A 144179-nucleotide genomic window follows, 5' to 3' on the forward strand; every position below is an offset into this window, starting at 1 on the left:
ATGTCTGTGTGGATTATTTTGATTCGTATGGATTGACACCTTCGGAAGACGACATCATTGACTTTATGAGAAGAAATGCCCAGACGACACGATTCAATAATGTGAAATTACAAGGCACATATTCCATGGTGTGTGGATAATATTGTGAGTATTGTTTTCATCAACGCAGTTTTGGATATCCCTTAGAACATTTATTGACTTATTTTGATCGTCACTCTTCTAGAAACGATAACAAAGTAGATCGATGGTTTTGTGATCATTATTGATATTTCTTGTCTTTAGCTAGGAAACGTAGTGTACATCAATGGCCAAATGACTTTCATCAGCGAAAGTCTAACTTGACCTTATAACGTTGTCAACCATGTCAAAAATGTATTATTTGATACTGTATGAAATGTTGGCTAATTGTTGGTTGAATAAAGATGTTATGAAAAATGAGTGTTGGTGGTTTGTTTTAAAAATGTTGTTATCACTATACATGCTCTTTGACTTCTCTCTATCCATCACCATGAGATAAGCTATAGCGTTACTATCCAAAAACCGTAGGGATGTTTTATGTCGCGTGCGCGCTTGAGACAAATAAAGCGAGGCGGTCTCCAGTTTGACCATCTATTGTTCACTCGTCAACCTATCAAGATGACTTCTAATTTAGCTAAACTGAATGAAACTCGCATGAATTTACATCGTGTCAGGAAAAACCTGATACCCAAGCCTGAATAGATGGAGAACGTCAGGATGTTAAATATGGCCCAAGACCTGGTAGAAGAGGTCTTCAGAGATGAAATCAAGAAGGATCAAGAAGAATGCACCGCAAATTATAGACTTCAGAAGCAGAGAGAGAACAACAGCAGCAGCAGGAGCCAGACAGAGTCTTTGTGGACTGTCGAGTGGACACGAAAGAGTTCTTCTCCTTGCTTCGTAGCAGATCCTATCCTGTGGGAAAACCTTCAACCAGACGGGGACGCAATCTTTGCCGATAAGGGATTGCCACAACCCCAAACAAAACAACCCTTTTCAGTGCTACCCCAACAATCTATAAAAGACATACTGCTATATTGCCAAAATGTTTATATGTATTGGTGTTCGTAGGTATAAAAATAGAAGCGTGACTATAAACACTTCTTTTCCTTGTCTTGTAAGATAGTGGGTGTGTTTTCTTGTATGTATGAGTGGTAATAAAATGTTCGTAGGTTAAAAAGTGAACGTGTTTCGTTTAGGTCCGTACAATCTTTGTCATTGATGGTAATGTGGGTATTGTTAGTTTTGTGTAAGGGGGTGTTTTCCTTCACGGACGCGCTTCAGGGATATAAAGTCTGGTTACACCTTGTTCCTGCACAGTTTTCCTTCCCACTATGGATTAATAGAAAGTATAGTGGTTTTGTTAGTATTAGTGGGTTGTGTTGTATAAAAATTAATTTAAGGTTAGCGCTCTTATCATTGATAGGTGATATGGTAGTTGGTGTGAGGGGATGTTTTACTTCACGTCCGTGCTTGAGACATATAAAGTAGAGCGTTCGTCAAGTGCTCTGATAAAATTCATAGCTAGAGACATTCAATGGAATTTAATGTGAATTCAAACATGAAATTATATTACTGTGATTCAACAAAAGACTGTTGACATATCAACACTCTACAAACTGCTACAGACACATCATCGCCTTCAATTTTTGGATTTATTCTGGACTTCTCTTGAATTTTATTCAGGACTTAATTTATTAGGACTGTCTGTAATTCTTGGAATATTTTGAAATTGAATTCGCAATACCGTAAGTTCCTTTTACTCATTTTCACTTTTGCATTCTAGTGAAAAGATTATTTGTTAAATTTTACAAAGCTTTTGTTGCCTTTCCCTCTTTTCAGTTAGAGCATAGACTCGTAATACTATTGATGATACCCAAGATATACCACTTTTATAAGACTTTTTAAATAGCTTGATTAACCAGTGAAGAAAACAGGAGAAATCCATTCTCTTAAAAAAAATTAACTCTAAACAAAACACGAAACTGTTGATTACAACCTGAAAACAAATATGTAAATTTGTACAATGATTATTCTTCTTCATATCTTCGTGTATGATATTATGCATGGTAATAAGCAAAATACTTTATTTGCTTGAGTTTACAACATATCCTTTGTGGCAGTATTGTTTGTGCAATGACCTTTAGAGGAAACTTAAAGTCTTAGAGCACAGGAGTGAAGACAACTTAAAGCTAAAATTAATTATTGCATTAAGTGAAGATACATATAGGTAAAATGTTTTCTTTTTTTTAGAGTTAGAAGAATAAGCAATCAGTTTTCACTTTGGCCTTTGACCTATATTAACCTCGTCTGTTCCATACTTTATCAAACTGTACAATTATTTTATTAACAGCTCAGGAATAACTGTGACAAGTTTCAAGTTCTATCTTTCAACATAAGATTTTTTGCTATGCTGAGAAAATGCAATGTGCATTTTTAAAATAGCTCATTTTTATCGGGTGTGAGAACTAGCTTGTTATGGACTTTACTACTAAAGAATACTGTTTCTTGGGATGTTACAGCTCTATTGCCATAAACTAAGCAAACACTTTGTAATTCCAATGAATAAAAAAAAACGTATTCTCAAATTATCTAAACTTAACATGAAACACATCTGCAAACCGTTTTTAACATATGACAAAAGAATCCGAACTATAGGAATGAATCCAAAACAGGAATAAAATTTGAATGTACAGTTCTCACTTTATAAACACTATCATGTGTCTATTACGACTATGCCGCAATATACTCCACGTGACAGATCTTACAACTCAATCTAATATTTTACAATAAATAGTCATGTGACATAACCTATAAAATGGGAATAATTGAATTATTATTTGAAACCACGTGACCCAAAACAGTCAATGGGAAATACATTAATTCCTCTTAGAACACCCGTGACTCCAGCAACCAATGAAATATTATTCCAAACTTGTCAACAGGTTCAATATATAGATTGAATTTAATTCGCCAACGCCTATTTAGAACTTAATAGCTATCAAAATAGAATTTATACCCATGCACACAAATTAACTACATATTATTTTATTTAAAGAAGACCACTACAATTTACAGTCATGAACAAAAATTACACAAAACAATGGCGCAGTCATGAACTAAATGATACAAATATATATATACTAAATGTTACAATATATATATATATATATATATATATATATATATATATATATATATATATATATATATATATATATATATATATATATATATATATATATATATATATAGTTCATGACTGCGCCATTGTTTTGTGTAATTTTTGTTCATGACTGTAAATTGCAGTGGTCTTCTTTAAATAAAATAATATGTAGTTAATTTCTTTTTCCTCATCAAACACACATATGATAATAACTGTAAAATTACACCTGTACACAAAAATATATACAACTTAAAGCAATACAGAACGCCTATACACGTGAAAGTGCATCTGCGATCAGGTTGTCTCTTTCCTTGATGTGCCTGTTATCGATTATGTATTTTTGTACAAAATCTCCATCTCATTAATTTCTGATTTCTGTTTTTCATTTTGTTGATGAAAGTAAGGATCACTGAATACAATAACTAGAGGAGCTAAATTATTATACACCTCAAAGTGTTGTAAAGCCAAAATTAAAGCCAAACACAACTTCTCGATAGTGGAATACTTTCTCTGGCACAATTGATGATCCACGATCATTTTTGTTTCTTGAGTTAACACACCACCAGCCCCTACATCGCATCCATCATCAGACGTCTTAAATGGTTGGTTGAAAATTGGAAATGTAAGAACTGGTGAACCTTTATGGACTTTAATGTAGCTAATGCATCTGACGTTTTTCAGACCAATAAAATTTCAGCAATTATGATAAAATTGGGGTTAAATTCCCGAGAATATCCAGCCATAAGAAAAATCGCATCAGTTGCTTTTAATGTTAGTCACAGAGAATTCAGAGATAGCTTTAACCTTAACTTGTACAGGCTTAACTTGATATTTCGAATGAATTTCAGTGTACGTATCAGAGTCATCTATACCAAATGTTACAATTTTCATTAAACGCTGGAATACTGAGGGATAATTTTTCATATCAAATGGCATGACTTTATATTGGTAGAGTCCATCCAAATTCTTTTGCTTTGTCCACAAGTAGACTCTGCCAGAATCCTTTTTACAGGTTTAACTTGGTGACATATTTTGCATTTCCAATATTGGCAATACAGCCATCAATGCTTTGTATTGGAAATTAATCTTTTTTTTGTGACACCGTTCATCTTTCTGCAGTCAGTGTACATATATAACGTATTATCTGGTTTCGGCACTAGAATACATTGTTACTTTTGTTTTGTTCAATAAGATCTTTCTCCAAAAATATTAAGTTTGCTTTTCAAATATTCCTGCTTTAGAGGATTCATCCTCTAATGATGCTGTTTTACTGGTGTAGAGTCTACAGTTCCAATATCATGGTAGATTCTGTTTGTTCGGTTTGGTACAACTGGAAATAAATGCTTTATTCACATATTGACTGCCTTAATTCATTCTTTGTTGTGTTTGTAGATGTTAAAGTTTCTGGTCCAGATTTTCTATTATATTTCAGAATTTAGAAGATTGGTTAAACAAAAGTCACTCCTATCTGGTTGCACGCCATCATTTAAATATTATCTATGTTGGGCAGGTACAACTATATCGACTGAATGGTTTATAGGGCTATCTCTATAAAATATTCCTTTATCATATTTATATGGCAGTGCTGATTCTATTTTGGTCTGACAGGAGTGTTGATAAAATAATTTAATTCACTCATATTCTTTTAAGCTGTATAGGGACCATAATGTCTAGCCTGAAGGAGACTTATAGGTATGGACAAGATAGCCACAACTTTACCACTAGCCTGAAACATTCTTTGGTAGCTTTGTCATACCTTAATTTCATTTTTGATTGTGTAGAGTGAAGATTGTTTCTGATTATTTCACAAGTCGTTGACAGCATAGTTTTAAAATCAGAAATATAATCAAAAAGTTTAATTACTGGATCCTCTGTGTAAAGAAGTTTCTCTTTTAACAACTTCAATGGTCCATTAACAGTATGTCCAAAAACAAGTTCAAAATGTAAAATCCTAACCCTAAAGACTCTTGAACCGATCCCCTAATAAAAACTATTGTAAATAAACACACTCATCCAGATATTTTCTGGTATCAAAGCAATATGACCAAATCATATTCTTTAAAGTCTGATGAATTCTTTCCGACACCCTTTTCCTTTACAATGATATGTACATGATTTAAATTGTCGTATACCTAATTCATACATAATTTGTTGCAAACTGCCTCTACATCAAATTTGATCAGATTGAACAGTTTTGGAAAGTCCAAAAAGTGTAATGAACTTTATTAAGGCTCTTGCTATTGTTTTAATGTTAATATTCCGTACAAGAATTGCTCTGAAAATCTTGTTTACGCGCACATTAAAAATTGGTCTTAGGTAAGTGACCGAAACAGTCATTATTCTGCTAAATGGTTCGTCCTATGAAGGAATAGTCTATAGAGTAGCCTCAGGTATCTTATGGTTGGGTTTTCCTACCGTTTGACAAGTGTGACATGCCCTACAGTATTTGGAAACGTCTTTTTTATTTTCGGATTAAAAAATGAGTAAGATCTTATGATAATTCTGACTCCCAAATGACCAGCCAAGGAAATTCCACTGGATGAACTAAGAATTTCCCGTCTATATTACTAAGGAACAATAGTTTGATAGCTCGCTGACCACTCATCACAAGTGGGTACCTCCGGCGAACTCCATGTTCTCATAAGGACAGAAAATAGCAAGTTGGTGCCTCTGTTGCCTCAGTTGCTATAATAGCCCTCTGAAACAAACATCATTTCTCAGGATCTTGTTCCTATTTGCTAAGAAATGATTGTCATTTGTCACCCTGATTAGAAATGAGAGAACGAGTAGTCAAAAGAGGATCACATTGATCAATACATTTTGCTTGATCAATACCAGAAGCAAAAGTTACCTTATCAAAAGACTGATCAGTAAGGATCAATAAGTCCGTCCGCTAAAGGAATAATTTCCTGATCAACTTAATTTTCAAGGGCTCATTTTGCAATAGCTTTTGTAACTACAAAAGCAGAGTATAAATCAGGAATTTCATGTTCAATAGAATCAACATTTTGATCCAAGCAGGGCTTGTAAGTTACAAATGGATTCACCACAACCTTATCTCCAGCTAAGCCATTGCCTAGCAATAAATGAACAACCTCAACGGGCGAATTCTTAGCTCCAATAATCACTGTCCTGAAACTAATTCTGATGACAAATTAACATTATGGAGTAGAACATGAATAAAACTGTACTCTATTCCCTGAACAAGAACACTGTCATCAGAAGAAGAATTCTCAGACAAATTCAAAGCACCTAATAATTAACAACTCTGAAAAGTTCCTGTGTCTCTTAATATTTTAATAGGGATAAGATTGGCAAAATTACCTATAAGTGACATACAACCTTTTGACAATGATGGTTCATAATTCTCCATATTAACTGGGGGTTTGTTTGACACAACAAATGTATTGTTTCCAATGCATGACCATGGCCTCTGAGAAACAAGATCATTTGGAATAGCTCTGTCTTTATTCTGCTGCTTATTTTTTAACTTAAAGCAATCAGAAATAATGTGCCTGTTCTTCTTGCAATAAGTGCATGTAGGAAGATATAAGGATTTCTGATCAGTCTCATCAGAAGTTTGATTCTTATAAGCTGTACCAGATTGAAATTTGTAACTGACAAATATAAAACTGAATCAGTTTCCTACTGAGAACCTGCTGAGGAAACATTATTGACAAATCAAACTTTGTGAGTCAAGGAATAGTCATTGACTGTACAACCAGCATTTTCCAAAGTTTCTACATGGTGTTCATCAAGATAATTCCTGATGTCACTATGGACACAGTTCTTGAACTCTTTGACTAACATGAATTGTGTAAGTTTGTCATAATCTTTATCAATCCTTGTAGATGCACACTACCTGTCAAATAACTTCTTTTTCATCAGCAAACTCGGCATGGGTTTGGCTATTTTCTTTTCTTGCAGTTCCAAAACCTATGTGGATAAGCCTAAGGTACCAACTCATACCCCTTCAAGATAAATTCCTTGACAAATCATAATCAGCACTCGCTTCCATTGACAGTGAAGAATAAACTTCATATGCTTTGCCAATAAGTACACTCTGTAATATCAAACTCTATTGCTCTTTTGGCCGTTTCAAAGTTTCAGCTATTTTTTCAAAATGTAAAAATATATATATATATATATATATATATATATATATATATATATATATATATATATATATATATATATATATATATCTTTTTTCCTTAAAAGTGGGTACTAGCCTAATAGTTTTGGTAACATCTCATGTGTAGAGTAGTGTCTGCTTGCGAGTTCTAAATTTGTTTAAATTTCAAATGCATTTTGATCTCTCTTTCTTCTTTTGTATTTGTAATTTCGTTTGCATCTCTTTCTTCTTTTTGCATTTGCTACTTTTTCTTCTCTCTTTCTTCTTTCTTAATTGTAAATTTTCTTTCTTCTTTCTGAATTTGCATTTGAATTTCTCTTTCTCTATTTTCTGAATTAGCATTTCTCTTTACTCTTTTTGAATTTGTCTCTCTCCTTTGTCTTTTTTGAATTTGTCTCTCTTTCCTTTTTCTGATTTTGGATTCCATCATTTCTTTTCGAAGGTGAATTTTTCTTAATTCTATTTCTGACAGGCTTTTTAATTTTAATTCCTTTAATTTCATTTCAGAGCTATACTGAGATTTACAAATTATTCACAAAGCACTTGCAGCAAAAATGTTTTATTCCACCAAATACATGACCAAAATATTTATAATTTCTTGTTGTAACTAAGACGGTTTTACAACTGATAGAGAATAGCATCTGGCAAGCTTCAGCATGTCATCTTTCTTTAAACACAAAACCCCATCCTGGGTTGGACTGGACACAAAGCTCACCACCCAAGATGAGACTGTGAAAGCTTGTTGGTTTTACTTTTTAAAATCAAAAGACCAGGAACAATGAAATTTCCAAAATAAAATGAATTTAAATTTTCAAAATTATTTAAACTTTTCTGAAATATTTCTGAAATTCATATTAGATTGCTCAATTCTTTCCTTATAATAATAATAATAATAATAATAATAATAATAATAATAACAATAATCATGACTATTTAAGAGAGTAACACAATTAGCTGAAGAATTAATTTACCTTGAGGCCCTCATACAAAGGAATTTATTTTTTTATCTGAAGCAACTAGATATCTTAAGTTTGGAAGAAGGAAATAGAGAGGGCTTTTCTAATATCAACTGGAATACTATTCCAGAACAAAGTTCCAGAGTACTGGAAACATTTCTTAAATAATTCCCTATTTGTTTTGAGAATTTTATACTGTTTGGTAGACATGGATTACCAGGTAGCCTATAATGAAATAGTGATTGTAAATATTCAGGAGCACTATTACTGAATATTCTGTACATTAAATTGGCTTTTCTCAACTGGATTCAATCTTTAATAAGTAATAATTTTAAATTACCAGCTAAATTTTCCTTGCTTTCTTTCTGGATTGATATTAGTCCAAATGCTTTTTCTTAAAAATATGTGCTAGCTTTGCAATGTTTTTATCATTTGAATTACCCCATACTGCATTACAGTAGTCTAAATAGGGTTTTATGTAACTGTTATAAAATAGTTTTCTATGCCTTTCAGGGAGAAAATGTCTTATCCTACTGAGAAGCCATAAACTTGAATTAATGTTTCTACTGATATGTTTTATATGTTCAGTCCATTGTAGGATATAGCCATCATCAAGAGTCTATTTTGACTATAGGTCCCAATGTGACAGATCTTACTACTCAATCTAATATTTTACAATAACTATTCATGTGACCTAAACCATCTAATGGAAAATGACTTAATTCTTCTAAGAACCCACCTCACGTAACCCAGCCAATGAGAAATAACTCAGTTCTTCTAAGAACCCATCTGACCCCACCAGCTAATGAGAAATTACCCCAAACTTGTCATCAGGTTCAATATATAGGTGAATTTAACTTAAATTCAGTGCCTATTTATAGCTTAATATCTAAAAAAATAGAATCTACACCCATGGACAACAAATCAACTACATCTTATTTTGTTTATAGATGACCACTACAATTTATAGTCATGAGCAAAATAACAAAACAAATGTAGTCCCAGTCCTTTTTTAGAGTATTTCTTCCTTTCTCATTTTAGTGACAATACACATGTTAGACTTATGCAAACCTGGTATTGATTTAAAGGAAACTATTCTTTAGAATATGAGCATTATGGTTTGGTTGTCTGTGTGCACAGGCAGTAGTGAGGAATTGTTGCTGGTCCAGAAATAAAATCTGTGACCCACTGGTTAACTTAGGACAAGAACTTTACCTGAATTCATCCTTAAGATATTTAGGATTTGGACACACTGGCAAATTCAGTTCTGACAAATAAATGTTGGGACTATATTATAAGGAAAAATATCATAATTCAAGTCCACATTGTCTAGCTCTTCAATTATAGAGATAAGTAAATTCTGCATTTGTCCACAATCCCATAAAAAAAAGTAATTGCTTTAAAAAACCATGAGAATTTACTAAGATTAGTCATTTTGTGCCATAGCTGCTAAGTAGCAATGTGCTGATGTTATTTGGCAATCCCCTATGCAGTCATATATTGTTATTTGGCAATTCACTATGCAGTCATGTAAAGCATCCTATACCAACCATTCTGCAGTTTCATATGTTAGTTAGAATGTCAAGAACATATTTACACACATTTCACCCCTTTGCTTTTATGATGCATAAAACTGCCCATTCTCACTGAAACACAACCCTTGTCCAACTCTTCAGTTTTGGCCGGTAAGCAGTTCTCATGCTAATTGCCAAACTCTCCAATTTCCGAGTCAAGTTCTTAAAGCAAGTATACCACAATCCCATTAATGCTAAATGGAAGTGAAAAACACAATTTTTTTTAAGTTAAACAGACTGCTGTAAAAATATTTGTTTTATTGCAATGAAATTGCTGTTTTCTCATTTAAATGAACTTTGAATATATTCATTTAATTCATTTCCTTTAAAAGATAATTTAACCTAACCACTATTGCTATTTTGTTTTCTATTGCTAGACTTGAATCTACCTATTTAAAGCTAGATGAATGACAGATTATGACATGAAAATGTTTTAACATGCATCAAGTCAGATCAAAAATGGTTGTGCAGATACATAAGTGATGTACATGTACATGGTCTGCTCAGTTGTCAGTATACAAATTTGGCTCCTGTAATGTTTCTTAGGTGTTTTCTGATTATTGGCAGAATGGTTCAAGTGTGTTCCAATTGACCATCACAGCTGATGAAAAAAATACAGATTCTGCAAACACGGAATACTCTATAAATTTTGTAAGTGTTTTTATATGGAATATCTATTGAACATTCTATCTTTGACAATTTCCAATGCCTATGAATATCACAGAAAGTTAGGACTTTGAAAACAATCTGTTCTGTGTGAATGAACTAGAGTGCAGTAAATTGTCAGTTTCTCTCTAATGAGAGTGTATCAACAGGTTTGTCCTTTGATTAACCATACTATCAAAGATGTTATCAGCTGTAACAACAACAGGAGTCCCTTGACAGGACTGATACTCTACTGGCTGAAAAGAACTTTTGGCAATTCAAGATAAGACCATTTCTTCTTTTTAACTGCAGAGTGTTGAAACCATCTGGTGCCCATATTAGTTTCAAAATCTGCAACATTTTCATTTAGGACCAACTAGACATCATAAGAAGTCATTTAGTGAAAACCCCATGTCAGTATGACTATCTATTTAGGTGTAGTAGCAAAAACACAATTTTTTCAAACTGCCTGGCATGGCAGCCATATGAAATATCCAAGGAGCACCATTTTCATTTAGGACCAACTAGACATTAAGTTGAATGTGTCTTTAAAGTTTGGTGGCAATCATCCTGGTATTTTAGGAGAAGCAGTGATAGCAAACAAGCAAACTTTTGCTAATGGATGACAAACTATCACATAAGCTCTTATGGTGTGTGACCAGTAGAGCTAAAAACTTGACCCTTTATCTAAAATCCTTTTATGATCTATGTATATATCTGCAGGTACATCTTCGAGGATGAATATTATTAAATGTTTATTCCGACACCAAAAATTCCATTCATTCATAGGCTGAAATAGCATGTTTAGTTACAAGGATATCATCTCATTAAACAGGCACCTTGATGTAGCAAATATCATCCTTAAATTGACCTTTGTGAATATATTTCTTACAAGCTGATTAAAATCAGATCTCCACTTTCTTTTGTGAAGATCTGACAGCAACCACTTAGGGGTCATGCTCTTGTAACCTTTGAATCAACCAATGGAAATGCAGCTTTCAGAAATCTAAAAGTGGATGAAATTGTTTGGCACACATTGCTGTCACCAGATAGGTCACCAGGAATATGACCCCTAAGCACTTGCTGTCAGACCTTCACAAAGGACAGTAGAGATCTGATTTTAATCCTATTGATATTTCTTACTGTTTAAAGGTTTTCAACAATGAACCTCATACTTTAACATTCAGCTGGCATCAGGGGCTCAAATACAGTGATACTATCTTGAATCTTTGAAAAGCATCTCTTTTACCTCAAAGGATTACTTTTTAGAGTTTCTAATATTTGAGGATTTCCCAATTCTTACTTTTGAGAGTCGAATTTTCCCCAATTTGCAATTTTAAATCTAGAAAGTTTTTTGTCACCTAAAGTCTCTATATTTATCAAATGTATTATAAACATGAAATGTTTAGAAATGTAGTGAAACTGGGGTGCATTAGACTATGCCAATATATCAACTTGAGGAAGTGCTAAGAATTAGTGTTGACATTGGATACATGGTACACACAAATTTAAGATGAACATATGTAAAGAAAGTTAAGAAAACCTAACAAACTTCAAATCATGAAGACTGGAAGTTCTCAATGCTGGTTAAAAGGTTTGTACAAACTGCATCATATATACAGATATATCCATGGTGCGACAAAGTAGCACTATTTTAAAATACATAAAATATTTTGGACATTTTATACACAATGTTGAATGAAAATCGATGAATTCACTAATGGTTGTCCATTGAAGATATGATAGTTCCTTTATTTATAAAAAAATACCCAAAGAATGTGATTGAAGATTTAAAAACTATTAGTTTTATCTGTGTGTTGCAATTTTCGTTTCTGTAAAGACCACCCTATGCTAAAACAAGTGCCATGCTGTGAGAAGCTTTTATCTGTATGCTGCAGAACTATCTTTTTTGTAAAGTCCACCCTATAATAAAAATGACGTGCTGTCAGAAGCACTTGAATAAATTTACTTTAAGGTTTCTTTTTTTAAACAAAGTCATCTTTTCAGCTTTTTGCAATCTGGGATGGATTTTTTTAAACTACTTGATATTAGAGATGTCAAGCAAGCATTGGTTACCCTGATCTCTATTCAGTCTGCCACTTGTAAATTCTAAGATTCTGAGCAGTAACTTGCAAAAATATAAATTTTATATAATTGCCTTAAAATTTATTGCTAAATGTGGTACCGGTAACTTCTGTAAGTTCACCCCTCCAACTGACTTGACTGATAGGATATAGTGCACTGAATTTTTTAATTTGATTTATAATGAACTGTGTTCATATAGATTTAAAAAAAAAAATATTTCCATAAAATAAATATGAAACCAACATATGATTATATTACATCCAGAAAATGTGTCATAGCTTAAAACATAATTTGTTAGGATGATTTAGTTTATTTCATCAAAGAGGTAAATGTCAGCATCACATAAGGTTTTTAATAAATGTGTTCTCACTGTCTGTGAGGGTTGAGTTCACATAGGATTTTACCAGTTATGATCCAGTTTCAATTTGGTTTATGCTTTATTCATACTAAATTTTAAATTTGGAAATTATGTTGCAATATGATAGTAAAAATAATGACATCATGGTTAGAACTGCTAGAAGTGAATATACAAAATGCCAAGGAATATGTACATGTATATTGTAGCATTAAGTTCCATGTCTTCACTGATAAGTTTACCAGTCCCTATTAATTTTGCTAATACTGAACTGGTTGTTTCAGAATTACAACCAAGCCATGAAACAAGAGGTTTCTTTATTTGTTTGATTTTTAATGGCACATTGAATACATGAAAAGTTTTATCATGCCGAGGTATTTGGAATGACGTGTCTTGCCCAGGAATATATCATGGAAACCAACCCAACATGTTCTGGGTAGGATTTGAACTAATACCCTTCTGGTCGCAAGTTTGTTATGCACTGAAATAAAAGGGAAACAATCCCCTATGCTAAAGTCATGAAGAACAAAAGAGTATGGTTTCCTTTCAGAAAAATTCTAAAAGGATGTCCTCATCAAACTTGCAGCAATAAAATATGTTTAAAGAAAGAAACAAATAAATAAACAGTGAATAAAAAGTCTTGCTATGTCAGACATATAACTAATTCAGTACAAAGTAAATACACACAATAATTGCAAATATGTCCACATCAAATTGGAGCCAGTTGTTGAACAATGCCTAGGATCAACATATTTTACTTGATAAATATATGGTCTCAGGTAGATCATAGGACTAGTCAGGTGCTGCATTAAAATCACTCTTCTGGAAGAACTACACAATCACTTAAGTATTGTCAGAACTATGAAAAGATCAATATTAAACATAAAAATTACAAATTATTTGTGTACAAGAGATGACACAAATACAAGCACATTCTGGAACTAACAGTACTGTATAGTCAATTGAATGGCTTAAAGTTAAAAAAAAAATTAAACAACTTTAACAATGCTTTGATGCTGTTATACAAAAGATTGTTTGTGGGGAAAGTGAAGGGGTCAAAGTGTAAATAGAATGTCATATCTTTGACAAAATACTATAATTTAGATGTAGAATGACTCAGCAGCTTGCAAAGAAACACATCCACATTATGTATTCACACTTTGGTGTCAATCTGAACTTCAAATTGTATTCCATTGAGATGTAAATAAGCCACAAAGAGCCAAATTTAATAGTCATGTGTAAAAATGAAAGTATGGTGGTATTCTTACCATAGAAAACACCATCTGATATTACTTCCTGGCTAGTAACCCTTCTTACATTAGAAAACACCATCTGATATTACTTCCTGCCTAGTAACCCTTCTTACATTAGAAAACACCATCTGATATTACTTCCTGCCTAATAGCCCTAAATGAAATAATTCTATGATAGAATTCCTTTAAGCTACAGAAAACACCATCTTGTATTACTTCCTGGCAGGTAATCCTCATGAAAGGATTATATGATAAATATTCCTTACTCTACTGTGTGATTGTGTGACTATCAAACTCTAAATGATGTGAGATATTGAATTAAATCTACAGAATGAAATAACTGATAACCAGAGACCATTTATAATAATTAATTACAGTGATGCATATCATAACAACAATTTTAAGTGCATAAAGATTCACAAACATGAAGGTTAAATACACTTAAAAAAAAATATGGCAGCCAGTTTGTTTGCATTCAGTTTGTTTGCATTGCTCATAATAAAGTTAACCTTGAATGTCTGCATAATGTTAACCTTGAATGTCTGCATAATGTTAACCCTGAATGTCTGCATAATGTTAACCTTGAATGTCTGCATAATGAGCAACTCTTGACATTGCAGTATATCCCCCAGGATGCAAGATTTTAAAAAAAACTTGGTGTGAGAATTAGGGCCACATTGAGTAAAAGAGCAAACTGTGTTGTCAATACTGGGGATCAAATGAAATATTTGGGGCTCTCAGATGCACAAATGAGGGCAAAGGGAATCACTGTATTGCAATAGTGCAAGTACACCACTCCCTTGATAAATCGTGACCTGATAACTTGCAAACCAGCTTATAATGCAGGGTCAGTTGTGGATCCCATTTTTTAAAACTAGAAAGTATCAATAATTTGACCCATGAAGAAAATCATGATCAAAATTGGTAAATGAAACCTTGATGTATCACTCGTTTTATTGTCAAAAATGGTTGATATGACCTGCAAATTTGAATCAACATTATGAAATTATTGACTTTTAATATGAAGTCATGTATTTGGTTAAAATTTCTTTCCAAACTATATTCTTGGTACACCGTAAAAAACAGAATGCAACAAAATTTTGATCAATGAAAATGGTTTTAACGCCTACTTGAGGAAACAATGTAATAAATAAATACCAATAAGATTTTTTTTTATCGAGTGAAATGCATGTGATATTAGTCATATCTTTTAGTTTGGTTTAAGAATAATGATCATAAATACAATGTGCAGTGTTGTATTCAAATGTGAAATATGTCAATCTACCATAACAGCTGTGACTGTGAATGTTTCTAAGAACCTAAGTGCTGCCAATGTTTTGATACCTGACACCTAATTTGCATAAATATTTGTTACAATCAGATTGGTATTTGTTGTATTGATTGTTGCACTGAATTAAAAGCTGACCTTGTATTACCATGTTAATTAGTCTTTTTATCAAATAAAGGGGGTTGAATGAATGAAAACTTAAAATTCATGCAAATTCAACCTGCATAAGAGCTAGCAGTTCCGGTCAAATGACAGGTCATTGAACATTGTTACAATTTGTGTGTGTGTGTGTGAACGTAATATACTTAAACTACCTTAAATTAGCATACTCATTCACAACTGTAATCAAAAATAGCAAGGCAACCAAGCGTAATGGATACTTGATGACATAAAATTCTGTTTCACAGATATGTCTTATTAATGAGAAGCTAGTTTCAGAGTTTTTAGCTAATTTGTAATTATTGAATTGGCACTCAGAGATTTCCTCATGGATGAGAAGTTTCACTATTACTTGCAATGAAATCATGGCATCAATAGTTTCCTAATAGAACAAAATTAAAAATTCACTTTCAACGATGATGGCTGTTTTACAAAACAACTGTTCTGGGGTTTTATTGTGTGTTGTTTTCTTTAAATAAAAGGACTCTTGTTTGATTGTGAATTTGAATCAATGAGTAGTCTGGTTCCCTGATTAGTATACTCCTTGCATTGCATTCCACTATCTTAGAGAGCAAAGCAGGGAGAATTCGGATCAGGGAACCAGATGACTCAACAACAACATAAAGCAGTGATGTAATACACAATGTTTTCGTGTACACGTTAAAGTTGTTGAAACTTGTTGGAATACTGTTAACAATCTCTCAGTGATTGGGCATCATGGAAATAAAGGTCATTTTTACATAAAAACAAATAACTTGGTCAGAAAAAATGCTTTATTGACAATTATTCCTAACACGACTTTAAAACTAGTATTCAACCATTAAACAGACCAGTTCACTTCCTTCCCTTTGCAGCAAGATGGCATAATTTCATATTGTTATGGAGGTCCCTCAATAACTGGTGCCCTCGCTTATAGTGCAGTCAATGTTTCTGGACCCCTTGTGTGCGAGTTATAGAGGGAGAGGTGTATATACTAGTCTTGAATACAAAACAAATAACTCAGAACACTGGACTAGTTTAAGTATACTAGTGAAAAATACAATGCACCTGATTACACTCTGCCTTGTTTATTATTAATGAATTCTTCTGACTGTTAATCTAGTACCGAGATAATCTACTGAACTGTATTTGAAATTGCAAGATAAGTAAGACAAAATCTTTTTGAATATAAATAAAATTAGGATTGTGTGGATATATGGATAGTAATATACAATAAAATATAATGTTAAAATGTAGCATGAATTATACATAATTATGCTGTCTAATTAAGTGACTTTTATCATCATATTCCACAAATGATACAGGCATAATTATGGACTCACTAGCCAAGTCTCACGGTCGTTCTCAGTTTTGTTGTACTTTGTGATCAGTCATGATTTTCAGAAATATTTACAAGAGAAATGTATCATTCTATTAAACAAACTAAGTGTGCACTTATTTATGTACTGTGTTACTAATGGTATTTGTAAAAACCAAAGCTTCAAAAAATTGTTAAACATAACTTACATTATTCATCAAAATGAATTCACTGAATTAAAACAATTGAAAATGTATTAAAGGTCACTGTCACCTATATTGTACAAACATATGAAATTATTAAAGTCATTAAAAAACAACACATTTGTTATGCATGCACACCATAAAAATGTTTAATTAGACTTAAAAATATGCTTTTTTAAATGAAAAAATTATTTGACAATCTCTGTAAACAATCTGTAGTTTCTGCATTCCAAAAACAGATGTGACATACATTTATCCCTTTTATTCAACCTAGCCATTCAAGTGTTTAATTTTCCCAAGTAAATGTTTTTGTGATAAATCTTACAACGGTGCTTTTGTACAGCAAATATGGTGCACTCTGTTGCATATGGATGTAACTAAAAGAGTGATGATGGGACACAAAGGTTCTTTCTTTTTCTGAAAGACTCTGTTTACCACAAAATGTGGATTGAAGCTGTGGGATTGAACAGGGTGAGGAATGGGAAAGTCCTAAATCCTCCTAAATCACTTAGAAAGCATTATGGTGCATATGAGAAGAGGGATAGAAGAGTGTAAGTAAAATATATCAAATAAAGGATTATAGTACAGTAATATTACTGCAGATGTAAAATATTAATGTTTAAAATAATCATAATACTTTTTAAACATGCAGAGTGTAGACTTTGATCAAACTCTTTATTTAGAATTATCATAACCAATATGAATTCAAAAGGATCTAAAAAAAGAAACATGAGGATGTTTCTCATTTACAGGTGTAGAAGTCTGTTGAATCAGTCATATATATATATATATATATATATATATATATATATATATATATATATATATATATATATATATATATATATATATATATATATATGTAGATATAGATACATACATACATACATACCTTATTTAGCATATATATTGAGACAAGATAAAATAATTATATTTTCCTGTCCCAGCACTTATGGTGAAACTTTTTTCATCAAGGTATATGTCCCAAGACTTAAGAAATTAAATATTTTTGTGTTAAATTTGCCCCTCCCCCCAATGCATGGTACAACAAAATAGATATACAAAACACTTATTTGAAAATAAAATGAAAGAAACTAACCTTGCATTGTTATCATTTATTCCTTCTTTTCTCATCACATGAAATTTATTAATGAAAACAAATATATCCACGAACTCCATATCTGTAGCAGATGCCAGTTGGTGTATGCATCCTTAATGTAATGTGTATCGGTTATGTCAGATAACAAAATCGCAAATGAGACAGAAATATCACCTGATTCTTTGAAGGCACCTGCCATTCACACATGTTATGTCATAAGGTACAAAATGACCAAGACTGTATTGTATCAATTTTAACTATATGATAGTATCCCGCAAATAAAAATAATTATCTGAAAATACATTTACTGTGAGTGCAAATGATAATCCTTTCACTAGTAAGGGTAACAAAAGTATTATTAAAGCAAGTTATTGCTGTGTACGCAATTTACCCTACAAACATCAATTATGATTACATATGGCAAGCAAATAGAAGCCTGGGTGATGAATAAACACCAGTGGCAGTGAGCAACTTAAACTTACCGACAGGATATGAAATACAAAGGTTATTTTTATTACAAAGCAAGCCAACCCTGGAAACTGACTTTGGATTCTTTTAAGAGTGCCGATTTTTTTAATATGAAGTCTGCCTACATAAGGAAGCCAACTTTGGTTCCTTTGGATATTTTTTTAAGTGTGCCAATTTCTTTTTACAAAGTCAGCCGACATAGGGAAGCCAGCATCAATTCCTTTTTACCTGTATTAACAGGAATTTTGAAAATAAATTGAAACAATGGTACAGTTTTGAAAGCGACACAATCTAGTGCATCCTGCAAGCATATCGATACAAAGTTGTTGTTGTTGTTGTATGGTTTAATGCCATTTTCAGCACATGATAGGCTATACATGGCGGCCAGTATTAATGGTGGAGGAAGAACCCAGGAAATCCCCGGAAAGAACCACCGACCCACAAGAAGCTACTGGCAAGCTTTCTCACATACCCACATTGGCAGAATCCAAGACTCGAACCCATGCAGACAGAGGTGAGATGGCAGTGATCCTTAACGGAGAGCACTTTAGACCACTCGGCCACTCGGGGCCCCCGATATAAAGTTGAACAGTAAATTAGTTTTCAATAATTTTATCTAAATGTTTATAGTGTTTTATCTTTCGACAACAAGAAGCATGTACTTTGTCATGTGGGGATAAATGTACGTCATTTCTGGTTGGTATCCTCAATAGGTGGGAAATTGTAGCTAAGGGGAAGTAACAGCATTGTGTACTTCTATTTTGAGTACTTAAATTATTATTTCTTCTTTATACTTGATAATGTTTTAATTCTTTTTGCGATAGTATAACTACTTTTAATCATGTAATGCAAATCTGATGTAAAAAGATAAATATTCGAGTATGGCCAGTGACCTTTAACATTATATTATGTACATTCAAAATATATTTGCAATTATATAAGCATGACATATAAGCATCGTCTTTATGTATTATTTAAGAATTCTGTTACAACTACTTCTGCAACAACAAGTCCAACTGCTGCTGGAATACCTATGCCACACACAAAAATTTCTGGTAACATTAAAGTTCCTGCAGCTTTCAAAAGGCCAAAATATCCATAGTAGTCCTGTTTAAAGAAAGAAAACAAGAATAAACAACACAAATGAATGTGTCAACATGTTTGCTTTATGCAGTTTGTGGCAAATACACAATAATTACAAAAACAGGAGTGATAAATTTTTTAAAAAATTCTCTTAATTTATATTCTGGAAAATTTCATTCTTTTCTATTAAAAATAGTTATTTTTTGTTGATGAAAATGAATTGCTGTCAAAGATTGGGATCTTAGGTTGATGGACAATAGCCATGTTCCCAAAGGCAAGTCTCAACTATTGACAGAAATGAATAAACAATTCAGATAAATGCAATAATATTAATGAGATATGAAAACTTCAATGAATTGTAATGTAGATGTTTAACAGCAGCCAAATCCTGATATGTATCCCACATAAGAAGGCAGGCAGTGATTAAAACAATGTACAATTTGACTTTATTAAAAGAAGGTGGATAAAAATACTAAAAGAAAGTCCAAATTGCATGACAAAAGAATGAACTAACTTTGTTGGGAAAAATCTAGTGAAAAAAAGGAACCCCTCTTCCAACCATAAAATAGATTTTTTAAAGAAAATCCTGCAAATGTAACTTATATAATTATCTAATATGAATACAAATATGGAGGTAAAATTTCAGTGAAATATCCTAGTTAACCCTGGAATAAATTACCATAAAGATTTAATCAATGAGTACCTCCAAAATAAGTCTAAGTAAAGATAACTGAGAAACATGGAAGTATTGGAATGTGGACTGGTCAAGGAAAGACAATGTATTGGAATGTGGACTGGTCGAAGGAAAGACAGTGTATATGAATGTGGACTGGCCAAAGAAAGACAATGTATTGGAATGTGGACTGGTCAAAGGCAAGACAGTGTATATGAATGTGGACTGGTTAAAGGAAAGACAATGTATTGGAATGTGGACTGGTCAAAGGAAAGACAATTTATTGGAATGTGGACTGGCCAAAGGAAAGACAATGTTTGCAAAATATTTTATTCACATATAAAACTCAGTGTATGAGAATAGTGTAGATCAATATAAGCCAGCTCAACATGCACCAGAAAAATCAGGATTTATGATTTGTCACATAAAAAAGAAGTAGATTGCAAAGACACAATCTGATAACATATTAAAGAGACAACAGATGTGGGTGGGTGGGTGGTATAAATAAAGCAATAAAAAAGGATGGATCACAGAATGAATTCTGTTGTCTGCAAAGCACAATAATTAATTCACCACCACCAGTATGTCAGTCAGATTATTGAACTTAATTAATTATTGACATAAGAGGAATATATGGCAAAAATTCATAAAGATTTAAATCACATTGGTGGTAATTATGGTGGTAGTAGTTATAACAGTAGTAGTGATAGTAATCACATCTGTGGTAATTATGGTGGTAGTAGTAATAGTTGTAATAGTGATAGTAATCACATCAGTGGTAATTATGGTGGTAATAGTAATATTCATAGTAGTGACAGTAACCACATTGTTAGTAATTATGGTGGTAGTAGTGATAGTAATCACATTAGTGGTAATTATGGTGGTAATAGTAATAGTAGCAGTAGTGATAGTAATCACATCAGTAGTAACTATGGTGGTAGCAGTGATAGTAATCACATTAGTGGTAATTATGGTGGTAACAGTAATATTAGCAGTAGTGATATTAATCACATCATTGGTAATTATGGAGGTAGTAGTGATAGTGATAATTATGGTGGTAATAGTAATATTAGTAGTAATGATAGTAATCATATCATTGGTAATTAAGGTGGTAGTAGTGATAGTAATCACATCAGTGGTAATTAAGGTGGTAGTAGTGATAGTAATCACATCAGTGGTAATTATGGTGATAGCAGTTATAGTAGTAGTAGTGATATTAATCACATAATTGGTAATTATGATGGTAGTGGTGATAGTAATCACATCAGTGATAATTATGGTGGTAATAGTAATATTAGTAGCAGTGATAGTAATCACATCATTGGTAATTATGGAGGTAGTAGTGATAGTAATCACATCAGTAGTAATTATGGTGGTAATAGTAATATTAGTAGTAGTGATAGTAATCATATCAGTGGTAATTATAGTGATAGTAGTGATAGTAATAGTAGTGATAGTAATCACATCATTGGTAATTATGGTGGTAATAGTAATAGTAATAGTAGTAGCAGTGATAGAAATTACATCAGTGGTAATTATGGTGGTAATAGTATGAGTAATAGTAGTAGTAGTGATAGTAATCACATTATCGTAAATATGGTGGTAGTAGTAATATTAGTAGAAGTAGGAGCAATAGTGATGGTTGTAATAATAATAACAATAATCATAAAAATTATTACTTATTATTCTTATTGATGACAAAGATAATGGTGATGGTGATGATAGTGATGATAACCTTGACACAAGATAAAAACCTTTAATCTACAGGAGAATCCTTCAAACCATTTTGTGTGGTTTTTGATGGCTTTCCTCTTATTTTCGTTGTCAGCCTGTATGCAAGTGCCTCACTGATAGGTTGTATCAAATTTTGTCCCATTTTCCCAATGCCATGAATGATGGAACTGCCAATGCTCTTTAGTACTTCTAAGAATCCAGTCCCATCCTTGCCTTCCTGTATTATTGATGAAGTAGATAAATTTACAAATCTAAATTAATAAAAAAGAAGAAAATAAAATGGACAAACAAACAAAATCATTGTTATACAGAATTAAATTATAAGTTTATGAATATGAACTTTGGCATTTTTAAAATAATGAAAAACAGATAAGATCTTGGCAGTTACTTTGCTGTAATCTTTGGAAACCTTTGAAAGAAAAGAGGGAATAAAATTAACACACATTTACTTCATCAGATGGATATTGACCAGATTGGAGCAAAGAGAGCCTTCATAAATGTATGAACAGCCACCTAATAAAAATTAAATTTACTGTTGATGTTTGCACACACCATTTGAACTTTACATTTTCTATTGCTATTTCTTTACAAATATCCTTTTCACTATGTTCATTCATTTATTGAAGATGTAAACCGGAAGGCATCAGCAGATCACGGTCCAATGTGTTTATACTATTCATAATTTGTAAGTTAAAACCATAAACCTAATCATTTCATACACTGTGTGACAATAATTGAGGATTAACACTATTAAAAATTGGGAGAGCATTTTACGTAGGAAAGTATGGCGTGTGTTTATTTGGGAAAAGGCTCTGAGAACTTATTTGAAGAAAGGAAGCTTCAGTTAGATTATGGGGTTATGATTTTTAAAATTTATTTGAACAGCAAATAGAGTTCAATTTATATTGTACACAACACTATGAGTACTTCTGAAAATAGAAGACTATGAAAAGTGGACTTAGTACTGTAAGAAGAAACGAACCCAGCAAAGTGTTAAGGTGCTATGTGGTACACGCAGAGTGAAACATACTTAAATTGATGATACTAGGAAATGAAGATTAGAAAGGGAGCTCAATGTGTAAATGCAGTCAAAACTCATTTATCGTACACAACATAAATAACAGAATGAATCTAAACGCACTTGTAGCATTTTCATTTTTATTGATGCAAATTAAGCAGGGCTAATAAAAATTGGCTTTTGATGTACAACAAAAAATGACTATATTCTTGCCATTAACAAAAAATATTATCAATACAGAGATGAAGAAAGAATGAGCGACAGAAGTATTCATACTTAAGTAAGTAATCTTACCTACAGTTGTATTCTAACTTAAAGTTGTATTCTTACTTAAAAAAGTATTCTTACCTCCAGTTTTATTCTAACTTAAAGTTGTATTCTTACTTAAAGTTGTATTCTTACTTGAAAATGTATTCTTTCTTAAAGGTGTATTCTTATTTAAAGTTGTATTCTTATCTATAGATATATTCTTACTGTATATACTCACGTATAAGTCAAATAATTTAGGAAACATTAAAGGCCTGGAAGAAGGAGGGTCAGTTTATCTGCAAGCCAATGTCTAAATTTGAGGTTTTAAGTCTTTTTGGTAACTACTGTAATGGCTGTAAATCTTGGAACATGAAACAGTAATTTTTCCGTGTCCTAAGATGTAAGCATGTAAATATAAATAACTTTCAGTAACCCAACATTTATTAAACTGTTATAAAGTACTATGACTGATTTTGTTATTATTTTGCAAGTACATATTTTCTGATTTCTCCAACATGAAATTAAATAAAGGTAAATACAGACTTCATAGTTTGCAGGTCAGTTGAGTTTACACAGGAGACCAGGCTGAACTATAATGTACAGTACTTACACAGTGTAAAGCATGCATAGCATCACTTAAATCATTATTTATTCCTAATTATCTTAGATGCAGATTTTGCTTTATTCCTTGTTTTGACCAAATTGCATTCTTCCAGATAACAATTCAGCTAGTCCTTAATAGCTGTTTCATTTACATTGAATCATACACTCATGAGTTACTTATTTTCAATGATATAAGCGATCCTACAAATTGAGGTAATATTTTAAAAAAGGTATACGCATTTAATTGTACAAGGCACATAACCAGCATAATTAACATGTTCAAGAAGAGTGGTAATAATAAAGGCTAAAATTCTCATACAGATCAACTAAGATCAGTCAAATTTAGTTTTGTGTTTTTGCTGAACAGACATCATAACCTTCCACACAATGGAAAGCTTGATATTTCGGTGTCTCCTATGTAAGATAGTCGGCGAATTTGTCTTTCATTTGCGACAGCAGTACAGGCCAGTTAATCTTTAAAACCATGAAACTGGCTTGTGTTAAGAGGGAATTCTGACTGGCAACTATACCAATACATTGATGTGTAATTGCCTTTTATTCCATAATACTAGCACAATTACCGTAATTTTGTAAAACGGGATATAAAGTATACCTATGAACTTTTCAAAAGCCAAGTAGGGAGACAGAATTAAAAAAAAGAGATTGGGACCTAAAATCTGGAGATTTTTTGTGTCATTTTTAAAGCCTTGTTTTTACTAAATACTGATCGATCTTCCTGGTCCAATATGTGTGAAATTCGCAAAAAGACTTGCTGTTTCTCCCTCTGTTTCATTGATGCACCATATTTTCCCCCAGGTCATGCCCTAATTTCATATTCTGGTCAGCTGTGGTCAAACTGCACAATAGCTAGAGATTAGTCTTAAATAAACAAGCAAGAAAGCTAGCGTGACTAATTAATCCTTATCGATGGAAATATGTTGTGAAAACAACTGGCCCTCAGTCGTAATTCAAAGAAACCATGTCCTACACTAATGTGTGTTACACAAGCACCAGCAATTGATTGGCAAATGATGGATTCCCAATTTTGTTCAACAAAAGGTACCAAAATAGCCAGCCTCATGGTACCTAACATGTGGCAACTATTTTCCCCTCTTTGTATATCCGACCTTATTCCCTTATTATCAACTCGTAAAGCATTTAGTATTCTTTATTATAAAACATTTATTCTGAATTAGTTTTTTGATGACACATTTGCTGCGTGGTATGTATTTTCATTCCTTCTTTTAATTTAACCATGGTAATTAACATTGGTATATATGGTATAAAAATGCCAGGTGTTCACTCGTGTAAGTTTCTTTCATGGGAATGGCACTATAGCATATGAAGTTACAGTATTTGTAGTGATCACTATTGGGATTGAAATTAATTGTGGATGACTTTTTTTTGTTCTGGTTTATTTTTTATTTTTGTATTGTTGTAGAATCTTAAAAAATCATTAATTTACGTGAATACTGTTTAAACTTAACATTCTATTTAATGAAGAAACGAATTCTTTATAGTAATTTAAAAGTAATTATTTGTCACAACAATAATTCATGGGTGATACAACAGAACATGATGGACCTTTCCTGTTTAGAAGAAATGAAAATCAAAGATAATGTAATAATTGGGAGTTCTCTGCAAAAATTGGGAGGTATGCGTGGATTGACCCCAAAATTTGGGAGTTTTTTTTCTTCCTCCTGGCATGAAAGTTGACAGGTACAGTGTAAGGTTGCTTACATCAAAGCAAACTACAACTCAGCTTTTGCGGTATTAGCATACTTTTCGAAGCATTATTTCTGAAACTTCATCATTGTATTTTGGAAATACTGTATCATTAAAGTTTAGTGCAATGGTGCCCATGATTCAAGTCCATGGGATGTGCTTAATTCAGCATGCAATCAAACCTACAATGTACATGCGGTGGTACCATTATATAAATACATAAAGTAGCCTAATTGTGAGTGTTGAATCAAAGTGTATTGTCATTTCATTGTGTTGTCATACTGGGATTACATTTTAATGCGTTAGGTATTTACAATTTCAAAGCAAAGTAAAAACATTACTGGTGCACTGATATAAAATGTCCAATGCAATAATGTATAAACCAAAAATAATCGTGTCAAAAGGAAGTAGTGTTACAGCAACTCACAACTGCTAAATTCTTGTCATCATTTGATCAGATTATGTACAAATGTAAATTACGCAGAAACAATAAGAAAACAGAAAATTAAATAAATTACTTAAGTATAAATGTAATTTTTGTTTAATATAAGTTTGCCTAAATAAATGCATTTAGAGCGTACCTCATGCATCTTGAGATGTCTTGGAGTTGTGGCTTATACACAGGACATACACTTTTTAGTGTTTATACCTGTACAGTTTGGGGGGTGTCGGCTTATACGTGAACGGGCTTATATGCAAGTATATATGGTACTTAAAGTTGTATTCTTATTTAAAGTTGTATTCTTACTTGAAGAAGTGTGCCAGGTTAAAGATAAATTCTTACTTAAGAAAGTATTCTTTTTTGACCCAATAAGGGATAATACTCGTCCTATTAAAGATGTACGTTTTCTGTAAAAAAATGTCTTCATTAAGTCATTTTTTTATCTTAATGAACAAGAATTCCATATCATTTACTGTACCATAATTGGTTTTCATATATTACCTGCTGAATTTGGTTTCTTTCATTCCTGTCTCTCTCTATCTGTTCTCTCAGATCCCTTATTTCTTGTTCTCGTGACTGTACCACTTTCTCCAGTTCATCCTTAACGGCACGCTCCTGCTCTAGTAATTTTTGCTCCAGAAGTCTCTCATTCTCAGCGATGAGATTTTTTTTCTCATCCAGCATCTTCTGCTGCAATAGCTCTAGGTTCCTCTGGTAACTTTCCAGCTGGTCTTGTTGCAATTGCTCCTGTCGCATTCGCTCTTCTTCTGCTGCACGTGCCTTTTGCTCACTGATCTCTGCTGAACGTTCCTCCTCTGAAACAAACATAAGTAGTTTTGACTAGGGACCTTGTCTTAGTCAAACATTGCATTGAGACTGAAAATAAATTAATCTTGCTATATACAGAACATATTTCCATATACTATAGCTTTTATAGAGGGTTTCATGGTTGCAACAGAGTTACTGATCATAGCACTTAAAATTATCTCCCTTAGCTCCAATGTGAATGCCCACAAACAATTTCCAGTTCAGGATAGTTCAGAATTTTGCACTATTTTATGCTTGGTTAGTGAAACATAAAGTCAAGAAAGAAAGGAATCAGAGCTGTACAACATACAGATCATTATGGTTAAACCAATGAATAAATTATATATGTCTAACATCTTTTGTTCATACTAGGATAATAATCATAGACATTAAATCAGATAATTAGATTCGGTGTCCATACATGTACTTACATTATATCGGATAATTAAATAATATTTACTTTCCATACTTAAATGATATCAAATAATTAAATTAAATACACTGTCCATATTTATATTATATCAGATAATAAAGATTCAGTATCCATAATTTCAGATACATTTGTAGGAATATTTCACTTTGCTCTCCTATTTTAAACATTTATTGCACATTTTTAGCTGCATAATTTTTATGAAACCAATCCTAACAATTTGCATTTTTCATACGTTGATATAACCTTCTTTCTCAGTTATTTTCTCAAGGCTAACAGTTCATTTATAACATGAGTTAAGAAAGTTATACAAAAAGAAAAAAGAAAATTATAACATGAGTTCAATACATCAGCTGATCTGTAATGCTGACTATTTTAAACCAGAAAATTTTTTTAGAAATGAAACACAGTATATTAATGTATTCAGAGGAACTTAACAAAGCAAAATAATTATATTAGCTATCATAAAAATAAAGGAGTGTAATTAATGCAGATGGCATATTTATTTATATTTGGGTGTAAATATCATACAATATTCTGATTAATTAACATGCCCAATGATGTATTTTTGTTGTTGCAGTTTCTTTTTGGTGAGAGGAGATTGGTTCTCCCATCTTTAAACAATCAAAAACATATTTTCTCATATACATATTTTTTTTGCTATGTCCAGTCAAGTATAGCCATGCATTCATTCAGTCTAATATTTAATTACTTACATTCCTCGCTGGTTTTCTCAAAACTTGAAGCATCAAGTTATAACACGAGTATCGGATGGTGCATGCAATAACTTTCAGCATGATTTTTCTTTGCTTATGCTGACACATTGTAACAACTCTAAAATTTGCTGGTGTCTTTGGACAACATTTCTGATTGCCATCAGCAAATTCATCTGGAACAGCCTTCCTAAAATTAGTTTAATTATGTTTAACTTTCCTTGCATCAAATATGTAAGTTTATATTCCAATTATTTCACAGATTCCGTCCTCTTACTTTGGTTTACCTTTTAAATCAATATTGATTCACGTGACTGATTGTAAAATTGTAGACAGTATGATTTAAACTGTTTTTAAGAACATGCATATCAATCAATAATAAACGGATACTCACAAATATTCATAGTTGTTGTCTTTATCTATCAGTCACTCTTTCTATCTTCACACCATTATATAATCATTTTTTGCCAGAAGTATGTTTTTGTTATATACGTATGTAAACACAACATTCATTCAAGCATATACATACCAGATGAAATCAGACAGACAGACATACAGACAGACAGGCAGATAGGTGACAGTCACAAATGTCATATACATGCATAGTGTGTCTAACATCAACATTTCTCCAAATTGAATACTCTAAAAATTCCAACCGTTCAAGGAAATAAAATCAAAATAATCATCAGGGAGACTCGTACGTGTGCCTGTCTGTTCAAGTGTGGATGACATTTGTGCACTTTGAAAGAAAATATATCCTTGCTAGATATAACTCAAGTTATTTCATGAAAAATATAATGAACATTAATAGAAATGCAACAGTCTAAGTCCAATAATAAAAGAACATTAAAAAATTATAATTTTTTTCTCCTTGATGTTCAACCTCCAGTAACTGCAATGATTAAAGCTGTAAAAAAAATCAACATATTTTCATTGTTATTCAAGCAAGATAAACTGCAATAACAAATTTTTTATGCAGCACTACACTTTTGCACAATCAAATTATACAAACTAGAGCATGAGGTAGTAATGGAAATATAATGAAGTTTTGAAATGGGCAGAAAACATTTATTTGAAAGCTGGGAACAGTGCAAGCTAGTGAAAAAAATAAAAGACGTAAAAACATTGATCAAATATTGATAGAATTTCTTTTTAAAATAGTGAGATATCGAACTTACTTGTTGAATGTGAGTGGTCTCTCACATTATTTTTATCTACATCTGCCATCTTTATTGACTGAACTATCCAGAAGTGAGTTGCACCGAGACACCTTATGGTGTTTTCAAGGGGAGATAATAGCCATGAAATGGTCTATACAACTGAAACTGTTCATTATATTGATGGATTACTCTACATATTAGCATTACTTTGGTTAAAACCAAGGATTACCAGCTCTTTTTCGTTCTGCTTCTGTTAAAGCCTGATCACTTGCTAGGATGGCCTCTGCCTCCGAATCCCTTTCCCTCAGGAATTCCCCCAGTGCATCTTCAGCCTATCTCAAAAATCGTAAAGAAATCTTAACAATGTATGAAGGGACTCAATTACACCAAGGCAACAAATTTTGTAAGCTTTATGATCATATTTTTATCCCAAATTCTGGCTCATGCTCAGGGCAAATATGTATGTGTAAGAAGTTGCCCACTTTTTCAAATTTATTTCCTCTGTTCTCTGGTGTTCTTCACCACAAAGGCCACTTACCATGAACATTTATATTTTGAAAGTACACCTGATATAATATACATAGAGTTAAATTTAGTTTACAAAAGGCATGGTTCCTTTGTTCCTAATACACCAGTCCCTCGATAACTCACGCACATCGGGGTCCAGAAACATCGACCGCACTATAAGTGAGGCGCGAGTTATCGAGGGACCTATAAAATAAGCCCAAAACCAATAAAGTGATTGACGACATAACAGAGAAATAAGGGGGGGGGTAGGCAGATTATACTGTTGAATACTCACTTTATAATCGTTCTGAGATTAAATGTTAATAAATATCTCTTCATAATGGTGTACTTTATTATTTCCTCATAGGACAACATTAATTTCAGGATAAATTACAGTATATTGAGGCGATCATCGAAAACATTATTCCACGTGGTTTCCGTTTGCTTAACATGTGTACCACTTCACACATTGTGTACTACATCACTAATTTTTATGTTGAATTGGATACATTCTAGTTTTATTGTTTGATCCAAATTAGACGTTTTTTTATATACAAAAGATCGACTCTTTTCGAGAAACAGTGTCGATCGAACGATAGATAGATAAATATTTTTGAATGTGATGGAAGTAAAATGGAAAACAAAAAATACAAGGGTTAATCAGTACAGATGTATTTAATTGGTCTACAAATTTAAAACAACGTAAATTAGAACAAGTTAATACTTGCCGTTTGTGCCACGCTTGACAAATATCAATTCACTTTTTGAAAAAATCAGTTATTTTTTTTTGTGTGTGTTACTCCTTGGTTTCTCTGCCGCCGAGCAAAATCCCTCAGATTTCTCAACTGCATGAGCTTTACGTAGTCAACATTTTGGGTCTCCAGCCACCTTACGGCAATATCAAAATATTTGATTGCTTCCTGTGCAGAGGGGTGGGGGGTGCAACATCTGCGTCTGCATCACTTTCAACACTTGTGTTACTCCAGTTAGAATCGTCTTCTGCTGCAAATTTGTTCGCTATAGAAATAATTATAGTTTCATCTGACATGTATTCGGCTGTGGGGCAATCATTGTCAGCACAAATCCACTCCTCCATATCATCAAGAGAAATGCCCATCTCAGGACCATGAGTCTGTACAAATTTCTCCCAAACAGCCTCGGCATTAATGACATCAGTTTCACTGAAACATTCGAAGTCACTATCATCGTCGTTGTCTCTGTTACTGTTTTGCTTTACGTCAAAGGCAGCTCCAAGACCCTTAATCCAGCACCTGAGGTCTCTTGTAATCGATTTTTTTTTTTTAATGCAACAAACACTTCCCCAAGTTGTTGATCAAAACAAAGCTGGCATGTACATGTAATTAGGTTCTCACAGAAGTACTCATGGGTTTCGATGTGACGGTCAATTGACTCTTTTCATGTTTTCAATGAACAGACTATGTTGTGATTATAATGTTTACACTGAAACGGAATTAAAGGATCAGAACGTGACTTTCACACAGGAAGACGTTTAATTGGTGTTTATTTCATTCTCTGTTGCCACCAGTTAGCATTTACCAGAAGTTTTCATTGATCGCTATTTCACCAGACTGTTTATTTACAGTATACTGACAACTATTTATCATAAAAACTTACATAATATATGATATCTTTAAACAGAGGTCTCGCTAGGATTTTAAAACTGGGTCTTTCTGCCTCTGAAGTCAATCACTAAATATCAGTACATTTTCTCACTCGGCCGCTAGTCAAAGCCTTTGAACTAGCCACCTAGCTGTTGCATCATGTTCTTTTTTTTTTTTTTTTTAATGTACTCTTATAAAATGGCAACAGTACATCAAAGAGTCTTTCAGTCACTGAATTCTGTCATTGTAAATATCATCACAGTTAACTGATCAACACATTTACCCACAAAGCAGGTGGCTGAAACAGGACCGGCAAATCTTTGAATTTTCCCGTGCACCTATTACATGCGTACGGAGGACTCCCGCCTCAGTGATTTTCCGCGTCCCAGATCAAAAATTGGCATCCAAATACGTGTAATTAAGCGTTTTCGAGATCTCTGAAATTAATTCTTCTTTAGAACTTGCAAATTTCAAAATATTGATTATATTTTTACGGGCATTAATCACCATTTTCAATGATAAAACGAGCAATGTATCAAGGTTTAATTTATCAAATCTTATCGTAATTTTTTCATGTTCAGCATATTTTAAAGATATTTTAAATACATTTTCTCTGGAAAAAATCGGGAGCCAAGACAGACACCGCGTTATAAGTGTGATCGCGAGTTATCCGGGTGCGAGTTATCGAGGGAGCGGTGTACTCGTATAAATGAACATGGTGTCACTTAAAACTAAAATATTATCTTGCATACAAAATATATTTTCACTTTTAAGACTAATGTATTGATTTTGCTAAAATATGTTAAAGCATCAAGAAATGTCATATTAATTGTAAGTTTTAATATATAATGTTATTTAATTTAAAAAGTAGGTTGCAGTACACTTTCTATAGGTTTAGATAATGAAGATTTCTCATAAAAGCCCAGGTCAATAATATAGAACAAACTTATTTCTCATAATTCACTCCAGTGAATTATCACTTTTATTTTACTTGGAAAATCCAGTAATTCATGGCCTAGCACAAACACTATGCATCATTTCCTAGATGCAAGATTAGATTTATAAATAGTAGTATGTATAATTTACTTATATAGGATATGGCTCTCATTGTTTTAGCAAGTGAATTTTGTTACCAGCATTGTGTACTGGGACATCCCATCTCACAAAGAATTAACCCCATAGGAAAAACAGAATCACAGTAGTGTGTGTGGTTATTCAGTGTACATTTTACATTGTTAGTCAAAAATGTACAATACAATTACCTTGTATCATGTATAATTTAGCCAGGACATTGTCAATTTATTCCATAATTCCAATGTTTTTCCATGCAGTCACTGCCAATACATTCTAATCTACCACTAGCGCTCTGTTGGTTAGCGAGCGCTATGCAGTCTGATTGGCTGTTTGTCATGTGACCTTTTCCTATAAACAGCACCATGTAAACGTAATGAAGAGCTTCATTGTTATCTGGTCAGTGTTTGTAGCTGGCAGAAGTCCAGCATTGGGTGGCATTGTACTCATTTATAATGTCTCAAGTTACTGTATTTTAAGTATTTTTGCAAACCATTTTAATTTTTCGTACACAATCCAGTTATCAAAATAAATCATACTTTTTCACACATATCACTTTGTATTTTTTTAAAAATCCATTAAATTACTGGACATAAAATTTCTATTAAGAAGATTTACATTTGCAAAAAAGATAAAAAATACCATATCGCTGATTTGTTTTTAAAAAAATTAATAATTGTTGGTGAGAAAATACAATGACTGATGCATAAGCTCTCTTACTGTCATTATAATATCTACTGGTGTTTATTAACAAATGGACAAACTTACATCACAAAACATACCTTTAAATATTATCGTTAATTAGTTCTCGTTATTAAGTCTGTCACCATAACAAAACACCATGTGCATTTTGAAATGAGTTCAGAAGCCCTTTGATGTTTTCTTATCCAACAAAAATTACATCTCAGTACATACTAAAATGAAGGCTGCAGACCATTGGTCAACTGGTCTTAGTGCTTCATTACAGTCATACAAACATAAAATATATAAAACCTAATAATTTTCTATTGTAAATTTTAAAGTCACAGACTCAGTTAAATCGATTTGTATATATACATATACTATATTTCATTACTAAGTAAAATTTTATTCTTACATCATACTGCTAGAGTAGTGAAAAAAATAAACAGCGCTCATCAAGATGCATCATATTCACCAAGTTTCATGGTTCTAAGTAGTTGTTTGTTGTTTTGGGTTTAATGCCATTTCTCAGTTCAAGATAGGCATTTCTCAATGCAGCCAGACTATAACCAGTGGAGGAAGAACCTGGGAAAACCCTGGTAAGTATAAATGATTATAGGTAGAACAATATGCATATAACCTGGGTCTGTGTAGCATGAATTATGGGTCACAATGACCTGTTAAGAAAAGGAGTAGTGCTCATTGAGATGGATCCTGTCAAGAAGTTTCATGATTACAAACAGGGTTGTGGGCATACTGCATTCAGAAAGTAAATTTTTAAGTAAAGTGTGTTTCTCAGAGAATATTTACCCAGTCACATGAATGTTAGGGATACAAGCCTAAGCTACCTCATGAATCCAGCCATACAAAAAAGATGAAAATCATCTTTTCCTGTCTATCTCAAATAGCCAAAGGACAATAACTCTTGCCCATTACCTCCCTTTGAAACCACCAAGTGTTGCTGGTTTTTAAGCTGAGCAACGTACTAACAAGAATGCTTGCATGGTGGGTTGGTTGGGAGAGTTTTTAATTAATGTGATTGGGTAAGTTTTCTCAGAAAAACCCAAATTACTGAAAAATTCACTTTCTCCTTCAAATACATTCCCCAGTAACATTAACGTTAGAAGAATAGGAGGATGGAATGCTGCACATTTGACCTCTACCTTGGGTATCCTTCTAGGGAATGATGGCTGTATTTCCCATGCCAACGATAACCCATTCTGCTAATTACATAAGCAACACAGTTGAGTCACTTGATCTGTGACCCATATATGTGGTTAAGAAGATAATTTTTGAAAATCTTCTTACTAGAAAAATCAAACCTGTGCAAAGTATGAAACTGTAGGGTGGAACCTTAAACTTCAATAACTCCAAAAGTATTGACTGAATTTAGTAAAGATTTCTCATTACAAAGTAAGGTGAATTGGGCCTGGGGGAAATATAAGGGAACTATTAACAGTTGCACATGAAAGGTTACCATGATTCCCTTCCCAGGAACTTGTCGGTATTGCAGTAAAGCTCGTTCTCTGTCTCTGATGTACTCCTGATATCCCCCAGGTTTGTTGTACATGCCTTCTGCCATGTTCTGTGACAATGGTGTCGTTAGTTCAGTTAAAATGTGACGACATTTTTCTTTGGAGGCACGTCTGTTCAAATCACAAAACCTCTCATATTCTTCCTCGATATAATCCTACAAAATTGGTATGAGTTTAAGACCAGCTGTAAACAGCATGCTGTACAAAATGTGATTGTGAGTTACAAGTCATGGAATGACGGAGAGTATATATGTGTTAAACCTCACCTCAATGAATAGCTAAGTATATGTGTTGCCTCCTATAATTAAAAAATGCAGTCATAATTGCAACTCCAGGAGTGTCATTAGTATATAACAAAAGGCCTAAGTGGGCCTAGTATTGCTCACCTGTCTTACAGAACTTAACAGCTAACCAGTTCTCTAAGAAGGCTATTGTAGTATTTTAAAAACATAAACCTATGCAAATATCTCTTATCGATAAAATCGATAAAATCCACATAATTGAAAGTGTGAGAAATATTTGCATAGGTTTATGTTTTTAAAATACTACAAAAGCCTTCTTAGAGAACTGGTTAGCTGTTAAGTTCTGTAAGACAGGTGAGCAATACTAGGCCCACTTAGGCCTTTTGTTATATACTAATGACAGCTATGTCAATCAAACATAAGAACATGTCATTAATATATGTGGATCTCACTCTCAATCATACTCAAACAATATCTTAATGACACAAACCTTTTTATGATGTTTTATTAAAATTCTATAAAAATACATTTTAGGATCTCAAAAGTGGTAACAATTTCAGGCAATCAACTGCGTGGTCTAAATCATAACAAAGTCATCCAATTTCTAAATGATATAAGCCTATCAACAAAGTTTCATTAAAACTGAGTCATAAATACCAGCTCTCCACTGCTAAGAACCTCAGCCGATTAAACGGAAGATCAACTCATTATAATACATAATAACATGCATTACTGTAATCAAAAGAGATCTTGTGATTTAAATCTACTAAAGTTTAATTCAAGTTGGATCAGAAGTAGACTCTAGCATGGAAAAAAGCTCATCCAGTCAGATGCAATATTACCTCACTAATATGCATGGATCTCGCTCATTATTAACTCCATACAACATTCTGATCATATAAGCCTTCATTCCAAGTTTGATCAAATTTGGTCACAATATGGCTTATGGAGTGGAAAAAAACACAGCCAATCAGATGCAAAATTATGTCACTGATATGTGTGGATCTCACTCACTATTGACATCATAAGAAATTTTTATGATATTGAAAGCCCTCATTCCAAGTCTGATCAAAATCAGATCAGAATATAGGTTATGGAATGATAACAACCTCAGCCACTCAGTGAAACAGATGCAAAGATCATGTCATTTGCATGCACACATCCTGCACATTATCAAATTCATTTGAGACCATGATGATGTAAACCCAAATTCCAAGTCTGCTCAAATTCTGATCAGAAACATGGTCTCCGGAGTGGTAACTAGCTCAGATATTCAGATCTAAGATCGCCATTTTTAATACGCATGGATTTCACTCATTATTAAACTTGCCTGAGATTTTCATGATGTAAACGCATAATCCAAGTTTAATAAAAATCGGATCAGAAATATGGCCTCCTATATGGTAACAATCTATTGTTGATGAACATAGCACATTAAGGATGATGTAATATTGTCGCAGGTCCATACAAGAAGCTTACTTAGCCCTATTGCCCATTGACATAAACACCCAACATCAGCATAATTATTGCCTCTGCAATGAATTGCTTATTGGACAATCACTTAAACACTGTGGTAATATTAAGCATTTTATATAAAAAAAAGGAACAAGCAATTTGTATTCTTTTCCATCATCATTTACTTAAACGAAACTGGCACATGGAGGAATAAAACCATTTGCATTAAAAAAGAAAAGTTGTAACAAAAATACATATGCTCCAGATTTATCCATGAAATTTGCATCTAATAAATTGTTACAAGTTTGAAAACAGAAAACTAATGTTATAAATTCAAACTGGGAATTTAATAGATGCATATATTCTCAATCATCCAAAAACACTCATTCTTGGAGCATCTATCTAGATAGCTAAATAGCTCGCCATGTGTGTGTGTGTGTCTCTAAAAAATAAAATGCATGTTGATAATGTTACAATAGAATGTAGGTATTATTTTGAAAGTGAAGTATGTATGTATGTATGTATGTATGTATTTATGTGTGTGTGTGTGTGTGTATGTATGTATGTATGTATGTATGTATGTAGCTATAACTAAAATGCATATATTGACAATGTTACAGTATACAAAAGGTATCATCAATGATTATAACCTGGAGTTTCTTTTGAGATTCTTGCTTCTCATCTAGTATGGACATGGACATGAAGATCTCAATGGCTTCTCGGTCACATGTCAGATGAACACGTGACAGTTCGTCTGCAAAGTTTGTTGGCAACTGCACAGATGCCTGCATCCTTGTCTTGTAGTGGTCCAGTGCAGCCTGAACAGAAACATGAATTTCAAATGTGGTCATATACTTATAGATGCAAAAAATCAACTAGACCACTGGAATGTACCTCTTACACAATGCCTTTGAATATCAACAGCTTGGAAGCTCTAAAAGCAAAGTTTGGACAGTATGGAGTAGATCATCATCTGGAATTTATAACCCAATCAACCTGCCTTCAGGAATCCATGGGCAACCAGAAACCAGGGAAGGGTAAAGAAGGTTTATTTGTTCCTTGTGATTTACCTTTAGTTATTTCTTCTGTCACAATTTAGGTGATGCTAGTAAATTTTACACAGTCTTCAGGGAAATGTCTTAAGGAAAATAACTACAGAAAGTTAAAGTTGCTTTTCAGGTTATTGCATAAAGAACATTATTTTTTTATTATTGTAATTGTTTGCATGAAATCAGACACTACAATTTAAAAATACGATCTCATTCTCTCTCTGGCCAATGTACATTTGAATAATTAGTGCACAAAGGGTTAACATCTTACTGTTCATGTGATCATCTTCTTGCAAGAGGAATGCGTCAGAAACTATTTTCGGGGTTCCACTTTTGCAGGGTCTCATAGTAAAAAACATGAATACTTGAGATGTATGATAGAAGATAACAATCCTTTATATAGTGATTTATTGCCTGTAATTTAACATACTTGTATATGATTTATTGTCTGTAATTTAACATACATGTATATGATTTATTGCCTGCAATTTAACATACATGTATATGCTGGGGAAAGACTGTGTTTCAAAATTATCGTGTACAATTTTTAGTGCAGACAATGTTGGTAATAAAAATAAAGTTTGAAATGTGAAACCAATGAAGCATTAACATGAAAATCGACTTTAATCCTTCATTCTGCCTGAGAATATTTACCACAAAAATCTAATTGTGACAGCAATTACTATCACTACCCCCTTCACACATAAACGTCCTTTGTCACTGTCTTCCCAAAAATTGCTGGTAGCTCAGGCGGGACTCTAACATTATCACTGGTTTTAAACTCATGACATAATAAAATTAAATATTTTAATTTGGACTGCATTACTGTGTCATTTAAGTTATTTTTCTAAAGGTATTGGGAAAGCATTGAGATTTTTTTAAGAGATCAGAAAAAAATGATGTGGTCAGATTATTGTATCTTGTCTTTTAAAGATATAAATATAACATCATGAATAAAATCTGAGTCTCAAACACCCTGGAATATGACATTTTCCTGTAATGTAAACAAAAGAGAATGATGCATCTCATCATTTTAAACTTTGACTGGGGATTCAAGAATAATGACTCAACATAATCTCTTGGATAGTATGATCATGTAAGTGAAAACTTCAGAATGATTGAGAAATGGTTCTCTCTACAATCAGCTTGCATTTTATTTCTGGTCATCATAGCATTTAGTTGTTCCACATGAACAGTCTGACAATTAGAACACTCTAAAGCCTTTCCACCAATGAGTGAAAAGCATTTGTAGAAAGTTATGAGGTCTTCTGATATGGTGTGAGACAGTGATTCCTATGTTACTAATTACTTGTAATTGGCATAACCTTGCAGCATAAATGTCATATATCATGCTGTTATTTAAAAAAAAAATTTAAAAAAATCTCTCATATCAATGCTATTGTTTGTTACTGTCAGTAACATTATGGAAAATTCAGTGAGTGGAATCTTCAATGCAGTAAATGATAAAGAGTATAAAGATATATGTGCAGCTTCCTACAATAAAGCAGCACTACACCAGGTTTCCTTTCACCTGCATTTTTTTTTCTGAAAAAAAAATGACAAAAAATTTAATGGGTTGTTATTAATAATAAGCAGATGTATACTTCAAAAGTAATAAATCAGGCAGACCATTTACAAAAAATATTTTCATTGTTAAATATTGTTCACATAATATTTAGAGATGGGGACTGGATTGCCATAAAAGTTGGATAACATTTTGTTCATCACCTAAATGTGTGCCTTTCAACAAATCACTTTTCTTTTGAAACTTTTGTTTCATTATTGACCTTTGTCTTATATCAGTGCATGATATAATCTACCAAGTGCAACTAATCCAGAAATTTTTGATGGACTGCCAAGAACTTGTTAAATATTATGGTCATCTCGTAAAGATGTGCATATGGACATATATTGCATATTTTGTTGGAGTTATTAAATTTGTCATGTAGCTTAATGCAGTGTATGACACATTCTTATTAATTCAACAAGTTGCACAGTTTTTGATAGGTTGCCATGAAAACTTGTTAAATGTTATAAGGATGTGCATGTGGACATATATTGCAATTTTTGTTAGAGTTATTAAAGTTGCAGTTTTTGATGGGTTGCCATGAAACTTGTTAAATATTAAGGTCATCATGTGAAGTTGCACATACATGTACATGTACTGACAAATCCTTGTTAGAGTTATTGCCCTTTTTGGTCTTTCTGCTTAGTGTATGACAAAATTCCACCAAAGCAACTAGCCCCATGGTTTTAGATGGATTTGCATTAAACTTCATAAATGTTAAATCTCAAGATGTGCACATCAACAAATGAATTTGCTCTTGCAATTTTAAGAGCTGTTGCCTATTTTGTTTTTGAGCTTAATGAAGGGGAGCTTAATGAAGTGTACGATACAATCTTGTTAGTGAAGCTAATCCTGTAGTTTTCAATGGATTGCCATAAAATTTAGCAAATATTAAGATCATCACCTTTAGATGCACAAACTGACAAACTGTTTTGCTAAGCAATTTTTGTATATGTCATTGGCTCCCTGCCTTATATAAGTGTATGATCCAACCTTGTTAGAGCAACTAGTCCTGACATTTTTGATGGACTACCATAAAAGTTAGCAAATATTATTGTCATCATCTAAAGATGCACATATCGACCTATCAATTTCACTACCACAATATTGCCTTTTGGTCTTGTAGCTTAATGCAGCATATAACAGTCTCTTTAATGCTAATTTCAATGGTCAGGGTGCGATATTTGTGAGCAAATTGTTCATCTTTCCACTAGTCCATTATTCAGGTCTTGCCAATGCTCAATTTCAGTTGTAAACAAAACAACTAAATATGTGATGTAATATATTGGAAGTATACTGATAATTTTCTCTTTAAAGTGAGCGAAGGAGAAAAGAAAGGTATAATACAATTAAAGAATATGAATCTCAAACCTGCACTGCTTTGGTGTTTTCAATTTTCGCCATTGCATCAATGGCCCTTTCCATACAAGGAATGTCTCCACTCTGTATGGTGTCTACATAGGTTTCCACCAGTCGACAAAACACTAGAGCATTAACAAAAGAATTTGTAATGAAATACAATATATGAATCTTAAGTTTCTTTTGATATATATTTTAAAATAAATGGGAAAACTATTTTGCTACTATTTACTATCAGTTCCCTTTTTTTGCTAAAGTTTCCTTGCTTTACCCATCAACTTCTCATGTATCAGTATTTATATCTATTTATACAATATCTTCATTTTCTATTTATATAAAGATCGAAATGATTCTTTATGTCATTAAATACAATTTCTGGAAATTATAATCTGTCTGATTCCTGTGATAACCTAGTTGTTCACTTTTGCTCAAACTCTAATCAATTGAACAAAGTTAGAACACCAAAAAAAAGTTGGTCTAATGCACATATGTAATTACACAAGAAATTTCAATGCACATATTACACAAAAAATTTCAAGCACTAAATTATGCTCTGCTTATAACTAATTTGGCAAAAAGATTATCCCTGTGGCAAAATGCAACCAGTCACACACTACCGGTACATGTGTAGTACATGCAGTACACAGGTTGTCAAAGGCAAAAATAAAAATAAAAGAAAATTTTATTTTGCCAAAATACCCTCTTCCCCTTCATGCCAATATATTATATATTTAAGTGTGAAATATTGACAAAATAATTTTCATTTTTTTTTTCATTCCTTTATTTTCAAATGTGAAAAATAAGATTTCCATTCATGCCATGTACCACTTCATTGTGTGTGCCTATAAAATTTGTACCTGCAGCAAAAAAAAATGAGTACTTTGTGACCTAGAACAAATAAGTACAAACTGCCTTATATTTCAGACATTGAAATTAACCTTTGATATGAAATCTGACTGGATGTTATTCATGTGTTTCTGAAGCTATTTCCCCTTACTTCCTTGACAACAACAACAAACCCGCTATGCTGCATTGCTGAATCAGACTTGCCTTGTTTTCAGATAGAGTCAAATAGTTTAAAAAATGACAAAAATGTAATTTACTTTGAAATACTAGGTCTACCCTATCCTACTGCTTCTTGAAGTCAGGTATATTATATATGATCTGGCTATGAAAGAGAGGTGAATCTATAAAAAGGGGGTTGGGGTTAGTGTGTTGTGCCATAGAGTGAGATTAATCTTATAAACTTCAATTCTAGAGCAAGTTTGGTATATATATATATATATATATATATATATATATATATATATATATATATATATATATATATATATATATATTTATTAACATTTTCTTTTCCTGTGTTAATACCAGAAATGTAAATGAACATGATAAAAAGAACATTTTCTTTTCCTATGTTAACGTCAGTTATATTTCATCTTCTGGTGCCAATAACTTTGCTACTCAGTAAGATGTACATTTCACTATATGAACATTAATTTTAAACTAATTTGTATTGTTGGATGAACAACTGTTCTTTTCTATTTTGAAATCACCCTTCAAACAAATACATGAATGCTAACAGAACATGTGCTCATGAGATACCCTAAAACCACAGACCTAAGCCATGTGCTTTGAGATCAGAACTTCATGAGAGAAATGGATGTAACCAAAGCAGAAAGAGGTTACAAATTGCTAAGAAAAATATACATAACAAAGAAAGAAGCTTTTATAATAAATAATATAAGATCCAAATTTGCGGTTAGCTACGTATGCCAACAGCAATTAATATCAGATATTTTTTACGATTTGTTAAAATGGATTTAGATAAAACTTGAAGGGAAAAATGTATTAATGATAGGAATGAAATGGATTACACTTATATTTTTCATAGGCAAGCAATCCTTGTGAAACATTCAAACATAATTTAGATCCGTTGGGGATCCGTTAGTTTTAAATTTATGGTTAAAACATACTGCTGCCATTCAGCTGACGTCCCATGACAGACTTCGGATTTGAGCTTGTGCAGATGTAGTCATAGAAGTGTTGAGCCTGCTGGACAAAATCCACCTCTAGCTGGGAGTCTGGCACCGTCTCAAGGCGACTGAACAGTTCCCTCTTCTCTACAGGTCGGCTGAACACGAAGCAACGCTTTTCTTTGAAGAAATTGCTAATACACTCACGCGGAAGATTGTAGTCATTCACCCGCTTCCCAGTGCCTATACAGAATGAATTGATATGATGAATAAAAAAATTCTGGATTGGTATCATTAACAAAGTTAAACTTACTTAACAGCACATTATTTTGCTCTCTCAGAATTGTAACACATCAACATATCATTGATTATGCACAACCATCACAATGTTAATCATTAGATGGTGCCTTATTCTAATTGTCTCCTAAACAGTGCCATTTATTCCACGAGTTTGATAATATGCACATCTTATGCAAAAGCAGGCAAGTATTGTCAGACACATAAATTAACAATTTTAAAACTTTTATCATGGTGATTAATTTATTTAATCTTTACATGTGCTCTTTTGGGAGCGCTTTTAATTTTTCTTGCAAATGCAGAAAATGTAAACAATGAAAAATAAAAACCCGGCAATGCATGTCATAAAAATTACCAGGAGCTATTCCAATTAATCATGCAGCAATATACAAAGTTTTGACAATTCAAACTTTAAATGACTAATTAACCAGATAGTTGTCAACCTTTGACATCAATCTGTAAAATGGCATTTAGAAAAAAAGTCAGTTTCAGATGCCAATATCAACTGACAGGGAAAACTGATAAAGAGCTGTCATGGTCCAGTACCTGATATACATATAAATATATTTTCCTCACACATTTTTACATACCTCGTTTCAGTTTCAAAGCATCCATCAAATATTCATCTGATGTGATTTCTTTGCCGTCTTTTTCAAGTTCAAGTGTAAAATCCCTTAGAACCCAAACAAAGCTGGGAAAGAACTTGACAAATTCTGTACCATCTTCAAATTCTGGTCCAGTCCGGACTTTGATCAGATCTGTCAACTCTGTCACATAACTACAAGCTAAGGAACACTAGAAACCTATGATTCATGGTCATTCATAACATCCAGTACAACTTTATTTTACAAATGACATGAATACTTGTTTTAATAGTAGATTACAAGAGATTTATATACTTGAGAAATTGAGGCGTGCACTGCTACACAGTATTTCCTGGAATATAAATCTAGTATTCTCGAATATGCGAAGAATGACAAAGATAAGTGAACAATACGCATTTGAGAATGATATCTATAATACAAAAAAATCAGTATGCATGGTCTTTCAACCAACTTCTTTCAAATTACCACCTCCTCCCCCTGTACATCTTAATGGCAATGCTCTTACATATGTCAACAGTTATACCTATTTGGGTCATATTTTGAAATCCAATCGGTCAGATAATGAGGATATGATGAGACATTACCGAGTTTTGTGTACTCGAACAAACATGCTTCTACGTAAATTTAAGAATTGTTCATTGAATATCAAAATTAGATTATTCAAATCTTATTGCTGCACTATGTATTGAGCTCCTATGTGGACAAACTTTAGTGAATGTATGAAAAGAAAACTAGTTATTGGTTATAATAACAGTCTTCGTTTTCTATTAGGTCTTCCTAGGTGGAATAGTGCCTCCAACATGTTTGTAAATTAAAATGTATTCAATTTTGATGAAGTAATGAGAAAGTATGTTTTCTCAATGATGACAAGAATATCTAATAGTAAAAACTGTATATTGAATTCTCTTTGGAACTATTACATTCATTTAAATTCTCATATTATTAGTAGATGGAACAAATTACTCTTTAAATGTGCCATTTAATGTCATTCTTAACAATGCATGGCACAATTAATTGTTGTAGATGGATATGTATACTTGTATGTATGATATATATGTTCTTTTATGTTTACAGTGTTTTTACTTTATAATTATATTTTAATTTAGAGGTATGGACTTTGTAGTCTGAAATAAAGAATTCTTATCTTATCTTATACACAGTCACACACACACACTTGAATTGTATGTTTTAATTTGGATACTTGATATATTTTGCTATCTTTGATCTTGTTAATTTCTTTTTTTATTTCACGCTCTATTTCCTTTATTTTCTCATCCATGAATTGTAATTGTCCCCTTAAAATAATAAGAAATAACGCAACTAAATTGCATGTTGCATGTTCCTATTGTATTACATATACATGAAAAGAACCTATACGTGTGCAAAACCAAGACGAGATCCAATGACCAGTACACAATTTTAATCTGCAACTTAAATCCTATTTATCTTACATTCAATAAATCCAAGAGATCATTATCTTCTGTCTCTTGCTGTGTCAGAATCCATAAAATGATCCAGTTTGAAATCAGTTTGAAAACTGGGTAACATAATGACTTTGTGATGCAGTCACAAAATGTCCATCATTTCTGACAAATAGTAACAAACTAAAGGGATGATTTTCAGGGAGCAAGGAATCTTAGGCAAATTCATATATATATAATGGCACTTTTATTATCTCTAAATGCCTCAACAAAATATCACTTAGGTGCAAAACAATCCATTTGATCTAATCATGTCTTAAGGATCTTAAATATTAGGTAGCATTTTGTTGATGGTATCATATTTTTCTTTATAAAATGTCAGCCCCAAAACCCACCAAAGATGGCCATTACAAACTTTTGTTTTAAGGATAAAATACAAAATATCTGCCCAAAAGCTAACATATTCACAAACTAACTAAATACAAACAAAAACTCGAAAATTAGTATGTGTAACCAGTCAAAATATCTTGATTCTCCTACAATGGTTCATCTCAATTTTGCTTAGCAACTAGCAGGAAGATACTGTTTTTGAAACAACGTAATATATGGTTTAAAGTTGGTATGTAACTAAACATTTTGTAAAGTTACTGCATAAACTTATTTTGTCATATAAATTTAAACTAGCAGAATGCTTTCAAACCAAATGAATTGGTCAAGTTCTTTTTTTTTTAAAGATGTGGTGAATTATGAAGGGGTTTGATACCTTAACAGTTTTGACTGTTGATTTGAAATAAGCTATAGAAGGACATACCTAAGATGCAGGTGAAGAAAGTAAATGACAAGCTTAGAAAGGGTTTTAATGTAAAGAACTGTAACTATGTAAGTCTTAAAATATAAATACCATACTCATGTTTGTATAATCTACAATGTCAAACAACCAACCAATTACATGTATGTAAAATACTGACAATGTCAAATAAGGACGATACACTTGGTGGACTGTGATTAATTCAAATAGGACATCTGTTGCATTTTAAAGAACATTTGTTAAACAGCATTATGTGTTCCCATTCATGAAACAGAGACTGTTCTTTTTTTGAAAAAATTATTGGTGGATTTCTGAGGTTAGATAAGCACAATTATCATTTGAAATATGTATAACATGGTCATACTGCAGTTCAATATGAAACAGGTAACGTCATTGAAATGGACATTGTTCACCCTATTGGTGTTCTGACTGGTGTGCGCACAAACTCAGTGTTTCTCCTTACCATAGAGGAGTCTACTGGAACAACAACAATATCACATGACATTATGAAACTGTTTAGCACAAGCTCTCAGACACCTATTATTAACTCTTTTGAACATAATTTAAGTCCATTGAAATTATGCCATAATAATTTTACTGACATCACAAAGATTCGATAACATTTCATTGTTAATAGGAACATAAGCAAGAGTTGAGGAAACTCAAACCAAAGTATAGCTTCAATTTCTTCATTAAAATATTGCAGGGATCACATTAAAGATCTCAAAGTGCAGGTATTTCAATGATGGTTGAAATGTCAAGGACTATTATTTTTAACACAAACAATATCATACGGATGTTTTCTTCATAATTTAAGCAAAAACTTACAACGATTACCTCTGAATCTTTAGTTGCCATTCGAATCTCATATTATGAATGCAGCTGCACAATTTGAGAAAAAGTATCCTGGCAAACTACACCCCAGCCAATGCATGCACAGCCTGTTTCACCAATGATCACCATCCCAACATCTCTTGACCGTTTCCGTCAGGTTGTGAAATAACCTCAGAAGTATTTGTAGAATGTAAATATCAAATTTTATGTTTTTGGTTGAGTCTCCTCTGGCCAAGTGAAAAACATATATTATGAAATATAATTTCTTTTAGTGAATGTCTTGAAACTTCATATTTTGCATTTTATGTCTACCAGTTACTTTAGTTTTAAATAATATGTCTTCTGCAAGGAATTTTAGGTAATTGTTGTCATTTAAATCTCTTCTTCTGTAATAATACATGTACATATAGATGGTCACCTTGACCTTTTACTCATTAATTACATAATATGACAAGGCTGGTAATATATTTCAGCATTAAATTGAAGAGCAATAATATAATGGTGATATAAAAAAATGATTCTTACTAGACAGCTTTATTTTAAGATTTTTTTCTCTGATTTTCTTAAATAAAGCTCAAATATTTAAATGTTGTCTGAAATGCACCATTGCTCTTTAGGTGAACATGAACTTGCAATATAATTTAATATTCACTAAGGTAATCTTTGACAAGCAGGACTATGCACATTGCTTATGTATTGAACTACTTATTCCCAGGGATGTCAAGAAAATCAAGGATGGATATAGGGCACAATATGGAAAAATGGGAACCAGTCTGGAAATGGGTGAACATAAAATAGAGTATGGTTTGGAGACCAGGATGGGTTCATAATGTAAGTTTTGTTTTAGGAGAAAGAATCTTTTGAGCGTTTATCCTAGCTGTAAGTGAAAAGAAATAGAGACATTGTTTTATTGATGGAATTTCAGTCCTGTAACAGTCTTGAGATTGGAACACTCATTACTAAAATTAGCACCTGACTCTTTGGTGCAGATTATTATTGAAAGCACATGTTTCAAGCACGTGCAGGTTCAGAAAATGCTGCGGTTCATATCCTTTCCTCTACAAAGAAGCTGACATCCAGGTTTCATCTATACTGATAAATATTGGTTTGATCATGAGCACTCAAAAATTTTAAGTTATTGAATTTTTAATATCATGGTGTTTGCAATAGGTTTACTATGGGAACTGAATTAGTACCGTGAGTCCATAAGGCCCAACCGAGTTACCTGATTTTTGGAGGGAAACAGTTGAAATATAAGCAGGAAAGCAAATATATGGAACAATGAATAGTGTTCAGCTGTGACCATGTTTAGCTGTTATAAATAAATTGGTGACTTATGGATGAAAAACTATATAAATTCATAGAGTCAAACTGTAGGGTGCTATTCAGACCAAGATGAAAGTGGAAAGATCGACTCTGGTGAGTTCCTAATGTAGTGCAATGATAGAACTGTATAATTAAAAGAGCGCTGAATAACAGGACTTGACAAAGTTTAAAATAATCTTATTTCATTTAAAATGTTATTACCAACAGGTTAAGTGTTACTGGGAATGTGTGACTGTTTGCATTATTGTGTTATATGTCAATAAATGTAATATTATTTGTGACTGTCCCTTGTCCCAAATGTTCACCCTTCCATATCTTAAATATTTGACTAAGCATAAGGGAGTTTGTGATAATTTTAGTCTTGCCGAAATAGCTGAGGTATTATAAGTTCCAAATGCATAAGAGCCTCAGGCTCTACTTTCTCCATAGTAAATTACTCTGGAATGGGATGGAATACCATGGAAAAACATGGAAAACTCTGGAAAACAGTGGGAAAATAAAATATTGCACAGAAGTTATCATGGAAACTCTGGACATTGTCCATGGAGAGACTGGACATACTGGAAAACTATGGACAGTTTGGACTTTGAATTCTTTTGATATATTTCAGCATGGAAAACACTGGAAAAGAACAGTTAGTTTTCAAGAATGGCAATTAGTACTGTATTAATTTTTTTCATTTCTTCTGTTCAGTTAATTAGGGTTAGCCATGCAGAAAAATTTCAACAATTCTCATGAGCTTTTCATAAACTGCACACGAGAACCTTGTTAACATTAAATGTATGCAGATAGGGTAGATTTTGCAAGCTCATGTGTGAAGTTTGTTAAATCTATGTGTAAGCCATGGAAAAACTAACCAAATTTTGACATGTGCAGATTTTGGACTTTGATTCCAATTTGACACATGATAAATATGTCCTCATGAGTGTTGCACATGAGCAATTTGGACTTAAATATTCTGTGCAAATGTTGGATATCTGGCTCCAGACTAATGTCAAATAGACATTTTGTTGGAATACAATATTATTCAAGGACAAGATTATATTTTTTTAAGTGCCCCCTCTACACAGTGTATTCAATGCATCTTAAACAGTGGAATCTAAAAACTTCATTTTTAAACAATTTAAAGTAGCAAATGTACAAGAAATAATTTTATGCTTACAATGTCCAACAATTAAATTAATGAAGATTATTTCTTTATTTCCAATAATTCCATTCTGTTACACTTAATGTTACCATATTGATACACTTCTGAAAGTGGTAAATATTAAAACTTTTAATAATAATAATTATATTAATAATAATAATAATAATAATAAATTCCAAATTTAGAGATTTAAGATAAGTAAACAAATATCATTTTATTTCCTGTATTATACATTTCCATACAGTATCAATACTTAACTAATGAGTATTTTTACATTAGAAGAGGGGCAAAAATCAACCATTATATCCAAGAAGTCCATTGTTCGGAATCTTTTGCTCTTGTCATCGAGCATATTATACCTGTCCCTGTTATAATCACTGTAAGTAGTGTTGTGAATAATGTGCAATAGTATCATTATCATTATTATTATCATTATTATTATTATTGTTGTTATTATTATTATTATTATTATTATTATAAGAAAATAGTTATTTTCATATTAAATATAAACTTTAAAATGTATATAGACTTTGCTTTCTTTGAGACAAACACATCCCATTCTGTCAGCATTCTATAAAGAATTAAGTTTGCTTTTTAAAAAAGAAATCAAATAATAAAATGACACAATATAAAATGTGTTATTCCACAACAGAGGCCTAGTTTGGTACCAAGGTGGCTATTTACCATGTTTACATTTCTAGAGAATGATTTACAAACCCTGAATTAGCACACAATATATTTGAGATATTAGAAGACAGAACTATCATGTTGGTGAGTAAAATCAAGACTGTTACATTTTGTCGGTTTACGGGACTAGTTTGGAAGCTGTAGGGCATACATCGATGTATGTTGCTGTGCAGCTTTCACATAAGATTTAATACATTAGATTAGATCTTGCATAATATAATCACTGAGATGATAACTTTGCAGAGCATTATTATTTATGGCTGCACCTGCCAAACTGCAGTTCTTGATGCATTGTTGTCAGTTATCAACAATAGATTGATGAAATTAGCAAATTGCGTGCATGCAAGCTTGTTATTCTAATTTCCGTTTTTCTTCTCACATATCAAATTTAGCAATTGTTCAGAGTTCATTGCACCTAATTGTTTCATTTTTAAACAAGACTGAAGTCATTCTATTTCAAAGGAATCAAGTAAGACACTTTTCATTTCCTTTTTTTTTGTTTACAGATATATTCTAAAGTACCAATCTTTTGACATGTAGTCCATTCAAAATGGCTGGTAAAGCTAAAATTTAGGATTTCTTAAAAGATGATCATGAATAACACTTAGAGGTTACTCTAATACTTGTGAAGTGATTTTTGAATGTTGAACTAAAAACATGAAATCTTTTTGCTAATGAAGTAAATAAATGTTTTGTTCAGGATAATACGGTGTAGTACATGCTGTTGTAATTTATTTCAGTGGATGGTACCTGAATCATATGAAAAAGTAGCGGAGGATGCAGGATTTTATTCTGAGAGGATTTGTTTAGAAGAGATGGTTAAATGTGACAGTGTTCAAAGAATTTTTGTTTAGACACAACAGGGCTCAGGTAACTATAACAAGTAACAAACCCAGACTCAAACTCCTTATTTTATTCCCGACTACATTTTCCATGTGCCCAAACTTGTCCCTTTTTCAGTATTATTTTTTTTAAAAATTGTTGCAACTGCTACACTTCAAATATGAAAAAATAAAAACAAAATCATTTTAAACTGACTTGTGTATTTATTTGAATTTAGAAAAATTTCACCCAAAATATTTTCCTTGCAAGTCTGGAGGTCAGCCATTGTTTAAATGCTCTAACATTTTCTGTCTTTTGAGTGGATCAATAATGTCTATGTTCATTAGCATCAGAAGCATGTCTTTAATTATATACAGTTTCCATTTACACTTTTGAAGTTGTTCTGCATTGATGCCACTTAATTTGCTTAAACACTATTTCGTCAGTGTAAGCGTGAGCAAGGGACACCTGAATTATTATAAATTAATCTTTTTCTTGAAAAATCTTGAAAGCATAATAGCATTTAAACAATACCATTAAAAATCAGAATGCTTGTGCAATGTTTTTGTCAAATTATTTTTAGTGTGTCTTTCCTTTTTATCTTAAGGTTGGCCGATTTTTGTAATCAATTTAGGCTCAGAAGCCAACACAACCACATTTTACCCCTTTATTACTTATAATACCTGAAAATAAATCCTGCTTTTGGCCTAAATTCACCAGATTACAATACAAATTAATCAGTTAACAGATTGTCATGGATACACACTAGCCTTAATGGCATTATGCAGCCACAAATTGTTGCAACAATGGCTGGAACAGTTCCTGTCTCCACTAGACTGGTTCTGGTTGGTTTCTAGCACATAAATATCCAAAACATTATTTTACAATCACATCTATGTTAAATATATGTGAGCACTAGTTATAGTAAAACAGAAAATCTGTTCCCTGCATTCACATATTCTATCGCTTTCAATAGAAGTATGGAGTAATGGGCATACATGGGGATAAATATTAATAATTTACCAGTCTTCCAACATCTTGAAATTAAATTTCAACATTTCATCAGTGTGATCGATGTTTCCTCAGGCAATGGGCACCCCAGGCATTGGGCTATTAGATTTTTGAGCACTGAATGAAATTCAAATTATTCTAGTTTTTCACATTATAGTGTATGATTTTAACAGATGGGAGGGGGATCCTGTCAGTATCTCAGCCAAATGAAAATTATTTTCTAGGCAAATCTCTTGTTTTCATGAAAAAATTTCATGGTCTTCCAGTCAAATATAAAAGTTTTGCAGACGCCAATATTCCAGGATTTTCAATACAATATTTCAGGATTTTCCAGACAATATTCCAGGATTTTCTATACAGTATTCCAGGGTTTTCCATCATAGCCTGGACAGAGCCTGGAATATCAGTCCAGGGATTTCCATGCAGGAATTTGCCAGGGTTATCCATTCCAATATTCCATGTTTTTCCATGTCTTTTTTCCCTATGGTTTTCCAGCCTAACCTGGAAAGAGCCTGAAATATTAGTCCAAATACTCTATGGTTTTCTATATTAGAGACTTCCATGCTTTTCCATTGTTTTTCAAGCACTAGATAATATGAATCAGGTAAAGTGTAGGAGAGATGACACAGCATTTGTATCTGTGTGTACTGACATTTTTTCATACCAACTAGGCTTTTCATACAGAGTAGGAATACACTCAGAAAACAACAACAATATTGTATGATGTCATGTTTTTAAACATGCAAAAAAAATACTTTTGCATTGCTTAGAAATTATTTCTTAAATGAATAATGAAGATCATGAATTTATATTAGGAAAAATTTCTCTTCTCTGCCTACTGTGATTTTAATGGTCTGAAATTTACATTCTTTGCAGAGGTACTCATAAGAATTAAATCATGAGAGAAACTGGAAAAGTGGGTCACGCCCACAAAAGCTGCACTGTCTATTACTGGTTCAATGAAGAAATGCAAATTGAAGTTCAAAATGCACATAATCATTTTTATGACAATGAGACATGTCGTATTGAAGGATACTGCAACTTTTCAAGTGCATCTTGCTGGAGGGTCGAAAGACAGTTATATACCAGAGTACTGCTGAGAAGGACTGATAGAGCAAAGATCCAGTTATCATTGTTCTCATCACCCTGAAAAATATGTAATGAAGATGGTTTAAAGTTATTTATGGTCTATTCAAGTGCAACAGGCCATCATTTCATGATACATGTTCAGTGCATACATGTATTCGTGATAAAGTGTATTGCAGATAAGTCATGTGGCATTTTCTCATCAAAACACCTCAGTATAAGTAATAAATAAGTTTCTGGAAGGCTGATGAATTGAAAATGATCATTTTTTCTAAAATGGTAAAAATTTATAGAGTGAACATCAAAGAGATTTATATTTCTGCTTCAAAGCAATATTAGATACAACATTTTCCTATCATGGCAGGGTCTTTATGCATGTTAAAATGGAGAAAATATGCTGCAGAACCCTAGCCCTAACCCTAACCCATATCCTCGAGCACAAGACATCCCTAACTATTACATTTGTACTAAGTTATATGCCCAGGTCAGTTTCTGTGGCACTTACCTCGTGTTTGTCATTGTCTCTGTCTCTATTTATCAAGCATGCAGAATTTATCAACCATGCAGATCTCCTGCCCTCCTTCCCCGAAATAAAATACATTCTTTGTCAAAACGTAGTTAAATGGTGAGAGATAATTACTTCAGGGAAGACAAATGCACAGCAGGACTGAGGATCTAACCTAGGTCTTCCCAAAATGTTAATGGAGGTTTTCTGAGCCCATGCCCTTCACCAATTCTTGCCACACATATATAAATGTGCATACTTGTCACAGGAAACTTAAAATGTTAGTTTAAACTCTTACAACTGCATAATAAAAATTGAAACTGAAACATTTAAGATCTGCTAGTAAACATATTTTTTTGAACATATTTATTATTAAATATTGCAAAGGAAGTTTTTGGAGATTATCTTTACCTTCTTCACATCACCAAGTCCCTCTGTATCCAGAAGGAGTAGGCACTGATCTTGGTTTATTGGGTGACGCCGACACCATGCCCAGATTCCTTTTGTTTTTGACTCTATGGTGGAACCTAGTGCAAATCCTGGCAAAAATGTGAGAAAAAATAAGTTTTAGGAAGCTTGTATGCTTAGAGTGAATTGTTTATCAATTTTACCCTTGCTAATATTCATTTTCCTGTAGCCTACTTTTATGTGTGACTGAGTCCAGCTGCATTTTCCAGTGATTTCCTCCATATCACTCCATCATAATATTTCCTAGTCTCGTTCAACCAGACTCTTGCATGGTTACATGCAGTCTTCACCATATGTCGGTCTGGTTGAAAAATACAAAAGTACAATGTAGTTCTCCTCGTAATACCAGAAGAATACTTTCCCAAAATTTGGAAAAACAATTACACTGGCCTATGAGATGAGGCAAGTTCTTGCATAATTGAGATGATATGGTGATGTCATAAACATGGACATTGTGGTGATCTCATTCAGACACACCTCCTACATTAATAGTGATGTTAAATTATATAATTTTAAGTTTTCAATATTAATTTGGTTTAAAAAATCGCAGAAAATAGGTATAGGAAAATTGTAAGAAAAGGAATGATATCTTAAAGTTAGTAGTTTCTAAGTGGAGAGTCTGGTTGAAAGAAAAAAGTATTCTGATATGGACTTTTGAGAGAAAATCCATGAGGTGTTCTGATTGTCTTATGACCTGATCTTTTATATTCATGAGTCTTCATATGTTTATATATTTTTCAAATTACCAGATCTCTCTTCCATGAGACGGTTCATGAGGAAAGATTTTCCAGTGCGATAGGGACCCACAATGGCCACGACTACCATGGGAAGTCTAATTTGAGATAATACCCTGACCGTATCATCCCGCACAATCAGCCCATCTTGGGTGTTCTCCACAAGGCACATAGGGACTGGCATCAGTAGTCCATTATCTGCTGTTGCCATGATGATAGTCAATCACAGAACTCGTTCCAACTTTAAATAATTCTGGAATCAGTTTTGCAATGTTTGGTATGTAGAAAACTGTTAAAAAAAGACAATAAAGGATGAATTATTTGCTGTTCATACAGTAGCACCATATAAACACCAGGTGGTGAGTTTATTTATGCTCCTTACACTTACCTCCTTTGAATTATATAATGCCACTGTCACAACTCTGTTAATTTGGTACTGATTTAAACAAAACCTGCAGAAACCTGAACACTATAATAACTGAATCACACTCAATTTAGACTGCCTTCACTGTAATATTTTCTCTTGAATGATGTTAGTGCAGTATGCAATGATTAGTAAAATACGTACAAGAAAATAATTTAGGAACATTCTTTACTTGCAGTGATGGAGCACAGGGATGACTATGTTACATTGTAACACATGGCAAACTTCACAATATATTGATGACATAACAATGAAGCCATACACAGTTTGACTCTTTTCGTTTATTTTGTAATGGATAAATAAGTACTGGGGGGGGGGCCAGATAAAGGGGCAGGTGTTCTAATGCCCAATCCACCCTGGGATAAAAAAGGCTTATGGGTGCGATACTTGGAGTTTATTTGAACAACACAATTTCTGCATGAGCGTGTAGTTCATTTGAGCAACACACTGCAGGAGCGCTGAGTTTATAATACTGCAGGAGCATAGATTTTATTAAAACAACACAATTGCTGCAGGAATATGGAGTTTATTTGAAGAACAAAATCACTGCAGGTGTGGAATTTATTCAAACAATACAATTACTGCTAGAGAGTGGAGTTTCTTTGAAAAACACAAATACTGTAGAGAATGGAATTTATACAAACAAAATAATTACCGCAGGAATGTGGAATTTATTTGAACAACACAATTAGAGCATGAGCACAGTTTATTAAAAAAACATGATTACTGCAGGAGCGTGGAATTTATACGAACAACACAATTAATGAAGGAATGTGGAGTTTATTCGAAGAACACGATACTTGCAGGAACTTGTAGTTTATTCGAACATATTAATTAATGCAGGTATGGAGTTTATTCAAAGAACACAATGTCTGCAGAAGAGTGGAATTTATTCAGAAGACACATTTACTACAGGAAGTCAGGGCCCCGAGTGGCTGAGTGGTCTAAAGCGCTGTCAGTTACGGATCACTGCCATCTCATCTCTGTTTGCATGGGTTCAAGTCTTGGATTTGGCCAATGTTGGTATGTGAGAAAGCTTGCCAGTAGCTTCTTGTAGGTAGGTGGTTCTTTTTGGGGTTTTCCCGGGTTATTCCTCCACCACTAATACCGGCCTCCATGTATAACCTATTGTGTGCTGAAAAATGGCGTTAAACCCCACAACAACAACAACTACATGAAGCTGGAGTACAACACAATTACTGCAGGAGTGTGGAGTTCATTCAAGCAATACAACTACTGCATGAGTATGGAGTTTTTTGGAACAACACAATTACTGCTTGCATGTGAAGTTTATTCAAACAACACATTTATTGCATGAATGTAGATTTTATATGAACAACACAATTACTGCAGGATTGGAGGTTATTTGAACAACAGAATTACTGCAGAAATGTGGAGTTCATTCGAACAACACACTTATTGGAGAAGCGTAATTTATTTGAGCAACACGTGTATCAAAGAAGCGTGGAGTTTACTTGAGCAACACAATTATTGCAGGAGCACATGCATGAAAACACTAAATCTTACATTAGCAATGTATCACCTTTTTATTCATCCACTAATTGAGTTTTATTTCCTGAGTAAAAAGTTAGATCAAAATATAAATTTCTTGTCTTCTGGATCTTTGTGAACAGGTGAAAATGTGGAGACTGTCAGAGAGAGAGAGAGAGAGAGAGAGAAAGAGAGAGAGCGATCATTATTTACAAAGGAGGAAGAGGATATATGCCAAACCAAGTTTACCCTTGCTAGATTTAAGGCAAGTTTCTGTTTAGTCCTACAATGTAAGACATATCACATTATTAATGTTTTAGATGCCCAAAACATAAATATCATCGTCGAGGTCTTACATGTAGGACTAGTTTCTGTTCTAATTGATACATTGGTCTTTTGGGATCTTGTCAAGGTGTGTAATTGCTCTCCATTTCATTCTACAGCCATACATTTTATTTTATTTGCAAATATGTGAAGCATATTCAGTTTGAATGATGTAGTGTGAAAAGTTGCCTTTAACACTATGCAAATTTGAAACGCTATGAACTGTTGAACTTTTACAAGTTGCTATTAAGAGTTTAATTTAGTAGCATGTGTTTATAGATTTCAATTCCATATTCATTATTACGACCAGTTTGGTTTTATTTTAGCTGTGTGTGTGGGTGTATCAGGCTCTTGGTCTGGCTATTTGTTTGTCTGTATGGGGATGGAAGCATGTGCGACCATCAAGGCCATACAAAGATGGAAGTGTTGACCTGTAAACTTGTGCACATCTTTGATCCATGAAGGAGTTGTGTGGCCAATACAAGTGTGGGCTAACCTAAGAATTCAGGAGAATGGTTGGTTTGATAATGGACATGTGAACCAAGTCAAAATTTCTCATTTACAAGGTGTACAAGTACAAGTGTAATCGTACATGCTGTACAAATGACTATATCAGTCATAGGTTTGATACTATTGTTGTGTTTATTACAATTGATCATGTTTGTTTCAATTGATTATGTTGTGTTTCAATTGAGTACAGGGAATATATGTTGTGTTTCAATTGAGTACATTTGAGTGCAATTGAGTTACACCTATTTGCATGAGATTATATGAATCATACCTTTATTACATGAGATTATCACATCTTGGTTTTACTGTGTATCATGTGCCTAGAATCTCTGAATATATTAATCACATTTTTGTTTCCTCATTTTCGAATGATTGTATGAATTATTTCTGTATGTCATAAGGTTTCATAAGTCACAAATTCACTCACATATAACAAATATTTGTGTGAAGTAATTGAATGAGTCATATGTTTACAGTTTGAACGAATCACACTGCATATGTTGTTGAGAATATACATATATTTATTGATTCATTTAATAGACTTCCATCTTTCATGACATTGTGTTTGTGTTGTTATTTAATAAATGCATCCATTCAGGTCAAAACAAAAATATCACAAAGAAAGTCAAAATGTATTGGATTGGAAATGTGTCTTGCCATTTCCTTTTCATACTCTACAAACCTTGGTTCACAATGATACATGCTCAATTAATGTCAATTTTTTTAAAGACCTCTCAAAGTTATAATCAGAAAAGTTTCATTTTGCCACCAGTGTATTTTTATTGATTTAATAATGTAATGAATCTGGTGTCTATGTCATGTAACAGTTTCAAATATTGAGTTTGTATAGAAATGCAAATTGGACACAAAGAGACATGTAATGTCAAGCAGTGAAGAGTGCTGGACAGATGGAGATAAGTACAAAAGATTTCCAGTCTCACTTTAATTAATCTAAAATAACAAACTTTTAGTATGTAACATTTCTTCTCAAGCTACATGTATGCCATTACTCCAGTATATATTTCTAATGATCGCAGTGTGAATCTTTTGCTCCTTTTCAATGCATTTAATAATTGTCCTTGTAAATTTTTCAAATGAATGTGATGTCCATTATCATAATCCAATTTCTTTTTCATTTGCTTCTCAGCTGCATCATGACCTCTTTAAGTGGTTTGCAGATTTATTTGCCGTAAACTTATATTTAAGTATTTAAAAAATCATTTAAACGTTCTCAATTTAGTTATTATTTATTTCTTCCATCATTCACACAACTCTTACTATCAATCAGAAAAATATAAGATATCAACAATGTCTATAACAAAACCAAAGATATTTAACAGAAGATTTATGAATTATTTTAAGACAAATGACCCATTCTAACAACATAGAATTACATTCATATTTTTTAATGAGTAACAAATGTCTTTGCTCAGATTTATCAAGGACTCCGCCTGGTTCATTTGTGCTATTGCTAAATCCAATTAAGGCTTAAACATTGTTCTGTGTAATGACACCAAACATAGGTCTGTGTAATGACACCAAACACTGATCTGTGTAATGACACCAAACATTGGTCTGTGTAAAGACACCAAAACATCTGTCTGTGTAATGAAACCAAACATTGGTCTGTGTAATGACACCAAATATTGTTCTGTGTAATGACACCAAACATTGTTCTGTGTAATGACACCAAACATTTTTCTGTGTAATGACATCAAACATTAGTCTGTGTAAAGACACCAAAACATCTGTCTGTGTAATGAAACCAAACATTGGTCTGAATAACAACACCAAACATTGGTCTGTGTAATGACACCAAACACTGGTCTGTGTAATGACACTAAAACATTTGTGTAATGACACCAAAACATTTATCTGTGCAACAACACCAAAACATTTATCGAACATGGTTTGATTTATGATTTTGCAGACATGCCCTGAAAAATGATCCTATATGCCCTGCAACACCGTTCTTATTTTGCTGCCATTATTGAAATTAACAAATTTCAAAATAGGAAGTGATTGATCAGCATATCATAGATATGATTGCATAAAATATCTCATGAAGGAATTAAAGGTAAATTTGATAATATCCCTAACAATTTGGTATAGCTCCACTTACTGACATGCAGGTTCTGCAGGTGCTATCCTGGAAGAGGGACACAAATGTAAAACTGGTTTAGTTGGTGTAATATGATCACAATAATATTTGTTTTGCAAATATTGGAGTTTTAGTTAGGCATGTGAATTTGCAGGAATAGTGAAACATCTGCATATTGTTGTCCATACATGTACTCATATGTTCCTCCCATCAACAGACCATTCCTTACAAAAAATGATTTTAGAAAAACGAAGAGAAAATATTGTGGCAGAATGAATTTGAAAAAAACTAGATTTTCCATTACGTGATTTAAAACTAGTGATTAAATACCTACATGCAAACACATGAGCTTGGGAATATTTTTTCTTTTGTTATTTGTGACTGAACTGACTAGTGTGTAAAAACACTTTTTAGGTCAATCTCTCTGCTAGTGTGATGCATAATATTTGAGAAATAGACAAATTTGGGTTTCTTTTGAAAGTTTGAAGAAATAATTGGACAAATACTGTAACGAATGAAATCATATGAAAAATAAACATTGCCAAAGTACAATGGAGACATATTAGATTCTACCCACTTTGTAAAGTGTATTATGATAGCTGCTTAAGACAAAGATATGTGGATCCCAAACCTCAGAGGTTGCAATGGTATTACCCTCTGCAGCCCTCTTATATACTGTATTCAATAGTTTTTGTTACTTTTCATACATTTTCATAAATGATGGAAAGTTTTCTTTCATGTCAAAATGAAACCAAATTATATCATAAAATTCAATCATAGGGAATGGAGGTGTGTGTGTGTGTGTGTGTGTGTCACACAGTGTTGCAGGTCATGTTTGGATGAAGAAAATGGATATGTGTTTAATTCAGAGATACGTAAGTGGCTCTAAAGCCAGAAACAGTGCAAGTGATATCTTAGCATTATAAATTTTCCTTGGTGTTCACAGTTTGCATTTTTGGTGTTTAGAAGCTGACTTTGTGCATACTTCATTAAAGTTCATGAGGTATTTATGAATAATGGTCCAGGTGCATGGATGTGTATACATGGCTTCATGTGAAGCTTCTTGCACAAAAACATGCATGCTTCTTTGTTATAACTCTAATCAGTGATGATAATATGGTGCCTTGTGCTTAGACAATAATACATATTCTTTGAAACTGAGTGTAACATTGATTTTACCCACAGTCATGATGCAATCAGGCAGAATGCCATGAAACGGATGAAACTCCCCTAGAAACACTGTGGGTTCCGATGCTTCAAATAATAAACATTTTTAGGAGTGAATTCCAAACTGAAGTGCAAAAATAGAATACCTCATCATGGGTTACTGATCAAACTCCACCCCCACTATATAAGAACAACAAGCATAATGGCAATTTGTAAGTAAGAAGCTAATTCCAGTCAGACAATAATGGTGAGAGGGCAAAGAAAGAATATGCCATAGTGGTAATGTTGGGTTCATTCACAAAGATAATGGAAAGAATAGTTACAAAAGAGTATACTGGAGAAAAACTGGATGACATCATCACAAGGACAGTACTTACATCTACAAGAGTAAGAGATTAACAAATCGTTATCTTTATTTTTGCCGTATAATATGAAGAGTGCAATCAATAGTATAAAGGATATAGAAAAATGGAAAGTATTAGTAATTAAAGCAGGTGAGAAATAAAATGCATTTACTAATAATCATACACAAATACATGCATATATGGTGTCTTCAACATTGCTTGTACAAGTTGCAACAGTGGGATTACCATATAGGTAAGAACAACTGGCATGGCTACAAAGTAGTTTTGAAGATTTCCTGCAACAGAAAAATGGTTGTTGTTGTTGTTGTTGTTGTTATTATGGGGTTTAATGCGATTTTTCAGCACAAGATAGGCTATACATGGCAGCTAGTATAAATGGTGGAGCAAGAACCCATGAAAAACACGGAAAGAACCACCAACCCATGAGAAGCTACTGGCAAGCTTTCTCACGTACCCACACTGGCCATGCCTGAAACTCGAACCAATGCAGACAGAAGTGAGATGGCAGTGATCCATATCGGTGAGTGCTTTAGACCACTCAGTCACTCAAGGCCCAACAGAAAAATGGATAAACAATGTCAGAAAATTAATTAAATGATTAACATTGCTAAATCTAAAATGGTTATCAACACACATAGAAGTGACAGAAAATCTCACTACATTATTCATTGCTTAAAACAGTTAACAAATCATGTGTCATGATTCCTTAGACAATATTCAATGAATAAATCTTGGACATTGAATCTAAGTGCTTGTCAACATATACCCCAAATTTATCAATAATATGACACCACAAAGTTTCACATTCCTGTTTAAGAAACAGATAGAAAATGAGTATAAATTGTTTAACAACAAACTTGTTACAGAGAAAAATGTTTAGACTATACTGGCAATGAGATGGCATGACTCGAGGAATCCTGGTAAATGAGAGAGAAAATGCAGAAATTGGAGGCGGAGAACTCATTTCAGAAAAAAACATCATCAGAAGTGTCAGTGTCATTAGTGAGAATTTAAATATATTGATGGATGAGCTGGAGTAGTACACAAGATAAAAACATCAAAATCTATTGCACAATCAATAGAGGAAATAAAGAAACACCAAAACAGTGCACAGAGAAAGTTGTCAAATTTCTGTAAAAATAAAGATGGAATGGGCATCACCAAAATGACATTAGCAGAGTGCACCACTTATGGAAATTTCACAAAAAGACAAAGAGACCAGTCCATTGTAAATCTGTATCTTGCCTGTTATCCTGGTCTCCCATGATGCTCTGCACGCTAGGCAAGACATTCATCATTGAATGGCCAATACTGGTAGAGAAATTCATGATGGTGGAAGTAACACGGAAAGGCATTGGCAATAAGAAAATATCAATAAGGAAATATCATTAAATCAGATATTTCCAGCTGTGTTACCACTGGCTTTTCCATTGTATTAGTCATACCTATGTCAGTTAAAGAAGTTCTGAGTGATATTTAAAGTACCACTGTACAGAAACAGTAGTTTTCTGCCATTATATGTATTTGGGTTGTGGGTTGGGGAATGGTGAATGATGAGAGAATGCAATTTTTTTTATATGGTTATACTTTCTGCACAGGCATGTGTGTCAGAGATGCTTTATTTGAATGAGAATTTGATCAATTGTGTTTACAGTTAATTTACATTAGGTTTCAATATTTTATAATAAACTAATTTATAATGTCATTGAGCATACTTGTATTGTGGAATACATTAATGGAATAGATAAAGGGGTCAGGTGGGTGGAATTGGGTTGGTAATAAAATAGATACGTATTTAACAATTAACATGTATATATGCAATAAAAAAAAGAAGAATAATGCTTTAAACATCAAGCACATGCTTAATTTCAAAAACATTTCTTTTCAGTATGACCTATCCCAAAAAGAAAAGATCTTTAAAAGAATTTGGAATCCTTACAGATATGGTAGTAATAAAGTTTAATAAAGTTATATTTTGATAATATACTGGTGTATATATGTTTATACATTTTGCATTATATCTGAGTTGATATAGGTAAAATCTTGCACTGCAAAATTGTGTAATTGATACATGTGATATGATTCTGATAATTGTCAGGAGGTGGTGATGATGTGTGACCTTCCCCACTCCTTACTGTTACCTAATTCAACTCTCAACACAAAACACTCACAACCCTATCAATATGAATTCATGTTTTTTCTAGCTGCTGCTTACATTCCTAACTGGAACTATGACATAATTAGACCTCTTTAATAACTATTATTGTGCCCCTGTAGGCTGTACATCACTAGCTGATGATGTCCCTAAAGCTAACACCACAACTCTTGGTTGGGTAGAATTCACAGCTTATTTATACAAATGAATTAATGGACTTCAATCGTTGTCCTAACTATGTTACTTTACTAATTAGTGATTCATTGACATACATTTAGAGATCACTTAAGACAGATAATTCACTTTTCAAAGCTTGTATGAGAAGAAATGCATGAAATTCCTATGACACATGATTTATATTACATATGAACTAATAATTCCAAACTTGTTCATATCAATAAAGTCTGTACTACATTCTCACAATATATGAATCATATAACATTTAAGACCATGAATGAATGATTATTTTTTTAACTTGAGGAATAATTAAAGAATAAATTTAAAATGAATTCAGAAAATAATTACATTCTTACATCAATGCATATTGTATGTGAGTGAGGCTAACCTTGTGCTTTAATGAGACTTGCCTTTATTATGTAGCTGAATCTCTCTCTTTCTGCATTCTCAACTTTCAGGCACACATCTCTTGGACATTCTAATGACAAATACTTAATATATCCCAGAGCTAAATTCTGGCTTGCATCAGAAACTTAGACTGTCTAATTTCATGAAGGGAATTTCGTACAACCCTTGAATTCCAGTTGGGAATACATACCCCTCGTTTAGCCTAGACAGGATAACTTTCTCTAACTGCCATATCAATTTGCACCCTCCCATTGATGTCAGAATAATCCTCTCTAGTCCGCCTTTGTTCATAACTATTCTAGAAAATATCATTCTATAACACCTGTTTCAAATAGCCCAAGATTTCCCAAAATGTTTGCTATGTTTTGTCTCAACTCTGCCATTATTTTTGCTACACGACTTTATATTGACCTGTCCGTTGGACAGTCATTGGACTCTAATTAAAATTCAATTCATGCTCCACACATCCAATGCCATCTCTCACAGTCAGAAATGTATTGCAAGCCTAGCCTATACGTCAATCTTAATGTTTATATATCATGCTCTCCACGACAGAATGTACTGTGAAATTATTTCTACAAAATTTTGCACCATTACAATAATCTTCAACTAGAAATTTCAATATTATAATGATGATACAATACTCCATTTGGCAAGAATGATGTATCAATAGCCATCAACTTTCTTCTTCTATTCTGGAAAATTTTCAGTAGTAGCATAAAGACAAGCTACATACAAAAGCAACAAGCAATATTCAAGCCACTGAACTGAGTGTAAGATGTCTTTCGAAATTCTTAGATCTACATGAGTGGTATATTTTTCATATTGTCACACTTTAAACAGAGTAACCCTAAGATTCCTGCATATTTCACTAGCCATACATTTCAAATTATATGTAAACAGAAGGTTAAAACCTGAACGCTTCTTTAAAACATGCACCTTAAATCTGTGCATGTTGAGTTACATCCGTTGAAACATTCATGCTGTAACTTATATGGTAGGATTTTATGACTTTGCATTACGATGTTCATATATTCATTCATGTTTCAGAAAGGTGTACCTCTAATTGTGTATTTTGCATATTAGCGGTTTGTCTGCAACATACACTATTTTCCGTTCACGAAATGGCATAAAACTGCTCATATTGCTTTAAAGCTAGTAATATCTCTCCTGAAGTCTAAATAAAATTGATGCCTGCCTAAACCAAAGGAAAATATTATTCAGTTCTAAGATGAGTCTTGTTGCAAAACTTTAAAAAAAATATTAAGATCGTCAGTGCGCAACAGCGACCAGGTAAACCAACCTAGCTTTTCTGTAAGCAATGCCCAGGTAATAGCTAAAATAAATCTCATAATTTCTGTCAAAACGAATCAGTGGCTTAAGTCATAGATCTATTTTCTGAACATGTACTTCATGTAGTAGGCCTACTAACATCAACACTCGACCTATGAAGATTTCCAGTCACAGCGTAACTAGCAAACTATTTTTTTAAACACAAGATAGTTAGAAATGGCAAAATTTAGAGCTCCAAAAATGTAAGCGGTGGGGTGGGTAGGGGTAAAACGAATTTTAATTATACAATACATACATGCTGATATTGCGTAGCTAACCTATTTTCAATAGTGGCAGGTAAGCATTGCATAATTAACATTTGTTTTATCCCCAACACCCAACTCTCGGCAATTACTTATCCTGCCGCTATTGCTTAGCTGAATTTGTCAGTTAGGTGGGTAGGCTGATGCTCTAGTCAAATTGATAAAAAAATATAAAAAATTTGTTGTACTCACCAGGAAGAGGTCCATCAATAGACGGTTGAGGTATTAGAGCTCCATACTGTGTCATAATAATGAGCGCCAGAGAGAAACACAAACATGAGATGTGTTGCAGTGCTCCATCTCCCAAATGGGAGGGCGCAACCCGCCGTCATGATTTTCTACCTCCCTAAAAGAAGGATGCAACCTGCAGTTGCAGTGTGCAACCTATCTAATGGGAGGGTGCACCCCACCCCTCTCCAAAAAAGAAACACCAGGGACAGCCAATGTCAATAGACAAGGCATGAATTTCATTTATTTATCTCGCAGAAGGAAGTTTCACTTAATGGCTCACACGGGGCTTGGTTAACTATCATAAGAAACAAGATTCTACTTGGGCATAAGAAAGCGAGAGACAAGTCTATGGAGCCCAAAACAATAGATAAGAGCATCAAGGTGACGGAAGATCGATAGCCCTTGAAAGTGGATGCTGAACATCTTTTGATCTTAAAATGGAGCAAACGGAAATCAGCAATGAAGTTTGGGGGAGTGCAGAGAGGATCAACGTATTCCTACTGCACCAAACACATGAGATTCTCCACCAGGCATCATATCATAGACATTGAATGTAGAAGTTCTCTTGGCTTGAATGATGCAACTGGCAACTCGGCCCGAAAAGCTGTTCTAGCAGAGAGAACGATAGAGATGCACCAGGCAAGAAGGTGGAGAATGTTTGTACTAGTGTAGAGGATTGATCACCAGTGTAGCAATAGAGATCCATCCCGTGACTTAGAGACCTGGGTCGATCGATCGACAGGTCAAGGAGATCGCTGGAAGATGATCGCTGGGCCCACAAAGTGATGATAAGAATGACCCGGGCAGAGAAGTGCGGACTCGTCACAAAACTTGTTGCGATCCCTCTGGATGCTAAATGTGTCGACTGCCCATGCTCTCTGATCCGGGACTGACACATCACAAAGAAGTTTGTTGAGCTTCTTCGCATGTCCACTAGAGGTCTTCTCCAGCAGGGAAAACAGGGACTCCGTTATTGAATGGTTAAGAGACCATTCAGTTGAGGAAGGCTCGGTCTTTTCTGGATAGACCGTCCGCTAATACGTTTATCTTACCTGGGATGTGGATAACATGTATTGTGACATTCTCTGTGGCTGCCCATATGATGAGATTCCAGACCTCCATGCAAAGAGAACGGACATGTGTGCCTCCTTGACATAGTAGATATTCAAAGACGGATTTTTGTGAGGAGACCATCACACATCGGCCACTTATTATGTTGATGCGGTGCTAGAAATCCTGCTTTCATTTTTAGGTTCTTGATATGGAGGAACAATTCTGCTTGAGTCCAAGAATCGTGAAGAATTATGCCCTAAAGCTCTAAATGAGCTCCCACCCACCGGAATCTGCCGCATCAGTGAATAGATAGGAGTGAGGATAGGGTGCGTGCATGGGAACCCAACATCAGGAATCTGTCTCGATCCACCCACGAAGAAATGGTGGTGAAAAACCGGTCCTAGATGAAGTGAGGTTGATAGGGAATCTATGTGAGGCTTCCAACTTGCGAGAAGGAGGAAATATAGAGGCCGCATGTGGCATTCAAGGTTCCGAGTATGGAACGATAAAAGTGAGCAGACAACACAGTTTGCTTGTAGCGTCCCTAGGACAGCCAGGATTCGATCTACCCAATTAAAAGGAACGTGGACCAAATTTAAGTTTTGATGAAGTTTATTTCCACATAAACAGAGACTTGTGATGAAACAAGTTCCGACTTCGAGGTTGGGTAAGAGACTCGACTAAGTTAAGGCGGATCAAGAACGAAACATATAATGATGAAGAGACTGAACTTGAAGACTGTTCAGCTATTCCTCGCAATACTGGAGAATCGATGTTCGGAGCTAGGCTGCTACCACTTTTATGATCCAGGTGAAAACTGGGTGCGAAAGAAATTCCGAACGGCAGAACCTGGAATTGAAAAACTTCATGGTCTAGGCAAAACGAGATGTTTTGGTCTATGAAAAAATGAGATATTTGTGGTTTGGAGGAAAGAAAGGGATGTGCAAATAAGCATTCTGAAAGTCGATAGAGATGGCCCAATCCAATGGTGAAGAGGGTTCTGGATTGAGGAAGTTATTTCCATCTAGAAGGTTTTTGTCTGACAGAAACAGGATGGATATAATAAGGAGAGATCGATTAAGGTTAGGTGACCAGGAAGATTCGGGAGTAGATGGAGGGTGACTGACTGCTCAAGACCGCCTTGACTGCCTTTACTCCAAAAGGGTGTGCACCTCGACCATTAATTTCACCAGATTGGACTGGGGAAAGAAAATTGGGTCCTTGATAGTGGGGTTTGTTCCAAACATTGGAGATGATATTCCTCATTTACAATATTGAGGACCCACCCACCGTCTCGTAATTCTTGGCTAAACCCCTAAGAGGTCTGGGTGAGCACCTACTGGGATGTGTGAAGTGGATACACGGCAGAAGAGGTGTTAATTTGCATGGGTTGCCCCCCTTTTACTGTGGGTTAGAAAAGAGGTGGGTCATAGAACTTTCTCATTGATCTGCGGTAACCTGGAAGCCGTGGACGTGATGAGGAAGTGTCTAGCAGGAGTTGGGGACTCAACTGGGCTTGCGCTTGCCTGAACAATTTGCAGTAGGCCCCAGTGAGCGATTTGCCTCATATAGTTTTCTGGTCGATTGCAATAGACCGGGAGTGGAGGGAAAAATCAATGTTGGTGATCCAACAAGCCTGAAGAAGCCGAGATAGGAATGATGCCCCAAGAGGGTCTCGGCTTTTAAAGAAGCAGCCTTTGGAAGATCTTTACTATGTTTAAGCAAGACCTTCGAGGAGTCCAATGCAATGTCACGGTGGATGTGCATAAGTCCACCAATAATATCATGGTAACAAGGCATGCCGAGATGCCTGGCCACAGCATCCTGCATATATAGTCATGCGGATGGATTCAAGGTGGCCTCTCTCAGCATACTATAGGAAGTAGCTGAGAATAGGATGGCATGGAAAGGTATGTTTACAAAGAACCTGTTTCCTGCTCCATGCCATTGTTTGTTTTGATGGGAACCCATGCCCAGGCTCTCAACGAAATACCCACTTTGGTCGCATTGGAGTGCAAAGAAGGAGGTTGATAGAGGAAAGTACCCAGTACCTAGAAGAAGAAATAGGGAGTCTCATCGCTGAGGGAGGAGTATACCATCCTCTACGTTGTTCACCTACATTGACCTTGTGAACACCTCTGTGATATTTCCTCAGTCTTGGATGAATGTGGGAGAGGATGTCTGTTTGATCTGTTACCCCGGAGATTTTTCCCAAAATGGAAAGGATTTTTATGGACTGTGTGCCAGGAGCGGACACTAGTTCAGCTGTAACAGACGGCACACCTCTATTATCACATTATAAAAGGACTAGACTTTCTCTTCCTCATCCATCAGAGCTGAAGGGGTGGGCCTGAGAGAAAGTGTCTCTGCCACAGATTCTGTCTAGAACTAGCTGGATGCAACGAGGAGAGAATGCATCATTATCATCATCATTATCATAGTCAAGGGCGCTACGAGTTCGACAGTGGCTTGGGATCATTATGTCCGTGATGGAAGGGGCATATGAGTACTCTTTGTCACGGTCCCTGGTTCATCATGAGATACAGAGGAGAGACAAGAACGCCTGTCTACCCTTCATGATGTATCACCTTAAGATTTCCAAAAGGAAACCACCTGGTGATGAGTTGATGGTGGGACACGAGCTGCAGCATTACTTCAACTATGAAGGCAAGGCCCACTAGCCCATGGGTGCGTAATGGACCTAAGGTGGAAGGCCCCACATCTTATAAGGGTTCATAGATGTTATTGCGAACAGGGGAACAACGATACGATCACCGTCACTAAGTGTCGGGGATGAAAAACAAAACGAAAGTTAAAAAAAAATTGGTTATCACAACCAGTATTACTCTATTCCAGTGACTTTTAAATTTTTCAAGAGTTCATGCAAATATCCACAGCTGTCAGAAATTTTGAAGCGCGGTTTCTGAATACTGTACCACAATTCTTAATAAAGTTCGTTGTTCTTTAATATTTAGCGTTGCGAAAATACATTAGCTTCTGTAACTTAATGTTTTCTTTCTCCTACGATACTGACGAGCTACTATAATAATCCTTGGCAATAGTCAGCAGGAAACACTTCTGATAGTCATCAAACGACAGGCATCCTTTGAAAGTTTGTTTCCTTATGGATGATAATTATCGGCATTCCGTTCCGTGATTTAAGTATTGCTTAGAACTTTTGTTTATTATCCGATCAAATTCCGCACTTTTCTTCCTGGTGTATTCCTCATTTCCGCTGTTCGAAAATCTCTGCAGTCACCACGAGAGGGGCCAAAATACTTGACTATTTGGTAACATTAACTTTCATAAACAAATAATTTTATCAATGCATTAAATCTACATGTTAAACGACTTTGATAAATTATACACTATTATACACTAAAATACGTATTCATACACGGACGGACGGACAATACCTTATACTTCCCTATGTGTCTTTATGCGTCATCGTTAAATGAGCTGATGAAAAACCTATGCAATTATTTCCTTGTATATTTAGATAAAGTGAGCGATATCTGGGTAGCGGTAGATCTTCATCAAGATATAAAATAGCACCGGAAAGACAGAACAATAACAGTACTAAAAGCGTTATGCCCTCCATCGAGATATTTCGCTTTCAAATTACAGCAGTAACTAAAAAGTGGCATACATCTTTGTTAATCTCAGTTGATCAATAGCACTCCCCCGTCCCCACCCTCTCCCTCTTTAAACGGACCATTTAAATAAACCAGACATTTGTAATTTACATCCGCATTCTCTAATCATAAAACCAGGTCAAAGGAAGCTTTACTCCTTTATGTATAATAAAATACTTTTAACAGATGCACATATGAACGAAGCCACACGAACACTGTAGGGACTAACTGATCCGCATACATACATCGTGTGTTGATGCTCTTTTTCAGCATACCCATTAAAAGAACTCTCTTAAACTTCACGAAGTTTCTCAGACTTTACTGATTCATTCCTCAATTTTCAGGCCCTCTATTCGCAAAATAACGTTTTACAAATTCATTCCGCACTGCCTTTACAATCGTATTCCATGCCTCGTAATCGCATAAAAATTGTAGCACCAAATATGAACAAAGAATAACATGTATAAATATTGAGGGTGAGTATAAAGATTTATTCAGTCTGATTAAAATCATATCTCGGCTCTCCTACATGAAGATCGGACGACGACCGTTTAAGGGTCATGTTCTGGTGACCTTTGAATTAAGCCAATGGAAATGCAGCTTTCAAATATCTGAAAGTGAATCAATTCGTTCAGTGCACATTCATGATCTTCATCCACACTGCCCAGTCTCCAAACGTTACGATTTAAGACTTCATCTGACTGGTTGATAAAATTAGCGATTATGATAATAACATAGAACATGACCCTTAAGCGGTCGCTGTGAGATCTTCACGTAGGACAGCGGAGATCTGATTTTAATCAGCTTGAAGATTTATTCAGAATAAAAGAAAGGACGAAAAAGATATATATTGCATCATGAAATACTAATCCTACCTTCAAATGTCCTACCATTTCCAGTTTCATCGATACTTAAACCTACAAATGTCCTACCATCTCTAGCTTCACCTATACTCTTTCACATAAATGTCCCAACATCTCCAGCTTGATCAATACTCCTTCATATCTATGTCCTACTATCTCCACCTTCATTGATACTTAAACCTACACCTACAAATGTCCTACCATATCCAGCTTCACCTATACTCTTTCATACAAATGTCCTACCATCTCCAGCTTCCTCGTTACTTACATCTACAAATGTCCTACCCTCTCCAGCTTCACCTATACTCTTTCATACAAATGTCCAACCCTATCCAGCTTCCTCGATACTTACACTTACAAATGTCCTACCATCTCCAGCTTCACCTATACTCTTTCATACAATTGTCCTACCATTTCCAGCTTCCTCGATACTTACACCTACAAATGTCCTACCATCTCCAGCTTCACCTATACCATTTCATACAAATGTCCTACCATCTCCGTCTTCATCTATACTTACACCTACAAATGTCCTACCATCTCCAGCTTCATCTGTACCATTTCATACAAATGTCCTACCATCTCCATGTTCACCTATAACATTTCATACAAATGTCCTACCATCTCCAGCTTCACCTATACTCTTTCATACAAATGTCCAACCCTTTTCAGCTTCCTCGACACTTACACCTACAAATGTCCTACCATCTCCAGCTTCCTCGATACTTACGCCTACAAATGTCCGACCATCTCCATCTTCACCTATACTTACACCTACAAATGTCCTACCATCTCCAGCTTCATCGATATTTACATCTACAAACGTCCTACATCTCCAACTTCATCTATACTCTTCATGCAAATGTCCTACCATCTCCAACTTCATCTATACTTACACCTACAAATGTCCTACCATCTCAAGCTTCATCGATACTTACACCTACAAATGTCCTACCATCTCCAGCTTCATCGATACTTACACCTACAAACGTCCTAATATCTCCAACTTCATCTATACTCATTGATACCAATGTCCTACCATCTCCAACTTCATCGATACTTACACCTACAAATGTCCTACCCTCTCCAGTTTCGTCTATGCTTACACCAACAAAACCGCTCCAGTGGCCCAGTGGTAAGAACGTCCGCCTCGGATGCTGGAGATCGTGGGTTCGAACCCCGGGCCGAGACATATCAAAGACATGTAAAAATAGTACTAAGAGCTGTCTCGCTAGTCACTCTGCATTAAGAGGTTAGTGTTGGGATTCGTTGGCCTGGTTTCAGGATACTGTGGCTGAGTGGGACATCGTGCTAAATGGCTGCGGCATGATACCACAGTGCTAAACATCACTATAAACTGCCACGATATCGTAGCGATATGACTGAAAAAGTGTCAAAGCTACGTTAAAAATCCAAACAACACACAAACACACACCACTACAAATGTCCTACCATCTCCACCTATACTCTTTCAAACAAATGTCCTACCATCTCCAGCTTCCTCGTTACTTACATCTACAAATGTCCTACCCTCTCCAGCTTCACCTATACTCTTTCATACAAATGTCCACCCCTCTCCAGCTTCCTCAATACTTACACCTACAAATGTCCTACCATCTCCAGTTTCACATATATCATTTTATACAAATGTCCTACCATCTCCATCTTCACCTATACTTACACCTACAAATGTCCGACCATCTCCATCTTCACCTTTACTTACACCTACAAATGTCCTACTATCAGTAGTTATAGGGGGCACCCTATGGACAATGGAAATCCCTGTCAAAAAGGTCGTAGGCACGTCTGGGGACAAGGGGAATTTAACATGGGGAATATAGAACTGGCACTTTGGGGTCAATGGGACTTTAGCATGGGAATATTGGGCCTCTACAGGGACAGTAGGAATGGAACAGGTGAGGTGACGCCACGGTACTGGATAATGTCAACAACGTACACCAAGCGTTCTATAAAGTGATATGTGCCGCTCCGCCAATAATTATATCCAGTTCTATTTCCCGCCCCACCAAGCATTGTTTTTATTTGTATAGTTTCGCCGCTGAACTATCTAAACGTACCCGCCCCTCCAAGCGTTATAGCCTTTCACGGTGATATAGCGACAAAGGAATGGAATAGGTGAGGTAACGTCACGAAACTAGACATTTGCAACAATGTGCCCAGGAGCTGACCTCAGTCGAGCAAACAGTAAACAGTGAAGGGTGTAGCGGGTAAGTTCAGCTAGCTCTGCGGGTAGCAGGTGGCGTGTAAGTTCTGCTAGAATAGCGGGTGCCGGGTAGCTGGTGGCGGGTAAGTTCAGCTAGTGCAGCGGGTAGCGGGTGACGGGTAAGTTCAGCTAATTCAACGTGTGGCGGGTAAGTTCAGCTAGTTCATAAACTATACCAATAAAAACAACGGTTGGCGTGGACGTGACTGACTGGATATAGACATAGACATATAAAACATATACGACACATAATCTATAAAATCGACGACAAATATTTTATGTAAGAAAGCAAATCTTTTCGAAGCATATGAGTGGTCCTTAAAAAGAGCCTTTGGATTTCTTCTATTTTCATTCAAGCACCAAATATACTATCCACATACGGGAAGAGGAGAAAAAAAACAAACCACAAATATACTATCGACACAAACGTACGCTAACTAGTACAAAAACACACTCTACTATCCACACAAACACACACTCTAGTATCAACAGAAACGTACGCGCACGCATACAAACCCCAAATATACTCTCCACACACGGGAAGGAGAAAAAACAAACACCAAATATACTATCCTCACAAACGTACGCGCACGCATACAAACACAAAATATACTATCAAAAATCCCAATATCTACTATCCACACACGGGAAGCAGAAAAACAAGCACCAAATATACTATCCACATAAACGCACGCACACGCACACAAACACAGACTCTACTATCAACACAAACGTACATGAACGCATACAAACCAAATATATACTATCCACATACAAGAAGCCCCCCCCCCACCAAATATACTATCCACACAAACGTACGCGCACGCATGCAAACACATACTCTATTATCCACACAAACGTACGCGATCGCATACAGACCTCAAATATACTATCAAAACCCCCAATATCAGTAATCCACACACGAGGAGAAATAACAAACACCATATATACTATCCACACAAACGTATGCGCACGCAGACAAACACACATTCTACTATCCACAAAAGCACACACTTTGCTATCCACACAAACGTGCGTGCATGCATACAAACACACACTCTACTATCCACACAAACGTACGCGCACGCATACAAACACACACTCAACTATCCACGCAAACACACACTCTACTACCCACACAAACGTACGCGCACGCTTACAAACCAAACATATAATATCCACTCACGGGAAGGAGAAAAAACAAACTCCAAAATCTACTATCCACACACACGGTAAGAGGAAAAAGAACCCCATATATCTACTATCAACACACGGGAAGGAGAAAAACCACAATATTTACTATCCACACAAACGTACGCGAACGCATTCAAACCCAAAACATACTATCAAAACCTCCAATATCTACTATCCACACACGGGAAGGAGAAAAACAAAAACAAACACAATATCTACTATCCACACAAACTTACGCGAACGCACACAAGCTCAAAATATACTGTCAAAACCCCCAATATCTACTATCCACACACGGGAAGGAGCAAAAAACAAACCCTAAATATACTATCCACACACGTGAAGAAGAAAGAACAATTTCCAAGTATACTATCCACGTACGGTAAGAGGAATAAAACAAACCCCAAATCTACTATTAACACGCGGGAAGGGAAAAAACAAATACAAGATCTACTATCCATACAAACGTACGCGAACGCATACAAACCAAAAATATACCATCCACACAACGTACGCGAACTCATACAAACCAAAATAAACTATCCACAAACGGGAAGAAGAAGAAGAAAAAAACCCAAATATACTATCCACACAACGTACGCGAACACATGCACACACACACACACACACTATTATCAACACAGAAGGGGAAGAAAATAACCCAAATATCTACTATCAACACAAAATTACGCGAACACACACACATACACACTATCTACTATCAACACAGAAGGGAAGAAAAAACCCAATACCTGCTATCAACACAGAAGGGGAAGAAAATAACCCCTTGAGTGATCCCATAACTACTACCATCTCCATCTTCTCCTATACCATTTCATACAAATGTCCTATAATCTCCAGCTTCCTCGATACTTACACCTACAAATGTCCTACCATCTCCAGCTTCACCTCTACCGTTTCATACAAATGTCCTACCATCTCCGTTTCATCTATACTTACACCTACAAATGTCCTACCATCTCCAGCTTCATCTATACCATTTCATACAAATGTCCTACCATCTCCATGTTCACCTATAACATTTCATACAAATGTCCTACTGTCTCCATCTTCACCTATACTCTTTCAATCAAATGTCCTACTCTCTCCAGCTTCCTCGATACTTACACCTACAAATGTCCTGCCGTCTCCAGCTTCACCTAGACTCTTTCATACCAATGTCCTACTCTCTCCAGCTTCATATATACTTACACCTACAATGTCCTACAATCTCCACCTTCAATTATACTCATTCATACAAATGTCCTACCATTCCAGCTTCATCGATACTTAAACATAAAAATGTCCTACTGTCTCTTGCTTCATCTATCTTTACACCTATAAATGCCCTATCGTCTCCAACTTCATCTATGCTTACACCTACAAATGTCCTACCATCTCCATCTTCATCTATACTTACACCTATAAATGCCCTTCCATCTCCAACTTTATATATACTTACACCTACAAATGCCATACCATCTCCATTTTCAACTATACTTACACCTACAAATTTCCTACCATCACTATCTTCATATATACTTACATCTATAAATGTCTTACCAGCTTCACCTATATTCTTTGAAAATGTCCTACCATCTCCAGCATCACTTATACGTAAACCTTAAAATGTCCTACCATCTCCAGCGTCACCTATACTCATGCTTACATATGTCATATCATCTCCAGCGTCACCTAAACGTATGCTTACAAATGTCCTACAATCTCCATATTCACCTATACTTAAACCTAAAGTGTCCTACCAACTCCATCGTCACCTATACTCTTGCTTACAAATATCCCACTATCTCCATCTACACCTAGACCTAAAGCTAAAAGTATCCGACCATCTCCAGCGTCACCTATACTCATGCTTACAAATATCCTACAATCTCCATGTTCACATATACTTAAACCTAAAAGTGTCCTACCATCTCCAGCGTCACCTATACCCATGCTTACATATATCCTACAATCTCCAGCGTCACCTATACTCATGCTTACAAATATCCTACCATCTCCGGCGTCACCTATACTCATGCTTACAAATACCCTCCCATCTCCAGCGTCAACTATACTCATGCTTACAAATATCCTTCCATCTCCAGCTTCACCTATATGCAAGATTCATAGCAATCATGTTTGTTCACAATTTTCAAAGGAGACAAGATTAAAGTTTGAATACCGTTGTCGTTTTCGAGAAAGATGCGTCATTTGTTCGTTGTAAATGTCCCGACAAACCTTTCATGTTAAGATGATTTTGGCCTTAAAGTATTTTGTTGACAGTGCGGATCCTTTTAATGTACAAGTTTATAAAAACCGAATACGTAATACGCATCTTTGCTCCAATCTTTCCTCACCCTATATTAAAAAATAGTATGCAGAGTGGCCATTCAATGATTTTTTTCATGAATATTTATAACAACATTAACCAGAATTTTGCAGTGTAATGATTTTTTTTAAATATAAAAAAGCAAGAGAGCCATATTTGCAGAGCAACTGAGGTGGAGCAAAATATTTTGGAGTTAAAAATGCGAAGGATTTGAACAAAAGCTAACTACAAAAACAACAATTGTGAAAAATGTACATTGTATTAAACAAAACTTACACGATTTAATTTTTTTTTTTTGCTTTATAGCTATTACGTAAATAATGTAAATACGTGTCTCCGAAACCAGAAGTGTTTCCGAGAAACGTGGAGAGAGAGAGAGAGAGAGAGAGAGAGAGAGAGAGAGAGAGAGATGTGTAAGTGTGTGCTCGCCCAAAATAAAAAGGCTAACACCATCCCTAGACAAAGACGAAACTAATTAAATTCTTTGATGGAAGTTGTTCACTTAATGTACTTGAAATATATCCCCCAGTAGAAACACAAATAAAATAGTATACATCTCCCACCATAAGGACCTAAATAAAATAGCATGCATCTCCCACCATAAGGACCTAATTAAAATAGTATATATCTCCCACCACTAAGACCTAAATAAAATAGTATATATCTCCCACCACAAGGACCTAAATACAATAGTAATCATTTTCCACCATAAGGACCTATATAAGTATATATCTCCCACCATAAGGACCTAAATAAAATAGTAAAAAATCTCCACTAGAAACACTTGACTCAAGCTACTTTTAAGTTGAATTTAACTGGGATACTATTGGGGTGGTTGTGAGCGGTGCAGACGCTTTTTTAATATTTTGTGTGTTACGGTTTAAAAATACCTGTAAGGGCGGCATGGCAGGGTGCTGGATTGGAGAAGATTCGATTCAATTCATGTGTTCCTACGCTCTTGTCCAGGGGAAAAGGCATTTTTATTCATCCACATTAGCGTATAAATATGATTTTATAAAAGCAAACAACAAAAACGAAACAATATGCAAAGAAAAATATAGCTGTATCATATGTGTGTTACAAAATTATCATATTAGAGATCGTAGATCAAGACATGCAATTTACATACCAGACTTCTTTTGTCGGAATGACCACTTATGCCTATATGTTTTGTGAAAGAATCCCAGAATGAATAAATTAAAGAGCAAACTTACAGTGCTGGATTACACAACGGAATGACGCTAACATATAAATAATTTCCTCGTTTATCGGTTGGTTTTTACTTTCACTTTTGTTACTTTCACTTTCTTTCAAGATCGTAACTATACTGTTGCGGTTCTAAATTAATAAAAATGCATCAGTTTTACTGTACATTGAGAAAAGGCACTAAATACTGATTTTATTATGTCTATATAATTTTAATTTTTTTTTATTTTTAAAAAATTTTGCTCCTGTAGTGAGACAGTGTCCGTGAATACCAGTCGCACCGAAATCCCGGAGAATAACGAAGAGGTCTATAAATAGAAGCCTGTAAATTCACGTCCTGTAGCGAGATTGAATTAGAGTTGTGAAACGCATACAAATGCTAGTAACAGACACAGGGTAAGTTTACACGCGAAAACGCCATCTATATGTTTTCCAAAATGATGTAACTGTATTAAAATATTATTTAAATGTTGGGTAATATATTAATTAAAAATTTCAGGTGACCTGTAAAATAAAACTTTAATAAATAGTTGAAAAGTTATTACACTTAAGTATCATTTACAAGGGGTATATGAATCAAGTGATTTAAACTGGTTTCCAGACGTATGGGATATCACGTGTTAGGGAAAGGTGTTGGCAGTGCCTGTTCTTATCAAATTACAAATCCTTAATCTCAGATTCTCAGTCGTTCTAAAATTAGACCTTGGATGGAAGGGCTTTTAAAAATCATTACGAGCAATGTTGAAGCTGTTCTAACTCTGATTAAATTCTCTGGATATGGATTGGAACTGGGAACTGTTTGTTAGTGTATAGACTGTAGATATTCCCAGGAAATAGAAAATGCGTCTATGAAAAGAAAAACACATGGATCATCTAACTATCAACTGAACCCATCTCCTCATCCGTATTGAACTGGTTTAAAAAAAAAAAAAACAACAGGATGTTTCTTACACCCTATAAACAATTCGATCAAGGTTCGGGATGGTATTTTCACCTAAGAACTTTGTAAAAGCTGGAAAGCAGGTTATTGAAAAATACTTTGTTTATGGATCATATATTGTTATGTGTATTAAATTTTTTAGTTTGGACTATATTATTGTGATCATCAAACGACTGTTAGCATATCGCTACACTAAAGATCATTGGCACATTAGCACGTTTTGAACTACAAGCATATCAACACATTCAATACTGGAACATATTTGGAACACCACTGCAATTCAACTGGAACTTCATACTTTTAGACTTTTTATTGAAATATTTGGACTATTTTAGATTTAACTCACAACAGTGTGAGGTGTTCTTAAATTTTCACTTTATATTCCAGGGAAATAAACTATTTGTTTAATTTTACAAGACCTGATGGTCTTCACTCTTTTCTGTTACTTAGGAGGTTAAGGCCATAACCATAGTCGTAGCAGTATACACAAGACTCGCAAAAGCTGGACATTATTCAACTCATTTCATAAATTCAGTATTATTACCTATTTGCGATCCTCTGTGTAATAATTAAAAAATTTGTACGCTGCATTTTTGAGATACCACAAGATGTATACATTTTTCATTGAAAGGAAATGATGCATTTTAAAAGAAAATAATAGAGGTAGCATACATACTATCCATATATTTAAAATATGTCATATACTTGCATTTCCAACTGAGTTAAGAACGACTACAGGAAACAGTCTATTAATGGAGGGAGTAAGTTCTTCATATCCCTGCCCAGTGTGTCCACTACAAATAGTAGTTGTGTACATATTGTGGCTATACAGAATCCTCTTTACAGATTGTTTCGTTTCACTACTTTTTTCATTCATATTGATTAATAAATACAAGACTTTGATTTAAGCAAGAAAGATGGTTTAACTATAGAAAGTAGAGCACTACAAACACAGCATGGCTAGCATCTTGAATACGTCAAAAGCACAGCAATTTATTCTCTGAGCTAGAGGGCAACCCAGCAAGAGGAACTTTAAACAATGAATTGTATTTACAGTTGATCCAAGTAATTAGCTAACATTACTACCGACCATAAGATTCTCTCTCTCTCTTTCCATTTATGAAGGTCACTTTGTCTGCAGGCATAAATGTTACCATCATTCATTCATTCACTGGTCCAGAGACATTGTCATATGACACGAATTTTCTCTCGTAACTTGCGAATATGTTCAAGAGAGATAGAGAGAGAAGCTGTGTGAATTTAGAAAAATGTGGCGGTGACGGTCCTTTTGGAGCTTATCTTGAGTGCTTTGCCAGGGTTCAGTTGCTGAATTGTGATTGCCTGATGCATATTTTATTTTATTTTTCATCATGATTTATAAGTTTGTGTTGTGTATGTACACATGTGAGTGTACTAACACGCAAACTGAAATTATGTCAGTACCAGACAACTGTCATCCGTAGTTGTTGCATTATTTCAGATTAAATGATAAATCAATAGATTGATTTACAGCCTTAAATCGGGTACAAGTAATATTTATCCTCGAGTACGATGGTCCTTTAACTCACCCCCCCCAAAAAAAAACAAACAACCCAAACAGATACTCAACAGCTTGATGTAATTTCCGCATGTGTTTGTGAGTCTTTATAAACTTTTATTCTGAATCGATTCCCAATCAACATACAAAGGTAGCAGTAAACTTTTATTCTGAATGGATTCCCAATCAATATACAAGGGAAGCATTTTTGACTTTCATTAGACCTGAAAGTTTGCCTATCACCTTGTTTAGTCGTTGTATTGAATGTGTGTGATTTCGATTTTTAACGTAGCTTTAAACAATTTTTCAGTCATATCACTACGATATCTACAACGTGACAGTTTATAGTGATGTCTAGCACTGGGGCATAAGCCTCAGACATGTAGCATCATGTCCCACCTAGTCACATTATCCTAACACCAGGCCCACCAGTCCTAACACTAACCTCTTAATGCTGAATGCCATGTGAAGCAGTTGCGTGTACCATTTTTATAAGTCTTTGGTTTGACTCAGCCGGAGTTCGAACCCGCGACCTCCCGTATCCAAGGCGATCGCTCTAACCACTTGGGCCACTGGAGCGGTCCATTTAATTGAAAATTGAACAAATTGGTTATGTGACCATAACGACGTCTGAAAGTGAATGAAATCGTTCGGTACAAATTGATGCTCTTCGTCCACAATACTCTATTTCCAAACTCGAAGATATAAAACTTCATCTGATTGGTTTATACAATTAGCTATTATAGTAATAACATATGTTACCAGAACATGACTCTAAAGCGGTCGCTGTCAGATGTATAATAGCGAAGATATGATTTTAATCAGATTGCTCATTGTCTTCATAATGACTATATGATTAACATCGTACAATACAGAAGTGCTAGGCGTGCGGCATGTCTTACAGCTACCGGTAATGTATTCTCTCTTACTCTTTCTCTCAATGAGAGAGAGGGAGAGTACATTACCGGTAGCTATACAATTATAAAACAAGTACCTAACTTTTTGTATTATTGCTCAATATAAGGAAGAAATTTATCGAATTGGTAATAAAATAAAGTTTAGCGGGATGCTAAATGTTCCTGGGCGAAAGAATTAGTGCCACATCCCACAGGCGTTTATGTGCTCAAGGAGCACTGCTAATTTAGCCGTCAGGTCGTTGGACTATCGGCCATTTTGCGCGACTATGTAGCAGACGAACTCCAAATTGTAAACAATGCATTTAAATCAAAGAATATTTGAAAAGGTATAAAAAGGGTATAATTTATATTTATTTGTTGAATAAAACATTTAAAAGATGAAACAATCGTTTCACAATGACGTGTCTGCAATGTTTATTTATATTGCAAACAGTTCAAAAACCGAAAGTAGTCCCAGACTTTATCGCTGTGTAAAAAATTCCAGATCAGTATCACGTGACCGTTTACAGCCAATCGTATTGCGGAAAATTCGTTTCATTTACAAAAATTGGAATTATAAGCATTTATTTGAAGGCAAACACCCACATATATCTACAGATGACGTAAAAATGGAAACCACTTTCGCTATTGGATTATTTATTTCGTTTCCAAGTGTCATGGACTCTCAGTCAAGATCAGTTATCTACAAACTACATCAAACATATAGGACTCACGGTACTAATTCCACTCCAATGGTAAACATATGGAAACACTATCACATTCAAAATTCAATAACTTAAAATTTATGGGTGCTGATAATGACACCTATAATTTTTCGTGCACATCTAACCTTGGTGCAAGCTTATGTGTGGAGAACACCATATGACCCGCGGCAATTTGTTTACATACATGTGCATGAAACACGTGTTATTGATTCTGCACCAAATAAATCAGGTGCTACTTTCAGTATTGAGTACTCCTGAGTCAAGCCTGAAAAAATGCTAAAATTGCATCAGTAGAAATTTGTCAATATTTTTTTTACATTACATATAGGATAAGCTCTCAAAAAATATTTTTCCTAAAATTTTAATTTTCATTATTAACCAATTATGGACCACCAAACCTGTAAATACTCTATTATTTCTTCAAACATTTCTAGACTGGTTCACAGTTCTTCCGTATAATTAGTACCGTGTGTCCTATACAGTGACGTATTTCACGAACGGTATCATTGGAAGTGAAAGTGTTTCCAAAGAATCCTGAAATATAGAAATAGAAACAATATATTAACTTTAGAGACTAGATAGACGGGAAGCTTTTACGACTGGATCAAGGCTGAAATGAGGACTGTAATTAATTATTTTCTGTCTGGCTCGAATAATTTTATGAATAAGAGTAGAATTGGAGAGGTTTTTTTGTTTGTTTTTTAAATTTAATTTTTTATTACCAGTTTTCATTTTGTATAATTATGCAAGGTTTCTGCATTCCCCAGTTCTGACACAGTTTATTGTAATTACCATAGCGGTTTCAAACACTGTTGTTTCAAAGCTAAAATGTATTTAAATGTCATATAAAATGTACACTGAGATTTATTTATTATAATGCTATTTTTTTTTATTATACGCTCATTCTTTTGATAAAGAAATTTTCAGTGTGTGTCTTTCTGTTGGAAAGTAACATTAGTATTTACAATACATCTTTTGACTTTGACCTTCGTATTTCATTGGAAATGTTTGCAAAATAAATCTTTATTATGTATCATTATATATTCAAACCCAGGTGGGTAATTGGCATCCATCGCCTTGCCTTCACACCAGTCCATATTCCATCTCAGCTAAGCACACATCACCAAAAAATGATGCATCTGAGTCAGTGTTTTATGTATTATATGTATAAAATATTAATTCTGCCTACTTTTATCAAGCATTTTCCAATAGAATCCAGGGATAAGCACTTTCCGTTCTGTCTGGTGTATATTTATAGTTCTCTTTAATTAATCCTTACCTTGATTTCTTTCATAGGAATCCAGAATGACTGTATAGGTAGATGAGAATTAATTACTAGGTCGAAATGCGAGTGTCTGCTATATGCGAGTGCATATAACACTCAGTTGCATAATTGTTTGGTGATGTGTACTTAGTTGTTGTGGAATATGAACTGTTGTGTGCAGGCAAGGCGATGGATACCATTTACATATGGATCTGGGTTCAAATTTCCATAGAGTATGAATTAAAAAATTTCTAACCTGTACGATAGTATTATTTGTATTAAGTATCAATTCTGCCCACTATTATCAAGCATTCTCCAATATAATCCAGGGATAACACTTTCCATTCTGTCTGGTTTATATTTATAGTGTATATATGTATACATGTATTTATGTATGTATGTATGTATTCATGTATGTGTGTGTGGGGGGGTAGGTTAATGTTTAGATTTTTGGGGGGTCTGTATATACTGGTCTGAATATGTTAATGCCTTTGGTTTTAAACAACGATCACCATAATTTAGTATCATCACCTGAATTTATAAAGTATTATTTTATTGTGTGTACATTATTATTGAAAGTGTACACTGTACAAGAACAAAGATAAATGAAGCATATTATTATTTAAATTAGTTTAATTGCAAACAATAATGGTGAGAGTAACTGATGGTTTGTGTGCAAAACCTGTTTGATTAATGCCACTATAATTAAACCTCATATTATCACTCTTTGTTTAATACTTTGTTTGATCAGTGCATCTGTAATTAATTGAAAACACTAATAATGGGATCATCTGACCATTAACTAACATAACTCATTTGATACATATGCTGCTATAGTTAATGCACTTTTTGTCATTTGCCAGTTTACCATTCTTGAACACAAAATATATATACTGAATTGAAATAACTTGCGACAATGAAGTGTTGTTATATAATATACATATTGTTGTAATTAATTATCTTCAGAAATTAATATTTAATGGATTTATTTGTATATGCCTTAAATTAAATAATTTCAGATATTTGAAAGGTTATAATGAAAATAAATTGGTTTTCTAGTTCAAAATTTTACTTAAAAGATACAAATTCATAACAGTAAAATACATTTGACTATTGTAAAGCAAGATCTGTATTAAGAAATCAATAAAAAAGCATGAATAAAGTTATATGCATTACTCTTGGATAGGTTTGAAAATCGGCTCTACTGCACTGACTTACGAAAAGTTTCCAATTGTTTTTCAGATATATTAATTTAAATAATAACTTTATATTTTCTTTATTGTAAACAGGTCAAGTAATGACGCACTGGGCCAGATGCTTGTAGAATGGGTAAAATCAGTTGTACTCATTGTATTGTGTACTCATTGTATTTTGTACTCATTGTATTGTGTACTCATTGTATTTTGGACTCATTGTATTGTGTACTCATTGTATTGTGTACTCATTGTATGTTGAACTCATTGTATTGTGTACTCATTGTATTTTGTACATGAAGACCATTAAGTTGATGTTGCTGTGAACTTTTGACTGAAAGATATACAGCAATGCACCAAGTATTACCAAACTAAGACTTTATTTCCAATTTAAAATAAATCATTATTGAACTTTTGATTTGTATTGCAGTAAAAACAAATGGGATTACATTCTTTGTACAATGTTTTCTCATATTTTGTTGTTCTTGCAAACTGGTATAAAATGTCTTGAAAATATTTAAAGCAATTTAATGGCTGATACTTTGTTTATTATCTCTCAGGGAAGAAGTTACAGTTAATTAAATTGTGTCATATACAACCAGCAAGATTACAAAATTCAAAGTGTAAGTCTTTGGTATGACTTGGCTGGGGATGGAACCCACGACCTCCCGCATCCGAGGTGGATGCTCTAACCACTAGGCCACTGGAGCAGTTTGCATATTGGAAACTACACACATATTATCTCTTTAAAATTCTTCCCTTTGACACAAACTGATGCATGAAATATAATATTGTTGACTTTACCACCTTAACCTATGAGGACTTATTTAAAGCTTTTGGCCTCGAGCTACAAATCATCACATCTTTTCACTGCAAATTATCTTTGGAATCCCTTCTTTTCTTGAAGGCCGTTGAAGTGCGAGAGCTTCCAGTTAGCTGCTAAAGTTGTCATGGTTTCATTAATTTTCTTTTTTCACCTTTTATTTCTTTCTATTGAGAAACTACCAAAACTGTTTGTAAATTATTTGTGTTACGTGATTGAAACAATTTAAGCAAGAAGCAACTAACAATTTCTTTCTTTTTTAGTTGCATTTTCACAGGAGGAAGAAAACTTAAGGATGATCCATTGACAGGTTAAAAAGAATAATCGGTCAGAATCTGCAACCTCAGAGATGGAGTCTGCTGGTAAATATGAGCACCTGATGGTTTTTCAAAGACCCTGCTGTTGGATTGGAACGGGCCGAGGAGATACACTGCAGATAGATCAAAAGGTTTTGCAGGAAATAGAATGCATAGAGGAAGAACTTGTGGTTGTGGCCATTGCAGGCCCTTACCGGACTGGGAAATCCTATCTACTTAACAGATTGGCTGGATACAATTGGGGTATGATTTTATCGTATTAGGGATTTAATTTTATTTTTTCATGTAAAACATGATTTTCAGTTTATGAAAGGAGAAGCAGGGAGAATGTGATGTCAGGCTGTGCTTGCTTCCGTCAGTTGAAACATGCTTGTGTTCACTGCATGTATTTATTTGATCACCTTTAAAGAGACCTATAGATTACCATATTATCATATATTTCATGTCAAGACTCAGACTGAGTGGATTGTAATAGGACTAAAAATAAATATTACAGATAGTTTAGGTTGAATAGCCCCGATATTATTTTCTATTCAGATCGCTAATTTATTAAATATTTTGGATTTTATGACAATTTTTTTTGTAGCATTCTTGTCAAAAAGAGAGAAAGTTGAAGCAAACATGAAAATCAAATAATTAGCTTGAATTGGACTGGACAGGACATGTTATTTTTACAAATCATTATTTATGATAAAGTAAGATGTTTTTTTAACATGGCAGGCTTTCCTCTGGGTTCTACCATAGAGAGTGTTACCAAAGGTCTGTGGGTATGGTGTTTAATGCACCCAAAGGAAAAGGGCAAGGTTATGTTATTGCTGGATACAGAAGGGCTTGGTGATATCAAAAAGGTAATATTATACATCTTTTGTTATTTTCATTTTTCCTTCATTTACCCTGGTACATGCAACAGTCTACAATCTGGGACATAGTGTTCTAATGAAATGAATAACTAACTTTCTACTTACTAACAATAGCCTAGTCTACAAAATAACTAAGTTGGTAATTTGCAGACTAATTGATTCACTAGTTAGCTAATAAATAAATAGAACATGACGTTCTCAGTTTTAATTATAAGAGTTTAATGTTTTTTCTGAGTTTGTCGTGGTGTGGACTGTCAGTTGCCGACTCACACAGCCAATAATGCCCTTCGGCAACTGACAGTTTATACCATGATAAACTCAGAAAAAACAACGTTAAACTCTTAAGAGAATAACCTACATTTTGATATCTTTACTGTGTACATCGGTTTTGTTCTTGCTTCAAATTTTACACTTTGAAAACTTCAAAATGATACTTTTTCAGGTAAATCTCAATTTTAAAATACAGATTTGATATTATTTTAAAGCGTGTTCATTATACTTTATTTCTGTATGAACTGTCCCAATGTGACGTCACCGTTGTGACCAGTCGCAACGAGCGTTACATACTGCTTGGGTCGACACCTAGTACAGTCAATAATGGACTGAAATAAACTCTTTGTTAACTTGAGTGTGTGTTGGGCCCATTCCCACTCACGAAAGCCCTTCATTCAGGTCATTAGAGACATATAGGGTTCTGTTCTTGGACCTGTTCTCTTCATTCTATACACTCAGCCGCTCGCAAGTGTCATAAATCATCATCAAGTGTCTCACCAATTGTACGCTGATGACACCCAAATATACAAATCTAGCCAACCAACTGAAGTTGATGCTACCATCCAAGGTGTAGAGAGGTGCATTTCTGATGTGAAATCATAGATGACATATAACAAGCTGCATATGAATGATGATACAACTGAGACCATTCTGATCACAACACAAAGACTTTCTCATTCACATCCTCTACCTCAAACAATAAATATCAGCAACACCAACATTAAATTCACACAATTAGTATGAAACCTAGGTGTTACTCTGGACAGTACTCTCACATTGCACCAACATGTCATGAACATATGCAAGGCTGCATATCTTGAGCTGAGACGCATCAGCTCCATTCGCAAATATCTTTCAGTTGATGCCACTAAAATACTTGTGTGTTCATTAGTACTTTCAAGACTGGATTATTGTAACTCAATTCTGTCTGGTTCATCTCAATATCTACTCCAAAAACTTCAAAAAGTTCAAAACACAGCTGCTCGGATCATACTTAGAGGACCATGATCAGAGCACACCTCCCCGCTGCTCTGTACCCTACACTGGCTATCCATTTGATCCAGAATCAAACACAAAATTTGTTCTCTGTGCTACGTTTCACTGATGGACCCCAGTCCAACATACCTATCCGACCTCACCCATGTGTACACACCAGCGAGATACTTACACTCCTCTTCTGACAGTCGTATACTCATTATTCCCGCTATGAAAACAAAGTCATATGGACAGCGTTCTTTTGCATACCAGGGACCAGCAATGTGGAATGAATTGCCCACTGAACTTAGACACAAAGACACAGTGATCACATTCAAGAGTGCCCTCAAAACTCACTTATTTCGACTGCAAGAACAAACTTAAAGACCTAATAATGTTTCCTACCTTAAATATTCTCAGCATGTTTTTTAAAAATGTTTTCTGATTTCATTGTGTTTGTTTTTGTAATCATATTATTATATATGTTTTTTATCTTATAGGTGTTGTCTAATGTTGTAAAGAGCTTAGAGCTTCTAAAGATTAGGCGCTATACAAAGTCCTCATTATTATTATTATTATTATTATGTTGCTGCCATCATCTGCTCATCAACTGTCAACTGTTGGCTGTTGCACATTTCTTTTCTATTTTCATATATTTTCTAATAATTCATTTACAACAGTATTTCTCCTCTCTGTCATCATGTACTCACCAAGCCATTGTATAATACTTGATTGTTTTGTATAAAGGAGAGGAACTTCTTATGAACCATTTCATATGCTTTACCAAGTAAACATATTTTATGACAGTAAAATATGCTTAAAGTAATGAAACTAAGTAGTAATAATTAATTATAAAGAATTTGTTTGATATTCTATTTAATTTATTACCTGTAACATATACTTCTGTTCATTGAATCTAATACAAAAATGCATGTGATTAGAATTCATGCAAGGCATCTTATGAACATAATTATTATTAATTTACATTTTTGGTGTCTGGGTGTTTTTGGACTGTTTTTATTCTTTATGTACAAGAGTACTTCCATTGTTACAGTTGGAATGTCTTTCTCATATGTATACAAAATGATGTAGTAACTGAATATTGTACCCATCACACCCCCATAAATTAAATAGAGTTGCCTACAGATATATAATAGCTCATCTACCAGGGTGTGAAACAATTGTGTTCCCTTTGGCTTTCTTGGCTGAGTGCAAACTGCTGAGCATGTGCAGCACTGTATCATTTGATTTTAGGTGTTCAGTTCATATTGAATGTAAAGCTATATACAGTAACTGAAGCATTGTAAGTAAATACATGTCTTTATTTATTACAGAACACACACACACACACACACACACACACATATATATATATATATATATATATATATATATATATATATATATATATATATATATATATATATATATTTTTTTTTTTTCTTTTAATTTTTTCTTGTTTTCTTTCTTTTTCCCTTAAATAGGTATAACTGATTAAAAATTATGAATTTATCAATGAAGATTATAAATAGTTGTTTCATTAGAACTTTGCATGTATGTATGACAGTATCCAAACAGTGAATCCAGTAATTCCTTTAATGGACATTCCGTTTCAGAACAAATGTTGAAATATGTCCTGATAATGAATAAAATTATAAAAAAATTGTAACTTCCAGTGTTATAGGTAAGTCAATTTTCATTACACACACACACACACACACACACACACACACACACACACACACACACAGAGCAATTAGGGAAATGTGGTGAATTCACTTTTAATCATAAATATCATGTATATATTATTGGGGATGCATCTTTGTACCTTTTATCACATAATTATCACAATTTTATGAACAGATAAAAAGAACATCAAAAGTAAAACCACATTGTTTAGGTTACTGTTGGAAAGTACAAATGCTGTATGCAAAACACTTTAATATGGGTTCAGCCCAACCGAACCAGCTAATGAGAATATTTTTCTGACCCACACTAATAAAAAATAATAGAAGTGACCAAATGCAATATAATTATCAATCAAGTTTTTATATAGTCTTACAATTGAAACCTGTTGGATGGATAATATCCAGGTGGTGAGTTGAGTATGTTTCTTTTATCACATAGTCTGCATAGTTTTCCTAAAGTATGTGCAGTTTCGTATTTTTAATTTCACACCGTGTTACATATCACTTTATGTGATTCTGATTGGTCCAGATAAGCCCATGAAATTTTTGTGCATTATTCTCTGTACTGATTGGCTTGTGATCATTGGAAAAATTAAAAAAAACGTTCTGGAATTTTTGGGTTTCACTGAAACTTTTGGCAGCCATGTTTGTAATCAACTCATGAAAGGTAATTAGGGAAAAATGGTCTTGTCTATCTGAATATGGCAAATTTACTCTCACAGGGGTTTGTTATGTCATGAATAACAATACAGTCGAACCCACTTATCTCGACCTCGGTTAACTCGCCAACCCTATTAAGTCGACGTTTTTGAAGTGGAACTGCCAAATTCTCTCTTTGTCTTAGCATTTTCTCATCGGTTATGTCGATTCTTTTATGTCGCCGAACCCTAATATCTCGAGCACAAAAGAAGGCCAAATTTGCCACTTAACGTCGGTTATCTTGATCCCCATGACCAATCGCTTTGTTTGTATCGACAACCCCATCTTAGCAGTGCATTGTTACATCATAATCTGCTTATGCTGACATCTGGGCCGAGTACTGTATGCTGTGACAGTCAATCATGCTACCGTACTATACCTACAACTGGCCGACTTCTGAAGACGCGAATAGAACAGATAAAATTAATGGAATGGCTAATCCTTCTGTTTGTTGGCTGAGATATGATAAAAAGTTAAAACAGATGTTCTATGATGTATGTATCAAGGCAAAGTTTGTCAATTAATTTACAACTGGCTGTGGTATTTTGAAGAAGGAGTATGTCACCAAACATAAATCCAGGCGGTGTAAATAATATTTGTGCATTTTACTCATTGATCTTTTCCTTTTGCCATCAATCCCATGTTACGGTTACGGAGACTTAAACTCCGCAAGAAGAAATAGCAAACAACAAATAAACAAGTTTTGCATAATTAAAAATAATTATTTATTTCTCAAAATACAGGAGTGAAAGAATCCCTATATTGGGTGTTAACTTATGCTACAGTAATATATACGGTCCAATATTGCCAGGTGTTGACTCGTGTAAGTTTCTTTCGTGGGAATGGAGATCCTATTTTGCAAGAACACGGTCTTTTGATAGTAACCGCGTGTACGATACTTTTCAGAGCTGTGTCAGAGTGAAATGACTCGCGAATTTAATTTTGACACTGGTTAGCTTTTTGTAAAAACGAACTACACCCCGCACGTTTTTTGTGATTTTATGAGCGATCTTTGTGTTTGCAATGTTGGAGAATATAATAAAGGTTTGTATCGAGAATCGACGGTGGTTTGTATTGTATACTGGTAAATTTCTGCTGTTAGTTGGTGCACATATGCCTTTTTGTTGTTAGCAAACATGTATGTACATTTTTATAGCATGCCGATCGCTTCATCAAACAAATCGCGCCAACGCTGTTGTGTAAAAAAACCTCCAAAAACACGTGCATGTACATTCTCATTTATTAACGCACATCATGTACATAAAGAAATTTCAAGCACATGTTAATATATTGCCGCCATATTGGTTTTCGTTTATCTCGATCATCGGTTATCTCGACGCTTTCTGGCAAACCCCTAGGCCGGCGACATAACCGGGTTCAGCTGTATCATCATATAAAACATGGCGTAAAACCCCATGACAAGAACAACAAGAAGTAAAACTAAGGGTATTACTTATTTGATAGCAGATATATAATAACAAAAATAATAATAATAGTAACAATGACTTTTTTAAATAGGGTAACACAATTATCCGAAGTACCAATCTACCTTGAGGCCTGGGGTGGGGTGGAAGAGGCGGTAGATCTGTAACATAGAATCCTTCCTATATACAAGCATGGTTCAAATGTTAACTTACAGAAGTAAAAAAACTCACCTCTGTTCACAAAAGAATGTGGACATAAACTGTTCTCCAAACTGACTGAACTTTATCCAACCACAGCATATTTACTCTGTAAATATGTGATGCAATTCTGACTCAAAATGAAATATGTTTACATATTCTGTAGTCTACGGTTCCAAATCAGATATTGCAAATATCCTGTCACAAATACATTACAGTGAATATGGGAATTTCTGCATTCACAATAATCCTCTTTTCACATAAATATCATTATTAAACAATGTAATGTTTACCGTAGTTGTTAAAGTGACATTTTAAGGTGGACATGGACTCTGACCAGTGCTGTGTACCGTATCAAACAATGTGACATCACATGCATTAAACATTCTGTGTTGAAAAATGATTTTGTCTTTATTAAATGTTCTGGTTATTTGGATGGATGCTTGTTCTTTAATTTATATTTTGTAAAAATGTATAATCTACTTTTATTAGTTTAACTTTGTTTGTGACTATTTTTTTGTGCACAAGAAATGAAAGGTGGAGCATATGTCAGAATGAACAAAATTATTCATTCTTCTTTCTGTCTAAATAAATTCCACTGAAATAAAAACTATGTGACAAAAAGAATCTCAAATTGGTAATGATTTAGTATTAAATTTATGAATCTTGTTGAATAATGTCTAGCTTTTCACCACCTTCAGCTAGCAAAAGTCAATTTTATTCAGCTTTGTTCATAAATTCAATATTAAATCCTTACCCATTTGAGAGCCTCTATTTTTGAGATGTTTAATTTCCAAATTAAGATTATTAATTACCTAAAGAAAAAATTGTAAATTATGAAAGCTGTAATTAAAGTGTGTGGACCTATGAGATTAAAAAGATGGATCGATAAAGTTGTTTATGTTGAATCTTTATTCATGTGTTAAGATACTTGCTGATGGACTTGTCCAACATAAATGATTTTATAATTTATGAAATAAATAGCACTAGATGTTGCACAGTTAGTATCATAATTAATCATAATTATTTCTTTGGTATTATTGCTACTTAAATAAGTATGTATTATCATTATGGAAAGAGAGTGTGACATCTGCATCTGTTACATTTAGTTGATGAACCATGACTTATAAGCATTTAGCATTCTTAACTCATTTAGTGTTGAGATATGCTGTGTACATAAGTTAAGTTCTTTTGTTCAGCTTTATTTCATCACTGTCTTCCTTATGGAATATTTATACACTTACAATGCAACAGTTACTTGTCTTTTCTCTAAGGACATTTTTCCTTGCACTTCTATTAAATGTATACATGTAGTCATCTTTATGCAAGTATAAAACATTTTCATATGTGCTACCAAATATAGGACTTCTATTTCCTTTACTAAATAGCACCATCACTTCATATAGAAAATAGTGTGTTAAAAAATATCCTTTGAAACAAAGCATGCAACAAAAACTTCTATGAAACAAACTAAATTTCCTCATGTTTACCCATTTCATGCATATTGACCTCAGTAACAACTTTGTTACATGTCATACTTGTGTGTCATCTCTTGGTTCTGTTTGAAACTACTAATTTTACTCTTGTATATACTTGAATTGGGGTGGGGGTGGGGTGTCTACAAACAAAGTAAATAATGGAGAAGGTAAGAAGTAATTGAAAAATAGTTTTTGTGTCAGATTAGTATATGCTTGTAACAGTAGTAAAAGATGGGGTGATATATGTGTCAATCATACAGAGAATCAAATTGTTCTGACCTACTTTCAGTTTGAAGACAATTAAGGATTGAAAACATACAAAGTGAAAAATCTCATCTTAGACCAGATACTACAATATATATTTAATCTATTACATCAGTGTAGAATTATATGTGTTAGAAAAGGAAATATGTCATGATAGTGTAGTAGCATATACTGAAAAAGGAATATTATTATTATTAAGATAATTGTTTTTATTTTTATTATGATTATAATTATTACTTGAAAATCTGATTATCCATCATTAACTCTTGGACAATTTAATATCAAAGGAAAGGGTGAGAATTGCACTATCAAAGCTGCAAAAGCAGATGGAATAGATGCTTTATGAAGCAAGATGATGAAGCAGCATTTAGTCTACTAAACTATGAGTTAATTGGAGAGTTTGACTGAGACAGGCTGAAAAATTTGTAATGAAAATGATCATTCTGTGTCCAAATGTAAGCTTGTTATGGAAGACAGATTTGTACATGATGAGCCTGATGATATACTGAAATTTATAGAAAGTAAGCAGAATGCAAACACTTTAAAAAAAGACAATTTTTGATGTAAGCTTAGGCTAGTGACAGAATTCTTGCAGTCAAAAAATGAATTCAGAAATTTACATGAGACACACCCATCTGAATTGGATCAGCACCTGGCTGGTTTTATACTCAGTGTTAGGAGAAAAGATGGATCTGAGTTTGAACCAAACAACTTGAGAAACATCATCAGCTCCATTGATCGCCACCTAAAAATCAAGAAATATGCAAGTACAATCATGAGAGGAACACAAATTTTGCATTAACAATGGAAGCTCTTTGGGCTAAGCAAAAAGATTTAAAATCTAAAGGAATGGGAAATAAATTCAATCAGAGTGAATCGATCACAGACAAAGAAATAAATGCCTTCTATAGCAAAAAACTAATGGGGATAGAAACACCTGAAGCCATTGTTAACACTTTGTGGTTTAACAGCTCTGTGCATTTTGGTTTGAGGGGAGTGATTGAACATTACAATCTGAAATGGAAGTGGGGGAATGTTGCACTAAAGAAAGATGTGAATTGCCTCAAGTATCTTGAACTCAATGAAAGACATACAAAAAACAAGAACAGGAGACAATGTCAAGGACATCAGGGATATTAATCCTAAGATGTAAGAAAACAAAAACAACAAAGAGATCCACTTGCTATCTATAAACGGTATGTTAAGCTAAGACCAGCAGACTTTTGTCAATGTGAAGATCTTTACTATCTTGTGCCCAACACTATGCCAATCTCAACGACAAACCCAAAATGGTTTAAGAAACAGGACAAACTTGGATGCATCATGAAAAACATGAACTAAAACGCAAAAATTACAGAAAGAAAGAAATTAACAAACACAAGTAGCCGGAAGTACCTAATTCAGAAGTTAAGGGACAAAAACAGTTCCCCAAGTAATATCATGCAAATTTAGTGACAAACAACAACAGACCTACTCCAATTACCTGAGCAACACCGGCCACCCAAGTAATGATGCTATCAACCCCCATCCCCCACAACAAAGAAATTTCAGACTGCACATATGAGTACTCAGACAGGCCTACACATTGGAAATGTAAAAGAATTATTGAAAGTGACACTGACAGTCAGTAGGAATAGTGAAATATGGACAGAAACGATATCAGTGAAATGTAGGTGGGTTAAATTGTTTAATTACCTCTTGTTCCTTCATTATTTTGATGTTTCTGGCTCGAATCTTAGTGTTGCTATAGATGCAAAATGGCTGCCCTGTTACTGTTCATGACAATGAAGGCTGCAAATTCAATGTTTGCATGCACATTATTAAAAATAAATTTGAATGTTAATTTTCAACCTTGTGTTTTCATTTCATTTACTATTGCTAAAGGAAACATATAGCAATTAATACGAATGAAGTGTACAGGAAATTATGAATCACTACAAAACTTCTTGTTTGAGTGTATATACATGTGAGGGGTTGTGAAGAGTTCACTCCCCTAAAGTGCACTGTTTAATTATGGCCGTCAGTTTTATCTCACATATATAATGAAAACTTGTATGTGGTATAAATAAAATATATGTATAGTATGTATGCTGTATCAATGATAAACCACTTGTTGTAAGCCTCATTTCATTTTAACGAAAGATTTATACATCTCATATGTCATTAATACAGAGTACACTCTATATATATATATATATATATATATATATATATATATATATATATATATATATATATATATATATATATATATCCGTTATTGTCAAATTTAGCAAAGTTTAGTTCATTTTGTAAAGCACTGAAATTAGAGAAAGTATTATGAATACATTGTCTGACAGATAACTAGGTATGTACTAAACCAGACAGCTATAAAATAGACTCCATGATAAACTTTTTGTGGAGTACCAGCATTTATGAATCGTCACAAATTACAAAGTTGAAAGTGTATGTAAATAGTAATTTATTAACTTGTTCATATGTCTACCATGAAATAATGTACTGCATATTAAATTGTATATACTTTGGGGTCAATGGCCTAAAATACATAATAATAATAATAATAATAATAGTAATAATAATAATAATAATAATAATAATAATAATAATGATTTATAAAAAAAAGTAAAGAAATATTTACTTGGGGTAAGTATTATGGAAAAAATTGCATACAGGTGATAAACTGATGCCAGACTCATGTATATATATCTATATATTGAAAGGGAAATCTGGAACATGATGTATGGATTCTGACATTAGCACTCCTTTTATGTAGCACATTGGTGTACAACGTTCTTGCAGTTTTGAACCAGGATCTAGTGGAAAAACTGGAGTATCCTTTTACCACATTTTGTCTTGCCTGTTGCAGATTTTATTGAATAGCAATCGCAGATGTGTGTGCTTTTCAGCATCTGTATTTTAAAAGTGTCTTGAAATTAAATTTCATATAATATACAGTTTGGTTTGTTAACTGTTTCCTACAATGCATGTGTCTGAAGTAAATTCAGTGAAAATACACAACGTGTCACATATTAGAATCATTACTTGCTTAGTTGCACAAATTGAACTCTTTCAATTTATATGAATTTTATTTGACTGATGGATTTCAATCAAAATTTACACCACTAATGATTGAAAAAGTTCAGTTCATTGTTCCAAATTTCTTTCCTTATTATATCAAAGCTTGGTAGTGGAAGTTGCTAAAAAGCTTGCAGATAAAAGATCTTCAGATGTCAGCACATTTCCTGACCTTATTCTTTCTCTACGAGATTTTACTCTTGATCTGATCATTGACAATAGAGAGGTAAGCCCAGATGAATATTTCGAACACTCCTTGGAGCTACGGACTGATGATGGCACTGATGAAAATGCCAAAGCTTACAATGACCAAAGAAACCGGATCAAGAATAGTTTTCCCAGACGAAAATGCTTTACCTTTGAGCGTCCTGCCCGAAAGAATGTACTCAAGAAGCTGTCAGAGATAAGAGATGAAGAATTGGATAACGAGTTTGTGCTACAAACCATGACATTTTGTAACTTCATCTTTGAGAACAGTTCAGTGAAGCTGATTGATGTTAATATCCCTGCTACAGGCAAAAGTGAGTCCAATATTTATTTTAAAATCAAATGCATGTTATGAAATTACTGTCTCATACAAGAGATAAACAGTATTCATATTAATATGGAATTAAAAAAGAAATTCACTTTGTAGATTCAGTGTTATATGCCATATGAAAAAATGCAGTATCTGCATCATCTGGGCCTTTTAGATCATCATAATTTTGGATTTCCCATTATCTACAACAAAATTTAGATTGGTGTTGCGTATTCTACTAGATTTGGTTCCATTGTTGCCACTTAACCTTTTTGATTCACTGTCAGATAGATGACTTAGTTCTTCATTTCATTGTAGTTAACATATTAATTTAAAGCCTATGGTCAAGTGCAGCAGACTAATGACTATCATTTATACAAATTATAAACATTAAAATTTATACAAATTATAGATTTATCTGACCCTACCTTGCACTCTGATGAAATTTTTTGACTTTCTAGCTAGTAGAAGTCGTGAAACTTTTTGAGAGCCATCAAACTCTAGCCCAAAGTCAGAAATTAGTTTATTATTTTTTAAAATTTTTAACGGTTTTCCAATAATTGGTTCTGTTGATGTCAATCGTTGTCCAATAACATACATGTATTTTTTTTATAAAAATGTCAGATTTGGGATTGATGATTAATAAGTTTCCTGATCAAAAAGTTACATGACTGTACTATGGTATTTTTCACTTATGCTGCTAACCAAAAATATATCTTTGGAAATATTATCCACTCCAGAATTCTGTGATTTGGCAGAAAGCTATGTTCATAGCATTCTACAAGGTGACCTTCCAAACTTCCATGACACACTACAGGCTTTATCCATCAAGGAGTGCCAACGAGCAGCAGATGATTCTATTGCTATGTACCTTGGGATCATGTTTGCCTCTATCAAAATACCAACCCACACACTGGACATACTCCATGCTGCCCATGAAAGATGTCTTGAAGAAGTTATGGAAATATTCAGAAGAAGGGCAATGAATGATGAAAATGGAGAATTCATGGAGAAGCTTGTGGTAGGTTAAAATAAGGGTGTCTGTAAATCCAGGTTTATGGAAGAAAACTAAGCATATCATATTCAGTATTAAAAATGTTATTTTTGATTTTGCAATTCAATTCAGCATCATATGCTTATCAAGAAATATTTCTTATAAACACTGGGCATGAAAGAAATTTTTAACAGAGCACAAAATAATATAATATTGATTACATCAGAGTAAAAATGTTAGATAAAGTACATTTTTTGATCTAAAATGTCAAAATATTACTTTGCATTTGTGGCTATTTAGGATGGACAGAATGTAGGCATCTTGTGTCACACAGTTATGCTTTTTTTCCTTTCTTCAGACACATAATTGATTTACAGAAAAATATTTTGTGTTAAAGTGCTGCAAGAAGTTGAATGAAACTGAGAAATGTAAAGCTCTATTATTATGGGTTGGCAACAGAGAAGCTTGAACTTGGAAAGTTTTAAGCCACTGAAATGTTTAATTATTGTGAAAGAGTACTCATCTTCAAGTGCAAGTATTTTATTTCTTGTTTATTGTTCATTATAGGAATTCAGATTAAAGTCTTTGATCCCTAATGGCAACGTATTAGTAAAGTTTTTCATATACTATATGAGTTCCTTATACTGTCCAAATTTTCCACTTGTCAGTTGTCACATCAAAGATGTTGAATTGATTTTGAATTTTATGCACCGTTTCTTTACAGGCCATGGGAATATGTAGTAATCCTCATATCTCCATCTGTATTTCCTTCCAGCACATAATTTCTTTAGTGCAACCATTCTTGCTGCTTTTGATGGATGGATATGAAACATGGCAAATATTACTGTCATCACTTAGCAGTGGATAAGTAGACAAAGTTTGTTCAAGTTAATGCATTTTTTGTCTTGAAGCCAAGTGCAGGGTATGACACAATCTAGTTTATGTAAACCATCCCTTTTAGATGGATTGTCGCAAAACTTGGTAAATAGTATGTCCATCACTTGAAGGTGTGTCTTTCCACAAATCACTTTGCTCCTGGAATTGTTTAAAGAGTTATTGCCCTGTTTGAATTATGGCTGTTTGCTGTTTTTATGACAAAATATTGTGAGCACAATTAGTCTGACAGATTTAAAAGGATAGCCATGAAACTTGGTAAATATTATGATCAACATTTGCGGTTTATGTTAGAGTTATTGCCCTTTTTGTCCTACAGACTCAATTAAGTAAGGCAGAATCTTGTGAATACTACTGACCTTGCAGTGTTTTATGGGTTGGAGTGAAACTTGATACATAATTATCTTAAGGTGAACATACTTACAAATCTTTGTGTGATATTTTGTAAGAATTATTGCAGCCATTGTTTACTTTCCTCTGGATGCAATGTATGACACAAGTTTTAGAATGCAACAACACTCTTCAGTTGTTAATGGATTGCTTGAAAATTTAATATATACTGTTGCAATCATCAAAAGATATGCATGTCATCTTACTGACCCTATTTACACAAAAATTGCATCATTTGTTTGTTTTTTTTTGCTAAAGACTTACTGTCATGGTGGTGTAGGGGTGGGATGTGGGAGAAGCAGGGAATGTTTACATGAACAAATTGCTAACCAGTCCTTTAGTTTAAACTGTTATTTTGCCTACAATATTTAATGTTATTCTAGATAAATAGATCAACAGATAAGTTATATTTGCAGGCTGGCTTAAGCAAAGAGTTCGAGCACATATACCAGGAGAACAAGGAGGAGTCTATCAAGCTATCACGTAAACTACTTAAGGAGTTGTATGACCCAATTGCTGAAAAGTTACTTGCAGGCGTCTACAATAGGAGGTTTGGATTTTTGGAATACAGCAATGACCGCTATAAAATGAAAGAATTATATATGGATAACATGCATGTACTTGGTTACAAGGTGAGCTGTTTATAACAGATTGGTCAATAGATCAGTGGATGGAGACACACACACTCAGACACAGACACACACACACACACACACTATAACTTAGGAGAACTACAACTTTGCAAATCCAGCCTTCCCAGGCTAAAACATTCTAGGTAAAAAGCTAGAAGTTATCTGCCCACTTAGGTATCAGTTATATAGAGTGATCTCCCCTTGATACCAGGATTGGGGTCAAATCCGTTGAATTCTTTACTCGCTACTTCCACACATTGTTATGACTTGTTGGTTTAGTAAAATCATAGAATTTATTTCCATATAATATACAGTTAAAATTTAAAAGGAACTTAGATTATTGTGAATTAAATCCCAGATAATCCTAAAATTTCTGTCACAAATCCAAATGTATTGGACATTCAAAATTATTTCCAGTGGTGTTCTGAAAGAATTCCAACCTTGAACGTGCTGAAGTACCAGTATCCAGGAAGATGCTGATTTAGTAACAGTCTTGATGTATCACAATGATATAATCCAGAATATCTTGAAATGAATTCACAACAATCCCAGAATAGTTATTTAGTCAGAAAAATCAAGGAACACTTTGTAATTCCAATGAATTATGTAAATATATAAATCCTTTCAAACTTTTACTGGACACAACTAAAAGACTGATTCCACTAGAGAGATGTTAAAATAGGAATGACTAATTTTGTTTATTTTAAACCTATATACAGACTGTCACCTAATTTATGATGCAACAAAATGCCCTGAACTTAGGTTATTTACAATGGAATTTTCCATTAAATTTGTAAAAAAGGTAAGGTCTGTTTACTTAAAATTGAGCAAACTGCCTGACAGAGGTCATGTAGACCATGTTTTTTCCAAGGGGAAAACCAGTGTCTTGAATTCAGATCCAAGCAAACATGTTTACAGATGATGATTTTCTTAAAGAATAAGCTACAATCATGAACAAAAGTTAACTGTAGCAGTATGCTGTTTGCAAATGAGCATTACAATCTACAGTCATGGACAAAAGTTAAACACAATATAGATATACATAATAAGATGCTGAGCAGCATGTTATCTACAGACTAAGAGGCCTTGCAAAATCGATACAATCATTTTGGAGGTTTTCAACCTTAGAGTAAGTTGGAGGAGTTTCATCTTTGTCGGGAAGTATGCTCCATCTATAAATTTACAACTCTCTGTTCTTTTCTTCTTCAACAAGTGTGTAACTTTTCAGAGTTATCACTTTGCCATCTTAACACACTTAGGTACCCTTAGTTCATACCTGCACAGGTCATGACGGCATTTATGCACATTGCAATAGCCATATTTAATAGTTACTGGTCTGTTGTGTGATAGAAGAAAATTTGTATAATATCGCTATATAATTTCTGTTATGTTTGGAAACATGCAGGTAAATTTTCTGTCTTATCAAATCTTGCTTTTGCACTTCATAATTAAGTATGTGATGCTTTACTGATATTCCTGAATAGATCATAATTTGACCTGTCTTATAGGTAACATTGTCTTTTAAAGTATTTTGTAGCATCCACTTTGTAAGTATAAGCACTGATGCTTCAATTCTATTTTATGTGCATATATTGTATTGTACTTTATAAAACTCATTTATATTACTGTATAGTTTATGCCATGTTTGGATGCATACAGGTCAGTTTTGTATGCATTGTTCAGTCATAGCATCCACTTCATAGTTACTATCTGTGATTTTACTAATGTGTAGGCGGTTATTTGGCCTTTCCTATAGGTAACATTTTATTAGAATTGATATTTCCATGTCCACTTCATAAGTATTAATAAATATGCTCTTATACTCTACATGTACAGGCCATGTGTGCCCTTTTACAGGTAATTGTCATAGCTTGTAGATCGCATGGACACTCCAAAGTTCATGAAGCAAGTTGCATGTCATGCTACACCATATATTGTCTGTTCTGTTTTTGCCTTACAGACTTGGAACATGGGTAAGAGCAGACTGAAAACCAGTCTACATATAGCTTATTCCAGTTGTCATTATATGAAGACTTGCATATTATGAGACAGATGGGTGGCAATACTAGGAGAAAATAAAGGGAAAGGTGCTGAAGCACACTTTAAGGGATGAGGACATCATCAGCTTGAGTGCAAGGGTTCAAACCATATAACTTTATGGGGAGCGGGGCTGGATATGTGAATCAATATCCAGCACTCCATCCCAACCTCAAGAAAAGGACATCATGCTAGCAAAGATGGCCCAGTTATGTAGCTACCAGACTTGGCCATATACCTCGTATTATAATGGGCCATGACCACAATTGATTACACAATATTAGCCACCAGAAGAATGAACTTTGTCCGTTTTCATGACTCACATGGTGCTGCTAGGCACATCCTGCATTTGTTGCCCAGATTAGTGCAAAGAGAGAGCGCAATCATTTTCACCAGAGTTTCTCTCCATGAGATCATCCCCATCATGGATGACAACTTCACACTGCTTTTATCACAGATCCTGGTGGGATGAAGGCTTTAATTGGTTGCTAATGAAAATGGAAGATTTGCCATGATGACATATGGACGTGACAAGTGGTTTGTGAGCATATCATATTCAGTGCACATCCTCCTTTCCCCATGGTCCTTTCAGCTACCAATGCAGTACGCTTCACTCAATCATCGACATAACAAAATCAATCAACTCATTTGCACTCCTTGGTTACAATGGGTTTTAAATGCCATCCAATAATGAGACAATCAATGTGGACATGCAAGAGTCATGACTTCACATTCCCACTCACATGGCTTCTAGGAAGGTCCTGTGATTTGCCTACAAATACTACATTCTGCAAAACAGCAGAAGAGTTATATCATAAAGCAAGACATGATATCCCTTGTTATTCTCCTTCTCATCCACAGTCTTCTTGTCATCAAGGAGATCTCCGACTTTGTACTATTTCAAGATTTTGGTCATCTAAGTATGCAGCTCAATACTCAATTAAAAAGAGTATGTCTGTCTCAGGAATGAGAATTGAATTAGTACAATGGTGACTTCCTTGCTGATATAGAACAATCCATCCACTAAAGAATTCCTTCACCTGCTGGGTTTGCTCAATGTGGCAGTGGACATCTTGGTCATAAGTTGCCTTCTTGGGCTCCCATTACAAATGATTCTGTGGTCCAAACCTTTGACCATTGGACCAGCTATCACAGTCTGTGCAATATGAGGTTCCATCTTGAAGGTTGGGAAACCTCATTGGACTCGTGTTGGGGATACTTCTTCAAGTACAACCTCCAGCAATCACAATCTGTATGGATGCAAAAACAGGACTTGGGGTGGAATCTCCTTCCATCATTGGATGTCAATAGAGTGTGGTCCCCTCAGGATAGTCATTTACCTATAAACATTCTTGAAATGAAAACTATTCTGAAAGCTTTTCATTGGTGACTGGAGAACCTACTTTGGAACAGAGTTCTCATTCTGTCCAACAAATCCACTGTGGTAACTTATCTCAGAGCAAGTTGGAACCAAGTTCCTAGATCTTATTATCTTGTTTGTGATTTTCTAAAGTGGTTTTCTTCAGTGACAAATTCACATTCAAGTTGAGTATATCCAAGGCTGGCAAAATGTATTAGCAGACTTGTCCTGCAAGAACCAACTAATACAAATGGACTGATTTCCTCATTCTTCAGTTTATCACTCAATAGGAGCCCGATGGAATCAACCAGTTATGGACCTGTTTGCAACAAGGTTGAATGCCAAACTCCCAACCTTTGTCTCACCAATCCCATTCCAAAGACCTGGAAAGTTGATTTTCTTTCTATAGATTGGAACAGCCTAAATCAATTCACTTACCCTTCAACACCTCTGGTTTTGAAGATGATACAGAAAGCAAGGGAATTTGAGCATTGCTTCACCCAGATTGTTCCACTCATATGAGAAATCTCTGATCAACAACCTCATCAATCTCACAACAGAATCTCCAGGAAATTGAGTTATTCCCTCATCTGCTCAAGCAATCATGACAGCAGGTGTTTCATCCCAACACAGAATTGCTGAACTGCACATTGGGATTTTATTAATACCTGCCCTTGGAAACAAACAGTTCTCACATCCAGTGGTGGAGAAATTGCTTAAGTGTGTTGGCCCTCCACCTTAATGTTGAGCTCTGAAGTGTTACCCAAGAAAGACGGAGTTGTTGTGCTGAGGGAAATGCTGCCACTTCTTACATCTCACAGTGGGATTGGCTGATATATCAGCAAGACACTTTTGTCTGGAGATCAGAGTACGCTTCTGTGCTTTTATCTGAGATACCTTTCATTCTAAGAGGCTCAAATTGGTCTGGTGGGACCTATAGCCATGGCACAACAGGTTACCTTCGTAAATCTTTTGACATTCATACGGATGCAGCTTTACAAATTCCATTTCAGAGTTGCTCCCCAACCTTTGGAGTCTGTTCTCCCTGGGATAAAGGGATGTATCTCCCTCCACATCTTACCTATTCTCCTAAGATATTATGATCGGGTAACATGTTTGAAGAAGAAACTATTTTTTTCTAGTAAAATATGTTTCTTTGATAATACTTACCAGTACCTGATTGTAATATACATACACCTTCCCAGTCTCCCTATCAATACATCCTTATGGAGAGCATGCCTTCTGCTCCAGCAGTAACTGAAGAATTCGCTGGATTTGGTGCCAATTCCAGTATCAAGAGATCCCTCTAACTGCCATCTTGGTGGGAAGATATCTTTTAATTTTTTAGCTACAATGTTTTAGCCTGGGAGGGGTGGATTTGTGAAGTAGTAGTTCTGCTAAGGTATTATGGTCAGGTAAGTACTAGGGGAAATATATCAGTTTTGCACTGTTTTTCTTCATTTTGGTTGCTCAAAGGTCCATTCCCTCCTACAATTTTGTCGAGAATGCTCTTTAAATCTGTTAAAATAATTGTCTTACCATCACTGTTCCTCCCGTTCAGATTGTCATTTTTAGTTGTTGTGTAGATGGGGAAAATGACACCTGATCATTTTTCAGGCTTGTAATCAAGCACATTGTTAAGATGATTGTTTTGGATTTGAGGTAAATCATGTTGAGTGTAAATTGTCTGATGGCAGCACTGGGCCAGTGGAGTAACAACCCTTGAGTTAATTTTGAGTGGGCTGTGCACAGATGCATGTGCCATGATGATCTTTCCAACATTTTGTTATCATTAAAATGCCAAATGATATATTGGAAACCAGTCTAGTTTTTCTTCAAACATGTCTCCTGATCATTATACCTTAGGAGAACTACTACTACCTTGCAAATCTAGCCCTCCCTGGCAAAAATGATTTAGCTGAAAAGCTAAACATTATCTGCCCATATAGGTGGCAGTTAGAGTGATCTCCACTTGATACAGGGATTGTTGCCAAATCCCATGAATACTTCAGTTACTACTTCAGGTTACTACTTCTGCTCATACCAGGTAGCATGCTTTCTACAGACAGAGAGGGCTTCACATACAAGTATTTTGGAAGTTTTCAACCTTAAAGCAAGCTGGAGGAGTGTTTGTGTGTGTGTGTGATTTGGATTTTTAACATAGCTCTAACAATTTTTCAGTCATATCACTACGATGTCTGCAGTGTGACAGTTTAAAGTGATGTCTTGCACTGGGGCATCATGCCATAGATATGTAGCATGATGTTCCACCCAGTCACATTATCCTGACACCAGGCCAACCAGTCCTAACACTAACCTCTTAATGCTGAGCACCAAGCGAGGCAGCTGTTAGTACCATTTTTGTAAGTCTTTGCTTACAATGATCTAATATCACATTTTCCACGCCATCATCTGTACACAGACCACACTTAGGAAAGACATCCAGTTGGTGGAGACATGCTGTATAGTACCATGACAGTTCCATGTCACTCTATGGACAGCTGTTGCCTTGTACCCAGTTCCCATTTTGGACCCATGGCTGATGATTGCTTCATTTCTTACAAAGAAATATGTCTTAGTTTGAGGGTCCTTTGCATTCAGAATTTGCTCCATGCGGTGAAGGCAAGTGGGAATGAATTCCCCAGACCTTTGCATTCTTCTTTGGGAATTTATGAGCTGGTGTCTTCAATGACAAATTCGTAGGCAAGTTCATCATTTTCTAGGCTGGCTACAGGTATTATTGGATTTACTGTCCCAGAAGAATCAACTGACACAAACAGAATGGTTACTTCATTTCATGGTTACCACTTGCATATGTGCCCATTGGGATCAACCACTGGCAGACCTATTGCATATGTGCCCACTGGGATCAATCAGTGGCAGACCTATTGCATATGTGCCTACTGGGATCAACCACTGGCAGACCTATTGGCAACAGGGGATCTAACCTTTGTCTCACCAGCCCCATATCTGAAGGCCTGGGCAGTCCGAGCTCTTTCTATTGATTGAAACAGTTTGGACAAATATGCTCACTAGGGGTGAAGCAATACACCTGTGAGGCATGTAGATACAGTTCATGATACACAGCCTGCAGTACAGTACATATTGATGCACATGAACTAGATAATCTTTCCATCTTTGGAAGGTAGGTGGTGCCATTTTATATATGTTCAAAACAGAAGAAATAAAGCAATTCCCTCATGCAAAGAAAATTTCATCTACAACAAATCAGGGCATGGGAAAGAGGATGAATACCAACAACATCTATCACACTGTACTTGAATCTTGCAGATGCAACAGACTGCTGCAGCCATAGGTACTTGTATTTGTTAGTGAAGAAGGAAAACTATTGACAACAACCAGTCCTATTCTATAATTTGTTTTAAAAATTTTCACAAGTTGATAAACTTCAGCTGTTTGAAATCTGCCCCCTTGCTGATTCTGTGGTAATTTTATTTATTCCATCAGCACCTTGATTCAGTGGTTAAATATCTCTGCATAAAAAGAGAAATTCCTAAGTTGTTCCTCATGTACAATTTAAGGAGAGACCGAAAAGGTGAAGGAGGGGGTGTAGAATATAAGGAGAGGTAGGAGAAAATGGACATAGTTCAGTAGTTACCTAACATTTAAATGACTCTCTCTTTCTTCCTGCACCATTTTCTTAGAGATCTCCTGAAATCAAAATCTTTAAAAGATGTCACCTCCAGTTGTATAAGCATTAATCTGTTAGTTATTTCTAAGCATACTCTGTTCCTTATTTGTGTATGAATATTGTTCTGTGCTTCCTTCTGAGGGCATGTACATAGCTTGCTTTGTCAGCTTGAACATGTTGGGAAGCATCTTTATGGTTGTTATGTACAATATTCAAGAGCTCACAGATATTACCTTTTGGATATATGTGCTACAAAATAGGAAATTTTCACTAACATAAACTTACTTTCTTGAATCAGTGTAACTGACTACTATGCCAGATTTCTTATCTGTTCCATAATGCTGTATTAGGGATTTTAGTCCATCAGTACCATATCCTGCTTGTGCAGAGGTATTCAAATAAATATCTTTACTTCTTAATTTCATTTTTTTCATCCTTATTTATTTGTTTATCTTAACCCTGATATGGATATACGTCATTGTAACATGTGATCTGCAGAGCTAAATCAATTGTTAAAAAAATTAAAATTGCATTCTACTTTTAAATTGTCCATATTTTAATTAGGCTAAGTATTCTGACTGCCATTTCTACATTTAATTTCAAAATGCAGCAGAAAAGGAGATTGACTATCATACCATTTACTTTTATCCACTCAGCATGTACATCTGACGTATTTAATACCGCTCAAAATCACTCACTGGTTACTCCATTAACACGCTCCCAGCTACCGTAATCCAATGTACTCCATAACGTAAAAAAATTATTGTCATTATCACTTTCATCAGCCAGTATTTGCCAAATGAAACTGTAATCTGAAGATGAAACACACTAGGAATCAGACATTTTGGGTTTTGTAGGTAGCCCCTATTTTAAACACGCATTTGTAAAATTTTCCTTGATGGAAGTTTCAAAGTATGCCATAATGCTTACTCCAAGGCACAATGTGCCAATCAAATTTAGTTTAACAACCATTCTTGTCATGCTTAAAGAACTCAGACGTGTAAACAGTTGCCTGCCCGACAAAAAGATGTTGCAACATGAACGGTTAAATAAAGTTTCTTTCAACTAACTAGGAGTTCTCATGCATCATTATTCTCCAAATGTGCAAATTTGTATAAATTTTGTACAATTCATGCAATCACACCCCCTGACAGCATCTCTATTTAAATATTTTGCATATCTATTAAAATGACTTGCGTGCAAGGTTTGTGTGTGTGTGATTTGGCTTTTTAATGTAGCTTTATCAATTTTTCAGTCATATTGTTACAATGTCTGCAGTGTGGCAGTTTATAGTGATGTCTAGCACTGGGGCATCAAGCCACAGACATGTCGCATGATGTCCCATCCAGTCACATTATGCTGACACCAGGCCTACCAGTCCTAACACTATCCTCTTAATGCTGAGTGCCTAGCGAGGCAGCTATTAGTACCATTTTTATAAGTCTTTGGTATGACTCAGCCAGGGTTCAAATCCGCAACCTCCCACATCTGAGGCAGAGGCTCTAAACACTAGGCCACAGGAGCTGTCTTTCTAAGGTTTCTCTTTTGCTTTGCCAATACTTCCTGTTTGTCATGCAGGGAATAATGTACAGTAATTTCTGATTGGTGGATATTGTTTAACCTTGACTGGAACAAGCAATAACCACCAATAAGAGCTCTTTGTAACATACTTCACCATGTGACATGCCAGTAGCATAGTTTTCCAATTGACCAAAGTAGACAAGATACAATTCAACATAGAAACTTTGCATAAAAGTGGTTTTAAATGATGAGTAAAGTACTTCATTATACATGTGGAACAGAGGCATAGCTATGATATTTTGCGCCCGGGGACGAACTATAAAATTGGAGCCCCAGCCCCCTCCCCGTTTAATCACATTTTTGAATATTACCCTTGTTTACTTATTATAATGTAACGTTGTAAGCCTCATTTTGGCGCCCCTGTACCTTGGCGCCCGGGGACATATGTACCCCCCTGCCCCCCACTAGCTACGCCTCTGATGTGGAACATGTTTGGAATATATCTATATGCTGAACATGCTGCTGGGTTAAATTAATTAGCATGGAAAGGTGGGGGGGGGGCGCAAATCAAAATCAGCAGTTCGCACAACATGATGAGAAACAATTAGCACCACTGACAATAAAAGGCTACTGATACATGATCTCCAGCATGGAGAGTCATCATGGAAGATAATGATATCAAATTAAACCTGTGCTGTCAAATTTCAATTTCACGCATCCAAAGGTGCTGGCTTTGTGACCAAAGTGGAACTATCAAGGGTGCTAATCCAGCTGAATAAGACTCTTATCTGAACTGCTATCGAGGGCTTCATTGGTTCACCTCTCATATAAGACCTGCTTCCTACTTGCACTAGTGATGACAGGTAGAATTAGTGAGACACATACATTATCAGTTGACCTGCCAGGATTGGACAGTATATCTCGTGATATCCCCTGCTTCCATTTCCATGAACAGGCTCCCATTCATGGTGATATCCCCTGTTTTCATTTCCATGAACAGGCTCCCACTCATGGTGATATCCCGTTTTCATTTCCATGAACAGGCTCCCATTCATGGTGATATCCCCTGCTTTCATTTCCATGAACAGGCTCCCATTCATGGTGATATCCCCTGTTTTCATTTCCACGAACAGGCTCCCATTCATGGTGATATCCCCTGCTTTCATTTCCATGAACAGGCTCTCATTCATGGTGATATCCCGTTTTCATTTCCATGAACAGGCTCCCATTCATGGTGATATCCCCTATTTTCATTTCCATGAACAGGCTCCCATTCATGGTGATATCCCCTATTTTCATTTCCATGAACAGGCTCCCATTCATGGTGATATCCCATTTTCATTTCCATGAACAGGCTCCCATTCATGGTGATATCCCCTGCTTTCATTTCCATGAACAGGCTCCCATTCATGGTGATTCAGACTTTTTGTAGTGAAATCCATGCCTACTGTGAATACTTCATCTCAAGGTTGTTTGCAGGGCCCAGTGCAAGCTCTCGAGTGGTAAAAGAACTGAGCCAATTATGCATCAAACAAGATCATGCCTCATCTTACTCTTCAAGGAGGACAACATGTCAGCACAGACACTTACCCTGGATAAAATAGGTTATTCATTCCGCATATTGGGAAATAATGCCAGGTCAGATGAATTTGCTACACATTTTGGCTCATGAAGTTAGGGCAGTCATTACATGCATTGCATTTAACAAAACTCTTATCTAACTGACATTATCCATGCCATGGCTTGGAGGTCAGAGTCCATTTTCTCCAGCTTTTATCTCGGAGATCTTTCATCCCAGTTCCAGGTTTAAAGTGAAACTGTTTGCATTTGCAACATGCACATGGGAGAGAATGTTGGCATACTTCAATACTACCTTCATGTACTCTGGCTGAAATTTCTTCACATGTTCTAGTCGTGGAAATCATGCATTATCGAAGTGCACATCTTATCAAAATGGCTGCCCCCATGTCCTTGGAAAATCAACCTGACCTAGTTTAAATTACACAAACTTTAGTTAATATTAAAATACAGAAACATATTTTGCCAGAGTAGGTAATACCAGATTCTGAAGGTGCAATGAATGAATTATTAAATACATAAAGAATTTTAAAAAATGTTGTCAGCATGTTCTTTATACAGTTTAACTTTGAAGTACAGGAAGTGAAAATGGCCAAGCAGAGCTAGAATTTTTTGATAGGTGCACATCTAAAGTAAAGCCAAGCTGTATACTCTATAACCTAAATTACACCCATCAATCATGCATCAAAATAAAGGGAATTAAATGTTCTTTTAAAAATACCTGAGAAGTAAAAGGTAATCAGGTTATCCACTGTGGAAAATCAAGGAAATTATTTTTCTTTAAAATTAAAACTTATGCAATAAAATTAAGGAAAACATTATGATAAAGCAGCAGATTCTCGTTCATCTATATACAGTACTGGTACTAGAAGAATTAGCTAACTTTTACTTTGACCTTTGACCTCTGTGAACTTAATCTGTTCCATCCCTGTTCAAATTGTAAACTTTATTAGTGACATCTCGGGAATACTTGTGGCAATTAAGTTTCATGTTCCTATCTTTCAGCATAACATTTGTTGTTATGTTGAGAAAATCCAAAATCCATTGTCCATTTTTAAACAGCTCACTTTTCATCATGGGAGGTGGGGGTGGGCCTGTGGGGAATTTTGTTACTAATGATTACTGCTCAGTGAAAGAAGTACACGAGATATATTCAAAAGGACTGTTGGGATGCTTGTGACTTGAATGTTTCAGCTGTACAACCAAAAATTATATCCTATAGTAAAATAAGCAAGGGGGGTTGGCATTCTGAAAGAGTGTCACAGGTATAAGGTGAAGTTGTTTGCATTTGCAGCATGCATATTAAAACCATATAATATTAATTGTTTTATTGTACATATATCAGTTAAATGCAGTAAATGTTGCATATAAAAGGATACATTTTGCATATGAATGTCCATCATACCATTATCCCAATTATATATCAGACCAATCACATATGAATTAGTTAATATTGCATTTAAATGAATAATTATGAAATACTAATATTAAACATTGTAATGTTTGATATGCCATATTAAAGACTTTGGCAACATATTGTTGTCATAATATGGTGTATTTGGTTTTAAATTTGATAAATGTTCAACTGCAGAGATTGAATTAAGGTGTTACAGGTCTTATATCTCTAAGCTTTAACAATGCATGGAAAAGTCGGTCTCTATAATGGGATGATTACAGGATAATAGAGATATATTTATTAGCAAATTGTATTTGCAAAGTATTAAATATCTTCAGTTATTTTAGGCCTTTGAAGTATTTGAAGAATTTGACAAAGAAAAGCAGATAGAGTCAGAAATGCTAAAACAACTGGACCTGAAGATTACAGAACATGCCATTCACATGGAAGGTATACTTACAATGCAAGGCAGATGACATGATCATAATTAGTCTTATGTAATGTTATAATATTCTTTTATATACATGTACCTGAAAAGGACATGCAGGTTTGAATTTGAAGAGATCTTTTTGTCAAGGAAGGACAACCTCAATGAGTTTTTTTGAAAGAAATTTGAATGTAGTGTTTTGTATATTTAATTTGTACTGTTTGTTGATTTTTTTACAATGATTATATGTTATGTATATCTGTATTTTGTACTTGGCTGTTATCCAAAATCATGTTAATGGTATACCTGACCAGTGACATTTATTTTGTAAACAACTTCATACATAGCTAATATTTCTCTTTGAGTATGGATTAAATCTTCAGATCATTATTATTTGTAAATATGTTTTCATCAGTTTGAGTTAAAGATACCATCTTGATTTTGACCTTAGAAACTTCTAGAAAGGAACTTTCCTATTAAAGTGTTTCCAGACAATGGTAATTGTGACCTGGATCAAGTAGAGGGGTATATAATCTTGTTTACATTAAGATTATTCATTCTTGGCTTAACACCCCAAGTAGAATCAGTCTTATTCTTGTATTCAGTTTTTAATTTGGATGGATTTATTTATTCAAATAATTATTCACTGCAATTACAAAGTGCTCAATAATATTTTTGGTTTAAAACATTAATTTGGATGATATTTTCTGGCATTGTGATCCATTAAAAGACTGTTAACACATCACCACATTCCAGGCCTTTAGCACATTCAAAACTACAGGATTATAAACACATTCAGTATCATAATTTATTTGGAATACCATTGGAATTCAGTTGGAACTTCATACGTTTGGACTTGTGATAGACTTTTAGGACTATTTGGTATTTAATTCATAATACTGTAAGTTCTTTTTATATTTCTGCTTTGTATTCTGGGGAAATAAATTGTTGGTTGAATTTTACAAAACATTTAGGTTTTTGCTCTTTTCTGTTACGTAGGACCATAGAGCCATACTAGTAGAAAGATAAATGACATAGTAACAGCTGATGACAAATGTGCAAGACATAATAATTTAAATATTTCCTTTCTAAGCAAAGACAAAATCATTCTCACATAAAAGGGCTGAGACACTCTGCTTATCTTCATTATGAATGAAAGGATGTGAAGTTCATCACCCCTACCCTGTGTATTCAAGGAGACAATATATCCTATATATATGTATTCAAGGATGAGACAATATATCCTACATATATGTATTCAAGGATGAGACAATATATCGTACATATTCTAAAGAATGTGTGCTTTTATATAACGGATATCATATTCTGCAGTAAAGTACAGGATCCATCTCAACTCTCTTAAAAGATCATTCCTCTTGTAAGACTATCTCTTGCAGAAATGGTTGCATTGTAAGAGTGGGTGTATTTCTTTGTCCTTCATTTGCAAAGGATGGGTATATTGATTTTCAAATTAGGAGCTTTTACTACTTCATAATTTAGCAAACAATGAGATATTCTCTCCTTTTTAGATTTAGAAGAGGAGCTGAACCAAATCAATAAGCAGGTTCAGTTGCAAACTAAAATCAGTCAGGAAGATCAGAGACATAATCAGGAAAGAAAAGATAATTTACAGAAGCAGTTGAGAGAAATGGAGGAAAGCCACAGGACTCAGTTGCAGAGAACACATCAAGCTTTACAGAATAGATGCAATGAGGCTTTATCCAGGCAAAGAGATCAAATGAACAGAGAGCATGGCATGCAACTTGAGGCATTAAGGAGACAGCTTCATTAGAGTGTTAGTGCACTTGACTAATGTTTAGTGGACTGTGGGTTGAAATACTATCCAGACCAATCTAGGTCAGCAGTGATTGTGCATCTCTTGGCAAAAGGACTGTAATGTATCAGCACTAAACAGTCTTCATGTGCTCATTGTTCTTTAAACACTAACAATCAATCAATCAATCAATCAGTCAGTCAATCAGTCAGTCAATCAGGAATTTACCAGAGGTTTACAGGTGAAAAAATAACTGAACATTTAAGTGACAAGTGTATATTTATTAAAAACATTACTTAAAGGTGTATTTCTTGATAAGTAATTTTATCTTACTTTACAATTTACACAAAGCACTTTCTACAATCAGATGTTACGGTAGTCTTTGAGATGGAGAACAGATCTGAAACTGCAAGAAAAAACCAATATTTCCACTGGCAAAAACGCGGACCAAGGCAAAGGCTAGTGAGACGCAATGCAAAACTATATACCATTTCTCTTAAGCATTAAGGATTCAACAGCTCCTTGTAGATTGGCACTCTTAAGCATTAAGGATTCAACAGCTCCTTTTAGATTGGCACTCTTAAGCATTAAGGATTCAACAGCTCCTTGTAGATTGGCAACACTTTTTAATGATATTACTGTTTAAATCCACATTGATAAGCCATTTGGATGATTTTTCTTTTATAAAAGATACATGTTGTTCTGTCTCTTTCCCCTACCCCCAGAGAAGCCCAATGTGGGCCTGATATTGTTCACCAGGGTAACCACATATGTAAGCAGAGAAAGCAATTCGTACATGTATTGTATCTGTGGAGTGGAAAGAAAGGATAAAGCACTTACATCGTCTTTTAGGCCTAAAAAATAATACGTTTCCAGTTCCATGCTCAAAAAAAAATATAGGTGGTTGAAATAATGTTGTATTTTTATGAATTGTTTCTTCTCTTTACTAAATTGAACTACTGTTGCATGACCTAATTGTATTCATTTAGTAAAAGACTGTCAGTATTACTCAGCAAGAAGATGCTATACTGTGCAACACATGTACTCTATACATAATTATTATTACAACATTCAGAAAATAGATCAGCAACCAGAAAATTGGAGGAAACAGATGTTTAAATTTATTTTTTGGTAATTCATTTTTGTAGGTGTTTCAAGAAGAAAGCATATTCAATCTTTCCTCTGGCCAGAGTTTTTCCAACTTTTAGTTTTTGTACTTTTTTGTTACACTACTTTTGCCCCATTATTTCCAAAATGGCCCTTTTATTAGTCCTTTTTTTCAATTTTGTTTTGAAAATTTATTACATAGTTTATGAACAGCTGTAGTTCAGGTATGGTCTCTGTGACATTGAGCTGGGTGTTTAATTTTATACACCCATTTAGGTCATTTCACCATGTATTTGGGCAATGAATTCAGATGGGCACTGTGGAAAATTTGCAATGTAATTAATCAAAACTAATAGGAGTATATGGATTATGTTATTATAATTACAAACAGGTATAAAATATTTTAACAGCAGCCACTAGAACAAGCAATTTAATATTTCTATATAGTTTCTAAAACACCACCAAAAAGTGATTTAGTCCAAAACATTTTGCAGATATATTGAAACAGCGCAATAACTATACACAAGAGAACAAAGTCATGCAGTCTTCACATCATAGTAGTCATCTATTTAACCAGATATCAGTGGTGAGTAATCTCAACTGCACAACTACATGTTTAAGGGAACAATTGAAAACTGAAGGCAAATATTTTAAACTTATGTTTTGGAAACTTAAAAAACGTTCTTGTTTTAGTTGCAGTTGATTAAATATTATTACCTGTTTGTAAATACAATATCCATATTTTCTCAATCTTTTTCAAAAAGTAGCCCTACTTTATCCATAGCTGCCAAGTGACCCATTTTTACCATATTTGTTCTGTATTTTGTCCCTGAATACGGCTGTACATTTATCTTGTTAAAAATCTGTTTTTATTTTTTTAAAAATTTAATGTTTCCCTGCAATTTTCTGTTTAGAACGGGCATCCAGTTCCATGAATAAACATATCGCATGTATTTAGGGATACAGAGTTCTAAAATATGATTGGTTCATTCAGAATCGAGGCAACCATGCCAGTCTTTAACAACCATATTGGATTGCACAAAGCAGTTGCTGCGATCACTGTATCTCACTTTCATAATATTCAACTTCAAGTCATGTTGAAAATGAAAGCAGAAGATTCAGAGTTTTCTCCAGCAAAGAAAACAAAACAGAACTGGATGGACAATTGTGCCATCTTGTTTAGATTTGAGAAAGTATCTAGTAAAGGAGCAAACCTTGTATTTTGCAAATTGTGTAGCGATTTTGCTATTGGCACCCATGACATAAAACAGTATGTAAAAGCTAATAAACATTGTCTTGCTCCTTCATCATCAACAACACAGCTTGAATTTACGTTTATAATTACCACAGAGAACCTTGATGTAATTCAATTGGAAGTTCATTCTGCTAAATTTCTTTTAGAAATGAACCATCCTCTTCAGTTGTTAATGTTGCTGATGATTTATTTGCACCCTTTTTCCAGAGAGTAAAACGAAAATGGATTGTGTGCTAGAACGAAAACAGTTAGTAAAATAATTCCCCAGAAAGAAATGATGATTATTACTATGAAAATTTACCAGAAAACCAAAAAATATTCAAATAATTTTATTTCCATTGTTAGAAAACAAATTTCTTAAGCTTCATATGTAAAACCATTTGTCAAAATTTGTTGTAGTAAAAATAAATAATACATTTACAAAATCTAAAAGTATGTTTCAATCCTGTTTTTTTAAACAAATGTGAGCATTCAAATACATGTCTAGCTATCAGTCTTTAAAATGCACATCACAAAACTGTGTGTGTGTGTGTGCGTGATTAGGATTTTTAACCTAGCTTTAACAGTTTTTGAGTCATATCACTGCAATGTCTGCAGTGTGGCACTTTTGTAATGTCAAGCACTGGGGCATCATGCCGCAGACACGTAGCATGATGTCCCAATCAGTCACATTATCCTAACACCAGGCCGACCAGTCAAAACTCTAACCTCTTAATGCAGAGCGCCTAGCAAGGCAGCTGTTAGTACCATTTTTGTAAATCTTTGGTATGAGTCGATCAGGATCCGAACCCACGACGTCCTGCTTCCGAGGCGGATACTCTAACCACTAGGCCACCGGAGTGGTCTCACAACACTGCAACTCACATATTTATATACAAGACAGAAACTTATGAACTAAGCATGCATCTAAATGCTAACAATGAAATACATCTTTAATTTTGCTCCAGCTGTCTCTTTTTGCACACCAACAAGAAAATATCAAATGCACAGCAAAGAAATACTTTTGTCATAAGGCATTTTACAAACATTGTCAATTCTTTTATTTTTCTTTTATTTTTCTGGGTATCAATTATCACGATTTTGTGAAAAATAACCCTTTCTTGGATACATAAATGTGCTATTGGCCTCTGTATTCCTATAAGGCACAAATCTTTTGCTCTTGTGGGGACTTTAATTTCATGGTTTGAAGCAACAACAAAATCCATGAAAATTGTTAACACCATGAGTAACAGTGAACGTACAGCAAACAAATATAAACTGTTTAATACTTTTTGACCAATGAACCTTAAATCCTCAATATATATTCATCCAAGAAGAATATATAAAACATCTTAAAAGTGTACAATACAAACCAAACTGTAAACTATGTAAATCCAGACTGAGTAGTATTCTACAAACTTTTGAGAAAGAAACATGAGCTCAAAACCCTCAAATCAGATGTAATACTTAGGTGTTCCTTCGTAACGTTTTTCCAGTCTATTGGAGGAACTTCAATTAAGACAATGCGGAAAGTTATATGATTCTGGCTTTTTTTAAATTAAAAGTTATTGACTATCAAGCACTGAGCTCGAGTTTCTTCCTCAAAAAAAGTTTTGGGAAATATGGGGATTGGTCTGGAAATCAATGCTCTGGGTTCGAGTCTTTCAGCCAGTCTGAAACAACTTTTCACAGGTGATATCATTTGTGATTGGTCAAAACAACATCTAAAGCAAAAGATCTCAGTTTTATGACTTCTGGCCATTTTGTACACCTATTGTTCATGTAGTTAAGCTAACAGCAAAGACCCTGATCTGCTAGAACATAAAACAGTAGATATGGGTTTATACTGTTGGTAATTTGGTGCTCTTTAAACAATTATAATGACAAAAAAGTTCGTCTCTAAGTAGGCAATATTCCTTCTGTCAACACTAACTTTTTACTCACAAATTTGTGATACCCTTTTCCATAGGTGTAATATGTAAATTTATTATACACCTAACAGATGATCATTTTCTGACAATCTGATATATTTTTAGCATCTGTACTGCCTACTATCATTTTCCAAATCCATATCACCACAGACTAGACAACTGGAACTATTTTATGCTTTCACATGGATGCCTTCACACCTATCCACCCCAATCTCTGAGATTGTATACTTTACTGAACTGAAGAAAAAAAGGCATTTTCACTTAGTAATCACAAAGTATCAAAATCTGTACAGCAGAAAAGTTCAAAAAAAATTATGAGAAAAATATCCACATGGACATTACAGACTGTACTTATATTTAGCATGATCTACATTCTGTTTTAAAGACCGCGAAATGCTTTGGTGTGCAAAACTGAATTACAGCATCAACATCAACCATGTGTAATGGCCAACTTCTCAAAAATGAAGAAGTCGAATGACTGACAATGATTTACAGCTTGTACATTTTCTTGTGAAATTAGTCAAAATGAATATTCAAGTTATCTCCCTTGTACAATATTTTTGATTTTTTTAATCCAACTGTATGAGAGACTTTTAAATAAATAATATCACAAATACAAAACACCATAAATTTGATTTTATTCACAGGTTATCAATTCTGGTGAATTTCATGGATGCTATAAAACTACACTGAAAAAACTTAATTCCTTTTGAAAATCAAAGAATAATGATAACCATAAAAATAAATCAATTCAATCAAATAAATAACTAAATCATAAACATTATTATACAATTACTGAAGGAAATGGCTTCCTGTTCCATGGAACAATGTTCAATCTGATGGTTGAGGTTGAGTGAGTTGATTACATTGGCATATCTTCCATCCACCCCCACCCCTGAGAAGTAAAAACTTAATTATTGTTATTATAAGTGGCGATAAAGCATAATTTGGGCATACAAAGTTCGATTTATATATTACATTCCAGAATTACAGCATGTACAAAAAGATACTTTTTTACATCCTGGTTCTGCAGCTGGTAAAATTCTCATCTCAAAGGGCAAAATCCATATGAATTAGAACCAGAATACAAACACAAAATATACTGAAAATTTATTTATACTCAGCACTCACTTCAACTAGTCTACATGTGTAACCTTTGCTGAATGATCATGATCTGGAATTCTGCATTGATCATGGTCAGCTGCTCAGAGTGCTGTATTACATTACTCGCATATTCTCCTGACAGTTTTGAAGTTGAAAAGATCCATCTGGTCTAACATTTTCTGTCATACATATATAATATCCACAACTTGCAGCATAAAGTATTTCACTTAACATCTGGTGCCATTTTCTATAAAAATATAGACCGGTTCACTACCTAACTTGCTTATCAATAAAATGACTGTTAGGCAAAGTGTATTTTGGAAGAAGCCCATCCTTTTCTTGGAAATGGGGTCATATACAGCTGCGTTAAACAGCAAATAAGGAAAGGCAAGATTGTTATTCTTATGCAGCAGTCACATTTTTTTAAAGAATATTCTCAAATTTATATGAGTGGAATTAAAGAAATGATATAAAATGACAAAAATAACTTTTTATTGCTTTATTTTTATTTTAGTTGTTAATGAAGCAAAAAAGTTAAATCCATATGCAGTCTCGCAGAAAAGATAATTTGCTGAAAAAAAGTGTAATGATTATGCTAAAAGCGTAATGGTTGGCATGTATGCATTGGAGGCATAATCTTGCTTACAGAAGATGTGGAAATGGGGCTCAAGCTATAGAGTCTTAATAAAAATAAATGGGAGATAAATTGAATTTGTCATCAAACAGTTCCTGAGTGAACTCAAACAGAAAAAAATAGATCAGGGGATTGTGAAGATTTGATTGGATGTTTTACAACTCAGCAACACATGAAAGTTACTTGCCCTGTGACACACCAAGGTAATCAAACTAAACTGATTTGATGGTAATATATCAACCTGTATCTTTCTCATCACATATCCAGCATGCCAACCACTGAGCTTACTGCATACTGAAAATATTGGGCAATTTGGTGAGATTGTCGTATTTTTATGAAATCATTTAACTGTATGGCTTCACTTTGCTATTTTGGAAGCACAAGATTTGAAAAACTGTACTAGACAGATCTGTAAAATTCAATTAGATTTCTGCTAGTTTAAACTTCTTAAGTGCTGTAATTATGTCAAGAAAATCACAAGAAAATGCAAATTAGTTCCACGTACAGGATATGCTAATCCCTGTGAATGATTAGTATATGACAAGTTTAAATCTTGTGATAAAGAGCAAAACATGTGGGTTTTATTTCAATATGATCAATGAGGACATCAACAAGAAATGAATGAAGGGCATGACTTTTAACATTAAAGTTAGCTATTCATGTGTTGTAAACAAAATGAAACAGATAATTTTTACAGTGTACATTCTTGTGAAAACACACTGTAGTTCTCAAGAAAGTTTAGCTGGTTGTGGTACAAAACTTTCAGTCCCTGTGACTTTGATTTTTGACCCACAAGGAACAGGTGTCTTCTCTGTCTCAAATATAAAGCACTGTCAGATAATGCAATAATACATAAAGCACAGACAGATAATGTAATACTACATAGAGAACAGTCAGATAATGCAATAATGCATAGAGAACAGTCAGATAAGGCAATAATAAATATAGTACTGTCAGATAATACATTAATACAAAGAGCACTGCCAGATAATAAAATAATACTTAGAGCATAGTCAGATAATGCAATAATGCATAGAAAACAGTCAGATAATGCAATAATGCATAGAGCACAGACATGTAATAATACATAGAACAGTCAGATAATGCATTAGAGAACAGTCAGATAATGCAATAATACATAACAGTTAGATAATGCAATAATACATAGAGAACACTCAGATAAGGCAATAATATAGTGCTGTCAGATAATACATTAATACAAAGAGCACTGCCAGATAATAAAATATTACTTAGAGCATAGTCTGATAATGCAATAATACATAGAGAACAGTCAGATAATGCAATAATGCATAGAGAACAGTCAGATAATGCAATAATGCATAGAGCACAGACATGTAATAATACATAACACTGTAAGATAATGCAACAGAACAGTCAGATAATGCAACAATACATAACAGATAATGCAATAATACATAGAGAACAGTCAGATAATACATTAATACAAAGAGCACTGTCAGATAATACAATAATACTTAGAGCATAGTCAGATAATGCAATTGTGAAATTCTGAAATCCTTCATGCTAGAATGCTTTGTCAAATTTGGTCAAATTCTATTTAACACTGCTGAAGTCATTGATTTTTTTTTTACAAATAATGTCTATGTTTGATGGTGGATTGGCATCATTTACACAAAAAACTGATAGGTCTTAATGCCAGAATGTTTTCTGTTTGATAGTAGATGACTATCAGTTGTATAACTTGAAACCTCTCGTTGCTAGGAAGATTTCTGTTAAACTTTTATACAATATTTTGAAACCTTTCATTGCTAGGAAGCTTTGTTAAACTTTTATACAATAGTTTGAAACCTCTCCTTGCTAGGAAGCTTTCTGTTAAACTTTTATACAATATTTTTTCATTGAACATAAGTTGTCAACATTTTACATGTTCCCTACATCACCATCTGACTGGATGTGTGGGGCATTATCTTAAAATTATTTTATATCCTGATCTTTACACAACACACACATGCACACACAAAGACATATACATATATTTTACACAAAGAACTACTCATTCACAAACCCCAAGGAGTTTGTTTGATGTGAAAGGAAAGAAAAACTAAGAAATCAAACCAAATTTTGTAAAGGGGTCCACTTCTTCTTGACCTCATCATTTCTGTTATCACTTTGGCAACATATTTTTCCAGCCTTTTTATGATAAAACACAATTTTTATTATGGGTGGGACTTGGGATTTTGATGTACAACATGATCTGCATATAACATATTTTGCAAGCAAAAATTAGGAATCTGATAAGATCATCAAAGTTGTTATTTTCTGTAAAGACATATTTTCGTGTAAGTTTAAAATCTGGATTGTACGATTGGATCCATTCGATAATTTCTTGCACTCAATTTGTGTGTTACACAGAACGTTTCTAAACTAAGAGCAAAGTACTGTATAAAATCATTAGTTTGTGTTCATTATTTTATTTCATCAAAACTTAATAGTGATTTTTGTGAATAAAAAAGGTGTTTAATAAGTGCAACACCATTTGTTCTCCACTTTGTGAATGATTTAATACTGTCTGTAATTACTAAATTAAGAATATCTTGAGAAGTATTCCTGTAGAGTCAGAAGTTCATTAATCCATTGTGATAAAGCATAAATAACATTACACCAAAAGATATTTTTAATTGATTTAGATATTTCTTTCAACCTGGTTTTTCCTAATTTTAATAGCAGTATACCTCAAAATTTCAAAATACGTTTTTGTTCAGAAACCAGTTTTTGCCATAAACCATATTCATTAAGCAAAATGCACATAGCTCAGGAGTTTTATATAACACACATGAGTGCAAGTGAATTATATTTAATCCCCATTCCTTAAAGAAAATTATAAAAGTATATCTTTTTACCCTCTCGGTTTGGCCACACCAAATGAACTTGATAAATAATGTATTCAGTTAATTTCTATATGGGGTGCAGGACTTGGTACAGTAGCAAAAAACATGAATACATTTTTGCAAAACCAAGGATTTTATCAAAGTAATTTTTCTAATAAGGAACAAATTTCTTCTGCTCCACCATATTAATTTCGGGATATATCTTAGCATTAGAATTTTTTTTATTTCCAATCCAAATAACTTTCAATTAGACACATTACGGAAGACCCTTTTTGTGAAATTTGATCAAATTCTGTAAATCAGTTTTTGAGAAGAAGCCATTTAAAGGTTTTTCTAGTTAAATGTTGGGTCATATTTGAAGTTTCAAGTTCTGTCAAATTATATTCAGTGGTTTTGGAGAAGTCATTGAAAATGTATGTCTTTCAGCAGTGGTGGTCATACTTAATCATGGTGGATCAGCAACATATGTAGCTGAAAATCTTCATGCCAGGATGCATTTTATAGAGTTTGAAAAACTTATGTTGAATAGTTCTAGAGAAGAAGTTTTAGTAATTGTGGCTATATTTGATGGTGGACCTCTGTCTTTTGTACAAATCTGAATGGTATTTAACATTGTTTAAATTTAGATCACCAGTTTTGTTGGAGGATTTGAAGGATTGTTCTCCTTTCAGTAAAGAGGACATCTTTGATGATGGATCAGAATCAGCTGCACCCAAACACCAGGATGCTTTACATTTAGTCAAATTCTGTTGGGTGCTTTATGAAAGGAAGTCATTTATAGGTATGGTGTCCATATTTGTATAAATTTGAAATCCCTTCCTACTATGAAGCACATTTATTCAAAATTGGTTCAGGTATTTTGAGAAGATTAAAACAGCAATTGTTGCTGGACACTTAACTCGATGGATGGAGAGCCATATCGTCAACAAACTTGACCTAATGGCCAGGTGAGTTAAAACTAACATTCTTGCACCTGGTTACTATGTTTGCAAATTAATTTTCATGTATGTTGTAATTTTATGCAATTTTTGATAAATGAAATGACAGACAGATGGATAGAGGGTATTGGTAACCTTATAAACAACAGTTTTTGTCTATAAAAAACTCTATTAACAATTCCTGGATATAATGATTGTAAAGGCATAATGTATTTTGTTAAACAAACAGAAAATTAGAGTAATTTGGAATACACCCTGGGACTATTCTGAAAGAATATATCTGACCAATTAGGAAATATTGTCTAAGAATTAAATTGATACAAGTGTACAACATGGTGTCCCATTTGCATCCTTATGTTTGTCAGTATAACCCCTGCATCTAATTTTTCATCAATTCTGACACAAAATTAGAACACTTTTTACCACATTGCAACAAGTTTTTATTGGCTGCAGTAGGAAAGACATGTAAGACAGGAACTCCATGCAAATATGCGTCAGACCTATTGTAATATTATTATATTATTTGCAACAATGAAACATGCTTTCATGCAAGCAAGTCAGGAACTCCATGCATATGAATGTATAAACTTTAGACTACTGTAATACTGTGCCCAAGTTTCAGCTAAAATGCAGCAGCTAATTTAGAAGATTGATAAAGTTTAACATAATAGTCAACTTTCAATGCAAAACCATAACACTGTTCACCATGATACAACCAGCAGCTGTAACAGGTGACAGGAAATCTCAGCATATCACAGTGTAATCTTTAGAACTATAGTAACACAAGCAGCATATCACAGTGTAATCTTTAGAACTATAGTGACACAAGCAGCTTATCACAGTGTAATCTTTAGAACTATAGTGACACAAGCAAAGTATCACTTGAATGTAGCAACTGATGTAGAATACATGCAACTTTAAAACTCTTGAATGCAAAACTTTAACACTGTTTGTTAACACTGACACCAGTAGGGTAGTATATCATATACATGTAAGACGGTAAGAAGGTCAGAGACTGCATGTCAAGCCCCTAACTGAAGCATGGCTATACAATCTTTAACCCTGACTGCCTGGGCCATATGTTCGAGCAAGCACATCACTGAATAAACTGTCTTACCTTCACAATCATTCATTCAAATGTTGATCAAGGGAGTTAAAGATATAACAGTAAGAAACCAAAACCTTAATTAACAAATGTTCCATGACTGTCACCTTGCCTAATAGGTCAAAGGGACAAGGAAGAATATTGCTGAATGAATTTTCTTGGCTACATTCTCACTCATTCCACATAATGTATAAAATTTATCAAGTGGTTTAGGAAATATAAGCAAGGAAAAAAAAAACCCACAACAATAAATGTTCAATGACTCTGACTCAAAGGTCAATAGGGGTGAGTGGGTGTGCCACAGAATGAATTATCCTGACCAAATACGGATTCATGCCAAGTATGAAAAGAATCCACGAAGGGGATTAGGAAATGTGTATGAAAATATAAAAAACATTAACAAAAACATTGCAAATTTTGTATAAATCTGACTTTTGACACCAAGAACAAATTAGTAAACAAGTGTTTCATCAAATGAATTGTCTTAGGATTCATAATGATTCAGTCTAAGCATGATGAGAACCTAACGAGTTTAGGAAATATATGTAGATCAAATACAATAAATAAAACATCAAAAAAACTTACATAGTTGGTAGAAAAGTGGCTGCTATGCCCACTTTCCCACTAACATTAACTGAATTTTTTTAAGGAATTCTGCGTGATTTTAAACTATTTTAGGATAGTACTATTGTTCTTGTTTTTGGCCATTGACTGCAGAAAAAAATATTTGTGCAAGTTAACAATTAACAAAAGTAGGACTACATATATTTCTAGCTTATCCCTGAGCTTCTTTCCATTTCAGCAGAAGAATATTGTTATCTTTCAGACAGAGAGCCAGAAACAGCCCCTGGGTATTCTCCTCACTAAATCCATCCAACCAGTCAGCTGGCCCCAAAGTGGCAGATGCACCATTTTGTGTGGGTCTGAAAAAGAAATCTAATGTCATAGAATTCTATGTCCCAAATTTATATTACACAAGCAAAAATTCAGTAAATCTTTTTGTTAGTAAGTGCTGACCATAGTTTAGGAGGTTTTGAAATTATATAACCTTTGTCTGCTAATGACCTTTGCCTCTGAGCCAGATACTTGACTATTGTAGGATATAAGGTGCGGACCTGTGCAAAGTTTCATCAAACTATATGTAAGTCTATAAAGTGACAGCCTGGATAAGGAAACAGGCCACTCACCTACATTGTTTTTGTATTGACCATGAATTTGAGGTAAGGGGTATAAATGAATATATGATACGCAGTCAAGTCAAGATCTATAAATGGCTAAAAGGTTCATTAAAACATCTCCATTGGTTCAAAAGTTGTACTATACATGGATAGAGGTTCACAAGTTAAAATAAAGAATTTCCTTTGCTGTGATCCTGACCTTGATGCAAAGGGCATGACAATGTTATACCTAATTATGATATATATTAAATGGTTAAAGTTTCATTAAAATCTCTGCATTGGTTTAAACATCACACTGCTGACAAGTTAGAAGTATACTTTCCCTCAATGTGACCCTCACCTTGAGGCAGAAGGCATAATTGTGGTTTGTAACACACTATCAGGGATGGCACTGGCATTAATTAACTTGTTGCCCCAAAAAATCAACAAACCTCAATATTTTGTTGCCAACTGAAAAAAATGTTACTATTTTCATACTACAGTACTACCCATTTATCTCAATATCCTTGTGACCAAAGTAATATTGTTGACTTAAGTGGATGTTAAGATAAGTGTTGGGGAGGATAAAAAAAATCAAAATTTTGCATACAAGTGAAATTTGTAAGAGGTAACCTGAAATACATGTGCATTGTACATATATGAAAAATCCATGAATTCGAGTATGGATCATGTTAGAAAATTTATACATCATTCACATCCATAAGAAAACAGGAATAATTCGTAAGTAAAAAATTTAGTCCTCATTTGATCTATATCCCACTGTCAACAAACATGTCACTAAACAATTCACTGAGGTAACTGTTGTTGCTATTCGCACATGGCTTTATAGTTGTTTACATGCTACATGTACATGGCCTAGATTTTGGTCAGCTGGAGACAGTTATCTTCCTTCCGAGGCTACCAAGGGGATGAGACTGTTGATAGGGAAATGAAAACGTGAACAAATTAAAAAAGTTTAACAAAACATCTTGCGATCAAATATCTATGGTTTTGACAGATTTGAAATTTGATTTGCAGTTTATGCTGCCTTTGGTAGCAATCAAAAGCGTAAACATTTTTACTGCAATGCAAAAACTTTCACAGCACAATAAAAGTTTTCCAATCACTTTGGAAAATGCAACAACTGATCAGTTTCTACTGCTTTTATTTGACTTTGGTCCTGATTTCCTTTGATGAAATGTGCTTTGTTTTTATTGAAGATTGTAGTCAGCTTGCTTTGATGAAAGGTGAATTTGTTATTGTGGTGGCAACGTCAAATAATTGAAGAACACTGATTGAAACCGATTTTATTTTTATTTGCTTAGTATTTATACAGAATAATTGGTACTCTAAAGGTAATCAGTATTCTTTGAAGTTTCAAAAAAACTATTATTTTTGGGAACATATTTGATAATAAAAAGACAACAAAAAAAAAAAACAAATAAAACTGGTCATTTGGTAGATAGTAACTGTTCCAATTCTTGCCTTTGGAGGTTGATTGATTGTAGCTAATCTGGTAGCATGACTATCTGAGTGTATCACAGCATACTGCACTGCAAAAATGGATTATGATACAAAAATGTGCTGATAAGATGTGTTTGTCATTATAAACAAAGGATTGGTTTATGTGACACAGTCTATAAATGATACTTATAACTGGTTAAAGTTTCATTAAAATACCTTTGGTGGTACAAAAGTTGAATTTCAAACAAGGATACAAGTCACAGAATTCCATTTACTTTTGTCATGACCTTGATCTTGAGGCAGGTGGCATTATTATGGTACACAACATCATCTAGTCATATACTTGGGCAATGTTTCATTGAAAATATCTTCAGTGATTCAAAAGTTATAATCTGGACAAGGATATGTACGAGTCACAGAATTACATTTTGCCTTTCTGTAATCTTGACCTCAAGGCTGGGGGAGTGGTTATGGTATACACAACTCCCCATATGCTCACCATATAGAAATGGGAAAATTTCATTAAAATATCTTCATTGGTTCAAACGTTTGGACAAAATACTGCTCACATAATTACATTTTTCCTTGCCATGATCTTGATGTCAAGACACTAGGGATGGCCAAGGTACACAACATATCATCTAATGATAATATATACTTTGGCAAAGGTTTATTGAAAATCTCTCCAAATGTTGAACAGTTATGGGTCAGATATGCAAATATTAATGGATGAACTGAAAGAAGCCATAATAGTATATGTCCAAAATAAGATTGGTGCATAGAAATGCAAGAGCTTATATCTACTGCATGCAATGTGCAAACTGTTTCTGCTTTGAAAATGAGCCTCTTAAAAATCAGAATTAATGGTATACTGAAAACAAAAGATATCAGGGAAAGCAAATTTTTAGTAAATTGTGTTTCTCCAAGAATACATACCCGATCACATTAACGTTAGGGATATAAGCCTGCTACCTCTCGAATCCAGCCCTACTAAAAGACAAAAATTCGTCTTTTCTGTCTATCTCATATAGACCAAAGGGCAATAACTCTTGCCCCTTACCTCCCCTTGCCACCGCCAGGTGTCACTAGATTTTTAAGCCAAGCGATATATATTATACGAGGATACTCGCATAGCGGGGTGGTTGGGAGGGTTTTTAAGTAATGTGATCGGGTAAGTATTCTCGAAGAAACACAATTTACTAAAAATTTGCTTTCTCCTTCAAATACGTTCCCCGATCACATTAACGTTAGGAGAATAAGTAACAGGAGGAGGGAATGTTGAGCATCCTACCTCCACCCCGGGTACCTTCTAGGGAATGATGGCTGGATTCCCCATTTGAACGATAACCTGTTCTCCTAATTTCATCAGCAACACAGTCTAGGGTCCCGTGATATGTGACCCTTATATACGGTTAAGAAGATAGTTATTGAAATCTTCTTACCTTTGAAATTTCACTGGCGAATCCAGCGAAGCTGATAGGCTGTGCTGATTGTTTTAAATGGGTCTGGTGGTCATCTGGGCTGCCGACACCGGACCTACCAGATTCAAGGTTTGCCTCTGCGAAGCCAAATCTCTGAGATAAAAACTGGAGAAGGTTGACTCTGCATGCCAGCCAACAGCTTCTATTATATCTCAGATCGAAACATTGCGTTCGAATGCCAGGCTCGCCGAGATTGCTCTAATCTCATCAGCCGTAATCTTCATGAGGCGACTCTGATCTTGTGAGACCTCAGAGTACGCTGACCATATAACCCACTTCAGTCATGAAGCAAGGGCTTGAGGGGTGATATCCCATTTACCAGCTTTGACCGGAAGAAAGAGGTGCTTACGTGTGTCCCAACATGCCTCTGTGCATTTTAAATAGTGCTTGAGTGCACGAACAGGATCTTGCATGGCTGCTGCTCTTGACTTATCTATGGAAGAGAGCAAGCGAATGATGATTCTTTGATTGCCAATGGATGGTAACCTATTTTTGGCTACAAAGCCTGGTTGCATCAGGAGGACCACCAAACCATCTGATCTGAACTGAAGAAAGTTCGGGTCACTGGAAAGGGCATGTAACTCACTCACCCTGCATGCTGAAGCTAAGGCTATCAAGAAACATGTTTTGTATGATAGTAGCTTTAACGAAGTGTGGGCTAAAGGTTAAAATTTGTCTGAATTGAGCCATGTTAAAACCCAGGACAGATTCCATTTTGGAAACAGGGTGAGGGATTTTGGTCGATTGAAATCAAAATTGGCTAAAAGATCTGATAGATCTTTGTTATGCCCAATATCACATCTACCATGATGGCGGAATGTGTCTGATATCATGGAGCGGTAGCCTTAGATAGTAATTGGGGCCAACTGTTTCTCCTCGAAAAGCCAGAGAAAAAAGTCGGCCAGTTGAGGGATTGAGACACTCAAAGGGACGATGTTATTGATATGGCACCAGTCCCTGAAAACACGCCACTTTCCCTCATAAGCCTTCAGAGTGGAGGGCCTTCTTGCTCTTGAGATTCTCTCCACAATCGAAGGTTTAAATTGTTTGTCTCGCAAGGCTGCCCGGACAAGAGCCAAGCGTGAAGAAGAAGACGGTCCGGGCAGGGGTGGAACACCTGTGACCGCGGTTGTTTGAGAAGATTTGGGCTGGTTGGAATCTTCCTGGGTAGATCTATTGCTAGATCGAGTAGATCGGTGACCCAGGACTTGTTCCATCTGAGAGGGGCAATCAGAATCATCCGACAGTTCTGACCCCTTAACCTCTGGATTATTTTCGGTACCAAAACTGTGGGAGGGTAGGCGAATGCCCACAACCCCTCCCAGCTGATTGACAGAGCGTCCACGACCCAAGCCTCTGGGTCTGGAACCGGACAGACGAAGGTGGGCAACTTGCGATTCCACCTTGTCGCAAAAAGATCGATCATCAGATGCCCCGAAAGTATGCAAATCCGAAGAAAGACTGATTGATGGAGTGACCATTCCATGTGAATGATGTGACCTTTCCTTGATAGAGTGTCGGCTAAGACATTGAGTCTGCCAGGAATGTGTCTCATTTGTACGTTGATGTGGAGGTTGTCGCACCAACGTAGAAACTGCCAGATCAGAATGCACAGGTCTGGTGATTTGGTGCCCCCTTGTTTGAGGAGGTAAGTCACCACCACAGAGTTGTCTGACATAATGAGGACAGTTTCTCCTGAGAGCTGATCCTTCCAGAAATTAAAGGCATTGATGACAGCCCTCATTTCTAAAAGGTTGATGTGGAAAGGCCTCTCCCCTGGCTCCCACGTGCCACTGACTGTAGCGAAGTCCGGCAACAGGTGAGCAACCTAACCGTAGGTACTGGCATCAGTACATACCGTTATCTCCGCTTGGGGCATCTCCAGAGGAATCCCCGTGGACAGCCAACCGGGGTTGTGCCACTGACGCAGGAACGATCGTATCTCGGGCGTGATCATTATTGTTTGATTGAGGGGACTTGAAAGGGCTGATGTTGAGGCCAAAGGGTAGGACCTCGAACTGATAAACCGCTATGCGGTAAGCGAATCGGAGAAATTTCCGTGACGCGGGGTGCATAGGGACATGAAAATATGCGTCGGTCATATCTAGACTGATGGCATACTTGTTCCGCCGGATGGAAAGACGGATTGATCTCGCTGTTTCCATCTTGAATTTTGGTGGTAGAATGTATTGGTTGAGGCGACTCAGGTCAATGATCGGCCTCAACTTGCCGTTTGCCTTCTGGATAAGAAACAGCCTGGAATAAAACCCCGGCGATTGCGTTTTTTTCACAATCTCCACCACCCGTTTTTCTATGAGCGACCGTATCTCCTGTTGTAGAAAGGTATCCTTCTCCCGATCGGACGGTATGTCCGTGAAGAGGGGAGAGGAGGACAGGGGAGGGGGTTTGATAAATGAAATCCGAAGTCCCTCCAAAATGACCTGGATCACCCAATCGTTCTGAGGAAAAAAGGTGGTCCAGTGGTCCTGAAATTGCAGGAGGCGGCCGCTCACAGGTAGGCTGTCCATGAGTGGTGGAGAGGGTATGTCAATTTTTAGAGTTAGGAGGCTTGAAGACGGAGAAACTTTGTTTCTTACCGCCTCTGTATGGTTGCCTCCTAGCTTGATTAGACTGTTGTCTCCAGGTATTGGGTTGGGATCTATACTGCACATTTGATTGTAAGGATCCCTTGTCCCTGGTCCGCCAATCGTCCCTCCGCTGTGGCAGGGGCTGATTTTTCTAAACGCCTGCGAGGGTTGGGCGACGAGTTGGAGGGGCAGTTCCTGAGCTGTCTGCTTCCGAACTTCTTCAATTTTTCCTCCAAAGAGTAAAGGCGACCCAAACGGAGTCATCTGTAAAGCCAGAGTATGATGGGGCTTGAGCGACTTGGACCGCAGACATGTGTCACGTCGTATCAGGTCTAAGTTGGCAGAAGCAGTCAACGCATTAGCGATGGAATGGTGAGCTGCCCTGTTAATAACTCTAGCAATCTGGGCCGTCGCTTCCCAAGCATGGTCATTGTCGGATTTTTCTGCGAGTCGGAAAATGGCTAATGAAGCCAAGTCTAACATTGAAGATGTAGCAACTACATTCTGGACTAGCTTTGACGTGGCATGGAACACATTTTTGTCCACTTTGTAAAACAGTGGAGCGGACATGTGAACTGCTGCCATATTTTTGTCCAGGGCCGGAAGATCCGTACTGAAGGCGTCTGAATGAGTTTTGTACCAGCGACACAAGAACATCGCTGGTACTTGGCTTTCTGAAAAGAACGCCTTAGCATTCCCCGGATCACCTATTCGTCCTGATAGACGATCATTGATTTCCTTAATTTTTGCCGACTGGGGAAGAAGCCAGAAGGACGGCGTCTCTTCCTCCCCGTCAAGATCTACAGACGCCTTAACTTTGTAGTCTTGAGTGGCGGTAGGAGGTGGAGGGCATTCTGAAGTTGCCAACACCCTATAAATTTCTTCCACTGCCGCCTTGAAGCCAAACTCAGTCCGTTCCATGGTTGGATCTGTGTAAGGCTGATTTGTAGGAGTTTCGTCACCCTCACTGTGTGCCGAGTCGTGTTCTGTAATAGCTTGCATTTCTGGATAGAGCATACCAGGTGGCATAGATGACGTGATTCCGTCATCCTTAACACTGTCACTAACTCTCCCTTGTGGATAAGCCGTGAACATATGGATGGACGGCCCTGCCAGCTGGTTTGTTTGGCTTGTGGTCGGTCGGAATGTTGGCAACGGTCCTGCTATCACCAGTACCGGCTGCTCCAATGGCCTGGCTGGATGGACAGATTTCTCATTAAAATCTCTGCCATAGTTTTGGTATGTTGCTGGCGGTACAGCTTGACGGATGGATTTATCACTAAAATCCACGTAAGTCATGTTTGGTCGGACCGTTTTAGCAATAGGGTCCCCATGCTGGGCCAGCTGGACGGCCGGTGACGTATAGGTTGTATAAAGAAATGGATCCGATGGATCCGGTAAAAACCCCATGCGTCCTGACTTACAGGCCCGAAGGCCATGCTCGGACATGCGAGGGGACTTACACTCACTGGGCAGCCTAAAATTGGGGGAACATTCCCCCAAAGAGTCAGAAAAAGCTGTGGAAGCGAGCGAGGGAAGTAAGGGTAATATCTGGCCTGATGTCAATAGCTGCGTTGTCATTTCCTGGACCAAACAACGCATCTGTTCAAAGTTGGACTGTTGTACCCTGTCAACATTATTTTCCTCCATTGCCGCTGATGTTACTGTGGCTGATGGTTGCAAACGACGAACTTTAGGTGGAGGGGGGACCCCAACATCCCCCACAAGGCTCGCAATGGAGGCTGTCTTCTGATGTATACTGAGGACATCAATGCTATCTTTCTTCGACTTATTCCATCTATCCCTCCCTTTTGCTGCCTTCTGGACTACATCAACCCACGTTTGCTCTGTCCAAGTATTACACACGCTGCATGGTATAGATGATGTACACTTAGTACATACAATACGAGAGTCATGGTTGTCTTCTTTTGCTTTGAACTTTTTGCATTTCATGCATTTGGTTGACATTTCTACTGAAACGACACAAGAAAAGAAAACAAAGCACAAATTATCAATTCAGCATGTTATTAATTCGCTAATACCACAACCGTTACTAACGGAGTAAGCGAAATTAGTCAGTGTCACATTAACTCTTAATTGACAACACGAGTTCCGCGATAGCTTGTGTAACATGGTCTTCAGTAAACAAAATCCGTAAGGGTGACAAAGTCACTCAATTTTGAAAAAAATTGTTAAAATAATGTATGCAACCCGTAGAAGAATGATTGTCCAATGCAATAAATCCAAATTTAACTTCGGATGGTCCAATTTAACGCTAAGATGGCTTGGATTGTTTGGAGGTATAATGTACGTGTTATCAGTACAAGCGAAGCTTAAAAACTAGTGACACCTGGTGGTGGCAAGAGGAGGTAAGGGGCAAGAGTTATTGCCCTTTGGTCTATATGAGATAGACAGAAAAGACGAATTTTCATCTTTTAGTAGGGCTGGATTCGAAACATACTCTCTATTTCATAAAGCTCAATCAGGATTTAGAAAGTACCACTCATGCCAAACAGAACTTACCAAATTAATTGATCTTTGGCTGAAGGAAATGGATAATGGACATATGACTGGGATTGTTTTCCTTGACTTCAAGAAAGCCTTTGATCTTGTTGATCATGAAATTCTGCTGCAAAAGTTGAACTGTTACAGATTTGACAATCCTTCTTTAAACTGGTTTAGATCATACCTAAACCAAAGGTCTCAACAAGTAAGCATTGGCAATATTAGCTCTCAAACTCGCACTATTCATTCAGGAGTCCCTCAAGGCTCAGTTTTGGGCCCTCTCCTCTTCCTTATCTATATCAATGATCTACCATTAAATAATGAATCCACAAACACAGATTTGTTTGCAGATGATGCAACTTTGTATACATCTAGTTCTGATACTGAAGTTATCCAAATGAAATTAAACTCAGACCTTATCAGAGTCCAAAACTGGGCACAACAAAATAGGATGGTAATTAATGAAGGTAAAACAAAATGTATGATTTTGGGGACATCACAAAAGCTACACAAGTCAGGGAACCCAAAACTGTCTCTTGCAATAAATAATCATCCATTAGAAAATGTCAAACATGAAAGGCTTGTAGGTGTGTCTGTAGATAATAATTTATTATGGAATGACCATATTGATAAGCTTTGTAAAACACTGTCATCCAAAATTGCCCTTCTCAGCAGAATCAAGAAATATTTACCTATGGAAACTCGCAATCTATACTACAAGTCATGTATTCTTCCAACAATGGATTATTGTTCTAATGTATGGGGAAACTGTGCCAAATCTGAGCTTGACAGGATTTATAAACTTCAGAAACGAGCAGCACATGTAATTTTAGATGCATCTGTTGATCATCCCTCAAAAGCATTATTTACAGAACTCAAATGGTTCACAATATATGACAGGATAGATTTTCACAAGGCAGTTCTTTTATATAAATGTCTACATGGAACTGCACCAGAGTATCTTCAAGACTTATTCAGGCCTTTTTCAGCACAATACCAGTTGAGATCAATATCACATGGAAACATTCTAATACCGAAACCAAGAACAGAGCAATTTAAAAAGAGTTTTCAATACTCTGGTACAGTTCTGTGGAATAAGCTTCCACTACATGTAAAATCTGCTGAAAATATCAGAGTATTTAAGAAAAGATATCATGAGCATGTATGTGTTTCTAACAGATAATGGAATTTAGTATTTTAATACTAAACATGTTAAAATAAACAGTAATTATTGCCATCTTCATATACTCTCCTTAAGAGGGCCTCAAGGGAGAATAGTCCTTGACTAATGAGTCACCCTCTATAAATAAAGCATTATTATTATTATTATATTATTATTATTATTATTCGAGAGGTAGCAGGCTTATATCCCTAACGTTAATGTGATCGGGGAACGTATTTGAAGGAGAAAAGAAGCTTGCTTGTAAGTAAATTTTTGTTCGATGTTGTAAATGTTACTGTACCCCTGTAATTTTTAAGTAACCATACATATCAAGTGATACTGCCAAATCTAACATTAACCTGTTTTGTCTCCATACAAATTGCATATAGTAAAGGCAGTTATTTACCTTGCACAAAAACTACCACTTCTGGAGGCTCATGTGTCACCAATAGCAATGCTCTGTATAATGTAACATTCTGACATCACACGAGTGTGCACTGAACAGTAGAGCAAGACACTCATGTGCTGTAGTACTAGGATAACTGTAAAGTTGGTGTAAACAAGTCAAGTTTGTTTATTTGCCAAGTTAGAACTGAAATAATGAGCTAAAAGGAGGTATCAATTTCAAAAGATAAATACCTGTTTTCAATGCTACAAGTTTTTACATAATTCACAAACTGTGAATTTAACAGATATTTATCTATTCCAATCAATACTGTACTTCATTTTAAGTCATTATTTCCACATTTGCCTGTGCAATATTCATTTCACACTGCATCTCTTAGTCTTTTTTATCATCTTGGGGACAAAAAAGTTGCCTCTATGGTGCCTGTAGCAAGCATAAAAGAAGCCTCAGAAAATATGGATAAAAGATCATTTTGGTTGATTTTAGACCCAATCAAGTACACCCAAAACTGGCTTACTGAATATAGTGTACTTACTGCCAAAGAAACACAAGGATGAAAAAATGACTAAGTAACTTAATGTTTTTATATTAAAATCAAACTTTAAATGAAATTATAAGCAAAAATCACCAATTTAGGACTAAAAAGCATGCTGCGCTGCAGATTAAGCATTATTGAAATAGAAAGGAGCTACCAGTAGGACACTTGATGGTAAATATGACTAGGAGCTACCAGTAGGACAATTGATGGTACATATGACTAGGAGCTACCAGTAAGACAATTGATGGTACATATGACTAGGAGCTATCAGTAGGACAATTGATGGTACATATGACTAGGAGCTACCAGTAGAACATTTGATGGTACACAAGACAAGGAGCTAATAGTAAGACACTTGATGGTATACAAGACAAGGAACTAATAGTAAGACACTTGATGGTACACAAGACAAGGAGCTAACAGTAAGACACTTGATGGTACACAAGACAAGGAGCTAACAGTAGGACACTTGATGGTACACAAGACAAGGAGCTAACAGTAAGACACTTGATGGTACACAAGACAAGGAGTTAATAGTAGGACACACTTGATGGTACACAAGACAAGGAGCTAATATTAGGACACTTGACCGTGATGGTAAACAAGACAAGGAGCTATCGGTAGGACAATTGATGGTACTCAAGACTAGGAACTAACAGTAGGACACTTGGTGGTACACAAGACAAGGAGCTAACAACACTAGGACACTTGATGCTACAAATGACTAGGAGCTAACAGTAGGACACTTGATGCTACAAATGACTAGGAGCTAACAGTAGGACACTTGATGGTACATAAGACTAGGAGCTTACAACTGGGCACTTGGTGGTACACAAGACAAGGAGCTAACAACACTAGGACACTTGATGCTACAAAAGACTGGGAGCTAACAGTAGGACACTTGATGGTACATAAGACTAGGAGCTTACAACTGGGCACTTGGTGGTACACAAGACAAGGAGCTAATAGTAGGAGACTTGATGGTACACAAGACTAGGAACTAACAGTAAGACATTTGATGGTACATATACTAGGAGATAACATTTGGACACTTGATGGTTCATAAGACTAGGAATTAACAGAGATGCCGTATTTATGGCATGCTTTTGGACAGCAACAAATAATAACTTTTTGTCGTCCGAAGACATTAAATTCTTCAATTAGGTGTCTGAAAACAAACGGGAAGATAAATTTACCATTAGCTCACATGACAACGTGCTGCCATGAAGAAAAATAAGTATTTTGTCTAACACCAGGGAAAGGATAATGAATGAAAAACAGGCATTACTTGCCTATTTTGTCTATTTGATACATGTACATCCACCAGAAAATGCAGCCATGCATGTATTTAAGGCATGATTGTGTGCATATTTTCCAAAAGAACCGTCATATTAGTAATCTGGCAAATCACAGTTTAACCCTCTGCTGATTAGTGATCAAATAAAAAGGAATTATAATTCTGAAGATATCTACAACAGAAACATTTTAGTATTGAGAGTAGAAATACATGTATGATGGCTAATCTTAGATCACCAAGAGTGAGAGGCTCCATATGGGTTGAGTGTTGTACGCATGCCTAGGAACGGTAAAAGGTGCAATATGCAAGTTGGCATGATTAATATGTTGGTATTTGTTTAAATGAAGGTAATCTATTTGTTGTGCTTCTCTCTTCTTTATTTTTCCACCTAGTCAAGGGTAGCTTCAAAATAAGCAGAGCTTGCCGACTTGATACAATCGACTGCTCAAAGATTGTTTTGATGCATGTAAGAGATTTCAAAGTGTCCAGGTGATAATTGTTAATAATATAACTTGTGGGATTTCTTTGACAGGTGTGTTTGGAAATAAAAGGCAGCCATCTGGATTTCATTAAAAAAGCACATGATGTACCGTACACGTAGCACCCACAATCAATATTTATCATCTACAAAGAGATTTATTACCTGCAGAACAATAACTATGTTTAAACCATGGTACATAATGCCTCAGGGATAAGAGGTTTGTTTTGTTGCAAAATGCCAATGAATTTACTACTCCATACTGAGTCTCTGATGTATTGTTTAATGATATAAAGCAGGGGTCATAGTTTTTAATCGAAGTCATAACTGGCGACCAAATGAAGCAAACTTTGTATCAGTTAAATTAACGACAAACATGCTGTGAATTTTACTTTAAAGTGATGCAGCAGATCACCTTAGACTGTGTCAGAAAACATAAGTTTTAGAAAAAATTATAGTGGAGCAACGTCCGAAACTTACAAGGCATATAAATATTATATTTACCCCCCCCCCCAAAACGATGTTCGAAAACATACCGTAAATATGTTAGTTGTTATCATTATGGCAGGAGAGTTTGGGGGGGAGGGAGAGGGGAGATGTTATGCTTAAAGTCTTTACCATTCCAGAATAGAACTGATGATCTGAATGAATTAAAATTTCATTGTTCTCAAAAGTGATTGGGAAACTCATTCCACAGAATGGCATCTGCATATCTAAATGATTTTTTGTTATATGTTTTAGTTTTTGGGACATAAAAAATATTTGAATATCTGAAATTGTATTTATTGTGTTTAGAACATATTAAATAATCTAAACAGTTGGAAACAAATTTATTCAGAATTGTAAAAGTATCTAGAGCCATGGACCAAAGTCTGCATACTTTCAAGGTTGGCAGTTTTGCCTCAAGTAAGAGTTTATGATAACTGCTTGTGTAATCATCATACACAAATCTCAGAGATTGCTCCTGTAGTTTTTGAAGTTTCATTGTGTTCATGTCATTGCAGAAATACCAGAATAAGGGACAGAAGTTGAAGCTGAATAAATGTATTTAGATGGTCTGTTTGTTGTCTAATTGACTTAAAAATCAATATGATTCAAGACTGATAGTTGCTTTGAAGCTTTCCTACTAAGATTTTCTTTACATGTGAATCATTTTGCAGCTGGTAGTCAATGTCATTCCTAGCAGACTGAGAATTTCTTCACAGTTTGTGACAGCACTATTTATGTTAAGTACAGGCTTTATCCTGAATGTCCTTTATACCCACAGATACTGCTTGAAACTTTGCAGGGTTGCTTGAAAAGAAAGCAATTCATGAATATAAAAAAAATATGTCTCTGAAAGCTACCTAGTTTCCCTCTGGGCAAGTTTTGCAAGGAATAATTTGACCAAGTTACACCAAGATAATGTGACCATAAATGAAGTTATGCCAGGAAACAAAACATTCTAACACTGTGGCTAACATGTAAAATAATGGTCATTCATGTAACATTTTTTGTAGACTGGTTTAGAATGATACATGATGCACCTGAGCTAAGTTCCATAATGATATCATGTAAATAGTTGGGAGTCAATGCCAGGGAAATAATACTTTTACAATGGGGTTAGCCTGTCTGAAGATTACACAAACAGCAGCAACAATGTTGGTGGTATGGCATAAGCTCTTCCACACATTGTACAGGCAGTGCAAGGTTAGTATTATCAACTACAAAGCTTCTGTTGTAATGAGATGAAATATCCAAGTTCTAAATTCACACTCTCTGTAATCTAGTCACCAGAGTTGTCTTGTTTCCATTTTAGCTTGTCAGACTTTTATTGTATTTTAATTGTTTCAAGAAAATCAAGGCAACATATTATTTACCTGTTAATGAAATGATAGATATAAAACTGCCCCAAATTAAAGGAATAAGAAAACATAAACACAGATTAAGAGAAATATATTGAACAGATTCATAATGCAACAATGGTGAAAGTCCTCACAGAGGGCTTATATAAGAATCCTTTATAATTTAATCAAAAAGTGTAATTTAATTTTAGTACAAATAGGAACATTAAAATATTTAGACTATCTTTTTTTGATCACCCAAAATAATTCAACCAAAATGTTATTTTAGCAAAACTAATTTGTAAAGCAAACTGTTTCTTTGTCAAATTGAGCTATCCGAGATGAAAAGTTTCTCAGAAGCTGTAGAATGTCATATCAGACCTCCACATGACAGCCTGAGTGATGTCAGTAAGGCAAAAATTTCACTTGAATGCTATGATGATGGTGACTGTCCTACCTCATGAACTAATGAACATGAGAAATTCATGTGCCTGTGGTGGGTTTATTCATTGTAACCCAATGGATCCAGGACTAGAAATATTGCCTTTCCTTATAACCAGCTACAATATATCTATGAATCTACAACTATGCTACCATTTTTGATTGATAAGAACAGACAGGATCTCCCTGTTCTCACTGACTCAGTATGTTTCAGGCACCATAACCTTAGGAAGAAGGGTTTAATGAAATTAGAAGTTTCAAAGCACTGATTGGCTGTAGCAGGACCCTGTTTGTGATAAGCTCTGGCAAAGCCCCGACAACAAAAATCCCCAAAAGGGACCAATGATCTATTTATTGTCTGTAAAGAATATTTGCAAATTTAAGATCATTCTTGTTTCCAACTGCTTACTGTTTAAACTAACTGGTGATCATACTGGATGTAAGATTGGCACTATTTTATTTAGAACAACCAGACATCATATGGTGATGAAAACTATTTCTCAATATATCGCCATGAAATCAGGAGGAGTAGCTATAACAAGATTATTCAGTCTTTGTGGCTATGATGAATATAAAATTGGCACCACTCAGGACCAATTAGAAATATCATAAGAAACCTCATGGTGAAAACCCCATCTCAATATGAATCACATGACCATCCACTCAGGAGTAATGACAACAAAGTTTTCAAGACGGAGAACATGATGGCCATCTTTGATGTCAGATAAGCAAAACAGTCATTTAGGGCCAACAAGACACCAAAAAGTCTTTGGTAAAAACTCCATTTGATATGACTGTCAATTTTGGGTAAGTAGCAAAACGATTTTCAAGATGGCTGTTATGAGGCCATAATGGATATCACATTGGCACCATTTTCATTTTGGACTAATTAAACATGAAAGTTTTTTGCCAAAAATCCCATTATGATATGACCATCCCTTTAGGAGGAGCAGTGATAACAAAAGTTTCAAATGATTCCCGTGGTGGCTATATTGGTAGTCAGATCAATACCATTTGCATTTAGGACCAACTTGATATCATAAAAACTCTTTCAGTGAAAACCCCATGTCAATATGACCAGCAATTCATCCGAAGTAGCAAGTACAAGATTTTCAAAATGGCAAAACTGATTAGTGCAAAATGTTTAGTAAGAAAACAGAATACACTTAAACTGATAAAAAAAACTCTAAGGATTGCTGTAAACTGGTAAAGGCACAAAATAGAATGTACCTGCAAGGTCCTTTAAGAAAGTGTATTGATATGGCATGAATATTAGTAGTAACTAGTGCTAGTCCCTTTATCCAAGGTGAGATAACTCTCATCAGACTTCCTTCTTGAAAAAACATGCCAAAAGGCATGGTTAACATATTTCTTTTCTGGTTCAGAGGGCTGTATTTGTAAATTGGCAATTTTTTTGAAGAAGAGATAAGTGAACTCGCAAAATCTACTCATTAAATATTTTTTTTAACAGTATTTGAATAAAATAATTCTTTTTACAATAATGCTAAATTATATTTTACTAAGAAATGTATACTGAAAATGTAAGCTGCCATTACTCTGCATACCTATATGGTGGAACAGGTACAGAACACAAGACCCTGCTAGAATGAACATCAACTATCATGGCTCGACTATATCCTTCATCAACCATGAATATGGCAAATTTCTGTCCAAGTCCAAGAACACTTTGCTGTGCTGGCACATCTTTTGGAATTGTAACGGTGGACTTGTGATGAGGAATACATCTTTTGCTGATAGTTTCTGTTTTGTATGTTGAAATGGACTGGACCTTGTCACGTTGCATGCATGTACACAGACTGATTGTTTCCGTATTTGTGACAAATGGCACACTCATACACCAGTCTGTATTGTGTGTTGTGCTTACATCCACCTTATCATCACAAACTGTCCAAAAGCAGCAGCCTCTTCTGTCTGTACTGACAAGATGAAAGGTCTGATGCCCTGTTTCGCTAAATGTGTATGATAAAATCTTTATCCGTGTGACCCAGTCATTGTGCCAGTCTGCCAGGGTCTTTAACAAAATGCCTGAACTAAGCTGCCATATTTTGACTGTCTTATCTGCTGAGCCAGTTACAATTATATCAATGTCCTTTCTGGCATCCAAACTAAAAACAGCAGAGGTGTGTCCACTATAACGTGTTACAAGATGCCCAGTGACAAAGTGCCAACAGGCCGCTGTATTGTCATATGAGGCTGTATAAACATACTCATCATCAAACTGTAAAGCAGAAACACTGTGTGTATGAATCACCTTCAAGCATTCCCCTGTGCCGATATCCCATAATCTTACTGTGTGGTCATCAGATCCTGAAATTTGAAAGGAAAACATAGTAACAAACTTTGAATTAGAAAAACACAAACCAATTTTTCCTAGTAAAATATGTTTCTTCAAGAATACTTACCCCATCATAATACCTTAGGATAACTACTACTATCTTTCATTATCTTAAGCAGAAGCCATCCACAAAATTTGGTCTATGTCTATGATGTAAAAATAATACTACTCTGTGGAAACCCTTTATATATTTTCATTTACCCTTACCATGAGCTTTTTGATCCCCAAATCCACAGGCTATCCACAAAGACCAAAGTGATTGTACCAAATTGATAAAGCTAACAGATGGATGTACAGATGGACAAACATCCAGTTGGGCTGATATAACAATGGGTTCCACTCTACTGTTTCATACTTTGCATATGGTTTGACTTAGAGAGAAAAAGAATTTCCCAGACTTGCCTCATTGGTAATCCAGGCTATAAAATGACCATATTTATCTTAAGTATTGTTAAAAAGAGCTTTTAGTTCCTTTTAATTTGATGCATGACTGATAGGTGTAATGTACGTTGGTGAGGATACTGCTTGGCCTTAATTCAGGCATACATCTCTTGAAAGACTCCAAGCTCGACTTCACTTCCTGTACTTCTGAGGTCATTTGAAAACAAGAGTCCCTGATGTTCCACTGGCCAAAACGAATTTCCAGGAATTCAAGCTAAGTCCATTTCTTCTTTTAACTGCTGAGTATTGTAATGATCTCTGATATTCTTCAGTGATAAAAAGATTTTTTAAATTAGCTGTTGTGGTGGACATATAGGATGTCAGATTTGCATCATTTTAATGTAAGATTATTCAGACTTCGTAAAAAGACCCAAATTAATATGACCATCCATTTAGAAGGAGTAGTGATAACAACAGGAAGGCCATATCGGATGTGCAAGAGGCACCATTTTCATTCAGACCCATGCACACATCATAAGAAATGTTTTAGCGAAACACCATATTGATATGACCATCCATTCAGGGGTGTGTGGCAATAACAAGATTTTCAAGATGGCTGCTTTGATGGTCATATTGGATGTGAAAGCACCACCTTTTTTTATTTAGAACCAACTAGATATCACAAGTCTTTTGGTGAAAACTTCATGTCAATATAACTTTTCTTTCTGGAGTATTAGCAATAACAAGCTTTTCAAGATAGTTGCCATGGTAGCCATACTGGAAGTCAGATTGGCACTATTTTCATTTAAAATCAAGCAGACATTGTACAACGCTTTTTTTTTTGTGAAAAACATATCCTGATATGACCATCCATTCAGAAACAGCAATAACTAGATTTTCAAGATGGCACTTTGGAGGCCATATCTGAAGTTTAATCAGCACCATTATAATTTAGGATCAATTAGACCATGATATCCTCCAAGTAGTTCAGGAGTAGACACAATAACAAACTTGTGCTGAAGGATGGACAACAACTAAAAAACATGTAGAAATATGTTTTTATTTTTTTTATATTATAATTCATTTACTGCACTTCAAGAAGATAGAATTGTCTACTGCAGTAAATTTATTTTCCTTTTTTAAAACTTGCAAAGTTTTTGTATTACTGACAAGTTCATTTCTCAAGTACATGGAAGCAGACATTTTGAACAGCTGTCTGCTATAGACAGCATGGTTTTCTTAATGCCACATACAAGAAAATTTCAGTCACAGTGCATGAAAGTAGCAAAGAGGTGTGCCAACATTCTTTCCACTGTGCTTGTTACAAAATTTCACTTTATACCTGTCCCTCTTTCAGAGGTACTTAATGACTGTGGAGTGGAATCAAAAGGATCATACTCTATTATAATTATTGTTGCAAAGTATGTTTCTATTGTGACTGCATACTGAACAATTCACAAACATTTATCACAAATGAATTAAGAGAAAAGTTTATGCTACATTTTCCTTCTACTTATTCCAGCAGCAGCTTTAAACATGATCTGATTTTACTTCTGCATTCTAAGACTTTGAATTTCTACATGACTAAGGACATTTCACGCAGAGTACTGACATAAGGCAACCTGCAAAGGAGCAAAATAAGCAAAGTGAGCTTAGTTTCAAACATAGCACCAATATTAATGTACCGTTTTATACAGAAAATCATACAAGGACGAGCAAAATAAGCTGAATGATATGAAAAGGAGAAAAGCATTTGCACAAATGTTAAAC

The 144179-nt window shown here is 34.7% G+C and overlaps 3 protein-coding genes across 5 annotated transcripts in view; 1 reads left to right on the forward strand and 2 right to left on the reverse strand.

Moving 5' to 3' along the window:
- Positions 1 to 16393: 16393 nt before the first annotated feature.
- On the reverse strand, positions 16394 to 77759 carry LOC149801535 (guanylate-binding protein 1-like). 2 transcript variants are annotated; one of them, XM_089955727.1, is made up of 13 exons: positions 77617 to 77759; positions 54166 to 54442; positions 53363 to 53490; positions 52397 to 52506; positions 43290 to 43477; positions 42403 to 42645; positions 40439 to 40551; positions 37102 to 37269; positions 34697 to 34909; positions 29568 to 29670; positions 26730 to 27043; positions 22212 to 22408; positions 16394 to 19808 (listed from the first exon to the last, which is right to left on the reverse strand). In XM_089955727.1, exons 2-12 carry the CDS (start codon positions 54362 to 54364, stop codon positions 22214 to 22216), a joined length of 1974 nt encoding a protein of 657 aa, XP_089811853.1. In that variant the 5' UTR covers positions 54365 to 54442; positions 77617 to 77759; the 3' UTR covers positions 16394 to 19808; positions 22212 to 22213. The 2 variants fall into 2 exon arrangements, with proteins under 2 accessions (XP_089811853.1, XP_089811852.1); XM_089955726.1 differs by having other exon boundaries at positions 77532 to 77680.
- Positions 77760 to 81728: 3969 nt separating this feature from the next.
- LOC149801536 (guanylate-binding protein 1-like) lies at positions 81729 to 116203 on the forward strand. 2 transcript variants are annotated; one of them, XM_089955729.1, is made up of 10 exons: positions 81729 to 82330; positions 84260 to 84299; positions 85250 to 85546; positions 86024 to 86151; positions 95883 to 95992; positions 96343 to 96758; positions 97513 to 97775; positions 99449 to 99664; positions 111556 to 111658; positions 113165 to 116203. In XM_089955729.1, exons 3-10 carry the CDS (start codon positions 85336 to 85338, stop codon positions 113425 to 113427), a joined length of 1710 nt encoding a protein of 569 aa, XP_089811855.1. In that variant the 5' UTR covers positions 81729 to 82330; positions 84260 to 84299; positions 85250 to 85335; the 3' UTR covers positions 113428 to 116203. The 2 variants fall into 2 exon arrangements, with proteins under 2 accessions (XP_089811855.1, XP_089811854.1); XM_089955728.1 differs by having other exon boundaries at positions 82171 to 82330; positions 97495 to 97775.
- A 5226-nt stretch (positions 116204 to 121429) lies between these two features.
- LOC149801537 (F-box/WD repeat-containing protein 2-like) overlaps positions 121430 to 144179 on the reverse strand; it is a 32914-nt gene continuing 10164 nt past the window's right edge. The window contains exons 3-4 of the mRNA XM_089955730.1: positions 141238 to 142000; positions 121430 to 125255 (exon numbers count right to left, since the gene is read on the reverse strand). Of these exons, the coding sequence (XP_089811856.1) occupies positions 125108 to 125255; positions 141238 to 142000 (911 nt within the window). The 3' untranslated portion in view covers positions 121430 to 125107. The remainder of the gene's footprint in view (positions 125256 to 141237; positions 142001 to 144179) is intronic.

The sequence above is a fragment of the Sinohyriopsis cumingii genome, chromosome 4, assembly GCF_028554795.1.
Source record: "Sinohyriopsis cumingii isolate HCF-2022 chromosome 4, ASM2855479v2, whole genome shotgun sequence".
In the NCBI taxonomy this organism is placed as follows: Eukaryota; Metazoa; Mollusca; class Bivalvia; order Unionida; family Unionidae; genus Sinohyriopsis; species Sinohyriopsis cumingii.

Excerpts from the sequence above, each read along its gene's own strand:
- LOC149801536 (XM_089955728.1), top strand. The coding sequence starts at position 85,336 with ATGGAGTCTGCTGGTAAATATGAGCACCTGATGGTTTTTCAAAGACCC. Across the intron at positions 86,152-95,882 it reads GGCTTGGTGATATCAAAAAG|GGAAATCTGGAACATGATGT; the intron begins GTAATATTATAC and ends ATATATTGAAAG. Across the intron at positions 95,993-96,342 it reads GATCTAGTGGAAAAACTGGA|CTTGGTAGTGGAAGTTGCTA; the intron begins GTATCCTTTTAC and ends ATTATATCAAAG.
- LOC149801535 (XM_089955727.1), bottom strand. The coding sequence starts at position 54,364 with ATGGCAACAGCAGATAATGGACTACTGATGCCAGTCCCTATGTGCCTT. Across the intron at positions 27,044-29,567 it reads AGCAGAACGAAAAAGAGCTG|AGGAGGAACGTTCAGCAGAG; the intron begins GTAATCCTTGGT and ends TGTTTGTTTCAG. Across the intron at positions 22,409-26,729 it reads AAAGAAACCAAATTCAGCAG|GAAGGCAAGGATGGGACTGG; the intron begins GTAATATATGAA and ends TCAATAATACAG.